We start from the raw sequence: 144,179 nt of genomic DNA, 5'->3' as shown, positions 1-144,179 counted from the left end.
ATCATGGTCCGTTATTCTTCAGAGCCTTTCCAGCGACTTAACAATGCCTCCATCATAGCTTGTTTTAAACCGTACATTTTTCTATGAAGTGCAATAGTTATTGGATGGCAGAGTCAAGATAATTGATGGTAATTGGTTTTTTGTAGGGGGACATCTTCAACGAGCTCATTTTGCTTCGGCATCTTGCACTTTAGGATAGTTATATTCAGCTGGCATAATAAAGCATATGGGGATCCTTCAAGAGATTGAAATTTGCATATTAAATAAAGGTATATTGATTTCTCTCTTGGAAATATACCAGGCCAAGACACAATGTTTCATATTTAATATTTCTTCTGGTACTTAATTTTTTAATAGGTTGGTAACATGTAGAGTGTCTTGGCCTGCTTTACTCATCTTTTTTAGCAATTTTTTTTTGAGGGAGGGCTTTTCAAATACCCAGTACTAGGTAATGGGTGACTTTAAATTTGCATATATTTAAATGAATGACAAAATGCTACTATACTATAGCCACCTTGAAGAGTGGTAATCTTACTAGTACTACAACAAATGAAGTTGAAAGAAAACTATTTTCATAATGATGACACTTCAATTATACTATTGTTTTAACACTGTCAGTGAGTTTTGCGGAAGCTGTAAAGAGTACTCTGCTCAAACCAAACCAAATCATTTCTTTTTTTAAAAATCTGATCTACAAAAATGTAAAGGTACATCCTAAGATAATTGCATTACATTGCTAATGCAAATCCTATTCAAAATAAAAAATAGGGCTGTATCATTTGAGTCAATTAGGTTATATTCATGGATATAAAACCTTTTGATTAAAGAGCTGCTCTTTATTAAACCAGGAGATGCATTTTAAAATATATTAAACTATATATTTTAAATCCAAGTATTTGTAAAAATTGCAGGCAGCAGGCTCATCCCTGTTTTTTTCCACACGGGTATCTATTGTGTGGCACATACATACATACATAATCCGCAAATAACTGATATATGATGCTCTATTTTAAAACTCATTTTATTCCCCTTCACTTTTATGCAGATTTGATTGATTACTCAGTTTAACCTTATATGGTTGATACGAATTAAGGTTTCGTTAATGGTGTGACAATTATAAAAATTGAGAACAAGTTCTTAAAGCATTTTTTCAGCAAATAACAAAACACACCAGGATCATTTTCTCCTTATAATTGTCCCATGAATTGTAGATAGGTGAGGATCCTGCCCTGCCCCCCCCCGCCCCCCGCAGCTTGGGATACCTGATAGCACAAGATTTTGTTTTGTTTTTCATGTCATAGATTAACAAACACTTACCAATCTGTGATTGTAAAAAGAAGCAACTAAAAATAGGAACAAAGTCTACCAAAGAGTGGGGTAAATATATAAAGTTATGACCCAGTGATTGATAAATTATAGCAATTTTGAATCAATATGAAATTCCTATGTTCAGTCGTATTCGTTCTGTCATACAGGCATCAGTTTAAATGTATGTGATGGGGGGGTGGGGAATGACAGAGAATTCAGTTACATAATCCATTAACCAAGACGGTTCAGCAGAATCAATGTCACATTAGGTGCTTCATGGCAGCCAGTTGCTGGAAAACAAACAACAGAAGCCACATTTTGCAGAATGTTTTTGCACAGCACTCCACCTTTGCTTTCCCAGGGTCCCTGAAAGAGAGTGTCGCTTTTGGGTCTATGCTGAAGATTGCATGGTGGCTGGAACTAGTGCAGAATGCATCAACCTGACTCCCAAATGTATGGCATGCTACAAGAGTTACTGGGCTTCTTCACACTGGCATCCAGGCTTCATTCAAAGTGCTGCTTTGATCTGTTTGAAAATAATTTGTTATGTTGTACAGATGTGCCATATTCTTCATACTCTTCACAGGCGGAGAGAAATCTGTCAGGAAACAGTGGACCAACGTAAACTAATGGCATTCCTTACCATAGGTAAAATATTGTTCAGGTGAAACATTGTTTGTGTAGATTCTTTGTTCATTCTTATTATATACATCTATTTTATTCTAGCACTTTGCACGTAGCATGCTTGCTTGCTTGCTTATTTATTTACGAGACATTATTTCACACAAAGTATTGGGTGAAACACACAAAGTATTAACTCTGGGGTTTGGGTTGTTTTTAAGTTAGGGCTAGTAGCCTTTTTTAAATAATATTTTTTTCTGTAAGAAAAATAATGGTTATTCAGGTGAGGGCCTTGGCAAGCCACCATGCCTTGTCTGTTCTGTTTCTTGTCAATAATATTAGTTGGTACACATCTCAGTATCTTAATGTATAAGAGTTATTTTTTTCTCCATTCTCTGACAGAAATCAATCAAAATATAACCCCTTCAAAGATTTCAGCCAAAACAGAAATATCCATAATAAGCAGATTCTATCAAGGCCTGGCTCTTAAGATTTATGGTTAAAGGTAAAGGTAAAGGTACCCCTGCCCGTACGGGCCAGTCTTGACAGACTCTGGGGTTGTGCGCCCATCTCACTCAAGAGGCCAGGGGCCAGCGCTGTCCGAAGACACTTCCGGGTCACGTGGCCAGCGTGACATCGCTGCTCTGGCGAGCCAGAGCTGCACACGGAAATGCCGTTTACCTTCCCGCCAGTAAGCGGTCCCTATTTATCTACTTGCACCCAGGGGTGCTTTCGAACTGCTAGGTTGGCAGGCGCTGGGACCGAGCAACGGGAGCGCACCCCGCAGCGGGGATTCGAACCACCGACCTTTCAATCGGCAAGCCCTAGGCGCTGAGGCTTTAACCCACAGCGCCACCCGCGTCCAAGATTTATGGTTAGCAATGTATTAGCAAGATTTATGGTTAGCAATGTAAGATTTATGGTTAGCAATGTATTATTATTGTTGTTTTATGATTTTCTAGTGTTTAAAACTGCGCTACTTGCTGGTTAAAAAAAAAAACAGAGGAGAAAACAAGGGAAGTGAGGAATAACGGATTTTTGCATACAATAATGTATATGAATAAAAATGGAAATTTAAGAAGAAAAACAAAATGTGAACTATTTTATTTCACAAGAGTCCTCCCATCCAATATTTCTTTTGGTGAACAGTTAGAAGCCAGTGGTGAACTTCGCCATTCCCTGTCATGGATGTAACTATACACAAAACTGAAAGGTTTCCCTCGTCCTGTTAATGCTACAGTGAGCAAAAGCTTAGAAAACCGAGAAGCACAGATTTGGCTCAGGAGAAAGAGGCTGAATTGTTATTTTTATCATAATGTTATTTGATGAGGAAACTCTTTTTTTGTTCTTTGTTTCAAATTAAATAATCTTGACTTTCTAAAGTCCAGTGCTATGCTTTACTACATCAGCCTAGGTGCTCAGAATGAACACAAAGCAGGATGTTAGCAAAGCTAGTTAACATCCCTGACAAAATACAGAGATATAAATGTTTAGGGTCAGAGTACTAGTCAGAACCACTACCTGACGACTGAATCAACCCTTAAAGATGAAGAAACAGAAGAACTGAAATGTTTCTAAAAGTTGGCAAATTATGGGAGTGACAATTAATACACTTCTGTTTATTACAAAAGAAATACATAAACAACATGACAAAATTTGGTGGTATTTTAGATGTCCTCATTAAAGGCCGATGACAAATTTCCAGTTGATCATATTTTAACCTGGAAAATAAAACCTGATCTTGTCCAGAAATATCTAAGGAAACCTATGTAGGATGACGTTTGTAACTGCTATCTTCAAGTCACACAAGCAATGTTTCTTTCTCTCCTCCACCCCCGCCCTTTAAACTGGGAAGAAAGAAGTTGCTGTAATTGTAATATTTCATGTATCTCACTCCTCTGCAGTTGCACACAGTGCAGTGTACAAAAACAAAAAACAAAACAGCCATTTATATTAAAAGCAGCCATTCAACACCATATATAATAAAGTAAGCTTTAAAGCCTGAGGTGGCAACATGGTCAGTCAAACAACCATTAAAAGCTTTCAGAAACAAACGGGTTTCAGTTTCTTTCTAAGAGGGAAAACCAAACACGGTTGAAATGGAATTAATAACTTAATGAATAATTGTTGCCTAGCTTGCTTTTTTTTTTTTTTAAAGGGAGAGCATTTTAACAGTTAATTTTCCGTAGTCACTATTGTAACCAATTTTGTAGTGGTGACATTGACTCAAGTATTCACTGACATTGACCAAAGGATGACAAATGGGGAAATAAAGATGTTCAGATGCTCTGGGTAGCATTCAGCTACGTTTTACTCAGAGTACCATATTGACTGCAAGTGCTGGAAGACCTGCTCCCTGCCTTGCATTCTTTTTCCACCTGTCCTAGAAAGGCAGAGCCCTGACTGACTCCAGCTACAAAAGCTGAGCCTGCTGGGTATTGATTAGAAGGAAGTTGGGGTTTTTGGGTGAAGGAGGGGTGTTGTTACTGCTATTATTGATATATTTTATCTTTATTTTAGATTTATTATGCGGAAATGTATGTGGAAATTGTGTTTTTAATGTGGAAATTGTTTTAATTTGATTGTTTACTTTTTAACGTTTTATTTATTGTTTATGACTACTTTTGTTATGTTTGTAATTATATATTTTTCATGTTGTAAGCTGCCTTGAGCATGGTTTTAACTATGGAAAGGTGGCAAACAAATGAAATTATGTATGTATGTATGTATGTATGTATGTATGTAGACTCATTGAAAATGGACCTAATTTAATTGTTTATTATATTTACTGGGATAACACAGTAAGATGGGCAACATATTTGTTGTTGTTGTTATTGTTGTTGTTGGGGTCTACTCTGAATATAACTTAAACGCCCCCACCGTTTGTAAACATACTTCATGTGGAACCTGTTTTAAATTTCCACTTTCTCATATGCGTGTTCAATTTGACAGTGTTAAAGCTGCCAGAGGATCTAAATAAATAATAAATATAAAATGTCCAGTTATCCATGAAAACTCAGATAGGGATGGTCGGTGGGACTATATAGGAAATGTCGCATTTCTGTGACTTGGAGCGGGTAGCAAATTTACACGGATTACAGTTGCCATCTTTTCACTACAAATTTGACTGCCCAATAGAAAGCAGCAAAAGGAACGAATCTAAAAGACGATTGAAAGGTATCCGGCACTAAGGGATATTAGGCCGGAGTGAACAGAAGGATCGCTGAAAGGATATTACTCCCTTTTTAAATCTGGGGCACATGTTAAAAGTTTCCCTCAGGCAGCACGTGCATTGTTTTTATTTCTTCAACACATAACCTGAACTGACAGTAACCTTGGCACCAATACATGGGCAATATTTACAAAAGGATGCACCATTTCTGAACAATGTCTCCCTAATGTAGGATAGGCAGGCTTTTCTTGATCATCAGGCATGCATGTCGTCTTGGTCCAGCAATTTTGTTTGCAGACAAATGTAGGCATTGTGGACCCAGAAAAATAAAGAGAGAGAAAATTGCTATTCTGCATTTGAGTTTTTGTTTCCTTTTATCATTCTGCACATGTCCTAAGGCGGTACATAGAAGTTTGCTTTGTATCAGGCTTTTAATTGGTGTGAGCATGTCTGGCTTCTTCACTACAAAGCTTCTGGCAAATGCTGGAGACACACCTCTTCACCCTGGCCTTTCCACCAGATCTAAGAGCCCTAGCCCTGTGATTGTAATCTGCTTTTTTAAAATTTAATTCTGAATTTTAAACTGTTGTAACCTGCCCTGGGACCTGCTGGTGAAAGGTGGGGAAGAAGAAGAAGAAGAAGAAGAAGAAGAAGAAGAAGAAGAAGAAGAAGAAGAAGAGGCGAATGCACTAATCCCATCAATGTTACAAAGCCACTGGGAGTTAAGAGGCTGGTGCACTAATTTGTGTGTGAGAAAAACAGTTTGCTCTCCCTTGCTCTTCTAATCCCCACCCTTTTGGCCCAAGACAAGGCTAAACAATTTTCTTGGCAGCAGCAGATGAGACAGCAGTAGTTCCTCCAGGCTGGGTAAGTGGATGCACCTGGCACATCGTGGCCTTGAATAGATGAGAATTCTCCCACACTGATGCATGAAACCACCCATTTCATAAGCAACCCCACACTGACAAAGGCTGCCTCTGTCCATAAGATCCTTGGAAACTGGCAAAAGGGGCAAATGGAAGTTTGTGAAAGAACCTTGCCACAGTGATGAATTCAGCATTGGTGAGAACAAGCACAAGAATTTAGCTACATGGCAAGGGGAAATGATGGCTTCGCACCAAAGCGAGAGGTGCTGCCAAATTCAGAAAGGCTTCCATAATTATATTCTGTCACAGCTCTTTAGAGAATTCATCTCTCTCAGTACGGCATCTCCTAACTTTTAGTTCAAGCCATGGCTGCTACCAGAATAGATTGTGCCATTTTTGCCGAAATATAACAGGATCTGTTGGCATTTATTAAATGGGAGATGTGCTTTGAACACACGGACAGACCCTTCACAGGTTAGTTTATGGAAAACTGATTTAATGGAGAGAAGATCTCATTTGCAGTATATTATGGACCACAACCATAACTTCCAAGTCTAGACAATTGGCAATTCATTGTAAGTGAGGCAAACTTAATAGTCACTGCAGGTGACAGATTGCATTGTGAAGGGAGTCTGCATTCTCTAAGAGTAAATCTGCTCCACATTGACTCTTAGATGTGGGGAGGGGATACTTTCTGCGATGATGTTCTAGATCTATTAGTTGTGACTTTTCTGTTAAAACACTGAAGTTTTAGGGGGAATGTATTCAACATCTATTCAGAAGCAATTCCATTCTGCTTTTTTATTAGCTTAATTTATATCCCACTTTCTCAAAGGAGTCAAATGTGGCATTCAGCCTTCCCATGTTCTAGAGTTGAATCTTGGCACTCAGTCCAGGGCTGAGGTTCAGTGAAGTCTGGCACAGTGAAGCCTTTGGACCTATGTGCTACATAATAATATATTTTCTAATTTCAGTGTTCATTAAACTTATGCTTATGCTATATAGTGACATAAAAATTAGACATCAGGAAAAATCAAAGGTTTTTTGTCCATCATTGCTTTTTATTAATTTAATAAGCTTTGTGCATTGCACATACCCTGCAACATGCCGAGTCCCAAAACCAGGATGCGTGCCTTCCCGTCTGGGCTCCCAGGCAAGTCATGTGACACGCACGACACCATGGAGCCCAAATATGCATCTTTTGGGGCACCACACAAGTTCACAGCCCCCCAAAAAGCACGTTTTCGAGGCAAGATCTCAGCATGACATCATGCAAGATCACAGTGCCCACAATGGCCACTGTGCTCTCACAGAAAAAATAGGATGTCCCATGTTTTTCCAGGACACTTGCAAGGTATAGATTGCATAAAATAACAGAGATTTTTAAAGGTTAAGTCAAAAACTTAGTTTAAATCCCAAGAAAATGTAAGATCCTCTTTAAAAAAAATCCAGGAGAGTTCAAAATCTTAGGGTTAAATATGAAAAGGAGGCATTGTACCAGTGCCTTTTTTTTCTGGGGGTACGCAGGGGTACGCATACCCCTAAACATTTTGTGAATCTTTGTACTTTTGTCCATTTACTGTATTTACCGTATTTTTCGCTCTATAAGACGCACCAGGCCACAAGATGCACCTAGTTTTTGGAGGAGGAAAACAAGAAAAAAAAAATATTCTGAATCTCAGAAGCCAGAACAGCAAGAGGGATCGCTGCGCAGTGAAAGCAGCAATCCCTCTTGCTGTTCTGGCTTCTGTGATAGCTGCGCAGCCTGCATTCGCTCCATAAGACGCACACACATTTCCCCTTACTTTTTAGAAGGGAAAAAGTGATTCTTATAGAGCAAAAAATACGGTATTTCCCCCGATTTGAACTATAATATTGTGATTTTCTTGAGTCCAAATGAGAGTACCCCTAAACATTTTTTAGGGAAAAAAGCACTGCATTGTACACATGAAAATTACCAGCATTAAAGAGTTTTTAAAATGTCAGTCGGGAGGGGATGTTACGTATGATGGGAATCTACAGCAAACTATCAATCAGTAAAAATAATATATAAAGAGGGGGTGGTATTCAACTATATTTTTAGTCAGAGTAGACTCAATGAAATTAATAACCATGACTAAGTTAGGTCCATTAATTTCAGTAAATTTGAGTAAAATTTCTGAGTAAAACTTAGTTCACTTCCACCCAGGATATTTAAGCTACAAATATATCAATATAATAAATACCCATTTATACAGTATAGTTTATAGAGTATAGTTACCTTGACTATTTTTTTGCACCTAGGTTAATGAGTTAAATGGAGAAGAACTGGGCCATTCTGTAGGCATGAAAATCTGAAGTTAAATAGAATTGGAGCATGCTGTCCTTCATATTTAAGAGGAAGTGAAATTAAAATTAAAAATAATCCATCTAAGGAAGAATAATTTAGCATGAATTGACCAGATAGTACAGTGCTTGATTCCTGAATAGGTAAAGTGAAACAGCAAACATACATAGGCCAATCCAGTTTTCTCTCAAAGTTAATGTTTAAGTGTTTATCTATATAGTATATAGACATTTGAATGGGTTAAGAAACTCAAGGCTGTACATCAAGATTTGGCTTGGACTTTATTTTCTAGAATGAGTCATACCTTAATAGATAGCACTGCAAAATAGTACCTACAATAAGTAGGAGGTCAAATTTCCTTCAACCTAAATAGGAACTGTGCAAAGAGGACTAATTATGTATTTTCTTCACAACTAAACTAAATATATTACCAGAATTAAGTCCCACAGAGTTCAGGGATACAGTGGTACCTTGGGTTACAGACGCTTCAGGTTACAGACACTTCAGGTTCCAGACTCCACCAACTCAGAAATAGTACTTTGCTTCGGGATGAGAACAGAAATTGCACGGCAGCGGCTTCTGGTGTAAAAGTACTTTTTAGTACAGTGGTACCTCAGGTTAAGAACTATATATATATATATATAGTTGGGGAGGGCGGCGTATAAATAAAAATTATTATTATTAATTCATTCTGGAGGTCCGTTCTTAACCTGAAACTGTTCTTAACCTGAGGTACCACTTTAGCTAATGGGGCCTCCCAATGCCGCCGCATGATTTTTGTTCTCAACCTGAAGCAAAGTTCTTAACCTGCGGTACTATTTCTGGGTTGGCGGAGTCTGTAACCTGAAGCATCTATAACCCGAGGTACCACTGTATTTGCTTCTAGGTAAGCATCTATATGGGATGTGGGTGGCGCTGTGGTCTAAACCACAGAGCCTAGGGCTTGCTGATCAGAAGGTTGGTGATTCAGATCCCTGACTGGGTGGGCTCTTGATGTTTGGTCCAGCTCCTGCCCACCTAGCAGTTCAAAAGCACATCAAAGTGCAAGTAGATACTGCTCCTGCGGGAAGGTAAACAGTGTTTCTGTGCGCTGCTCTGGTTTGCCAGAAGCGGCTTAGTCATGCTGGCCACATGACCGAGAAGCTGTCTGTGGACAAACGCAGGCTTCCTCAGCCTATAGCGCGAGATGAGCACCGCAACCCCAGAGTCATTCGCAACTGGACCTAATGGTCAGGGGTACCTTTATCTTTACCTTTAAATATATATAGGACTACAGTCTCAATTGTTAGGTGTTAAAATCATGCTGCTGCTATACTCTGTGTACTAAAGACCCACAAACATTTCAGTCAGGATTCTGTTTTCAGATAGAAAACTGATCATGTATTAGCAAGTTATGTCAATCAAGATAAAGACAGTAGATTATTTAAATTTAAGCACAAATTCGACCCACAGCTGTGAGGCATTTGCGGGTTTTTTTGCGGAGAAAGTCCTGTTGCTCCGCCGTGACCTCCCTGCCAATTTAGATACAGTGACTGAACTGGAGGCCCCTCAACTGACTTCAGGTCCAGTGTTGGACCATTTCGATCGGATACTCCCTACTGATGTGGATAGATTCCTCCAAGTTGGTAGGCCCACCACCTGCCTCCTTGATCCGTGCCCGTCTTGGCTGATTAGGGAGTGTCCAGATGTTGTGCGGACCCCCCTGGTTGAAATTATCAATTTGTCCCTTGACACGGGGACATTCCCAGGGGAATTGAAGGAAGCAGTGGTGTGTCCACTCTTAAAAAAAACTTCATTAGATCCCTTAGACCTATCCAATTACCGCCCAGTTTCAAATCTTCCATACCTGGGTAAGGTAATTGAGAGAGCGGTTGCTGAACAGCTTGGTAGGTTTCTGGAGGAAACATCGGCATTAGATCCATTTCAGTCCGGTTTCCGTCCTGGTTTTGGGACGGAGACGGCTCTGGTTGCCCTAACAGATGATCTCCGTAGACAACTGGATCGAGGCGGGTCAGGACTGCTGATCCTTTTAGATTTGTCAGCAGCCTTTGACATGGTCGATCATGATCTTCTGGACCACCGCCTTGCAGACGTAGGGATACAGGGCATAGCCCGTAACTGGTTGTGCTCTTTTATCTCTGGTCGGGGACAGAGGGTGGCATTAGGGAGGGAAATGTCGTCGCGCCACTCCTTGGTGTGTGGAGTGCTGCACGGCGCAATTCTCTCCCCGATGCTTTTTAACATCTTTATGTGCCCCCTTGCCCAGATTATCCGGAGCTATGGGCTGGGCTGTCACCAATATGCTGATGACACCCAGCTCTATCTGCTGATGGATGGCCACACTGACTCGGCCCCGAACACACTGACCAGATGCTTGGAAGCTGTGGCTGGATGGTTTCGTGGGAGCCGATTGAAACTAAATCCTTCGAAGACAGAGGTCCTATGGCTAGGTCGGGATGGCATGGGGATGAGGGACCAACTCCCTTCTCTTGCGGGGGCCCAATTAGTGCCACTGCCTTCCATTAAGAGTTTGGGTGTAATCCTTGATGCCTCCCTTTCCATGGAGGCGCAAGTTACAGCAACAGCCAAGGCGACATTTTTCCACCTTCGCCGCATCAAGCAGTTGGTCCCTTACCTTTCCCACCCCGACCTGGCCACAGTGATCCATGCGACGGTCATCTCCAGGCTTGACTACTGTAATTCGCTCTATGCGGGGCTGCCCTTGAAGCTGTCCCAGAAGCTCCAGCGGGTACAGAATGCTGCAGCGAGGCTTCTCACGGGGTCTCTGCCATGGGAGCATATTCACCCAGTGCTTTTCTTTTTTCTTTTTATAAAATATTTATTAAGATTTTCAAATACAAATGCATAAATAATAAACAACATTATTTATATCATAGCATAATTTCATCACTTCTTTGGACTCCCTTGCGTCACCCGCTCTCACTTACATCGTTAAAAAAGGTTTTTCTAAGCAAATTACCATCTTGTTTACAATCTTATATCTGCTCATTTAAATAGAATCTAGCAGTTCTCCAAAAAAATTATATTTTCCTTAGTCTCACTTATCGTCAAATTCGAATCTAATTCAGTGGTAGGCAGTTATTTATGATCTAGCATCCTTCTTAACATTCAACCAAATTACAATATTTTTGTAGATAAATCTTAAATTTCTTCCAGTCTTCTTCAACCCTCTCTTCTCCCAGGTCTCGGATTCTGCCAGTCATCTCGGCCAGTTGCATATAGTCCATCAGCTGCATCTGCCAATCTTCCAGCGTGGGTAGATCTTGAGTTTTCCAACTCTTAGCGATGAGTATCCTTGCTGCCGTTGTTGCATACATAAAAAATGTTCGATCCTTCTTTAACACCTTCTGGCCGACAATGCCCAGAAGGAAGGCCTCTGGTTTCTTAGTGAAGGTATACTTAAACACCTTTTTCAACTCATTATATATCATTTCCCAGAAGGCCTTCACTTTAGGGCAGGTCCACCAAAGGTGAAAGAATGTTCCTTCATTTTCTTTACATTTCCAACATTTATTATCAGACGAATGGTATATTTTGGCAAGTTTAACTGGGGTCATGTACCATCTATATATCATTTTCATTACATTTTCCTTCAGAGCATTACATGCAGTGAAGTTCAGCCCAGTGGTCCACAACCTTTCCCAGTCCTCAAACATAATATTATGCCCAATGTCCTGAGCCCACTTTATCATAGCCGATTTAACCATTTCGTCTTGTGTATTCCATTTTAACAGCAAGTTATACATTCTTGATAATACCTTAGTCTTTGGTTCTAACAATTCTGTTTCCAACTTCGATTTCTCCGCCTGGAACCCTAACCCTAAAAGTTCCTGCCCTAACTTTTTATCATTTTTAAAGACTTCTTTAATCTGAGCGTAGTGTAACCAGTCTCGCACTTTATCCTTCATTTTCTCCAAACTCTGCAATTTCCAATTGTCACCCAGTGCTTTTCAAGCTGCACTGGCTCCCGGTGGAGTACAGGGTCAGATTTAAGGTGCTGCCTTTGACCTTTAAAGCCCTTCACGGCCTAGGACCCTCGTACCTACAGGACCGCCTCTCCTGGTATGCCCCACGGAGAGCCTCAAGGTCCATAAATAATAACACCCTAGTGGTCCCAGGCCCTAAAGAAGTTAGATTGGCTTCAACCAGAGCCAGGGCCTTTTCAACTCTGGCTCCGGCCTGGTGGAACGCTCTGCCTGATGAGACCAGGGCCCTGCAGGATCTGATTTCTTTCCGCAGGACCTGTAAGACAGAGTTGTTCCGCCTGGCCTTTGGCTTGGAGCCAATTTGATTCCCTCCCTTTCTCTCTCTCTTTCCCCCCCCCCTCTTTCTTTCTTTTCCTTCTCCTCCTGCGATGAGGCTACATTTTAATATTTTAATGTTCCATTATTTTAATGTTGTATTTTATTTTTGTTTTTAAGTTGTAATCATTCATCTTGTTTTTATTATTGCTTGTAAGCCGCTCTGAGCCCGGCCTTGGCTGGGGAGGGCGGGGTATAAATAAAAAATTATTATTATTATTATTATTATTATTATTATTATTATTATTATTAAATGTTTGCAGTATAGAAATTGATAAAACAGCTAAAACTAAGAAAATGAAAATTATGAATCTTCGAATAAATACATTATATTTATACCTGTTTTGGGCTCTGGACTTAAACACAGAGAACAGATTTATTGGCAGCATTTGTTCACAGTGGAAGCTATAAATTGTAATAAGCTCTGGGGTACGTGATCCCACACAGAGCTATTGCTAACCACACACCATTTCTGAAAATAAACGTGACTTATTTCTATACTTCAGAGAAATTGCTGGAGGGTCCTTTTTTCTGAAGGACTTTGTGTGTTTTGTATATCCTTACAGAGGGGTCCAGACAACCAACCACAGACCAAGGAATCCAATCACCAATTTTTAATAGCATCCTAACACCCTACAGGACTCAGAAGCAAAGTTCAATTTCTCACAGAATGAAAATAGACTTGCTTTAAATGGAATTAATTTTCAAGATTCACTAACTACGTGTATAAAAACGACAATTTGCTCTCTCACTTGTTGTAAGATGCTAAGTCAGGTAACACTTTCAAAGGAGCAAGTGAACATATTTAAAAGCTTCACCATTCAATTTACATTAAAAGGTTCCTGCCCACATGTACAATCCAGGTGTAACACTAAAATACATTTTTAAAAAAGTAGCCAAGTGTCAAGTTCAAAGTTAAGCAATATTAGGATATGCAGAAAAAAAGTATAATTATTAAGTCATGGAATGTAGAGTTATGGAGCAATCCTGTAGTTATTGAGCCTTATGATTCAGGATGCCTTTTTAGTAATTTCAGAGGGTAGGATGATGTAGTTTTATTTGTTAGTTATGTTATTTATTAATCATTTGAACAATACAATAGAAAAAAACAGCTAAAACATTGGCATAGTAAAACACCATCATCACATATGTACGTCGATCCTGTGAAAGACATCCAAATATCAGTTTTAGCATGCTTTTATGCATGTTATGCATACTCAAGCACACACACAGTTCAAGGTAAGTGCTCATAAGTTTGCAGCTTTTCTCTCTCCATAAACCACTGATGTATGCATTAATGCTAAAACCCATTTGTCTAATACACACATTTTCTTATTCTTGAAGGCCCCATTGCTTACAGTGGTGCCATCAGGACAGGACTTCAGGGCAGAAGTCCAGAGCCTCATTCAGCAGAATGAGCAGAAAATGTAACTAGATGCATCATGTCTGGCTTATCGTACTTTGAAGTAAGCCATACAAAGATCACCGTGCCAACTGAGCCCAGAGTAGAAAAATACCTAAATGCACTACTGATAGCTCAGTGAAAGAGCACAGGATTATAGCAACCTGCATTCATTCCTGTAACCATCTGGCAGGAAAAACAATGCTACAAGTCTGATTCTTCTCAGCAAGGCTCAGATACGGGGAGGGTGGCACGAGAAGGACGCAACAGCCATGTGCCCTCGATACCAGCTTCACCAGCAAAGGCGAGGCTGGGATCAAAGAGTGCATGGCTGCTGCATCCCCACCAGCCTTACAAGGCTGGGATCTAGGGAGGGTGGCGCCAGCACAAGAAGGAACAACCACACACTGCTAAGCCTGCCTACCTGTTCAGGGGGGAACCCAGCCAGTCGACAAAGCATTTGGCCGGCACAAAGAAGCAGCCCCCCCCCATGCAGCACACACTGGTGTTTCTCTCTGCAAACATTGGTTCCTCTGACACCAGGAAGGTACCGCCAGGCCGGGCCATGCTGGGGGTGCCTGCATGGAAGCAGCCCTTCAGAAATCCACACCTGGGGCCACGCCCCCCCCCACGCTACACCTTGGCTGCACCAGACTCCATTTAAAGGGGGGTTCAGATCAGCTGAGGCATGGGAATGGTGACTTTAATCAGGGGAATGCTTCTTATCCATTATGCTTGAAATCATGAACTTTTACCGACTGATAAATGAAGCTGGGGAGGTTTTTAAAAACCATTACATTTATTCCACTGCCCCATTTGTTCACAGACAATGTATCACACCAGAGCTATTGGAATGCAAAGCTGAGTTTTCTTGGGATGCTGCCATTCACCTCCCCATTAATGTCACTACTGATGTGTCCTGACACCAGACATGTCTTTTCTGGCAAGCCTGTGATAGGCCTGTGGATGTGTCCTATTTTTAGTATACATGTTGAAAGAAACATGTACTTTATAAATACTGCATGTATAGCAGTGTCAAGTACAAAATACTCTTAAGAACACTGGCTTAGTTATTGAAAGTCTTCTACACTTCCTGCCTATCTAAGAGAGACAGAAACACCGAAGTCCAATTTAACAAGAGAGCTATGGTGGAAATGTATTGCACATATCAAGAAGGCACCGGAACTTCAGTTGAACACAGAGGAAACGGCCTGATATTTCTCCATTAGTAACAAAGCTATAGGTTTCTAGAAAGATATACTTTTGTTACAATTGAAGGAGCAATTAGCATTGACTTTATTTTAGTGAAGCCTCCAGTATAAGTACATTTTAACTATTTTCAAGTAAAACACATGAAAGTTAACATTTTATATTGAACTTTGCAATTAATCAAACAATGGACAAACATTTTGAATATTTTAAGCTACCAACAAATAATATTAAGGTTATAATTAGGGGAAAAGTTTCTATTTTTAAAAATATACTTTTTACTGAAGTTCATTTTATTTTTGCTATATTTATAAAAAAGCTGCCCAATAACATGATCATCCCTCTGCAGAACTTTATTTAGCTCTCTTACATACAAATCATAAAACAAATTTACCACCACAATTACCACCACAGGAAGCCAGAATAAAAAGGAACAAAGAATAACAGTAATGTGTCTCTGCATTCATTTCTTAAGATTTAAGACTGATCATCATCTGAGGCCCTTCTTTGTGTCCCCCTTCCTCAAGAGGTCCGGAAGGTGGCAACACAAAAACGGGCCTTTTCTGCAAGGACCCGACACTGCTGGAATGTTCTCCCCAGTGTACCTCACTTGGCATCTTGGTTGCATATCTTTAGGCACCAGGCAAAAGCATCCCTCTTCTTCCAGGGCTTTGGCTAATTAAACAATTGATGGTCTTTTAAACTAGGTGGGTGGCAGTATTATTTTTGTTTGGTACTATGTTATGTATTTTTCTGTTTTTTATTGTAAACCACCCTCTGATCCAGGGATGAAGGGTGGCATAAAAATGTAATAAATAGTAGTAATAACAATTTCCATGAATCGTTTTATTTTGGATACAGATATGAATGTGCCTTCTTACAGGTGATACCCGCTATTGAGATGGTTTTGCTGCCACTCTAAACAAGGGGTTGACACTGTTAGAATGGACAAAAAGGACCATCGTGAGTGGAGTTTGCTAGAAGTTCCAAATCCAGTGTTGGGAAACACATATGTAGCTCCAAAAGTTGGACACACTCCACACCACCATGCATAGGCCCTGTTTGCATGTGCAGCTTGCCTAATCCAATGGAACAGATACATGCTGAATGCCTGTTTCTACATGTATATCTCCTAGCTAGATCAGAGTGGTTGTGCAGTAAATATAGCTTATTATCTGTGTATCCTTCTCAGTGTTCAAGCTTCAGTCTTTTGTCACATTCCACCCAAATAGGCCTGCTGTTAAATTTCATTGGGGGCACCAAAAACATGACAAATCTTGTACTAGAACATTTAGATTTCAAAAATAGTGCAGCTCATTATATTTGTTGCCTAATCATAGGTTTCTTTCCCTAAATCAGCAGAAGGTAAAGTGTGGCTGATATGCTAGATTTTCAGACTGTACTCCCAAATCCATGTATCAAGGCAGCAGGATAGATATGGGAGAAGGAAACTTGATACCCATTAAACTGCAACCTTGTGAAACAAATATTTCCATTGTAAAATTAGGCTGGGTACACATTCCCATTTGCTCTATATCCAGTGCCCTCCCACCACTGGTTTGGGAAGTGGCATAGCCACAGCATTCCATGTCTATCCTGTCATTTGATGAAACACTGCTTCAATCCAAATTGAGAGAAAGAAAAACCTAGCTGTGTTTTATGTTGGCAAGGCGTACACAGCTTTACATCCCTTGTCATCAACGTGGTTGCAGATCAGAAACCTGAGATCAGGCACCTGCAGTCAGTTTCCTCCACTTTCCTAATTGCAACCATTTCCCATGCAAGTAAGTGAAGTATCGATATTTACAAAACCAAATTGCAAACACAGCTTCTGACTTGCTTCAATATCAAGCCAACAAAATGTTCTTTTTAAAATAAAAGAAAACAAATGGCTACATGAGGGCAAATGGGGCCATATTTTCAAAATCTGAAAATATTTTTTAAGAATGGCAGTATACCAATCCTATAGGTGGATAAATTCAGGAACATCAAGGATGACCAACAGCAACAGGGGTCATCAGAACATTGCAGATGGGAGCAGAGGGGGTGTGGCCACATTAAAGGCTTCCTTGCACATGAGCCACGTATTTCAGAAGTGACTCCACTCCTCACTACTTCCCATCCCATACCAACAGCTTTGCCAACACTGTTATTCAAATATGTTGGCTATATCCTGTATGCGGGTTTTGCCCAACCATTTCCTTGCTCATTCTAGAGGCATTCATCACTCTCTGCAGCCTGTCATGACAATGTAAAGAGTCTGCATAGCTTTCCAGTTTGGCAAACTCCCTCACTCCACATTGACAATATAATGCTGTGGGAAGCCCTGTAGCAGTGCATCTAGAGAACCAACCAGCCTCCTTATTTGTTACTTTTTCCTCCTACCAAACAGAATCAACTATGGTTGGGTTCTGCTGCTTTATTTGTACTTTTTATTTTATCAATTTGTTGAGAGGGCCTTCTCAGTAGTGGCACCCGCCCTGTGGAACGCCCTCCCATCAGATCTCAAGGAAACAAACAACTATCTGACTCTTAGAAAAAAACTGAAGGCAGCCCTGTTTAGGGAAGTTTTTAATGTTTGATCTTTTGTTGTGCTTTTAATATTCTGTTGGGAGCTGCCCAGAGTGGCTGGGGAAACCCAGCCAGATGGGCAGGGTTTAAAAAAATAAATTAAATAATAATAATAATAATAATAATAATAATAACTCTTTATTTAAAAAACAACTAGAGTTAGGTTCCAGTGGTTGAATCTGCTGAGGGGAGGAAGATATTGGTATCACCTCTTAACAGACTGCAGTTAAGAAGACTGTTCCAAGAGCAACGCCTGGACAAAGGTTGGGCTGCCTTATAAGACTGTACATGTACATCCACATAACCTTTTTCATAAATGTACAGGAATGCAGACTTGATTTAATCACATGCCCACATCTTTTATTCTACAGAAGTACTGCTTTTGTAGAGTACACTAGTGGCTTTACCAGACTGACAGTATGCACAAAGAAGAGGAAGACATTGTAAAGGGTCATTCTACTTATTGCACTTAATTTATATAAAAAAATGTTCTAATCAACGCTCATCCAAATGAAACAGAAGTGTCTGGAGACATAAATGCATTCTCTGCCTTGGGCCAGTTTCAAAGGAAATGAAGGCATTTTTACACCTTCTGTTGGTGTGTGAAGACTTTTGAGTGTTACAAAACTCTTCAGCAGGGCGGAATGGGATCTGTGATTTACATGCTTCACCTGCAGAATTTGGTCCCCAAATAAGACTATGGTCTGCCTTTTTATTTTCTGGAATCAAACCAGCATAAGGAGGCAGGCTGTAGAAGGAAGGGAGGAAAATAATTCTTATCCAAATAAAGGATAATTGCTTCCTTAATACATTCTTATTGGAGAGACGGAGAAGATTGATAGGTCACTTCTTGAATTACTGGAAAAACATCATTAACAGAAAGAGATTCCTTTCTAAGGAGGAGCAATGAGAAAATATGTTTATGCAAAACAGGTGTGTCACCAGCCAAATCTAAATGAAGCACGTAGCTATAATATGCAGGTGACGTACAGTTTCTAATTCTGGACTTTATCCACTTGAACAACTCAATTTCATAATCCTAAAGAGACAGATATTGGTGGCAGCAGGTCATCTCATTAGCACCATCTCCCAAGGGCATCTAAAGGTAGCAACAGGAAAGGACTGGTGAAACAGAAGGAAAGCCAATAATTACACTTCAGTGTTTTGCAAAAAGTATGCACTGCCTTCAAGGTGACAGCCAAATGGAATGTATGTATGTTTGTGTTGTGTGTTAGTTTCATTTACTCAGTCCAGAATCACCCCAAGCCATACAATACAACCCTGCTGCATTTAAACAAATGAGAATTTGCTTTCCCAGGGCAAGTCCCAACACTGCAAATGTAGGCTGAATCGGCACAAGACTTTCTTTGAGATGTGCTGATTCAACACTATTCAAATTATGCTGGGAGGAAAGAGGGAGAGATGGAATGATGTTTTTAAAAAACATTGGAGAATATATTGGGAAGTCTGGGATGAGTTGAATAATTTTTGCCTGTTTCTACCAAGAATATATTCTAGTAGTAGCTTATGCAGCCCATAATTAATTCCATATTCCACCTTGATTTGCAAATGCAGGTATATGAACTGGAGAGACCCAGCTTCAAATCGCAACAGCTATGAAGCTCATTGAGTGATATAGGGCTGGTCACACACTTTCAGTGTAACCTACCTCTCAGGGCTGTTGTGAGGCTACTATGGAGTGGAAAAATTATGCTGCTTTAATCTCCATGGAGGTAGAGCTGGATAGACATGTAATCATGTGTAAATACATTGACACCTCCTGGCCACCTCCCATCTTGAGCATTGTTCTGATACTCTCACATTTGTCACAATATTCTTTGCTTTAAAAACAACAGGTTACATATTGGTCTACTCACACATTTTCACCAAAATCCTTCTAGGCTGTCACTATTTTGTGGGATGGATTCAGTTGCATACTGGCAAATTCAAGTTGCACAATTAAAGTGAATTTGGTGCTCTTGTATAACAAGCTCACTTTGAGAAAAACAGTCCCTTTGTGGTAAGGAAAATTATACAAAAATGTACTAGAACGTGTGGGATAACATTTTTTTGATATGGCTTCCAACAGGCCAACGCCCCCGAAAACCCCCCAGAATTAATACTCAATAAACAGCAGACATTGTATAACCTTCCTACAAGCTTTGTGCAAACAAATCAGGATGAATGCTCAATAAACAAATCATCTGGAAACAACCCAAGTGAGATCTCATTACACCTTTGTTTCATTTTGTCTGAATCCCGCCTCCCCATTCCTGGGCATCTTATACTCTGAATAAAACCCAATCTGCTTTAGTGTTATACTCCTTCATACACACCACTAGCTTTTCATCAGATTTCGCATACATTTGCAAATTTATTGCTACATTTATAGCCCACCTTTCTTACATCATGGAACCCAAGACAGCACAGATGTGGTTTCCAAGCAGTATCATTTAGCATTGTATAAAATATAAAACTGTATACAAATTACAAATATATTAAAGACCACTCTGAAAAACAGGAAAAGGCTCAAGGGAGGAGGAAATCAGTAGACACTAAGTATATAAAATAAAAGAAATAAAAAATACATAAGTAGAATAAACAATTTGGTCAGATGGTAGTTTTAAAATGCTGGGCTTAATATTTTATTGCTAGTGCCAACTTGTTGGTATCGTTACTGATTTGTGGGTGCCCTGATTCCCCTGGGTTTCTGGGTGCCCTGCCTCTCCCTACATTCCTGGGTGCTGAGGTTTAATCAGTATTTAGACGAAGGCAAGCTAACAGGCTCTGAAATTAGCAGTGTAAAAATACAGACAACACAGGTTTTCCTGTTCAGGAGTTTGTTTCTTAATGGCACCTCTATCAGCCAAAGAAAGCAGACTACTGAGCCATTAAGAGTGATTGACAATGCATATACTGTCCCCCCCCCCCCAATAGTGGGCAGAGACAAAAGAGTTGGGAGGGGGTGTTGCCAGGGCTACAAGGAGTGTGATGTCACTACAGTAAAAAAGTGTCCTTTTGCAGGAGGTTTTTAGAAAGATCAAGAAGGAAGAGGGCAGCAAAACTCCATGCAGGCTGTCTGGGAGAGACTGTACCCAGAGAGCATGGCTAGCTTCTTCTCTGGACCCAAGCTGGCTGAAACAATGGGAGAAGCAGCATGGGACACTCTTGGGGTGTAATGCTCTGCATACCTTCCGTCAATACTTAGGTGTAAAGACACTACAGTCTCTGCTGTGCCTGAATTTTCCAACAGAAACAACCTTGGGTAAACGCATAGAACCCCACATGAATTTTACTGCTACACAGCAGAGAGTGGGGGTGGCATATAACATTATGTTATTGTTGTTGTTTTTTATAACGATTTGTATACTGGAAACCACCACGAGGGGGTTTGACCTAGAAAAGCAGCCTATAAATATGTTAAACAAATACAGTGCATAAGGCCCATAAAAATGTGCTGCACACTGGTAATAAGGAATAATGCATTAAGAAAGAAAATGCTATGGATTAGAGTTGTAATTCTATCAAGGAATGCCTGTTGGGCAAGGATAAGATCACTCCCAAATTCCTCTCTCTGTGTGAAACTGAAAGATTTGTCACAGGAGTGGATTTACGCTGATGTTTCACCACTATTGCACCTGCATGTTGTGCCATACCAATTCACTGTGGCAATGCAAAAGGTAAGAATCATAGCTGTCAACTTTTCCCTTTTCTTGTGAGGAATCCTATTCAGAATAAGGGAATTTCCCTTAAAAAAAGGGAAATGTTGACAGCTATGGCAAGAATGGGGGCCTTAGGGTGTGGCAGGGGATGAGGGTGCCTTACACCTGCTCATCATAGGTCAGTGCCGCTTCCAATACAGCAGAACATTGCGCCTGAAAAATTGGTGAAGTAAAAATATTGTCCCTAGAGTACAGGTCCAGCTTAAGGGCCTTTGGCAAAACTACACCCTGATCAGTCCTCTCCTACAATGGTGTGGCCCCAAGTGTGGGTTTTTACAGGTGACAGAAGCAGCAACACTTGACAGCCCTTTTATATTTCCCACAATGCCCTGAGGGAAGCTGTATCTGAAGCCCAGGGCAGTGCCAGCATTAGTAGGCCCTGCCACGGTAGTGGAGCCCACATTAACTATCTGAGGATTGACAAACAATTAGATAACATGTTAGAAGGGGGGACGACTTTACCTGGTGTAAAAAGGGATACTTGGTGCCTGGCAAGACTTCCTGGGGAGGGAATTCCACATGCTGCATCCCAACTGAAAACTACTTCCAGCAGCCATCTTAATCACCAGGGGGCTTCTTTTCCCCACAGTCCACCAGGAGGCAAATGGCTCCTCCTCTAAAAGTTAACTCTATGGTTCCTATTTGGAGATGAAGCCTCCCTGGTTGCAATCTTTCTTTACTTTTATTTGTATTGTTTCCTGGTGTCCTGAACCCCTGGCCTACCTGGCAGCACGTCAGTATGTCAAGTCCAAAGTCCAAGTCCGGGGGTCAAACAAAGTCCAAAATCCAAAAGTCAGGATATGTGGTCGAGGGCCAGTCCAAGCAGCCAAGCCTGAAGTCCAGGAGTCAGAGTATAGTCCAGAATCAAAACCAAAGCGCAGTCCCATAGAGGTCTAGCAGAGCCATGGGGCAGGGGGGATAGCCAGTTTTTATTTGCCCCATGTGAAGCCTACAAAGGGGCGCCATTGCGGTTCACAGCCTGTATATATGCTAATGCGTGCAGGGGGTTAGGGTCTTTGACCCAGGTGAAATAAAGCCTAGTGTTGCTCCCAAGTCCAGGATCATCCAAGCCAACGTCCATCAACATGGACAGCAGACACAGCCCCTCAGCTCTGCTTCCTTTTTGTACTTTGCTGATTGCAGCAGCTGAGCTTGATGAGGCAGCTGACCCTCACCTGTTCCAGTCCTGCTCCAGCTGAGGAATCAAATCCCTCTTCCCAGAGCTAGCCCGCCCCACCTGGCCAGCTAGGGAGCTGGGTTGTGGACCCTTGCCTGCATCAGCCTCCTAGATCGCCCCTTGAGCTGCTCCCTAAGCTTCAAAGACCACCGTGTTCTTGGGCCAGCGGCCCCTCTGGCTCTAGTGATGGGCCCTGCTGCTCTGGTTCCTGTGCACCAACCCCCATCTTTCACCATCCTCTGCTTCCCAGAGTATCCCAGTCCTGGCTGCACCCCTCACTGGGATCCTCTTCTTCCCCCCCCCCCCCATCATCCTGACAGCTGTTGAGAGACACTGAGGTTTTTTTATGAACAATGTAATGTTGATGTACACATATCTGGCTTAGTGGCTCCATCATCATGTTGTTAACTGAATCAAGAAGCAAAGGAAGATGTCCAGAGAGGAAGATGTAACCCAAGGTATCTGTTTTGCATGTAGAATGTCAGGAATTTAACTGGTTGCCAAGGCGTGTTCATAAGCCTGGAAGGAATTAGTCCCACTCAGCAATTGGGCTGACCTTGACCTTTTTAAATGTTGTGGTGTTTGACCCGTAGAATCATGCTGTATTTTTTAAAAAACAATTCTTCAGATTCTTACATAATAAAGATGGCTAGAAACTTCTTTTTTAAAAAAATCGGAGGTTTTTATTTAGTTTTAAACAAGCAAATACACAATTTTAAGTTTGAACAGCCAAACTAATCTAGTTCAGTTTAAAAACTTGGATTTAAGCACTTTTGTCCTACTGACATCTATGAGTAACAACCTGATTCACAAACCAATTACACTGGAATGCCCCGATTTAAATCAAATTAGTTCCATTGACGTAAATGGGTGTAAAGCTGGCTTACATCCAAGTGCTCTGGTTTAACTGGTTTATGGACTATAACCGGGATAATCTTAAATCAAAATATGTAGGGTTAAATTGCTTGTGAGGTTCAGCATGTGTCCAAAATACATTTATTTGGAAGTCTTATAATCTGGAAATATGTTTATTTAAAAGCCCATCTCCTGTTGCAGATGAAGGGATCATTTTCCTGGAATTCATTGGCATTTGTAAGGATTAAATTAGCTCAAAAATCCAAAGACTCTGGGTTGTGGCTTCAAATGTTGTCTTAACTTACATGGCAATGAGGAAATGTAGTGAAAAAATGCACAAAAGATTAGCATTGTCACCCTCAGACTGAAAAGTCAAAGTCCTCAAGCGAACTCATGAGTCATCAATCTACAGATTTTGCAACAAGTCTGTAGCTGACAGAGGTCAACTTCACAAAGCAGAGGGGCCAGCTCTTTGTGATTGTTGACCTGCTCTTGGGCAGAATACAATACTATAATTATTGCATATGATAATTGGCAAATTAGGGCCAAGTTACACTTGTAAACATGGAAACCAGGGGAATTGTGTGGTGAGAAAAAGCAGGCAGTTTGCATATGTTAGCCGGCCTTGCGTATTTGAACTGCAGTCCCAGGAATGTATACTTGGGAATAAGGCCGACTGACCTCAGAAGCAAATACTTTGCAATAAGTATACACAGGATTGGAATGTGTGAATATTTTCACTGTTTTTTTAAAGTGGTTAGAACTAAATGTACTCACATAAAATGTATAGGGGCTAGGATGCTTTTGTCCATCCCTCTTGCGGTTAATTCACATGCACCATCTTGAACACACAAACTTTACAGATCTCCTCATCACAATGGACCATGTTTTTGCGTCACATGATAGCACTTCAAACAGGATATTTTGCAAAAGAGCCAGCTGCACAGGCAATTCCCATGTTATCAAAGTCATCAAGGGCCGTATGTAAATCAGTATGGTGCACTGTTGCATTATATTCTTTCTAAATAATTCCTTGTCTCAGCCTTACTTTTGCTCAGCTATTTATAGATAGCTTTGGAGCAAAATCAAGTATCTGTTTGTGGCAATAGATGCTCAATTTCATACATGCATCGTTTTATTTGTATTCCACCTCTCCATAGTTAAAGCCATGCTCAAGGCAGCTTACAACATGGAAAAATTATGTAATTATGAATATAACAAAAGTAGTCATAAGCAGTAAATAAAACATCAGACGGTAAACAACCAAATATAACAACTTCCACATAATCGGGGAGAGTTTTTGGTGTTTTTTGCAGAACCTGTGTACTATAGCATTACAGAGTAGGGAACAGGTTTAATGTCCTTGAACCTGACCAGTACAGAACAGGAAAGTGGATTAACTTTCTGTGACCACACTGTATGGAAGAGTTTGGAAAGAAATTGTGGTTGAGATGCAAGTGCCATCAAGGTGTCATGACTCATTTCCTGTAACTCTCATTTCCCTGCTTCTGGATCATTAAGATTTTAGGTCTTTCCCCCCTCCCACCGTCCCAGTTTCAATTAAGATTGGGATGTTGTGAGTTAATTTAGATCAGAAATGGTACTTTCCCCTCCCATCTTAATTAACAATGCCAGAGAACCCTTCTTAAAGTCTTGTGGGAGGGGCAGACGCCCTAGCAGCTGATATCAGGAGTGGTTAGCCTTTCTCCACCTGAGGCTGCATTCAAGGTTTGGCCCTTCTTCCAAAGGCTGCATGCCATTACACACAAAGCCACACATGCAGGTACACAACACACCCTCACCCACACCCAAACACCTTGGGGTAACAGGACCTTTCCTGGGTGTGGGACTGAGATTCACCACCACCAATTTCTGGAGGTGTATCATTTCTCCCTCCAACCATTTGCAATTAATGGTGCAGTTTGGGGGGTGGTCACTATCCTTGCATGGACGAATGATTGCTATATGTCCCTGGGGTGAAGAGCTGGACTGGGGAAGAAATGGGGAGCTTGCAATTTACTTCAAATGGCTTTGTGAGTGGCAGGTTTGTCACCCCTGGCTTAAAGGATCTTGAATGAGGGCAGGTTGGAGTTAGAGATACACAATGTCATCAGTATACTTTATTCTACTAGGCCCTTGGTAGGACAAAGTGAAGCAGAAGGCACACACACTACCAGTTTTATTATCAGAAGGAATGTTGGACTGTCATAACACCAGGGCCAGACTTCCATGGCATGAATAGCATGAATAGTTTCTAGAACCATCTAGCAACACCCCCTCCTTCCAATACGGCACGGCAGCAAACACTTGGTTTTCATGATGCTGACAGCCTCTCTCTAGCCATTATTATCTGAGCATCATCTCAATTCACTTGTGCTAACTTCCACTAGAAAGGAAGATAAATTAAGATAAAAGTGGGAAGGCCGAAGAAAGAATTGGAAGCTAACGATCCCATCCATCTACTAATTTGTCTCTTGCAGACTATCTGATGAACCAAGAGGTTTCAGAGAAACACACACAGGTTCCACGGGCACAGACTCTTTCACATGCTTTCAACAGAAGAACTACTGCATCCAAAGCTAGTTCCAGGTTTTGTTGGGCACTTGGGAGACTCACTCTGCCCTGATGGCACTACTACCTCTTAGCTGTTTGGAGAGCAACATAGTAAAAGAGCTATGCTTCCCCTCCCACTTTCCATAAGCAATTATACTTTACTCCTTCAGCAAAGTTTCCTTGGGCTGCCCAACCTTTCAGGCTTTGATGCCAAAGGCTGTGCCAGTGTGTTCCGTTGCTGCTAGTCCAACACAGTATGAGCAGTAGGTAAGAAGTGCATCTCTGAAATGAGAGGCAGCCTGGTGTAGGATAACACAGGAGCAATTCCAACCCTAACTCTAGGCCAGCAGTTTATTGAGCTGTGGTGTGAATCCTGCAGCTATCAGGGCATTGCCACAATAGTGCAGTGTAATTGATCCCATGTATCGGCTACCTATCTGTAACTGATCCCATGTATCAATCCTACAGCCTAAACTAATCTGATGCAGCCATTGCCTAAATTGTATTGCATTTAATACCTGGCACACATCAAAGTTTGTGTCAGCTATGGAAGTACCTTAACCATTTTTATACTTTTTATGAGTCAATCAGTGACTCTAAAGCAAGGGGTCACCAAACTTTTTTGGCTCCATGGGCATTTTTGCTAACTGGAGACACTGGCATTGGCACCACACTACATCACTAACAAGCACACACTGCAATCTATTGTGTCAGCAACAATGGAATGCTTGTTTCAAGCCTGATTTCAGCAGGAAGAGGGGTGAGGACACCACAGTCAAAGCCTAATGGAGTGCATGTATGCCCATGGGCACCAGGTTGGTGAGCCCTGATCTAAAGCATCTTTATAATGCTAAGCAAGAAGGAGGCTTCCAAGTTTCAAATAGAAAGTTTTTTTTATCTTTCAAATGTAATAACTTGGTTGGTAGATTGGATTGTGAGCCCTTATGAGGCAATAGTTAAATCTGAACAAAATTTGACTGGAGTTCCATTACACAGAATACTGTGGGAAACATTCAAAAATAGATCTCATATATATATATATATATATATATATATATATATATATATATATATGAGAATGATTTTCTAATTTGTTAAGAATAGGTGGTTGATAGAAAAGACAACTCAATCCTAAATTCTCTTCACTGGAACCAATGCAGACATAATAGAAGAGAATATTTTTAAGTTAAAAATGTGGGAAAATTACAATATTTTTAGATTTCATGGATTAATTAAGCACAGATATATGTTCATATTGAGAGATTAGGAGACAGATGGTGAGAAGGAATCCTCTCTGTTTTGAATACTTCTGAATCTGTTCTAAATTGCAAGAACAGAGAAAAATATCTAATCAAATCAGAAAAATGATTGAATTTGAGAAATTAATTTAAAGCAGATTAACAATTTACCAGTTGCTATTGAACTATAATATGGGGCCAGAAAAAGTCAAGGATAAAATGGGCTCAGAACTTTGGGGGAAATATACCAAGAGATGTGTGGGGAAAGTTATGGTTATATGGACACAGGGCTTCTTTGAATTCATGAATAATGGGAAAACTGCTATAAAATAGTGAGTAGATGGTATATCACACCAGTAAAAATAAACTAAATACAAACAATTCCTCCACATGCTAGAAATGGCTAGAAATGCTAGAAAGTGGGACTTTCCCCACATCTGATAGAAATATGAAACTACTGTGCAGAGGGTAGATCATAGTACATTTATAAAGAATTCTGGGATACAAAGTCCCATTACCTCCAGTTATGTTTCTTTTAAATTATCTAGAAGGGCCAGTGAAGGAAGAACGCAAGGAAATGACATATTTATTGCAGCTGCAAGGACCTTATTCACAGCTTTGTGGAGATTGGCTACTACTCTGACAATTAAGGAACAGAATAGTAAGATATGGGATTATGCAATGATGGCAAAATCAATCAATTATGTAAGATCAAAGGTGTATAATTATAGATGGGATACTTCATTGATTGTAAAGTATATAGTTGACCTTTGAATATCATTAAGGGATTCTCTATGTTGTAAAATGAATGATAAAAGGAGACTATGTGGATATTATTATTTTTCTTCCTTTTTATTATTTTGTGGGGTGTTACTTAACTGAATACAATGTAAAAACCTATGATTTATTTTTTAAAAAACCTTACCCATTTGGATCCTTCTACAAAGACAACTTAATGAAGCAAAACCAAGTCTGTATGTTTCAGCATAGAGATCCATTATGCTTTATTTACATGCGTCACCATTTCTTTTACAAACTAGATTACAATTGAGAATGGAATACATGAGGCAATATCTACTAACACCAAGTGGAGATAAGCTCTGCACTGCTATTTCATTTGCAAAGGGGTAAGATTTCAAAATCAAACTGACATCCAATCATTATGTAGTAAGGTAGTATATTCACCCATGTCAGCATTTGGTTTCACAAAAAGTCTCCATTGCGTTTGCAACAGTGCTGGCTTTCAAACGAAACTGCAAGGTAGCTTGTACGAAAAGTAAAAATTGTGCACCTCTTAGGAAAGATGGCCATGCAGTAAGGCAGTGGATGGAATATTCTTCCAAAGTATGTGGTCTGACAGTGAAAGAAATAACCCAGATAAGACAGTTTTACAGATACTGTATACATATTTTGTCCATTCATGCAACTTTTTTTGGTTAAAAAAAGTTTCACACGTGAAGCCAAAATGTACAATACATTCCCCCTTCCCTCCCTAGTCCCTCCCCATAGCAAGTAAAAGTATCTGGTCCCCCTCATCTGCTGGTATTTCCAATATACATCATGTATAGAAACTAGTGAATGAAGGTTGTTCGCCAAGCAATGATGTCATTTCGAAGAGATCAGCATTCCAACATTTGGTTCTTGAATACGGTGTGATATGATAGGCAGCAGTCTGGTAACCCATTATTAGAGAAATTATTTCATCAAGAGTGAAATCAAAAAAGAAATGTGAAGTGTTCTAAAAACAGAATCCTATGAACTGTTCAGTAGACAGTTAAAGAAATTGCCTACGCATCTATGCCAAATCCTTATTTAATGGACACAATTTCAATTTGTAATGAACTCATAATTCAAAAAATTAGGGTGACTAGGGCTAGTTACCTAGCTGTTGCATTTTATAATTCCACAAACGATTCAACAATGCCTGCAAAGTTGCCCATAGACACAATATAACAACTGCAGCTTGTGCACTGATAATCATGCTCATATACCATAGCATTTAAGGACATGAAGGGTGAACTCATCAGGAATGCACCACTTTTCAATGCTCTGTAGGACTGAAGTGATCTTCACAATTGAACCCTTAGGTAGTGGATGATGGATAATTGGGATAGTGGATGGCTGGGAAGTTCAAATCACTTGCAGGTGCTCCAGGACTGCTTCAAGGTAAGTAGGTTGAGGTTTGCATTTGAAAAATGTAGTTTGGTGGCCAAAGGTTCCAAGCAATAATATTAGCCTCTGAATTTAGAAAATACGTGAATTTTTGGCACAGTACCCCATTCAGGTTTAACAGTAAACCATGGTTTAGTGAGTACTATGAGAATGGGCTGTGATGATCTGCGGGCTTGGATTCTTCCCCATCCCTTTCACATGCAAAAGAAAAAGATTACTGAAAGCTTCCACTTTCAAAAGCCACTTTTAAAAAGAGGGGTAGATATAGATATATATGATTCTACATCCAAATTCTGAAAACTGGTTTATTCTAACTGTGGCTTGTTTAAGCAAACCAGGATTAAATTATTGTTTTGGATTCTGGTTTGTTGACTAACCACAGTCAATAAAATCAAGGTCCTGAGTCTAGAAATATAATGGGACATTGCAGTTTATTCAAAAGGAAAAATGGAAGTTTTTAATCTTGCAGATAGAGAAGAAGGGTGTAGCAGTGTGAGAGCCTGAGACTCACTGAAACTTATAACACCAAACCATGGTTTTGTGTTACTTCTAAAGTGGTCTAGGATCTAACTAGAGGATTTTTCAGATCATGCTTTCCCCTAACATGGGATTCCTTTAGAGCAGCCCTTCTCAACCTGTGGGTCCCCAAGATGTTGTTGAACTACAACTCCCATCACCCCTAGCTAGCAATGCCAGAGCTCAGGGATGATGGGAGTTGTAGTCCAACAACATCTGGGGACCCAACAAGTTGAGAACTGCTGCTTTAGAGCCATGTAAATGCCATAGTCTGGCAAGCTTGAGAAATCATTGCTCATTCTAGTCTCCAGATAAAAGATGAGACACAGAGGCTACTTATGCTTATAAACTAGAATATAGTTGTTGGGACAATGTCTGAAGAGAAGGGTTTGTTGACTAGCCTTCCAGCTGAGAGCAGAAGTCAAATACTTGGAGTTGTGTATTGTGAGAGGCTTCAGGGATTAGCTATAGAGGAGGGCAAAAAATGGATTGACTGATAAACCTTTGTGGGCTCTTTTCAGATTTACATTCCTATGACTGAGTCCAGAATGCAATGTACTATCAGTGAGACTTACTTCTGAGTAAGTATGCATAGAATCAGGCTACAAAGTGCTTAAATATAGCTTGATGCTGTTCACTGTGACTATCCTATGGTTGTCAATAGAAGCAAGTTGCCTGTAGCTTCAGTACCCTAATCTAACTAGCTTGCATTTAGGCTCTTTGTTTACTCAGAAGTCTCCCTTGGTTCAATGATGCATGCTCTTTACACATACTTTGGGATGACACAATTGTCTCCCAGCAATACCCCCAATAAAGTATAAAAGTTGAGGAACATAGGCAGCTGCCTTTGCAGAGTCGGGCCATTGGTTCATCTAGTTCAGTAGTGTTTACACAGAGTCTTTTCCAACCCTATAAGGAAATGCCAGGAATCTGGGACCTTTTGCATGTGAAGCACATGCTGAACCACTGATCTACGTATGGTCCAGGTGCTTGGGCTTCCTTGGAAGCCTGTCACTTGGGCATTATATAAACACATATGGGAGCTTAACAATGAGGATGGGAAGCTTATTGCAACCATTGAGCTGTGTCATCTCCAATAAGTGTACTTAGGATTATGGCCATGTAGTTTGATTCTATGCATGTTTACTCAAGTCCCCTGAAAAGTCCCCAATGATGGCAGGTGCTTAACTCTCTTCCACTGAAACAGGCTTAGTTGTGGACAGATTGCACACACAGTTTCTACTCTTTGTGTAAATTAATCACCTTACTAATATTAGAGCTTGCAAAATAAAGAATATACCTGTTTCTCTAATGAACTCCCTGAAATATTAAAGGAAATTCAACAGAAGTCAAATGAGGAAACCGTAAAGCTTGCTGTGTACCAGGATTTTTTATACAGACTTCCTGTTGAGAAGAAAGACAGAAACTTACAAATAAAATAAACTGTTAGTCACCAAACACATTGCTATACTTTGGGGGGGGAGGAACACCACAAAACAAAACAACAAAACACCCCAAAATGTCATTGTCAGCTGAATTCACATTTAATGATGTACCAGATACTCCTATGCAGTGAAGGCATGTGAGCAAAAATTCTTAACTAGCTTTGGTAATAGGTACCTGTAACTGAGTCTCTCTAAAAGAAAACGACACCTTCCTTAAGCCCCTGGAACAGATGACAATTGTACAGTGTTTTCCTCTCGGGGAAGCCCTTTCCAATGTGGAGAACAAACGCACACATTGGTTATTTCTGATTAAAGAAATATGATAAACTGGACCCTGCCATTGATAAATATACCACCTTAATTCTTAAAAAAATAGCCTGTATTTTTTTTTAATTTTGCGTTTTTTGGAAAATGATAAAAATCTTTAAACTATCTGGAAAGTTTATATTCTATGAGCTACTTAGAACCACGACAGCACAGAGTTTTCATAATTCAGTTTATGAACTGCATGATGGAGTTCACATGTTCATCTAGAGAATAGCGCAGCACAGTCATGAGGAAGAGGCTACAGTACGAAACAAAACTTCCATCATATAAGGAGCTGTAATTTCACCAATATTACTTCAAAGGGCTGGAAAAGAAGGAGCAATATGGGGCCCACAGATGTCTGTGTGCGTGTGTATAAGTGTGTGGGTGCTTGTGGGTGCCTACAAGTGTGGCAGCTGAAGGGAGTCACACCACAAAGTACATGGTTCATGTGCCAGTGGAAACTCATGCACTGAAACTTTGGGTTAAAATGCTAGCCTGTTCTCCTAACATTCATGCATAATGATCCGTTTCTGTACATAATAAAATATATTTATATATTTATATGCATTATGTCTTTTTTATGCCAAGAAAAGTTCTTCATATACCACTTTGGAGAAATCCTGTATACGTTGTCCTACCCAAAGTGACTTCACACCACTTCCTGCCCCGCCCCACCCAAAAAAATTGAATCGTACCATTGGGTTTCCCTCTTTGCCCTTATCTTCCCCAAAAGGTATCAATAAAAAGTAATCAAACAGAGAGGACCTGCACAGCACCATACCTTTCAGTCATTATTACCATATAAATTTACAAAAGAAACCCATATAAGCAAAATATATAAAAACTACTTTGTTTTTCCGTGGAATTTATCCAATTACAGTCTACGCTCCTATGAAAAGCTATCTGTATGTATTCCCCCACCCTGTCTCTCCTTCCCGCCTTTCCCTCTGCTTCTCTTCCTAGACTCGATGACACTTCAGAAGAAGGAAAGAATAATCAAGGAGAGGATGTAAAAATAATTACCAATGTAATAAATCATCCAAGTCCTGGATGATGCATATACATAAAACTCTCGTTTTCATGCAATATAGTCTTTTTTTATTTTAGGTCTTTGTTGTTGTTGTTATTACTATTATTAATAAATTTAATCTGAAATTAAGCTGCTGCCTTCTAGGCTGTTAAGGACTAATTGTCTAGCAAGATGGCAACCAGGGCAGACAACTTACTCATTTTCAAGATCAGCCAGTTGCTAAATTGCCTGGGCAGGCCAAAATCACAATCACCATCACTGCAGCTGTTTTGGCAGAACTGCTAGGATTACGCACTAGGCCCGAGTCGATTTGACTAATAGCAAGCCAGTTATTGACTCATAAAACACTATGAATTTACCCCTCCCCCACACACCGCCTCATAGCTTTCGAACACTGGTAAGGATGCAGCCTTGGTGGTGGCTAATTTTGTAAGGTAAAATGCACCCTCTTGGTATTGAAAGGAAAGAAAGGAGTACCCTTAAATTTAAGCAAAGACTTTTGGGGGTGGGGGGAAGGGTTCTGAATCAGAATCAACCAACTAAAAAATAAAATAAAAGCCCAAACCATATAACAAGCAAACATGAAAACCCCTCATAAACCACCTTTCAAATTTAAACAGTTGGTAGGTGCTATAAAGACTGAAATATTCAAGTGCTGTTGGTATTTTCAAGCCAAAATCCATTCGGCTTTTCAGTGTGCATATATTAGTCTGCATTTCATATTCATGAGGAATCGGCATGTGAAAAGGAACAATTTAAAGCATTTCACGGGGGTGGGGGTGGAGGGAGAATACTCACACCTTAAGAGGGGTAGGGGAAACCCTGAAAAATAAAAGCCAACCGAAAGCATCCTGCAACCCATAAACATATTGGAACCCCATATACTGATTGACAAATAAACTATTGTAAAGGCTACACAGTGTGTTCTGAAACAGGGTGGTGGCTAAACCAACATATCCTCAAGTTGGTGGTGGGACATCCCATAAAAGGAAGATTTTGCATACTTCAGAATGAGTTCAATTCCAGACACGGCGGTTCATCACTCTGGTTCCGGGGCTCTTTAACAGTCTCTGTTTTGTTAGGAAAATAATGCAGGGTTCACAAAGGTTATAAGCTGTAAACGGTATCCCTGTCCTTGCTGACAGTTGATTTGGCAAAGTTTTTCCCCCCTCTAGCTCTCGTGTCAGATGAAGGGCCTGGAAGAAGAAAAAAGCAAGACAAAACAGCATCAACGAATGTCCACAAACTGTCAAAAGAGGCAGATAACTGGAAACATTGGCTTTTTAGACAGTTTAGCATTGTCCTGTGGAGACCTGCATTTGTTATGCTACATATCCCTTTACCTTAAAGGCGCGTCGCTACAGAGAATGGCATTTAATCCAAGTCCACCCCCATTACAATTCCACCTTAAAGGAAATCCAAAATGTTGGGTTGTAGGAACACAGAAAACGACCTTATGCCAACTCAGACCACAGGTCTATCTAGCCCAGTGTTGTCTGTGCTGACTGGCAGCAGATCTCCAGAGTTCCTTTCCGTCTTTCCCAGTTCTGGAGATGCTGGGGATAAAGAACCATGCAAAGCAGTTATGCTATGCTATCACTGTTGATGGCAAAAACACATGCAGAGCACTAGACAGGTGAGGTATCCTCAACGTCACTCCTTTTCTGTCATCTTTCTGGAGCGCATACACAGAGCAGCTTTGGGCATTACGTAAAATAATGGAATCATGCTTTTTCACACAGTTCCAATGAGAAAGCACTGCTCCCACACCTATCATGGAAGTTCAGGAGAGCTTGGAGAATGATAAAAATATTGTGTGTTTTACGGCAATCAAAACTAGCTTATCCTTAATCTTGACACTGTCAAGCATTTTATGAACAAGCAATTGGATAGATCAATACATTTACTTTTTTTCCATTTGTTGTAAAGTCAACATTAGGATCACAGGCATCAGAGTGTTTGGCTGGCTAGCAGGCATCTCGCCTAGTAAATCTGTCTCAACGGTCGGTATACGGATATTTGCTGACACTCAGCCAGCCTTTGAATCTCGTAATGCAACCTGAGCAACGGAGTATGTGAACACAACTGCTAATTCTTCTAGGGCTCATGCACACGTGTGGCTTAGTCCAGGGCAGCGGATCAGTCACGTAGTCTCCAGTTATTTGGGGAATCTTTGATGCTTAATCCCTTGCAACTCCTACCTCGTTAAGGAGGTATAAATAAATCCTTGGTACCCGATTTACAAAATTCCACTGATATCATTTGGTTGCCTGGCCTCTATTTGAAGTTCTCTTGGATCAGAACAAAAGAGAACAAAAGCTGACTGTTCTGATTACCATCCTGTGTGCTGCCTAACAAGAACAACAAGGGATGCTAAGAAGAAACAACCAGCTCACAAAGTGCGGATTTAAGATGCAAGTATGGTGAAAGGGAACACAGGGCACCTGCAATGTTATCAAATTGTGTGGAAGAAGGAATTTCAGCGCGTGCAACATTTCTCATTTCATCAGCGTACAGAATCCCTGTCTACTTTCTCATTCTGGTCCGTCCGTCCGTCCCCCCCCCCCCCGCTTGATATGCTTAGTACAGGGGTGGAGAACCTCAGGCCTTGGGGGCCCTGGCAACTGCAGGACTGTGTGGCTTGGAACTCCCCCCCCCCCAGAACCCTCACTAGTCCTGCTCTGAACCCCCAGACTGCTTTTGCCTGAATGGAATGTGTCCTGAAATGTGACAATGCCTCTTGCTTGCCCAACTAGAGAGAGAAGTGGGGGGGGTGTGGAAGGGTATAGAAACCTCTGGCTTTTGCAGGGCTGCAATGTAGCCTAATGTAAAGAGGTATGAATCACAACTATTGCTTCTTCACTCCTTTTTGTCTCTGACCCCTCTCATCCACAGGCAGGCAGCTCCTGGAAAATTGCCCACAAGGGGATGCAGCCTTCCGGCTGAAATAGGTTCCCCACCTCGTTTAGAAAAAGCATGGCCTGTCCCAGTGGATGGAACTACAGCGAGAACAAAGGGTCAAAACCTGTTAACATATGGAAGAACTCACCCTGTTACTTGGTTAACTGAAGTGGATTGCTTCATTGACTCTGGCTCCCTGAAATGCCTGGGGTAATGGCTAGAAAACCAGGAAATTGGTTTTGGGGTGGCAAGAAGGCTGAACGTCTCTGCCCCCTAGGCGCAGAGTGTAGCAAGTGCTGGCTTCCCTCCTTCATAGGCTAAGGGGGAGGAGTAATGTTCTACTTGCCTGGGTAGGTGTGGCTAACTCAACCACCACCATTTCCTTGTCCCCAAGAAATTTCTTTAGTGAAGGATATGGCAGCTGTCAGCCAGCCAATAAACACAACTCCTACAGATGCACCTGCTAGTGGGCCAGCTAAGTAGTACACGTCTCTCTTTCCAAAGATAAAGTGGGGAAACAGGAAGGGAAGAAGCTGTCGCTTGTCATACCACACATCATAAGGCAAAGAAAAAGATGCAGGGCCTTTTCTTTTCCTGCCCCAAACCAATCCCCCAATTTTCAGCTCATTGCTGAAAACTGGCAAAATGCTGTCTCACAATTTGATCCCTGTGAATGAGGTGTATGGGGTATTTATTTTTCACCTGCCCCAGCATGAAGAGAAACTGGTTTTCTCTTCACTTGATTTTGCACTTGTGCAAAATTCAAGGGGCACCGCAGATAAAACACCACACAACTGCTTTGTATAATTTCATACTGCTGTTCAGTGGGGTTAGTTCACACATTCCTCTGCCAATTGTCAGGGGGCTGATCACATGGAGCACAGATCAGAGGAAGCTGCCTTCCATTTCGCCCAGGATTATCTACTCTGGCTGGCAGAGAAGCTCCCCAGAGTCTCAATCAGTTACCTGCTGGAGATGCCAAGGATTGAACTAGGATCTTCTGCATGAAAATTTGCATGCTCCACCCCTGAGCAAACCTTTCCTCTTTTATGAGGGAGAGAATTAAAGTTGCATTCATGACTGGCAGCTGGATGGGGAATGGATTCCATTGAAAAGCATTGGCTTGGCTCTTAAGATAAGCAAACTCCCATGTCTATCAGTTTCTACTCCTGTCCCAGCAAGCTGTCTTAATCAGAACCAGACCATTGGTCCATCTGGCTCAGCAATGTTTAAACAGACTGACCATGACTCTCCCAGATTCCCGACAGTGGTCTTTCCAAGTCCAATTGGGAATTGAAATAGGGACGTTCTGCTGCAGATGATCGCCATCTGAGCTATGTCCTTCTCCTGCTTCCAGGCTCTGCTCCCTGCCTCCCCCAAGGAGCCATAAGGCTCCACTCATCCCTCAACAGGGTTCCTCCTCCACTGCCTAGGCACCACCTGCTTATCTCCAAAGCTCTTTTTTTCTGGGCTCTGAGTTTAAGAATCTCAAAAGAGCTGGCAATGGTAATAAGAACTAGTGTTTAGATTTTCTCCACTGCAACACTTTGTAAAGTAAAACAGATAAGGGTTGTTGGCGAACAAGATAAATAGGGATTCATTTGAAAAGAAATATACTTTTGTCAATCAAGACAGGTTAAAGGCTGATTCACATGGCCAGTCCGCAGCACGTGGCCTGAGGTCTTATGAACTGGCTTGCAGAGTGTTTTCTTTGCTTTATAACGAGCTTTATAATTAGTGGCACTTTATGTTGCTAGGTGACAACTTTGTTGATTTTAAAAAAATAAATAAACAAAGAACTATTATAATCAAGTTAACTTTCCATCAAAAGCGGAAAAAGTACGAAAGTGGATAGCAAACTGTGGCACCTCCTCCCTTCCAGCCCAGTCTGCTTTGCCCTAAAATAACTATTCTAGTTATTCCACCTTTATACTGCTTGGACTGAAAAGTCTTTTTATTTGCTACTGTCTAACCTCATTCCACCACTGTTAGCTTAGAATTGAATTCCCCAAGCTCTGACCTCAGCTGAAGTGGGAAGAGAGAAGCCCATAAGTATTACCTAATGCAGATTACTGCACCCATTGGGTTCCCACAGGTGTTAATTATGCTGTGCTGGAAATTTCTCCAGAATGGGAAAGGTGACGCACTGACGTTTCCCCAAGTGCAAGGTACAGTAAATGTGTCACTGGTGAACCTGAATTTGAGCTAATCAACAGGGAAGCCATAACATTCCATCCAATATAAACATTTAGAAAAAGGAGAATTCAGTGGTACCTCAAGTTAAGTAGTTAATTTGTTCCGGAGATCCGTTCTTAACCTGAAACTGTTCTTAACCTGAAGCACCACTTTAGCTAATGGGGCTTCCTGCTGCCGCCACACCGATGGAGCATGATTTCTGTTCTCATCCTGAAGCAAAGTTCTTAACCCGAGGTAATATTTCTGGGTTAGCGGAGTCTGTAACCTGAAGTGTATGTAACCCCAGGTACCACTGTATTGATGTGTGGAGTGAAGCAATGAATGAAGTACAATAATCACTGTGTGATCCAAAAATGATTTAAGCTGGCTTATCTAGAGATGCCAAGGCCCTGAAAAACCCAGCAAATTGTGTGTGTTAATGCCCCCATCTTTTCCCAGGCCTTCACATCTCTAACTATTTATATAATTTATGGATCATGTTGTACAGGTATAATATTGTTGCTAACTGCTACTCCAGAGCAGCCCTACTTAATACAATACCGTTACCCATGAACAGGATTTCAGCTTTATTCTTTGTAGGTCACAGATGTGTATGAATCAAGAATTGTATTTTAACATCTGAGTTGCCATCAGCTGATAGGATACTTTTAAACAAGCAAGGAAATAAAACAATGCTTTGGGCGACAACCTGTTACAAATTACTCCCAAGGCTTACAAGGAATTTTCAAGTTAAGGTAAAAGAGCAATATTTATGTCTGGTGACCTGAAGGTAAGATAGTTGGATCCAGTTATCCCTGCATTAATAGAAGAACTCATTCACTCATTCCCTTGGTGGGGGGAGCACTCCTCTAACCCCCGCAGAGCAGATATTGGGGGGCATAGGAGACTGGGGTGAGTATCAGCAAAAACTACCTTCTTTCTACTGCCTGTGGGATCATCCAGTTTGTTCCTCTCTGCACAACTCAGGTTCCAACACATAATTTATTTATTTATTTTCAAAGCCAATATGGCTCTCTTCTGGCTCAGATTTAAAAAAATAAAATAAAAATGGGTGCCTATTCAGGACAATCTATTTTCCAATAATATTTTACAATCTAGCACATAAGAAGTCACTGTTAATTTATGAAGTGGATGTTAAAAGATAAATGGTTTAGGTATACAGTGGTACCTCGGTTTAAGAACAGCCCTGTTTACGAACTATTCAGTTTAAGAACTCCGCAAAACTGGAAGTAGTGTCCCAGTTTGCGAACTTTACATCAGTGTATGAACGGAATGGTGGAAGGGCACCGGCAGGGGGAGGCCTCATTAGGGGAAGTGTGCCTCGGTTTAAGAATGGTTTTGGTTTAAGAACAGACTTCCGGAACAGATTAAGTTTGTAAACTGAGGTACCACTATAATTCAATGTGGCCTGATTAAATGTAGGGTGAACCTTGTACGGGTTCATATTCCAACATTGTCGTAGATCTACTGGGTGCCCTCGGGCAAGTCAATCTTTCCCAGCTTTCGTTTCCTATCCACAATAATTTGGGAACATGATTGATGTCCCTTATACAGATGTTGTGAAGATGAATGATGATGGGAAACTACCCAAATTCATAACACAGAAAAGATGGATATTAAAGATTGAAGGGAAAATCCTAGTAGAGCCTAGGACTTGCCGATCAGAAGGTTGGCGGTTTGAATCCCCGCGACGGGGTGAGCTCCTGTTGCTCCTGCCAACCTAGTAGTTCGAAAGCATGTCAAAGTGCAAGTAGATAAATAGGTACCGCTCCGGCGGGAAGGTAAACGGTGTTTCTGTGCGCTGCTCTGGTTCACCAGAACTGGCTTAGTCCTGCTGGCCACATGACCCAGAAGCTGTACGCTGGCTCCCTTGGCCAATAAAGCGAGATGAGTGCGACAACCCTAGAGTCGGTCATGACTGGACCTAATGGTCAGGGGTCCCTTTACCTTAACCTTATGGTTTTTTTTAAAAATAGACCTGAGGATTCAGGAAAGAAACCCTGATTACTATAAAAAGGCAAATTATACATAATAAAAAACCTTGCAGATTCCAAGCATACTGGGTAAGAGGAATTTGGGATCTAAAGCTAAACAGAATGTAGTGCTCACGGAAACATTCATTCATAGAAAGAAGAAAAAGCAACTGGAAAAAAGTCACTCTCTGCACTTCCTAACACTATTGATACAAGAAGCAATGTGCCAGGAAGTCCACCTGATGCTGCTCTGTGTGTTCTAAAAATACCAAGCAATGCTGTCATCTTGTGAGAGTGTGGTATCTCATAATTTTGGCATCTGTAGGAACAGCTAGTTTCCAATTATCCTTGCTGAATCACATGAATAGCATAATGGCCTTTAAAACGCAGACAGAAAAATCTCAACTGATGGCCCATTATTGTATTACATTATATTACGTTGCATTATGCCAGGCATCCACAGATCCACTCACCTGCTTGCCATAGACAAGTGTCCTCAGACCTCTGCTGAGCTGGATGCCCAACAGTATATAGATCACCTCCCCCAAACTCTCGTTTGTGCTGCATATGCAGAAGGTAATACACAGTGAGAGTCTCTTCAGAGCATTGGAAGAAACGCCTTGCCGAGCATAACTTCCCCAAACCCAATGCAAATAATATAACTCTACCTCTCCCCAAGCCTTCTGCATGTACCAAAGGACCCTATGGAGGGAATGTGTATGATTTTATTTGGGGAAATGGCACAGAGGGAAAGGATTATTTTTCTCCTGTTGCCAAGGCCCTGATCCAATTCAGGGTCCTGCTTTCAATTTTCTTTTTCAAAACTGTGGGAGATCCTAATTATCAGCCTTCAACATGATGTCTACTTTGGCCCTCAAAGGTCCTGTTTTTGAAGGTACCGTATTTTTTGCTCCATAAGACACACTTTTTCCCTGCTAAAAAGTAAGGGGAAATGTGTGTGCATCTTATGGAGCGAATGCAGGCTGTGCAGCTATCCCAGAAGCCAGAACAGCAAGAGGGATTGCTGCTTTCACTGCGCAGCGATCCCTCTTGCTGTTCTGGCTTCTGAGATTCAGAATATTTTTTTCCCTGTTTTCCTCCTCCAAAAACTAGGTACGTCTTGTGGTCTGGTGCGTCTTATAGAGCGAAAAATACGGTATCTCTTTCTGAAAAACATTCTCTATTATTTCAGACTAAATAGAGTTAACATTGGACACAATGGATGTCACTGTCACAGGATACTCATATATTTTTTTATTTTGTGGGCAGTAAATGCCTTTGAGGGAGGTTATTTTAACACACATAAATTCTCAAAAAAGCTGCTTCACTCCCTTGTACCATCTTCTGTTGTGGCTTTCAAGTGTCAATTGTTCAGAATTTCTCTGTTGTGCTACAGGTGGCATGAGAGAATGTGGAAGCAGATCTGCAACAACACAAACAAGCTACCATGAGATTGTTGCTGTTCATCATCCTGAAAAATTTAGGCCTTTAATTATTTGATCATTATCTATAATCCACATTACGAAAGGAACATGTAGCTTTCTCTATTGCCTGTTTTGTTGATGATACCATTCATTTTTCTCACCATGTGCAATTCAGGGCAAACCGACTAGTGAGAAAAACAAAACATATAAGAAAGTAACTTATATGTTGTGGTACAGTTATTCTGGTGGGAGCGGAACAGGGCGGGGGGAGAGAATATCATGGACAGCGGATGCAACATGTATCAAACAATCACTAAACAGAATAGTTTTACTATCTGAGGATGTGTTGCTGCATTGTCATTATGAGCTATATGAAAGGAACTATAGGTTCAGAGGTTCAAAATGCCTCTGTGTCAGAATCCTCTCTCAACAGACTATGGTCCCCACCACCAGCATCATACACTTGGGAGCTGATCATGTGTAGAAGAAGAATATCACTGTACATCTGTTAATAAGATGTGCCTATAGTGATCACCTTGTAGGAGAGTAAACCTGAACCAGCTCTTAGTCACAGCTATGATAAGCACATAACTGGAATACAAGGCATTGCTACCTACTCATCAGCACCCCACTTTGGTTTATGGAGTTTGTTGTAAAAGGCTGTACTTTACATAAACCGCATGTGCATATGGTAAGGGCACCGCCTAATGAGATCTAATAAATGACAACGGACTAAACATCGCTAACCTGCTTTGCCCATTTCCCCCTCTTTGCATAAATCCTTTAGCCTGGAACCCAACTCTGTGACGAAGCTTGCTTAGCACCAGTGAAGTTTCCCACATTCAGAGTGACAACATTCTGGGCTGAGATGAGGGAATCAAAGTTAAAATCCAACCCATCTGCATCCATGAGTTCGCTGCGGATAATGGACTCCATATCACATTCCAAGCTCCCGTTGAAAATATCCAGGTCCAAATCACTGGGGAATTTATCATGCCCCATGACTGGAAGGCTCACGCTGCTGGAGTACAAAGAAGAGCCTGAGAGTGAGTCAGAAAGCGATTGCATAGACTGGTTGGCAGGTGACTGTTGCTGGTGTTTTGTCGACCCAACGTTGCTTGTGTCACTTAAGCCCATAGTACCGACGGAATTCGACAAGGCACGACTGCCACCGAGAGAGGAATTCTGGGACTGGTGCTGGTGGTGGAGCAGATTCTGGTTGACCAAACTCCCCTGACTTGGCTGGGCAGCAAACGACATCATGGGATCATTCCGGAGCATAATATTCCTGCGTACGTTATGGGCAGACACAGCTGTGCTAGCTTGTGACATGAGTGGATCGGACTGAGTCATCATGACATCGCTGTGGCTATGCGAATCCGAAGCCAGCAGATCCTGCAGTGTTTGGTTATTGTAATGCGAAATGGAAGAAAATGTAGCTTGCTTGTTCTCTTGGATGGTTTGCATGGGAGACTGACGGAGGGAATTCAGAGATGATGGTCCAAACACAGCGTTGTTGAAACTACTCGATGGTGAACCAAGACCTGAACCTTTGGAGCCGTATGGAAAACTTGAGCTTCTTTGCATGAGTCCCCCTGTGGGCGACTGCTGGGAAGAGGGGAGGGTTATATTGTCCAAAAGATCATCCATAAGATTGTCTGTCAGACCATCGTTCAAGTTCATGGTGCCCGCCATATCAGTCAACCTTGGCAGCTCAACATTGCCAGGTTTATTTACTGAGGGAGACATGCTGGGTGGACTACTATACAGCATAGGGGAAAGTGGAGCATCATCATCCTGAACCTCATCTAGCTCAGTGCTGGCCAGTATTGGTGACAAGCGGCCACTTATTGTACTGGCATTTGAATTTGTACGAGACCGGAAATCTGTCCAGGCGTCTAGCTCATCGCTGCTGCGTGAAGTTGGGCTACCTGGCCACTTGGAGAGCTGGGAGGGGCTGTCTTCGCTTGTTTCCTGTGCAGCTTGTAGTGCTGCCTTCTTCTTAGCTGCTCGTCCTCGGCTCTTGGTGTACTTGTTGCTGTTATCCATCGAAACAGCACGTCTCCGTGGCGCTTTCCCACCTTTCCCACCGTCAGGGTTGATCATCCACCACGAACTTTTCCCAGTTCCTTCATTCTGTACCCTGATGAATCGACTATGAAGAGACAAGTTGTGCCTGATCGAGTTCTGCAAGAGCCACAAAAAACAAAACAAACAAAAAACAAGGAAATTTAGAATAGGGGCAAATTTCCTTTGTCCATCTCAACAATCTAAAAATAACATGGAAAATAATAAGAAAAATTACTAATTCTACTACTACATCTATTATCAGCATTTATTGATGCTTAGGAACACTGAATTAATATGGTCCATTCCTAAAGAGCAGGGCTGGCTGACCTGTGACCCTCCAGATGTTGTTGGACTACAATTCCCATCAGCCCCACCCAGCATGGCCAGTGGACACGGATGCTGGCATCTGGAGTGACCATGCTGGCTGAGGCTGCTGGGAGTTGTAGTCCAACAACACCTGGAGGGTCACAGGTTAGCTAGACCTGCTGTAGGGTTATCATGATTCTTTGGGTCAGAGATGTTCCTGGGAAAGTGTATTTAGAACTGATGTCATTGTTGGTTTGCGTGTTTCAATGTGAATTTTTGAACAACTTCAATATGACTTTTTGACCTGACCCTCCCCTCCGATTCTGTGGGTTCATTAACGAAGGAGAACCCGCTTTCCTTCATTAAATAAAATCTCCCATTGAAAAACTTTACTGAGATAATCGTATGTTTATTTTAGTAAGCTGATGCATCAGTACATTGCTAGAAGCCAAGATAGTTAGTAAAGATATGCTGTGATCCCAAGCACATGTATTCAAAAACCAGTTTTGTAACAAGCTTATGTCCAAATCAAGGTCTTCATGATCAGGACGTAAAACATGTTTGACATGTTTTAACCTAATGGCCTTCTACAAATAGCACTAGCTATAGTTACTCACTCTACAGTTTATAGATTCGTTATGTATTTCCTCCTCTTTTCCTTTAGTGACACTCCTTCAGCGACATCTGAAACTGGCCTAATACTCTGGTGCCCAGAAAAGCCTCATAATTTCCCAAAGAATGCTTGCCATTATATACAACAGCACAGCCAACTGTTACGTTATAAAGAACTAGTCAACCTGTAAAAAGTTCCAACATGTTGACAAGCTTTCAGTGAAAAATTTAGGAAGTGAAAGCCCCATTGATATGCCTATAACTGCCTCAACTAAAAGGGAAAACATACCCACTGCCCAGAAATTTCTATGCCATTTGGGACATTTGTTAGGGTGGATAGACTCAACGCAAGAGGAAATGAACCAAGAGTTGAAAAGCCATTCCACCACCTCTATGAGAACTGCCTCAAGTTTACAATAGCTGAACTGAGCAAAATACCTGTAGAGTCTATACTTAAAAGTATAGCCTAGAGTAGCACTTTTGATTAAAGTTTTAAAATCTGGTAAAATCCCTCTGTGATGTTGAATGCTTAAATGGGGAGATTAACAAGTTCTTTTTGAAATATGGGTGAATATTGGTTGTATCTAGGTTTGAAAGACAAATATACATCTTTTGCCAGCATATTTTGAAAACAAAAGGCATCAAGAGCTCACAAAATACAGGTTTTTATATGCATAAAAAACTGTTTTTTGTGTACCACAGGGATAAAGTGAATGATTCACATTGGCATCCCTACCACTGACATAAATGGGATGGATGACATTAAGTAAATGGAAGACATCTGGGTATACAAGAAATCTGGTCCACATGCTTTTTTAATTCAATAGTAAGCACTTTAAAAAAACCTGTTTTGTCTGAGGCAAGGTCAATTAAAGGAAAAAGCCAGACCCAAGTTCTTCCTGCATCTATACACAGTAGGCATATATTGGAGTATCACTTTAAGAAAACAAAAAGTTATGCTAGCCACTATTCTTTCTGTGTAAGCAAAGATGAACGGCTCCAATAATTTTTTTAAAGGTTCCCGAGCATTTTCTTTTCACTTTGCCAGATAACGGCTTTGATCCACAAACCATTTGCTCTGGCACCCTCTGGGTTAAGATTACTGCAATGCATTATACATGGGGCAGCCTCTTAAGACAGTTTGGAAACTTCAGTTGGTGCTCAATTTAGCGGCCAGGTTGCTCATTGGTGCAAGACAGTTTGAGCATATAATGTAAATCCTGGCCCAACTGCATTGGCTGCCAATTAGTTTCCAGGTCCAGTTCAAAGTGCTGGTTTTGAGTCATAAAGCCTTAAAGGCAAGGGTCCTCAAACTATGGTCTGTGGGCCGAATCCGGCCACCAGGGTCCTGAACCCGGCCTGCCTGCGCGGCGGATCGCTCCAGACCCCACCCCCCTTGGCAAGGCCCGAGGCTCGGAAGCGGCTGGGCGGGAAGAGCCCTGAGGTAATGCGGTTGTTACTGCTGGTGATGGCTGCTGGATAACGGTGCACTGCCCCTTTAAGCCGCCGGAGGGCAGGGTGGCAGCGAAGGAACCCCTTCCATGCCAGCCCTTACCCTCCTCCCTTCCCCTCTGGCTGGCTCCATGCTCGCCAGAGCAGCACCTCACTGGCTGGTTGCCTCCTTAACATGCACACGGGTCCCATGCGGCAGCCTTGGCAGAATGGAAATGGCACCCTGCCTTTCTGACAGATGTAACAGAGCTACTCAACAGTTTCAATGTTCAACTTCAAGGAAAGGGGAAGCTCATCTGTGATATGCATTCACACGTGAAAGCATTTCAAGTAAAATTAGACCTCCTCATTAAACAAGTGGAGGAGGAAACTTCTGCCATCTCCCCACAACTCAAAACCTGTTGGCGGAAAAACCAGCAGTTGCATTCCCAAACAAAACATGTGTGGATTTACTAGAAATGTTGCAAAAGGAGTTTCAAATTAGATTTAAAGGACTTCATCACCATGAACAGGACATACAGCTTTTCCGGAACCCATTTTCTGCTGACATTGAAATTGTTGATCCGATTTACCAAATGGAATTGGCCGAACTACAGAACTGCGACTCTCTGAAAGACACATTCAAATCAAGCAGCCTCACTAATTTCTATGCATCTCTCCCCTCTGAGACATATCTTAATCTCAGGAACCATGCACTCAAAATTGCAACCATCTTTGGCACCACTTATGTCTGTGAACAGACTTTCCCCCGAATGAAACACCTGAAATCTCCAACCAGATTCAGATTAACTGATGTACACTTGCATCACTTGCTATGACTAGCAGTGACAAATATGGAACCGGATATTGACCATCTCTCATTAGCCAAAAGCAGGCCCAGTACTTCCCGTTGAAATACTTACAAGTTTATGTTGATTAAAATCGTTCTTCATGGACCACTAATAAAATATGTGCAGTGTGCATAGGAATTCGTTCATATTTTTTTCAAACTATAGTCTGGCCCCCAACAGTGTCTTGGGGACAGTGAACTGGCCCCCTGTTTAAAAAGTTTGAGGAACCCTGCTTAAAGGGCAGGGTGAGCCGCAGAAGAAGGGTGGTATATAAATTTAATAAATTTAAATAAATAAATAAATAAACAAAACCCAGAGCCCTGTGAATATACTCTGATGGGCGCATAGTGTTTCTACGTATGTATGCACTGAAACTCCCACATGCATAGAAGAATCTCTGAATTTAGGAGAATATGTCTTTATTTCTTTTCTTAAAAACATAATTCTAACAATTGTGGATTTTTTTCTTCACAATTCTCATATTCACAAATAGGAGAGCCAATATGGTTGAGAGGTCAGTGTTTTTGACAAGGCATTCTGGGTTCAAATTGACCCCTAACATCCCAGAGTGGACTTGGTCACCTCAGTATTCCTCATAGTTCTCTATGGGCCCTGGAGGTTGTTCTCAGAGCATCTTATATTGTCTCATTAGCTTGACCAGGACCACTAACTGGCCTTCCTACTTCAGTATGCTATTTGAATGTGTTTCATGCTTTCCCCCATCTTCTTTGGTCAAGGAAAATTGGCAGATCCCCTTCTGCAAGAATTTCCCCACTCCTCCTAGCTCCTGTCTGTTTCAGTCTCTTCCATACCGTGTTTACCTTATGGAGCTTGCCCATTAATTCAGACACCAGCTGCAAGCCTACCTACTGGAATACAGAGGCTTTTTTGTCTGGGATCAACATGTGGTATCAATTTATCATTCCCAACAACGCAACAAGGAATCCACTTGCTTTAAAAATAAAAAGGGTTGTGTGATTTAACTCTTAAAAGTCTTCCCCCTTTCTATATTTTAAAAAATAAGCCTGCAGATTAGCAAGATGAGATACAGCTTTGGAATCCTTGCTACATGACTAACTGGCTCTGTGTGTTTGGTTCACTTTTTTTTAGCAGCTCACTGGGCATGGCAGAGAAAGGAAACGCTAATGTATAAAGCTATACCCAGCTACAAGTGTGACCTTTTGCAGATTAAAGCAAGAGTTTATTTTCGCAACAGGGTCATTTAGAAGCAATGAATTACAAGTCAGCAGCACCGTCTGACTAGCCTACAAATGCTGGTAATATTCTCTAAGGAGGCTGTTCTACTATTCTAAAGCAATGTGGAACAGGGTATAAACTTTACTACTGAGTAAAATAATTCAGGGGAGGGGCAATATTTATTTATATCCTGCTTCCAGAAAATTGTTCCCCGAGCTTACTGATTGCTTACATTTGTTCACTCTATGGCATGAGGGCTTCCCACAGAATTCACTGGGCTCAAGAAAAAAAAAAGTGCTTTATTTTCAAGCTATGGGTCAGGGCTAGACAGTGCTTAGTATTTATTTATTGCATTTGTATCCCAGCCTTTCTTTAGAGCATCTCTGAATGGCATACATAAAGGTTTATCTCACTTTATTCTAACCAGAAATCTGTGAAGTAGGTTAAGCTGAGTGACAGCAATTGAACCAAGGTCACTGACTCATCTTCATAGCTAATGAGAGATTTCAGCCCGGGCCTCTCTGTTCCACATTCAGCAGAACAAAATGGGGGCGGGGGCACATGCGACAAATAGAGTCTCTATCTCTCCACTGAATATGCCTCATTGGATTTTGGTAACAACAACAACAACAACAACAACGGCTTGCCCCAGCCACTCTGGGCAGCTTCCAACCGATATAAAACATAATAAAGCATCAAACATTAAAAACTATACAGGGTTGCCTTCAGAGTTGTATATTTATCTCCTTGACATCTGATTGGGGGGCGGGGTGGAAGCCACTACTGAGAGGAACCTTTACCTGGTTCCCTGTAACTTCACTGGGAACCGCTGGAAGGCCCTCGGACCTGGACCACTTGTTGTCTGGGCTGGACAACGGGAGTGGTGATGCTCCTTTATAGGGCAAATGCTGTTTAGCGTTTTAAAGGTCAGCACCAACACTTTGAACTGTGCTCAGAAACATACTGGGAGCCATTTTAGGTTCCTTAGGACTGGTAAAGTGGGATGAATTTCCTTGGACACTACCTCTGGATCCTAGAGATTCTTGCGAGGCCCCACAAACCGAGCCACAACCTCTCTTTGCAGGCTCCACACTGGCCCTGCTTCACACCCTCCTTGAGAGTTTTTGCCTGGCTGGAATGTGTCCTTGAACTCTGTTAATGTGTCATGCTTCCTTGGATGGGGGGTAGAGAGGAGTTTGTGTGTAGAAATTAGCCTTCTGTACAAAAGGTTTCATTTATGTTTGTTGCTCTGCCCACTTTAGCCTCCCACCCACCACAGGCATGTAGACAGTTGAGGTTATTGTAGGCTCTCTGAGGTGCTCCAAGACATTGTGTTATTATTATTCTAAGCATTTCAGGGTTCAGCCCTACAATTCTGGGGATAGGTCTGGCTCAAATTTCTGCACAGCGGTAGCTGATTCAGCTCTATTAGGCTTTCCAACTCAGTGAAAAATTTTTGGGGGTTAATTATGTTTACTGTATGAATTTACCTAAACATAACTTTTTTTGTCAGAATAAAAATAACTATCCTTAATATGGGAGCTTGAAAAATCCAAAAACAACGTTTATCCTAATATCTTTAATCTGCATGTACTTAATTGCAAAAGGAACACACCCACCCCAAACACACACACCTCTTGGACTTCCAGCCCTTCAGATCACAGTCAGTGAATTCTACTTAGCATTCCAGCCTTTGCACGAAGTTATTTCAAAAGCATACAACCAGGCATTTCAACAGTTGAGGGGGGCTTTTCCCTGAAGTCCTTAGTAATATTTATAAACAATTCAAGTTGGGAAATTATTTGATGAAAACCAACTGAAAAGCAGCCTACGCATGGCAAATGCTCCATGTGGCAGTGATCATTTTCACTGCCAGGAATGTCTCTATGCTGTCGCCCAGGAATGCTTGGTGGTCGTGTGGCGATTCTCTTCATAATGGGGCAATCCTCTACATAAAATAGCTGTTGCTGGGAATAGCAGCCATGTGGAGGTTATTTCAAATAGCCTCCATGTGCTTTTCATATGACCAACTATTTAAAGTACCTCATCAAAATAACCCCAGGAGAATCTGTTCTGAACACCAAGAGCAGAAAATTGAACATTATAAAAAGTGTTTCAATGCTCACTTTAAAAGGGGCAGCATGGAAATGAATAGTTTAGCACACAGGGCATCATGAGATCTGATCTGTACGTGTGTCCTTTATCGGACTGTCAGTTTTGACCATCTTTTAAATGGAGTCCAGTTTGAAGATGTACCTGTTTACACAGGGATTCCCATGATCGCTGGACCTGAATCTCCTGTTTTAATTGTGGTTTGAATTGGTGTGCTGCTTTAATGGGATTGTTTTATTGTGTATTTTAATAATTGTGCACTTGAATTATGGTATATTTCTACAATGTTGTGCAATTGGTTTTTTATATTTTGTGAACTCTTTAAGAAGCCATCTGGGCATTAAGCAGTGTATATACATTACTACTACTACTACTTCTATTACTACTACTACTAATAGAGTAGTTTTGCTTAAGTAGTAATGGTATGTTCATTATCTGTTATTCAAATTCTGATCCAGAAAGAGACATCTGTGTGTGGAAGCAGCATTTTACACATGTATTTGATACTGATTCAGGTACACAGACCTATGTATCACCTAGGGCCATAGCTCAGAGGAGGGCAGTGCACATGCTATGTATGGTTCAATACTTGGCATCTCTTGGAGAGCCACTGCCAGTCAGTGAATAGCCAGTAGTGAACCAGATGGACCAGCGGTCCAACTTGCTTTAAGGTAGCTTCATATACATGTTCTGATATGTTAAGATCGGTGTTTGAAACTCCCATTATTCTAGGCACATTTTGTGACAGGGAATTTCATTAGTGCAAGCAGTTTCTGAGCTCTGGGCGCAGTACTGCACCTAAGATTTCAGATTAAAACTGCAGAGTGGAAGGAAAGGAGGACCTTTTCCTGCCTCCCCACTTCCAGCTGAAGACTGGAGAAGAGACCCTCTTAAGAATATTAGGTGGGTGGGACTAGACCATGTGAAAAATGAACTTAAAATTTTAGCTGCAGTTCGTTCATTTTCAGCTTTGTGTTCTTGTGTTCTTGTAAAGAGTGCACCTAGACATTCCATTGTTGCGCCTGTAACCTAGCTTTAAGGTGCCATTTAGCTCCTAGTTTTCATATCTCCGTTTCTAACACTGGTTAAGATCTCCTTAGGAAGCCCTCAGAGTGCACCATTACCTGTTGAATGTCCTACTGTTGGAAGTGATGCAAAGGCAGCAAATGGTCCAACCCCAGGTGAGGAACTCCCTGCTCATGTTGGCTTAGCTGGCAAGCTTTCTCTTTAAAAAAAATGGCAGAGACAGGTTCTTTTCAGAACTTTAAATTTAATTTAGAGCCAGGGATAATTGGACTGTGCTGGCATTTATGGTCTTGGGATTTATTATTTTGTTGATTTTAATGAATTGTTAATGATTTTTAAATCAATGAATAAAGGTGTCCATGTGGATCTGTGCCACAGTCTTGATCTTATCCTCACCAAAGTGGCTGGATAGATGCAGATGGAGAGGCATCATCCTGAGATACGTACTATGCTGGTGCGTACAACTAGCTGTGCTCAACCAGAACTGAATCAGGGCCAGAAACAGTCTGCTTACTGCTCCCTCCCTCCCTCCCTCCCTCCCTTTCTAACAACACTTTCAACTGCTACAATAAATAAACCCACCCTGGCTGAAAATATAGCATCTGGGAATTGGCAGAACACATCAGACTTTCAGTCAGCAGCACCATTTCCAGTTATCCTATAGACAGCCTTCTGCTGACCACAGGAGACCTCTAATAAGTAACATTTGCTTTGCGTGAAGAGAGCATGCTGTTTGCCGTTTACTTTTTTCCACTGGGAAGAGAAATACAGGGAGAAACGTCACTGTCAATAATCCAAATTTTGCAATTTTCAAAGTCTTAACCCCCCCCCCAAAAAAGGAGGGGTAGCCTAAGTTTTTAAAGGAAAAGTATCAAGAATAACCTTTCATTCGGATTAAAAATATTACATGTGTGCTCTGTTTATGAGGAACTTCAGGAGGAGAGATAGCAATGGTTAAATGGCTGTGTGGCTTTTATTTTTCAAATTTAGAAACTGTCTCAGTAGCTTCTTGCCCAGCTGTTTTTGTTCTTGGAAAACTACAGAGAACATTCCATTCCACTCCGCCAAACCTGCACTTCCGGCACACATTGGACATTGGAAGCAGCTCTCACAGACACATTCTCTCCCCCGCCCTGAACACTGTCTTTTGGCCAAGTGCTCCAGCAGCTCTTGTTAGTATAAGGCTGCATGCATGTATCTGTGCTTCCAGTACATGCAACCCACGTACATTGCAACACACATACAGAGCTTCTTTCATGCACAAGTGCCAGCATTCGCAAGGGCTTTGTCAAGCACTGTAACATCGGGGAGAGAACTTTCTCTGTAACCAAGATGCCTGCAAGAAAGCATCTGCAGTACTGAATGGAGGGGAAGACCTTGGGCACATGGGAATTCTGCAAATGAGCAACAATTAAGCTCCAAAATGAATATATTTTCTGAAATGCTGCATCCTTATTAAAAAACTGACTAGACCAATGTAAAAGGAGTAATCGTTAACAAAAGCAAGCCAGCAAACAAAAAAAGGCCCGTCTCACCTCTACCTGCACATTATGTGTGAGGAAACTTTGGTCCTCTGAGGTTGCTGAATTACAACTCCCATCATCCCAGGCTGGTGGTCATGCTGGTCATGCTTGCTAGGATTGATGGGAGTTGTAGTCCAGCAATATGTGGAGGGCCAAAGGTTCCCCACCCCTGCTGAACATGACCTATATAAGGACTGCAGATGCTTTGAAGCCTTGACCAAATCCCAGTTTAAAGTCATCGTTGAAATAAAACAGAGATGTTTGCAAGCATCCCTGGGCATGTAGATGTCTGTAGGTGAACACAAAGCAAAATGGACCGTGCACTTGATTCAAAATGTCAGTCCTTGAACTGGTAGGATTAGCTCTGGAGCACACAGTTAGGAGAGGGCTTGTAAGAGGGTCATCTGGAAGTCTTCCTTTGTTTTTAAGTAGGCCATGGCTCTCTTACACATTGCTCCTGTGTGTAGTGCTCACCTTATTCAGAAAGTTGAGGGGCATGTCTAGCATTGTAAGTTCAAGCCTTCAAGCTGTGTTTTCTCAGGAGCTTTTGATAAGGAACCGAGTCCTAAAGAACCTAAGAATCCTAAGGAACCAATGTAAACCTTTGCCATTCATCCTCCTACAGAAACTGCAGTGAGAAGAGGAACCTGATAGGAATGAAGACTGGGGAGGGACAGAGAAGTGCTGTTTGCGGAGACAAAGCATTACCACCAACACCACAGTTTCCCCATAGGTACATGTGTGGTAATACTTGTCTCACATTGTGGCCAGAGTCTATGGGGGGAGGGGAGAGGAAGAAACTCCAGCAGTTCAAATAAAGGGTTATCAGTAGGAGGCGCTGTAGTGGTTCATGCAACTTTGATAGTCAGCTATACAAAATGTGCCATCACTGGATTATTCCAAAATGTTTGGGGCCAAAAGTAAATTGTCTTTCAAGCACCTGGAGTTGTTTCTTCTCTTTCACACACTGCCCTGAAAGTCTTTAGATAGGCTGTGTAGCTAGACTTTGATGTGAAAGAGTTGCAAATGTCCAAGTGGTCATCTGTTTCCATTCTAGGTGGGATGGGAAGCAGAGTGATTGGCGAGAAGACACCTTGTTCTTAAAACACATCAATTCAGCAAATTGTCAACCCACGCCAACACCTTCTGTTGCTAAACTGATCCCCTTTGCTGCACATGTTAAAGCCCCAGTGTGGAAGCTGCTTTTCTGCAGGGTCAACCCATGACACACTTGAAATATGTTTAAAAGCCTGTGAGCACATGGTGGTGGTGACTGGGCACAGCACATGGCACTTTCTCCCAGAAATGAACCTGCTTTGCTTTTCCGAGAAGCAGCTCTTTATAGCAACTGCTTCTAGTATGTGAAGGGAGCACAGCCAATGAGGGCTTGAAACAAACTGAAGAGACAAACATTAAGAGAGGAATGTGGAACATTCTGGTGGTGCTTTTGCTGAATCAGAACATTCTTGATGGGGGGGAAAGTGTTTTATATATAAGAATCTTGTGTGAACAGTGCAAAAGAATGGTGATTGGGTGGGACTGTTTGGGGTTTTCTGTTGAAGTTGGTGTTGCTGTTGTTTATTTGCATCTTTATTTTAGATATTGTGATTTATGTAGAAATTGTACAGTTTGGTTGTGTACTTTTTAATGTTTTATTTATTGTTTATGACTTCTTTTGTTGTGTTGTACTTATGTATTATTTTCACATTGTAAGCCACCTTGAGCATGGTTTGAACTGTAGAAAGGTGGCATACAAACAAAATTATGCATGACTGAATTTTGCTGTTGTGATTGTAGCCCTCAGCGTATGAGGACACCTTTAACTTCAATTAAAATTTTAAACACCAAATTGCTATCTCAAAATTATTATTTTTCAACACACAATCTATCCTGTAGTTTGCATATTTGAATCAATTCAAAGGCCTCTTTCTATAGCCACTTAAATGTATTGTTCCCATGTTATTATTTTCCTCAGTTAGAAATGTTAAGTTTTATGTGAAAAATTACAAGGGTGAGTCAGTGCTGGCCCTCCTGTTATGAAATCTACCCATTTTATTGAGAGCAGTAAGCTTTGGAAATTGTGACTAAACTAGCTATTCCATAACAGGAAATGCTGTGTATTAGGCAGGGAACAAACACTAAAACTAATCAAACCAGTGTGTCAGCAAAGTTTCAAAGACCCTGATCCTGAAGGGTTTTTTTTTCTTGTGCCAAGTGCGGTGTGTCTGTGTGCTACCTCAGCCATGGCAGTGAGAGCAACTGGACTTGCAAAAACTTCTTTATCTTTAGGAATCTGAAAGTTTTGCCACAATTGTGTGAGTGCTTCACATATAAAAAGCAAGAAATGCCCCCAGAAGCCCTTCCCAAAGGTAGCATGGGAAAAAAGAGGGTACAAGGAATAACTAGTTGACTAAACATGCTGGGTATCCAACATGGGTATCCATAGTACCACTTTAGCATTCCGTTGCCTCATTCTGCATGTCTAAACAAGACCTTAGTTCAATGGGGCTTACTCCAAGGTAAGTGTGCATAGGAAGCCACCTTAGTAATGACCAAGTTGGCTGGATATGGGCCAGACTGAGCATTTAAGTTGCTGAGTTGGAACACTATTTAAGCTAAATATTACACATGTGAACTAGCTCTGAAGCTCAGGGACTTTGAGTCTGGGAAGTATTATGTTATGCTATGTTTCACTTATACATTGCTTTTGGGACCAAAGGCCCCCAAAGCAGTGAGCAGCATATTAATATAAAGAAAGATAAAATGAGCATACAGTACAATAAGTTCATCAAAACAACATAAGAAAGCAAAAACAATATATACCCACCAATCATACTAAGTATGTATTATGGGCTGCATTTATGCTTCCTACATTTCACCGCATGCTTGGAAGCCAGGTTAACTTGAATCCCCCAACTTGGGTGCTCTAATATCTCACCTAGGAGTAAACCCACCCACATCCAGTCAGCTAGCAGGAGTGCCCTTGCCCTCAACACACACACACACAGACACACAGACACCCCCCCCCCCCATGTTTTAGTAGGTCTGTGCAGGTCCTTCAACAATTAGCATGACATAATAGCCCTTCTAGCCAGAGGCTTTAAGCCACCTCTGGCCTTGATTTTTCTATTACGAATACAAATCAGAAACAGGAACCTCTGTTCCATGAGATTTAAAACATGTAATAAGTTTATCATTGCAGAGAGCAGATAATCTGATTTTTAAAACCTCTAGAATTTAAAGTATGTTACATTCTGGTTGCCAACAGACAAAGAACATTTCAGCTTAATAGTTTGTGTCCCTTCATCAGGGGTGGTGGTAGAGGGGGAAGTAGCTAGCATTTGGTTTTTTCTTTTCTTTTTATCATGGTTCTTTTGCATATTCAGAAACATTTTTTAAAAGAAACAGATTGAGTTCAAGTTTATATTTTAACCAAATAAACCAAGTGCCACTAGTTATTTTTAACCAGATCACCATTATGCTTTGAATGCAAACATTTTTAATTATATCATACTAATTTCTACCACCAGGGAACAGCTGTTACCAATGTTTGGAAACAGCCCAACAGGTAATAAATGTATGGATCTTTCTTTGACCTATTCCCCTCCCCACCCCACCCCACCCCACCCCACCCCCATTTGTGGTTTTTCCTTATACATTCTCATTTCGATGTTTATTGTGAAGTTCTGAATTAAGTCCATTCCATAGCTTCTAACAATACAAAAGAATGGCTTCACAAAACTGATCAGCATTATTCAGACATGCTACTGCCTGAATATGTGTCATCCAGAGTTTGAGCTCAGATCTACAGCAAACACTCCCATTGAAGTGAAAGAGGCAGTACCTGAAAAGAGAAATAGGTTTTGTTTTTTAATTTTTTTGTACCTACAACCTATTGAATCTCCAAAGGCTCGGAACAGGTAACATCGTGACACCATAGCCTTATTGCCATTTAGAAAGAAGTGGGACACTCTGGCAACTGTGGAGCAAAGGTGTTTCTAGAAGGCCCTCAGTATGGAGTCTCATATGGTCACCCACCCAGAGACAGAGAGATCTTATTTAAACACTAAAAGCTTGTCGGACCCTCTGTGAATCTCCCTCCTTGATATAACAAGCAGGACAGCTCTATGTCCATTGATAAAAGAATATCTGACACCAAGATATACAATAAAAAGGATATGTCAAAGAGAGAGCATTTACGTTGGATAATAGAATTAAGAAAACAGTACAACAAGGTTCTAGCTAAACACAGGCCAGATGTTCAGGAGATGCTCACATGAGTGGCCTGGTTTAGTCACTCTCACCATGTATGGGTGCCCTCTGTGGGGCTCTGTGCCTTAGAGACTTTGCAGAATTACAACATCTAACACACGAACACACACACACTTTAAGAAAGAAGTACACAAAGGAACTTCAGGAATGTTTTAGCTTCTAAATTTACTGGATGGGCTCCTAATGCTAAAGAATAATAGCATGATGTAAGATCCTCTTGAATTGTGGTTGAACTGGAAGGGCCAGATGAGAAGGTATTGCGGTGAATAATTATTTCCAGGACATGCCCCACTTCCACCCTGTTAAAAACTCTAACGTGATGCATGGCGGGGAAAGAGCCAAATCAGTTTTGCAATTCTTTTCAAGTGGTGTGATATGACAAAGATTCTTCAAATTGCAGGCCTGTGCAGTGATCAGATTCATTTATTAAATAAGCATAAAAAGTTATCTTTGGATTCAAAACACAAATTTCTTTGTATGTATGAAAATGATAAATCATATTTCAACTAGAAAAAAATTGAAAACTTTATCTGCAAAGCCAAAGAAGCAATAATACCTAGTAAGGTTCTTATAAAGGTATCATAACAGCCCTGTATTTCCTCCATGAACAGGTCTGTAAATGGTCTTTTCAGGTGTTCCAGCAGGATGAAGCTGTGGGTGGCCAGGTCTGAATGTTGATCTGGAGGGTGTTTCTCCAACCCAGAGCCCCTGAGGGCATCTGCAATATCACCTGATCTGCAGAAGGTACAGCCACACACAAGGGCAGAAACTCAGGTTCCCAGTGCTTCTATGAGGCCTGGGCAATCATGAGGGTGCCTGTCAATTGCACAGTCTGGTGTTATACAACCTTGTTCTCTACCGCGCCTGAAAAGAGCCTTGAAACTTGAGCATACATAGCCCAGGAGGCTAGGCCACAGCTTCTGGACATTTCCTAGTCATAAATCTCATTTCAGTTTAACCGGAGGTCCACCACCTATACCCCAAACTCCACAGATGACCTTCTCAGACCAAACTTTTCTCATGCATGTTCATCCAAAGAAGCACCCTCAATATGGTCAGCAGCAGCAGCAGTACTAGATAGCTGAATAAAAAGTGTCATACACATACTCAAAGAAGGCATGCTTGAACAGCTCCTCAGATCTTCAGTCTTAAGTTGCAAGAGAAGTTGTAGCAGTTTCAAACCAACAGTAAATTGATGCCGATTGAAAAGTTAATTCCATCTAGCTATTTTGTATTATAGTTACTATTACTTAACCATTTATATCCCAGTGTTCTGCATTTATATTTGTCTCCCCTTCACAATCCCACTCACAATCATTACTGCTCTTGTTGTACATACGGGACACAGAGAAAGAACTTGTCCAAGGTCTCCCTGCATGTTTATAGGTGAACTAGTACTTGACCTCACTATTTTCTATTTTTAGGTCAAAATTACACACTGCTAGATGCCACTGAAAATTTGTCACGTTGGCAAATGACTAGGCCCAATAACACTTAAGAAAAATAAAACTGCTGCATAACCAAATGCTTTCCTTCCTTCCTTCCTTCCTTCCTTCCTTCCTTCCTTCCTTCCTTCCCACCAAGGAACTGCATCCTTTCTATACTTTTAACAGTTACAAGGTTAACATGTCAGCTCCTCCAGTCTGTGCATGGATGACCATTCATAGAGAGCCAGTGTGGTGTAGTGGTTAAGAGCGATAGACTCGTAATCTGGTGAACTGGGTTCGCGTCTCCGCTCCTCCACATGCAGCTGCTGGGTGACCTTGGGCTAGTCACACTTCTCTGAAGTCTCTCAGCCCCACTCACCTCACAGAGTGTTTGTTGTGGGGGAGGAAGGGAAAGGAGAATGTTAGCCACTTTGAGACTCCTTCGGGTAGTGATAAAGCGGGATATCAAATCCAAACTCTTCTTCTTCTTCTTCTGTAACTACAATACAGTTTGTGCCTGGATAGGTAAACTCAGTCTAGTTATTTCCGATCTTTTACAAATAAAGACGGTCAGAAATACACACCATCACTAACTCCTTGCTGACCCTTCAAATGTTTGTCTGGGTTGTACTACTACTTATAAGGGTACCATATTTCTAGAAGTAAAATTCGGGACACAAAAGTTGTTGAGGGAAATGAAACTCAAAAGTTTCATTTTGCCAATTCCCCAAAATTCCCCCCGGACGCTATTTTCACCGGTTAAATCCCGGACATGTCAGGGAAATTCCAGACATATGGCAACCCTAACTACTTGCCACAGTCGTATAGGGTGGGGGTGGGTGGGTTATGATGACTGAAAGTTACTCCATAAGGGACAACCTATGTTTTTGGTGTGTTGATGGAAGTAGCTAGTAACTGCCACATAACTGGCCTTGGTTTTTTTCCCCGTTTTAAGAGGTATCTTCAACAGAAAGGGGGGGGATGTTCCACCTTCTACTCCTTCATTTATGTATTTATTTTTTGTAGCTGTAACAGCTGACATCTTTCTCAGCTGTTTTCTCAAGATATCTGCCTGTGACATGAGAAGAAGGAATTGTGTGTGAGAGAGAAAGGAGTCCCTACTAGCTCAACTAAAAATTTAAGCAACTGTTAGTTAAGAAAAAGGGCTCAGTGGTAAGATCAGATGCTTTCCAAGTTCAATTCTTGGTATCCCCCCAGTTAGGACTGGGAGAGAAACTCTCATTTTAAAATCTGGAAGAGTCGCTGCCAGTCAGTGTTGACAATACTGAGCTAATAACCATGAATGGAATAGTATCAATGTTCAAACAAGAAGCACACATTGGCTTCAGTAGGACTCTGGAGGAAAGTGATGTCTGATTTTGTTCTTCGGTTCATGAAGGGATTATCTCCTTCCTCTCTGTCTGCCTTCTTTCTAGGCATTCGTATAAAGCATACTATGTTCTCCTTTACTCTGACAACATTCATGTTATTGGGAGAAAAGCCATAATATGCTAGCTTTTATGATTCAAGGCTATTCAGAAAATGAAGGATGAAAGGAAAAGGGGTAACGATTACCCAGAATCTGCCAAGAAGATTCTGAGTAACAGAAGTAGTATGTGTGCGCTAAGAGGGCCGTGTGCTTCAAACTCCAAAGGTAAATATTATTTGTATACACATTACAGAACCTAATTTCAAGTAGATACAGTTTGGCTCTATATACTTGGTTTCACACGCTTCTATGCATCCTACAAGGAACAACTTTTTCGGTTCACTGTTGAGTGTGCAGCTGCATGTCAAATAGCTGTAAATACTGGACCATACGCCAAAAAAACTATACTGCGACAATTAAGAGTGCCCAGTGGCAAAGCTTCCTTCACCTTGTGTGGCATCTTGGCTGGTGAACACAAAGATCTTTCTTTAGCTTCCTGCCCTCTGAATCAGGTGTTTTAAAATTTGATATGACGCTGGCTGCATTAACACATGACAAGAAACAGAGCCCCTGTAGGACAACAGGATCATTTCTCAGGCTCTCTGCTCACAGAAAACACAGAGCTGGAGTTTGCATATTTGGATTACAACTGTAGCACAAAAAAGGGCAGGCAATTGGGGGGGGGGGGGAGGGAACACACACACAGATTAAGAATCCATTTCTACCAAGTGTAGACAGACTAGCTGACCTGCCAAGCAGCTAAATTTATTTTGATTCATGCCTCCACTCCCCAAAGTACACAGCGGTTACTGAGAAGCTAAAATAGAATGAAATGAAATGTTAAAAAGTCATACATTGGGAGGTGCCTCCAGAATCCATCTCGCACCGACAGGAGTCCAGCAAACTTCAGAAAGCTGGCACTCCCCCCCCCCCCCGAGTTGAAACTGGAAGCATGCTGCTCTCTTACCACCCCAACATGTTTTCTTTCAGTCTCTGTACCACTGGCTTATGTAGCTCAGTATTGTCTGCACTGACTGGCAGCTGCTGTCCATGTTTGCAGGCAGGAGTTTTCCTGGACATGCTGGAGATCAAATCTAGCATCTTCTATATGCAAAGCATGCCTTGCATATGCTCCATTTTATTTTATTTTGCATATTTACATTGCGCCTTTCCTCCAGGGAGCTTCAGGTGGTGTATGTGGTTCTTCTTGTCCACATTTCAGCCTCACAACAATCCTGTGAGGTAGGTTAGGCTGAGAGGCAGTAGCTGGCCCTAGGTCACTGCAATGAGCTTCATGGCTGATTAGGGATTTAATCCCTGGTCTATTTAAGACACAAGGCCTAGTCCAGCACACTGAAGCATGGGCCCTCCTCTAAATTTTGCTGCATCTCTGCATTGGAAGCAAATAATTCAGTATTACCTGATGCAGAGATATGACTCAGTGGAAGAAAACAAGGGCAGCATCTTCTTTATGTGGTTTTTTTCTGTCTCGCAGGACACCAAATTCAGGTTTTAAACTAATTTAATTCTTCTGTTAGTACCAGCCATTCTACTGAGACAAGAGTTTGTGAATTGCTGGTCTAATCCAACAGACTAATGGGTCAGGCTTGCATTTGTTGCACCACAAAACAGCTGTGGAGAATCAATGCTTGCTGTCTTCTCTGTGCTAAGCGGTTGAAGACAGATATCCAGACACTCTCTCCAATCCTCCAACCAAATCCCCTTGAGGCAAATCGCCTTGGTTTACTTCAGGCGTCCCTCTGGGGATCTGTGCTGGGTCACCGTAGGTCCTTCCAGTCACATATGCAAATCATTACCTGGAATAGCTTAAAAGGAATACAAACTAATTTTCTTCTGGCAATAAAACACTGAGGTTGAAGGGCCATAAAAGTTCCAATTATTGAATGCATGAACAGGGGCTGGGCATGTTTGTCCAGAACACAATCTGCTCCTCAACTTGCCCAAAGTGTCACATAGGCATGGAAGAAATTAAATGTTTTAAAGCAAAGCGAAAAAACAGGTTAAAGGAACAGCTCCATTCCACTCCAACTTGGTCAAACCTGGAATGGTTTTAGGCCTCTCTGCACATGTTCCAAGGCTTTCAGTCTGCTGAGGGGTAGAGGAGACAGCATAGGCTCCCTCATCTCATCTCCCCAAGCTCAGGTGCATCAAGCAGTTGGTTATACAGCCACTCCTTATACAGCAACAAATGACCCCACCACAGCTCAGGGGAACTGTCTGGGGATGCATGAGCTTCCTCGTCTCTGTTATAAGGCCTCCTGGGTGCAGCAATAGCGGCCATGTCACCAATCCCTCTGCAATCCACAGGCTTACACTCATGGGATGACCCAGAGAGTGTTGTGCCCGCCTTACACTTAAGTAAGTAGCCTTAGTGCATATGCATAATGTTGATACACCTGTGGACTTAAGTGGGTCCGTTTTCTAGCTCTACGTGATACTGTCCTGCAATCCTATCCAAACTTACTTAGAAGCCAGTCCCATTCGCTTCGGTGGAAAATGCTTCCAATGTGCATAAAATTACACTCAAAAGGGTTTCCCCATGTCCACTGAAAGATCTGCCCAAAACTTACATCTATCTGAGCCACAACCAGCCTCTGCAACTATAAGGTCTATAAGGTTTATATAATAAAAATAAAAATTGTAGAGCTGAGATATGTTCAGAAAAGGGCAACCAAAATGATAAAGGGATTGGAGCAACTCCCCTATGAGAAAAGGTTACATTTGGGGGGGTTTAATTTAGAAAAAAAAAGTTGGGTAGGCATGATAGAGTAAGGAAGGACATGATAGAAGTGACTAGGTCAGGCATCCCCAACCTTCGGGCCTCCAGATGATTTGGACTACAATTCCCATCATCCATGACCACTGGCCCTGTTAGCTAGGGATCATAGGAGTTGTAGGCCAAAACATCTGGAGTGCCGCAGGTTGGGGTTGCCTGGACTAGGTTATGCATGGTGGAGAATTTCCTGTTCTAAACTGCATATATACTAACATTCTGGCTAAGTGCACATAATGCTAAGCCAAACCATGGCTTAATGTGAGTGTGCAGGCTCCTGGAGAGGAGATTGTGACTGCTCTGGTCCTTCTCTGGCCCTGCAGCTAAAGCTGTGAGCTAAGCCATGGTTTCACTTGGCATGCTGTCCAAACCCAGGCTCATGATTTGTCCCATCAATAGATGAGGAAGATACACTGGGCTCCTTGTAGTATATGAACCCTTCTCTCTCTCTCTCTCTCTCTCTCTCTCTCTCTCTCTCTCACACACACACACACACACACACACTTGTAATGATGAGCATTTGCTAGCTTATGAATGAAAATTAGCAAGTCACCAAGTAAGATAAGCTCCATAATAGGATTGCCGTGCTTTTTGTTCTTCACCATCCCATAATGCAATGTTCTTTCTTTTTTTTCTATGTAAAAAAAAGGCAGCCTTGCCCTAAATGACGGGACATATAAACTTGGAGGGAACAAAAGTACAGGATGTAAATTAAGGTGATTTGCCACCCCCTCATTACGCAGAGGCTTTATAATCTATACTAACAAGAAACACTGCGTGGTAACCTAACCTGTTATTATGCATATTATTGTGAGAGTAATAACAATGACTTACATGAGCAATTGAAGCTTGCCAACTCATTTTGAGTGCTGCAACTCCTTTCTGGGTGACAAATAATGGGTGGCGACTGATAGCACATCTCATAGCCAGGATCAATTACACTTATAGCTTTGGGAGGACATAGCATATGGCATTGAGATGGTGCCATCTGAAAAATTTCAGTCTATACAATTTGTGTAAATGGGAATGCAGTCTACTGACGTCATGTGATAGACCAATAGAACATGGTGCTACAAAACTAAGAGTCGGTTAGCTCTAGAGGGATGGGGAACTTGTACTGTAGCTCTCCAGGCATTGCTGAACTACAGCTCCCATCATCTTTGACCATCAGCCATGCTGGTTGGGGCTGAAGTTTGCTGTAGTTCAGCAACATCAGGAGGATCACAGGTTCCCCATCCATGTTATAGAGCAGGCTTCCTCAACCTCGGCCCTCCAGATGTTTTGAAACTCCAATTCCCATCATCCTTGACCACTGGTCTTGCTAGCTAGGGATCATGTGAGTTGTAGGCCATAAACATCTGGCCAAGGTTGAGGAAGCCTGTTATAGAGGGTCACCTCCACCCCCATTCATATAATCAGGAGAATTCAGGGTAAAAAGGTAAACTCATATCTTTTGTTCCCTGTGAAATGTTGTAATTTAACCATAATAAATATATAGTTATATTCTAATTAATTATTATGATTAAATTACATTTCATGATGAGTCATAGGAGCCAATAATATACATTATTCCTGTGAACTGCCCTGGGACCTGTGGGTACAGGGCGGTATACAAATTTTAATCATGATGATGATGATGATGATGATAATAATAATAATACATGAGTTCAGTTATTCCGAGCTATGATCACCATGATTTTAGAAGCAGTGCAGTTGAATTGCTAGTTTTTCATGCAGCCTGTAGTCTTATAAAAAAATTAAAAGGTGGAAATTTCTGATAGACAGCTTGAACCTATATATACTAGAACTTCCACCATCTGTGGCAATGTTGAGGAATTTCTAGCCCACAGGCCAAATTTGGCCCAGGATGGGTCCCTGTTTGGCCTTTAAGGCCGTTTTTCCAAAACCATGCCCACATATGATGTCATATGTGATGTCAAGTGTGAGGAAGGCAGATGTGCCTTGATTGGCTACATGACCAAGTTCTTGTAGGAAAGTTGACTGTGCTGATGGCTGAAGAAAGGAGCTTTTCCAACCCTGTTCCAGCTTTACCAGCCCTTTGTTGCATGCTAGGCAAGTGCTCTGTAAGGGACTTTGATAGATGGGTGAGATAGCCTGTCTGTCAAGAATGTGACATCTTAATGATGTCATGTGAAGGGCAAGTGAATTGTCCTGCCCAATGATCAAAGTTGGTGCACGGGGTTGGGAACAGAGAAGGATCTATCCTGCTGGACTAGAAAGGTTCCCCACCCCGATCTATGGAATCTCTTGTTTACATGAATTTTGCTCTTTCGCAGCATCCTTCACTCACAACATATGGTGTACAGAGCACTATTTAAAAAATAACACAGAACAACATTTAACAGTGTCTCCTTTCTCCCAGTAAATAGGACTTGGGTTTTTATTAAATGTATTTGGAATCAGGGTAGAAGGCAATCGAACAAAAAGCATATTTCCCCCTAGTCTATCTAGTTACTTCTTAGAAAAGTCAAGACTATATTTAAATGGAACACAAATTGCTCATATATTTTCATTTTCTAGCAGGACTAGAACAAATAGGTCAACAAAATCAAATTGCCTAGCTCAATACAAAAGAAGAATAGAAATGAAAGTGAGGTAGATGGAATGGAGATGCTATCACCACAGAAAAGGCCGATCTGTTTTCAAGCCATCTAGCCAACTCCAAAGGACAGGCAATGACACAAGAAATACCACAACACATTAATGATAAGAACACTTGGGTTGGAAAATTCAAGAACTGGTTATTTCACAATTGTACATGCTATTTTGTTGCAGCTCGAATCAAAGCCAAATGCAAATCAATTATTCAGATTTAGAGTAGGGTGTTTTACAGGAGTGCTCATAATCTCTCTAGTGAATATTCAGAAATGAAAAGACAAACAACAGCTACAGTGTGGGTACCAATCAACCTACCCACCCATCCTGCCTACACACACACACACACACACACACACACACACACTTCACTTCTGTAGCTTGGAAGAGTACTTAAGCTTTTCTTTCTTAAGAATGAAAACACAACAATCAACCCTCACCCTGCTTGGCCTTCACAGACATTATTGGTGTTTTAAAGAAAGAAAGAAAGAAAGAAAGAAAGAAAGAAAGAAAGAAAGAAAGAAAGAAAGAAAGAAAAGAGGGAGCTCCAAATATGTTGAAGGGGAGCAGAACAGAAGTCATCTCTAGTCATAACTGAGCTGTGACAACAGCTCATCAACCCATAACACATTTTGAAACAGTACATACCCAGAAACAGAAATAGAATCACACACACACACACACACACAGAGAGAGAGAGAGAGAGAGAGAGAGGGAGGGAGGGAGAGAGAGGGAGGGAATAAGGTCACATGCAGCAAAAGAGAAGTATATATAAGGGTCATTCTTTGGGCATTGAGTAATCCTGCTCTACATTCTTTGAACATAATAGTCATTCAATAAAATCTGGCTACAGAAATAGTATACCTGTTACCTAATAAACCCATTTTCTTCCTCAATGAGCTTTTTCTCTCTTTTTTGCGCAAATGCTTTACTGGTGTGAATCAAGTGGAACTAGGTTGTTTTAAAAGGATCCAATAAGCAATGGCCCCACAGCCAAGACATGTTGGAAGTGTTCCATGTTACTCGCTTGTATAACAAAGAAAGACTGTAGAATCCATAGGTATTTAGACTCTTCTGTTCAATTTGATTAACAATAGTAACTGGCAAAACGCATGGGGGTGGGGTGGGAGGGAAGAATTATGCTGATGAAGACAGAAAAGTGTATGCTTTAAAATGGGGTAGGGGGAGAGATATTGCACTAAGGATATTATTACTGCTGGCATGGAAACTCTTAAGAAAAGAGTAAGGCTCCTTTTGTTTGTTTGTTTTTTGACAAGTTCTTAAGAAAAAACGTTATAATTGCTTATTTTGTATGTGGATGACTCCCAGTTCTAGGGGCAACTTGACTCACTCTCAGATCCATCCCATTTCCTACCAATTTGCTTGCCAGCTTCTGGCTACATACACCCTAGCATCCTGTAAATGAAAGGTTGAGTAACTAAATAAAATCCTCCTAGCCAATAAAAAGTTGTTCTCCATGCTTCCATATCCATTAGAATTATCCTTACTTCAGCCTTAATTTTACCAGCTGAAACCTTGGCACTAATCCTTGATCCCCAAACCATCTATCTTACTGCACTATAATTGTCAGCCTTTCAGCAGCTATGAAACATTGCCAGAACTGGTCTATAACTTACTCCACCTGGTCTGAAATCCTTAATCACGTAGTAATTACTTCCCCCATATAGAACTTTAATTTGTTCTTATAGTCTACCTCAATCTCTCTACCAATCTCAGCCTCTCCCAACTTTAAGGGTGGGATACTTAAGGGCTTCCCATTCACTTGCAACATTCCAGACTCAGTTGTCTGTCGGTGGTGTGAAATCTCTATGACTGTCACCAACAATTAAAAAGCTATTGCTTTTTGTGTCGTTATAGTTTTCAGTTAACCCTGCATTTTCAGCTGTGGTCTATAGTATGCAGCCATTGTATGTAGGTTCTATATACAGCCTGGAGACCAATAATAACATCATCTTAGATAGCTTCTTTTGTCCTAGGTGGTCAATGTTCCCTTACTCTGGCTGGCTTCTCTAGGGAAGTAAGTTAAAAAAGGTAAAGGTAAATGACCCCTGACAGTTAAGTCCGGTCGCGAATGACTCTGGGGTTGCGGCGCTCAACTTGCTTTACTGGCCAAGGGAGCCGATGTTTGTCCACAGACCGTTTTTCTGGGTCATGTGGCCAGCATGACTAAGCTGCTTCTGACGAAACCAGAGCAGCACACAGAAACGCCGTTTACCTTCCCACCGGAGTGGTACCTATTTATCTACTTGCACTTTTGACGTGCTTTCAAACTGCTAGGTTGGAAGGAGCTGGGACCGAACAATGGGAGCTCACCCTGTTGCGGGGATTCGAACTGCCAACCTTCTGATCAGCAAACCCCAGGCTCAGTGGTTTAGACCACAGCGCCACCTGTGTCCTAGGGAAGTGAGTTACATCTCCCCAAAAGGCCAGCTCTATGCTGATTCTCTTTTCTTCCTCTTGCCAGTTTCTCTCTCCCAAGGACCCTTTTTAATCCCAATTCTGGATTGCTGTTTCCCTGCTCCTCTTCCCAGTGTTGGTTTATCCCACTTGTCATCCTGCTCAGTGTGAGGTTTTGCCTACCCCTGTCCCCGACTCATACATATTCAGCAACGGTGGTGGAAGTTTTGCCAGTATGTTGTAACAATGCAGACACACTGCACAGCTTGCCTGCATCTGATACACTTCCTCAGGGCCATTGCACATGCTACTTTTCTTAGATGGAAGGGTCCACCTTAAAAATGGAAACAGACGATTGGAACGATCTGTTATCTCACCAGCTGAGGCAGCATTAGCTGCAGTTCTTTGTCAAGTGGTACACAAAACTGCAAATCTAAGTTAGTATGGAAAGTCCCCAACAGTGTAAAATGTTGGGATAACAAAAATCTTATGTGATGTTAAGGAGTAGGGAAAGAAACAAAGAAGGGAAGAAACTGAAGACCAAAGCAAAACAAGGAGGAATGGAACCGCAGAGAGACAGAGGTGGTGGTTACAGAAGGAGTACAACGAATATAGATGTAGAATAAAAGATACATTAAGGAGCAATATGTTTTAAAAAATGGTTAGGAGGAGGAAATGATGGGTAAAAATTTGTGGCTAATGTAATGCTACAGCCCTCATGAGTTAGAAAACACGCATGTAAAAGTGGCATTCAGAATGATTTGAGTCATTTAGGCCTGGAGTTACGGTTGTTGTCTCTGTCTTGAACCCAAAGAAACTGAGACACATAAAACGATGATATCTTTTCAGGCCTACGGTCCTAAGTACACTTCCTTACAAGTGAGACTAACCAAACATATTTAAGAGTCACAGGTTGGTTAATGCAGGAGTATTCAAATGTGTTGGCCCAATAAATGGTATCACCTTTCCAATGCTAATTGTGGGGGTTTTCTGTTCAAGACTGTCTCTGAACTGGTTGACACGAGCTGGAACAAACATCCAGAGAAACTTTAAACTAATCTTGGTGTGGTAACTCACCATACACCCACACAGTTGTGCTTTCTTAATGTGGTTGGAAACTCTTTTTTTGTCAGACGGAAAAATAAAAGGAGGCTTACATGTATTATTATATGTTTAAAACCTTTTCCACATCACATTTGTTCATTCAATATTGCTACCTGCCACAGAGGCAGGTTTTACATTTACGGGTGTACCCCTCCTTCCCAGTTCATTCATTTCCACTTTATAACCCTTCAGTTGTCATAACAGGTTCCATAACCATCATGGGAGAGGCTAGGCTTGCTCCAGCCAGCTCTGCCACAGTACTGAGCTTGATGTGCCAATAGCCGTAGTACAAGGCGGCTTTCCTATGCTATTATGACATGTAGCTATTTGTTTGTTAAATTTATAGACTGCCCTTCGTCTGAGGATCACAGTATAAAAACACAAAAATACCTGACATAACAAGAAACAAAACAACACCCACTCCTCAGTTTAAAAGGCCACAGATCGTTTAATTAGTCAAAGGCCTGGGAGAAGAGGCATGTTTTTCCCTAGTGCTTAAAGATATGCAATGAAGGGACCAGGCGAGCCTGACTGGCTGAGCATTCCACAAGTGGGGAGCCACCACAGAAAAGGCCTGTTCTCAGGTTCCCACCCTCCTGACCTTTCGTAAAGGAGGGCCTCAGATGATGATCACAGGGTCTGGGTCGGTTCACAGGGAGAGAGGCGGTTCTTGGAAGTACTGCAGTCCTCAGCCACTTAAGGCTTTATAGGTTAAAACCAGCACTTTGAATTGGACCCATGAAGTAATTGGCAGCCAGTGCCAGGATTGGCGTTATGTGCTCAAACTGTCTTGCCCCAGTGAACAACCTGGCCACTGAATTCTGCGTCAGCTGAAGTTTCCAAACCATCTCCAGAGATATAACACATTACATATGTATAACACGTTACAGAAATCTAACCTGGAGGTTAACAGAGTATCAACATGAGAAGTTGGCTTTTAAACTCTGATATGATCATAATTGTCACAAGCAGCTGGAATTTATCCGCTACCCTCTTTTCACATGAAACAAGAACAGATCCACATACTGAGTAAGAGGAAATTTCAGAAGTATACAACAGAGTGCAGAAGAAGTCCTGTTGTCATGCAGATGTATCTCAAAGACCGTATTTCAGCAGAGACATTATGCTGGCAATAGTAGGATGCACTTGACATAATGGTTGTATCCATCCTGCATAGTGAAAAAATAACTAGTTGCTCTTGTTCGACTACAGCTCCCACCATCCCTGACCACTGGCCCTGCTAGCTAGGGATTATGGGAGTTGTAGTCCAACAACAGGGGACGCAGGTGGCGCTGTGGGTTAAAGCCTCAGCACCTAGGACTTGCCGATCGAAAGGTCGGCGGTTCGAATCCCTGCGGCGGGGTGTGCTCCCGCTGCTCGGTCCCAGCGCCTGCCAACCTAGCAGTTCAAAAGCACCTCCGGGTGCAAGTAGATAAATAGGGACCGCTTACCAGCGGGAAGGTAAACGGCGTTTCCGTGTGCGGCTCTGGCTCGCCAGAGCAGCGATGTCATGCTGGCCACGTGACCCGGAAGTGTCTCCGGACAGCGCTGGCCCCTGGCCTCTTGAGTGAGATGGGCGCACAACCCCAGAGTCTGGCAAGACTGGCCCGTACGGGCAGGGGTACCTTTACCTTTACCTAGTCCAACAACAGCTGGAAACCCAAGCTAGGGAAACACTGACCTACAGTCACTTAAAGCTATTTCAGAAGATGCTGTCTTTCTTATCCCTGTATTTAACAGAAGCATTAACCTCCTGCATCAGGTTACATTATATCCACTGCCACATGACTTTCTGCTATCTCATCCTTGTTGTCAGTTCCTTAACTCTCCCACATTCGAGTATAAGTCCTGTTGGCAGGCAGGCATGTCAATATTTTATACAGCACTATTACTGTGTTATCTATTCCATCCATATCCATCTATCTACTTTCGTCAAGAAATGTGTTCCTCTGCCATTTGAAATATGCCCCTTGACTCAAAAATATGGTCTTCGAATGAAGGCATGGGTGCAGCCAGGATTTGCGGGGGGGGGGCGCTTACCTCAGTTATGTATTTTTATTGATGGGGGTGGAGCTGTGCCTCTCTGCTCCCCCTGGTTACACCCATGGATGAAGGGTGGTATATAAATTTAATAAATAATAAAATGATTGCTCCTTTGGTTCAACCTTGAAACAATATTCTGGAGAGCTTCAGCTATAGGGTGTCCTGAAGGCCATAGCTCGGCCCCCCCTCTAATAACCTTAACTTGAGAAAAAGTTGTAGAATAGGGACACAGGATTACTAGTGGAATTCTGAAGTACTGCACAGTACACAGATGCACAACTTGCAATTCAGAAAGGTGAGCACAGCCTACCAGCCAAGTCTGATGGCTCATAAGGGACTCGACAAATTGTCAAAGTTTTGCCACCTGTCTGGAACAGCAAGAACAAGCACTGGGCATGCTTCCGCTTTACAGGCCCACAAATCGCGCAGGCCTGATTCAGCAGATACATCATTTGCTTTCGTTTCATTTTCTACCACTTCTCTAGCCTCTGATGTGATGGCAGCAATTGCTCTTAATTGTTAAGCATGTTGTCTATGCAAAGGCTGCATTTGCATGTCATCGTAGGAGCGCTGGATTGTCCCGTGGTTTCTTATGAATGAGCAGTGTTCTGGTGCATGCCGTCCAATCACTCCTGCTTTGCTGCGCCTTGGAATGAGCAGGGAGAAACATACCAAGAATCTGCTGTTAAGCTTGGCTTCCTGGGATGCTTGAACCCATAGAATCATAGAATTGTTGAGTCGGAATGTACCAAGAGGGTCATCTAGTCCAACCCCCCTGAAATGCAGCAATCTTTTGCTCAATCTGGGGGGGTCAAACCCATGATCCCGAGATTAAGAGTCTCATGCTCTACTGCCAGGAGAAGAGCAAAGTAAGAGCAGTAGGGTAGCAGGCACTAGCTCATTCCCACTGCTCATTCACAACACCCCACAAGCCGGCAACCCTGGCTTGCTGTGACCTGCTTAAGAAACCAAAGTTTTCAATATTTTGGGTGCGGAGGGGAAGGTTCTTTTCTTCTTTTTGTTAATCACCATAGCCAGTTAAAATTATTTCTCTCTTTCTCACTTTTCACTCTTTTTCTGTGTTTCTTTGGGGGGGGGGCAGCCAGGGTGGAAGAGTTCTAAAGTTTTTGGAATGAAGTGTGCATCCAGAAAGCTCTGGAGATTCTTTTTATTTATTTATTTATTTTTTAAAAAAATGTCTAATAGGCATAGTGCTTTCGCCTCCTGCTAATCCCCCCCTTTTTTTGAGAAGGCAGGATATTTGCTTTTTATCATCCCCATCGTTTAAACTTCCCTTTTCGCAGATACAGTAGCACAGTTTGTACTCTTCAGAATTGCTGAGTCAAAGCAAAAATAGTCCAAGTAATTAAAATAAAGAAGGGGGGAAGGAAAACTTCCCTTGCAGAACTTCCAATTTGCCACATGCTAAAACCACACTACAAATCATGACGCACCACAGAGAACATGGGCTTCTCCTTCATGGCGAAGCCAGAGCTTTGCTCTTTCTTCCCTCTTGCACGCAGACATAGGAGATAAAAATACTTTGCTACAGTTTAGTCATCTCAAAACTCTGTCAAAAGCCTTCCAGTGGTCTGCTTCAATACTTTTGCACGATATTAAACCCTGTTTATAAACTGTGGCTTATGTGTGGGAGGGAGCAAAGAAGGGGTTTCTGTGTGTAATGCTAATGTTTGTTTCACTGCAATCCTATGCACCCTTACCCAGGAGCAAGTCTTACTGAACTCAATGGGACTCCTGTCTGAGTAAACGTTCTGAGGAATGCATTGCTAAGAGTCTTGTTCCATGCATTCTGGGGTAGGAAACTCACTGTTTTTTCTATCCAAAATATTCTACATCAGGAATAAGTAACCTTGGAACTTCCATATGCTGTGGACTCCCACCCGCCCCAGTCAGAATGGAAAATGCTCAAGGATTATTTTTTTTAAGTCAGACTCCCCCCCCCCTCTTTTTTTTTTTTTTTTGCCCCAACGTGCATCATGTTACACTTGTTTGCACTGAATTGTATTTGCCATTTTGCTGCCCGCAATTTGCCTGGATTAATCAAAACTGAGTCAAAAAGAAAAACACAGAAGCCAACACTTCCAATCTCTTCTTTGAGGCCACAACAGAGCAAGAGAGAGAGAGGGGAGGGTAAGAAGCCAAGGCTTGATAACAATACCAAATGCAGCCTAAGAGCTAGTTCTCACTTGAAAATCAGGCTGAAGTACCAGAGTTTCAAATGCAAAATAATGCACACACACGGTTTAAGTGCTCCCCTTTCCTGTTTATTTCAGGGACACCCATTGAAACATGCAGGCACAACTGACAATGCCATGCATTACATTTAAATAGGTTGCTTTTCATCCCAGAGCTTTAAAGGGGAAGTGTGTGCGGGATCTAATGAGTTCCAAGTACAGCGCTTGCCAGATAGGAAAAGTAGGTGAAAGGGACACCAATGGCAACCTGCTTCACTTCTGCAATTTTCATTACGGGATTCTAGGAACTGTAGCTTTTCAGAAGGGGGTCTCTAATAGAATCCTCAGGACCAAATTATACTTCCCAGGGTTCAACTCAGGTAGCCATAATTATATACTGGCTTTAAACTGGTTTACATTTGATGGGTAGACAAGAGAAGGGAGAAAATACCGCCCTCTTGACTCTAAAGGTAAGAAACCATGTGTGCTGCTACTAACGCCTATGTTCTTTGCAGCCTCACTATATAGTGTAGTATCACAGATCATGTGCACTTGCAACATACTAATAAATGTCAATTACTTTATTTAAAAATAATGTGTGCTCGTTTAAAACACACACATACATCTCTGAGTCATGCTGGTTGCATGGAGAGATCATAACCAAAATTGGCAATGCGTTCACTTAAAACCATCTGCTGCTAAAGCATTTCACCCTGGAAAATGCAAATGGCTGAATAATTAACTGCAAATGGTTGCTGGGTCAGGGCAGGAGACAGAGAGGTCCACAACCTTGAACTACTACTGCTGATGTTTAGTATCTTTATCTCTTGTTCCCTATGGCCTACAGCTGCTTGCTATCTCAAAGGATGAATGACCTGACTGCTGTGAATTATGTCTGCTTATCTCTGAGACAGAGCATGCCCTAAGTCATTAAGTCACCTATGAATATAGCCCTGAGGGATTTAAGACAGCAAATAAAACTCCTCTCTTGTTTTTAGCCAACGTGTCAGAAACCTTCTGTGTGCTCTTGACGAGATATGGTTGTGCTCATTCTAGCGGTTTAATGCAGCCTTACTGCTAGAATTACTACTGGAAATATATCTACCAGTGCACAGGTTTCCTAGTGGCTGGATTCATGGAAACATTTTAATAGTAGTCCCAGCGGGCTTCACAACTGCATACTTTATCTTTACAACACCACTGTAGGCCATGTTGAGAAGTACCAACTTAGCCAAGCTCAACTGTTACCAATCAAGGCTCTTTACTGAACCAAAATGGCTCTTGACAGTAGAATTCTAGAATTATGCCCTGACACAGAAGTGTCAAAATATTAACACCAATATATATACTTATTTGCAACCAGAGAAAATGTTTCTCCTACTTCTGAACAAACAAATATTTATGCCCTGAATTTGCGAACCAACATTGACCCTGCAATCACCCTCTAACAGGAGAACAGGCCTTTTCTACAGTGGCTCCCCATTTGTGGAATGCTCTCCCCCCAGGAAGGCTTGCCTATCACCTTCTTAACATATCTTTGGGTGACAGGCAAAAACATTCCCCTTCAACCAAGCCTTTCGTTGGAGTGGGTATTGGGTGTTTTGTTTTGTTATGTATTTTGTGTTTTCATTTTTTATTTTTATGTTGTATACTGCCTGTGATCTTTGGATGAAGGGTGGTATGTAAATGTAATTAATCATAATCATAATACCACCGTATTGGCCTGAATATAAGCCGCACCCAAATATAAACCACACCTTTAAAATTGGAGGGGGGGGGAAGATAAAAAGCCCACATATAAGCCACTCCATTCCTTGCTGCTCCTAAGTTGCATATGGGGGGGGGGGCGAGCTGCATTGCCGGCGGCCTTTCCCCTTCCTCGCTTTCTCCCTTCCCGACCTTGGGGGAGAGGACAGGGGACTAGCCACAAGGCGGACGCCGCTTTGCTGCGCTCCTGGTACTGTTTGCTCCGCGCTCCTGGCTGCATACCGTTAAGGTCACGAATATAAGCCACACTTTAACTTTTCACAGTCGGAATTTGGGTGGAAAGTGAGGCTTATATTCAGGCCAATATGGTAACAACAACAATAGCTGACTGCACTGCAGTCTTTTCTGAATTACCCTCGGTGTTTTCTTTTAAAACCAACCTGATTTGTGGGAATTTTCCTGGCTTACAATTGAAGTGCCAGCCTTTCACATGTGAATTGGCAAAGTGCTGCCAATGTGGTTTGTAAGGTGGTGGGAGTTGTGTTCTGTGCCCAGCTTGGTGATGCTGTTGTGACAAAGAATCTTCAGCTGGTCCATCTCGCTGCCTGCAGTTGGAAGAAGCAATGGAAAGCTCCAGGAACTCTTCCTCTGTGACACACCAGAAACAAGCCAGTGCCCTTTGGCATTAAAACCACACCCTTTTGCTCACTGACTCTCTCTCTATTGGTGCATCTGAGCAGGATGGCGCAACCCAGTGTGGGGAGAATAGCCTTTGATCACTAATACTCATTCTCTGCAGCTGCAACCCAGCAAGGCAAGCTATCTGAGTAAGTGCTCTTGGGTCTGATCACACCACATGCTCCCCATTATTATTAACCTGAGCTCAATCAAGTCAGGTAGACATTTTTCCACCTTCGGTCCCATTGCCGCGTTGAGGGACATCTTCAGCAGAAGAAAACACTAAGGAGTAAACCCTACACAAGTCCAGAGTAGAGTCCCTAAGACTTGTACGCCTCTTGCAGCAACTCCTGCAGCCAAGCTAGTACTAAATGTATTGCTCTGCTTTCCTTCGGACCACTACAGCGAGGCAAAAAGGGGGAGGGTCCTGTCATCTGGGCAGCCCTGGACAAACATACACACAGCCTAGGCTTGTGCCCCAGAGAGGTGTTTTTGTGCTGCTATCGCAGCAAAAACAACACAAGAGGCAGGAGTTATGAGTTACCGGGCTCTGCAGCCACAGCAGGCGCTGTGATTCTCCAGCGGTTTGACTTCACCCCTGGAGGCGCACTCCATTGTCTCTCGAGACAGGCAGATGCCAACAAAGTCCCACTGTTGCACAACAGTCCACGTGCTGGGATAATAAGCAAAAATGTTTTACAAATCAATACAGTACTGCAACATGAAATGGCAGCAATGCCAAGCATGCTTTCCAGGGAGTAAGTCCCATTGCACCGAATACCAAAATTCTTAGGATCCTTGGGTACAGCTGCAACCACCCATTTTTGTCTCTGCTGTAAAGATGGGAGCTACAGAATGTTAATAAAGATCTAGCACTGTTATTAAGTGTGTGTAACTACAATTATAATTCCATTTCCAGCTGCTCCTGGAAGAGCAATCCTTCAGCAGGGCTAAACGAAGGATCACAGGAGGCTGCCTTATACCACATTGCTCCATCTAGCTTGGTATCTACGCTGACTGGCAGTGGCATTCCAGGGTTTCAGGCAGGAATACTCCTCAGCCCTAGATGTTGGGGACTGAACCTGGAACCTTTTGCATGCACCACTGAATGAACTATGGCCCTTCCTCATATGGAAGCAACCTGTATCTTTCAAAACAGTTTGTGTTGAAATTCATTAGGCATTATAGGCAGTAAGAAAAACATGCACAAAGAAATATTTTTCTTCGAAAACTCTTACTATTGGTTCTTTAATTTTTAAAAAAGCTTTTAAAAAATTACATTCTTTCAACATATAACAATAAAATACAGATTAAAAAAAACAACAACAAAAACACCCCACGCTAACCCAGAATAGCTACTGGTACTTCTACTGCCTTTGTTGCATGAATAAAAAGAGTAATGGAACAAATTAGAAACATTCTGCTCCAGTAAACTTCAGTGTTTGAAATATATGCTCTGCCATCCCTGACCAGTAATCTTATGCCAAGAAAACACACCCTAGGCTGGGTGAATTAGATACGTTTTCCCCAAACCTTATCCTCAGAGAGCCACTCGTGGAACTAGGCCAAAACATGTGTATCTATCCATCACAGAACACTTTGCTGTTGCTTCTTGCCAACTAATGCATTACTAGGCCTCAGGAGGACAGAAAGAGGCTCCCTCCTTTCCATATGGACACCAGTAAACCTTTGGTGAGAACAGAAGATGGCACCCAAAAATATTAAAAATTAGGAAGGGATTCAATGAACATTTATACTAGTAACGTCTCATTTAATTAACCAATAAAACTATACAAATGATTGAGCAAAACATACATGAGAAAGAAGGTGTGTGGGTTCAAAAGCAGTAAAGCTCCAAACTTGAGTGGCTCTTCACAGCTATATTGTAGAGGTATTGTTCAAAATCTGATCTATAACTTTGCAACTGCAATGAACTGCAAGGAATATCATTTTTCTGATTTTCAGATGCATTTTCCCTCATACTATTTCCCATCACACATCAAAGCAACAAACTGTGTGTCCTGAAAAAAAGAGCTGCATTCAAGTAATAGGCTTTGTGAATGAAAATTACTCATAAATTTAAGAACAAAACCTCAGAGGTTATAAATTTGTTTGGGATACAGAGCAGGGAATGAGTTCCCTCCCTTGTTTCTGTTTATGAACTCATCACAGATGACCTGAATCTCTTTCCAGACCCCGCCTTCCCCACAGCCTATAGCTTAGATTATTCACTTCTTAGCGAAAACACCACCTGCCATATAGACAGGAGATTAATTACCCTGCATTTACATGAATAAAATATATGTGTCAAAACTGCCCTGCATCCATTTTCTTTGGCCACAGCTGTGTTTGGAGACCGTTTGCATTGCAAAGTCCCATGCTTTGAGTCTTAGAAGTCTACATTATACTTTGGACTACTGTTACAGGAGGACTGCTGCATCTAACCCCCCCCCAAAAAAACCCCATTATATGAGTACCTATGTGCACTTTCCATATCCCTTTGTTAGCAAACCTCACTTTTCTAAACTTCAGAAAATCTGGACATTTTCAGCATTCTCAGATCAGTTATGTTGACTTCTCACAGTAATTTGGGGAGACAACCAGAAAATGTCTTTCTATCTGCTAGAGATTCTGGCAACAGAACTGAAATGGTGGCTATAATGATTGGGTTACAGAGAGAGAAGGAAAATCTCTAATGGAAGCAGCAATAAGTCTGAGACCTTATTTGAACTTGGTGGGGGAAAGACGACTGTGGGCTTAATATAAGCAAAAGTTCAAGCCAATTATTTATCTTTCCCCCATTGTACGCAGCTCTCCTTTTGAAATTAAAAGTACACAGTGAAGCAACCTCTCAGAAAATATAACCTACCCTGTGATGAACAACTCCTTTGGTCTCTTCCGTAGGATTCTCCACTGCTGCCAATCTGACATGGCAGGAAGTGGAAGCAAGACTTGTGATGTATATTGCACCACTAGATAATGAATGGCTGGCTTAGGTTGACCCAGCGTGTCAGCGTGTCACCGAGTTGGGATTTACAATGGTGAAAGGGACATTGGATTGTCCTGTTGGCTTTTGAAGAGTAGACAAGAACTATGGAGAAACTCTTACTACACTGATTCAGGGTGTAAGGAAGGATCATAGCACACTGTGTTCATTTGGATTTTTGTGTGTATGTGAAGTATCTTTGGGAGAATTTATGTAGTTGCAAAAGGTGCTTAAAATATATATATCTAGGAAGTGACATAAAGAACTCTGATTCAACATAGCCAGATGTTAGATGTTTCAAGAATGACTTAGGATAATATTTTCCAGTAATAAGGAAGCTATTTTCACATGCTGCACAGAAATTGTGACTTTTTCCAGCTGCCATATGCAAGTAAGCTGCATCAGCTACTAATTGGCATGTGTGTTCTGCAGGGCTTTTACAGACGCGTAAGGAAGACCTCATTCAATTGGATAGGTGCCTGTATCCTAAATCTGTCAATTGGATAGTTGCCTATTCCCCTAATCTGTATCTTGAAATAACCCATGCAAAAAGAATGAAAGCTTTGTGCAACATGCATGCTAGTAGGTGGTATCTTTTCAAAAATTCTCTTTCTAAGCAATTCCTGCACTTGAGACAGAGCAGAGAATGAACTCGCCTGAATGGAACAATGTTTATTACAGTAGAGCTGGGTGATTCAGTAAGTACAGGATGTGCCCAATTACTCTCTCTGTGTGAGTGTGTGTTTTCCACCCCTCAATCCTATTTCATAAACTCCTATTACACAAGTCAGCATATGCACAGCATTTATCCTTTCTCCCTTGTTCATTACTGCTCCTTTTATGCCAGGTCCTCCAATTTGTCTACTGGAAGAAGCACCAGCAAACCAGTACAGGAATCAAGATTTCTGTCGCTGTGGGACAGAAATCAAGTGTGTTTGTTTCTGTGTCTAGATGTATGTCTAATTTACGCCTTCTAATTTACGCAAAGTGCATGCCACTAGTTTGCCCTCCAGCTCGCTCCAAATTTACCTTTTGTAGGAAGCGCAATCTCTCTCCAGAGTATAGACGCCCCAATTAACTATAATTCAAAAGATATGTATAGTGTATCCCAAACCAAAAGCACCAGGTTGCCTAACATGAAGGAATGCAATGTGTGTGTGCTCTTTCCAAGGTAAATAATTACATAGAAGTCTGGTTTATGGGACTATAAAGTCACCACATAAATACCAAGTTCTGTAGAGAGAAAATGTAAATTTCAAGGAAGTAGGAGTGACGTCAAAGCTTTACCTTTTCAACACCAAAGTACTAATCATTTTGCATAAATAGAGACTTTAATTTACAGTAAAGTGGCATGGTTACTAATAAATGGATTTATCTTGACAAGGATATGGCATCTATTTTTGACACTTAAATATGGGCTTATGTTCACTAAGATCAACTCAGGCCTATACAAGTGTTTATTCCTGTTTTTAAGCATTCACTCCCATAACTGATAACCTCTAGGTAAGGTTACTGCAATGCATGATATGTGGGACTGCCTCTGAAGATGGTTTGGAAACTTCAGCTGATGCAGAATTCAGCAGAGCTGGTTGCTCAGCCGGGCAGGACAGTATGAGCATATTACACTGATCATGACCCAACTGCACTGGCTGCCAATTAGTTCCTGGGCCCAAATCAAAGTGCTGGTTTTAGCCTATAAAGCCTTAAATGGCCCAAGACTGCAATACCTCAAATACCGCCTCTCCCCATATGAACCAACACAGACCCTGCAATCATCACCTGAGGCCCTTTCTGTGTGCGTCCACGAGAGATCCGAAGGGTGGCAACGCAAGAACGGGCCTTCTCTGCCGTGACTTCTCATTTGTGGAATGTTCTCTCCAGTGAGGCTTGCCTGGTGCTATCATTATGCAGTCATACCTCGGGAGTCAAACGGAATCCGTTCCGGAAGTTCGTTCGACTTCCAAAACGTTTGGAAACCAAGGCATGGCTTGGCTGGAAGCTCCTGCAGGCAATCGGAACTTGCGTTGGGTTTCAAATAACGTTCGCAAACCGGAACACTCACTTCCAGGTTTGCGGCGTCTGGGAGCCAAAACGTTTGACTTCCAAGGTACGACTATATATCTTTATGTGTCAAGCAAAAACTTTCCTCTATAACTAGGCCTTTGGCCTTCAACTATATGTAGCCTTTTAGAAGTGGGCAGAATGTTTTTAATGTATTTATTTTTCCTCTTGGTTTTAATGTATCGGATTGGTTGCGAGGAAGTTGTAAACCTGTCTGTCTGTTGGTAAGTCTCTTTGGGTTGGCCTGGCCTGGGCCAGATGAAGCAACTAACAAATTTAATAAATTAAAAAGAAGAAGAAGAATGCGAATCTTTTTAAAAACAATTCTAATATTAACACTATGTCATTTGTATAGAAGACAAAATAAGTTTATCAGTTTGTTTGATGGGACTTGGAGTAAGCATTTTGTGCCTGGATTAAAGACCAAACCAAGTCACCACTGTTGGGCTGCTTATTTATTAAAACAATAAAAATCAAGGATTTTTTAAAGGGGTGCTGCACATAAGGGAGTTAGAATCAAGTTGCAGCACTCGTCACTTTTGCAGGTGTTTAGATGTGCTCTCCAAGGGTTTACATATGGATTTCATTCAGCTGCTGAACAGGCTATTTTCAAGACCTGGCATCACTACCAGACTCCACAAGTGCGCAAAAAGTCATTTGCCAGCTTTGCAACCTTAGGAAAGAGAGTCTTAATGGTTAACCACACAAAATTAAAATTCTTAAAGCCATTAATCACACTCTCATGACGGCAGATAAGGCAGTGTGCAGCATATGCTCATGTAGGTCTTTGCCTTTAGCCATAATCAAGAGGTATTAACCTCTCCATGGAAAAGAGCTGCATGAGGTTCTACAGTAACACAGTGACAGAAGCGAAGTGGGATAGGCAAAGGTCAAACAAATTCACTTTGTATTAAATGACAGTTATGTAAGAAATAACTTAATACCTGAACACAAATGGGCTGATTAACATTCATGAAATGAGACTCATCAATCCTCAACATAAAAGCGGAGCTAAAATTTATGTCACAATTCCCTGCTCAATGGCACTGCGAGCGGCAGGAGTCCAAATGGGTCGCTGCTAAGTCACTGTGTTCTGTAGTCAGCCATTTGTCAAAGGAGCAAAATTATCTGATAAATGTTCTTTCATTCAATCCACAGATAAATGAAGGATGAGTTAGAGGGTGTTAAAATACCAACACCGCTCTTGCATCATAAAGCAATGAAAGCAGGAGGGAGAGCAGGTCTAGGTTGTTGTTTTTTTAAAGAAGGTGCCTCATTTCAATCATGTCTAGGTATTAGGTGTAGTTACTACAAGATGTGTCTTCTTTTTTTATCTCATCAGAAATCTACCCAATATTCCAATGTTCAGTGTTCCTAGGAAACATCCAATGTTCCTAAGAAAAAGAAGAGTCAGGTGCTGCTGGGGTTTTTTTTGGCTGGTGAGGTGGTCAAGCCACCAACTGGTGGGGGATAAAAATACCTTCCAAATTATCCCTTTTTACTCTGATAATGTTTACTCTGGCAGGGACCATTTGACTTAGCCCTGATTCAGGCAGGCTTCACCGTGCCAGGTTACTTAGACTGCGTCACATTAGCAGCAGAGGGAGTCAATGTGGCAGCCTCCAGATGCCATTCAACTACAATTCTCGTCATTCCTAGTCATTGGCCATGCTGGCTGAGGCGGATGAGAGTCGGAGTCCAGAAATGTCTGAAGGGTGCTACATTGACGACACCTCCGTCAGTTAAATCTAGTGAGCCCAGGTCTGAAAATGACATCAAAAAGTACTATCTGTGCCACATAAGGAGTGTAACGCGAGAGTTTAGATCACTACAACTACATAGCTCAGGTGTCCATTGAATGCAGTGCTTGCTGACCAAAAGATAAACATCAGATATTACAGGACAATCCTCACTATGGGAAGAATTCAATGTAGTGCCAAGAAGATTGCTTCATCAGACCAAGCATGTCTGGTTGTCTGAATGGGACCAGAGGTATGGGCCTGAAGTTGCTTCCTAGGCCACATACAGAGAAAGGAAGGGGGGCGGTTACATCTTTGGATTTTGTAGGCAATTCTCTAGTTGGGACCAACAAGGTGTGTTCTATAGCTAAGAAACCTTTACTACTAGCTAGCACCAACTACTAGCTAGCAACCCAGATCACATTGTGGAGTACAGAGTGGTCACAGGGAACAGAAAAGCTGGCCGGCCCAGAATGAAGTCTCTGCCCAAAAATCAATGGATCTAAGTTTCAAAGGAGATAAAAGTTATTGCACTACAGAAGATGTGAAAACTACTGAAAAATCTTTAATTGCTTTCACTTTACCTTTAGAAATAAAGAACACAGTATTATAGACAACACACACATAAATACTGATCTAGGAAACAGCTTCCGTAAGTGCACACAGTGTTTCCACAATCAGGATGCAATTCACCACAGACATTCCCTAAACACATTTATCACTGGTGGACATATATGCGGTAGACTATATGAAACCTGATTATCCCAATCTTTCAATTACCTGATTTTGCCAACTGTATCCCCAACTCACTCAAGGTCAATTAAACCTTAAGAAAACAACATTTCCATGAACTATTCTTGCCCCATGGTCATCTGCTTGCATGAGTGAATACTGCACTGCCCTACTGGGGCAATCTTGGCGGTTTTTCATACTGTGCATAGTTTATGTTATATCTGAAAATGTGGTCATTACATTATCAGCAGCATTAATGTTCTCTTGAGAAAAGAGATTACCTTGCCCCAAGAAATCTCATAATAAAATGTAAAGACATTCTCCTAAATGACCTTCTCCACAAAACTACCCCTCAAGCCAGGAGTACTCAGTAGAACACTAAAAATAGCTAAAGGTAAATCTTCCACTGCACAGAGGTCCTAAATGAAGATAGTTGTGCCATATGCCTGGAAGGAATCATTTGTCCATAACGTCTCAAAAGCATTCAGACAGCTCAACAGAGATACACTTGTTTTAATGCTCCCACTCCCACTTCTTGGAACTGGTACCGTGGATGAACATTCTGCCCTGAGTGCCCATAACCATTAAGGATTTGGCATGCAGTTTCCTGCGAGAATCATTTCAACAGAAACCATTCTTTTTTAGGCTGCTCATCTCTCATCAGAAAGTGAAAAGAAGAGTGTGGCAAGAAACCACTTCTTTGTTTGCCTTCTATATTCAGGGAATACTAACAACACAACAGCATCCTTTGTTCAGCATCCGTGCTTAGACTCCTCTGCACCTGAAGGAAGTGCAGCTGAGTTTGTCCTGCGGTCACCCTCTTTTGTGATAGGTATTCAGAAAATACAATTCAATGTTCCGGTTGTCATGAGATTGCTGACCAATCCCTTTTGCACAAGATCTTGTATGTTCAGACGATACTGTTCTCTGCTAGTATCCTGTCACCAGATCCCTGTTGATTATTTCCTTTGGTGACAGTTCTTATTTCCCCCCAACTTTACTCTCTTGGAACCAGCAATATTGCATGCCTGTCCAGTTGTTTAGCATTGATCACGAGCATCTAGAAACACACTTTTGCACATTTAAACAAAAGGCCTTTTTATTGGAGAATACAGAGAATGATTTAACTTGGAAAGGATCATGTAGGCCATCTAGATGAACCCACTGCTTGATGTAGGAAATCCTAAGGCAAAGCATACCTAATGCCTCTGCTTGAGTACAATGTATAAGGCAGAGGCCGGAACTAAAAGCATAAACGGATGCAGGAAAAATTCACACAAGAAACCAAAGGAAAAACAACAAAAATTCTGGCTCTGCACCAGTGTGCTAGTGCACTAATATATTGAACCAGGCCTCAGTTACTCAGTAGCACCTATATATACATTTATGGATCAGAACCATTATTGATTCTGGATGGGCAACTAAAGATCCCTACCCCCATGGAAAAAGAATTTTGCCTTGGGACCCTTAAATGATCAGCTTGGGAAGTGAGTAAGGAATATCAGACACAGGGCTTAGTCTCACTAGCAGATTTGAGACCAGCCAATGGCAAAGTTAGCTTTGAAGATGGTCCTCCCAGGTGTTTCATTAATTACGGAAGGCAAATGGGGCAAGAGGATTAACTGTCTGTCAGGGCAGAGATGTTCCTTAATTATCGCCACTTAGCTGGGCATTTAGCTCTCTGCAAGGAAATGTATTGTGACTGAAGGGACAGTGTGTGAGAGACACACCTCTTAGGCCATTGCTGTTTTCTGGAAAGTGACTCTCTGGTGTCTATGGGCATAGCCAGGATTTATGTTAGGGGGTGCAAGACTTTCATTGGGGGGTGCAGAACCGAGCTACCTGTGATGTGATTGATTGGTTGGTTACTATTTTTATTTATTCTCTTGACTGGGGGAGGGCAGCTGCCCCCCTGCCTACACCCACGGTTAGGGCTGGTCCTGATTTAAGGCAGAGTGAGGTAGCTGCCTCTGCTGGCAGGTGTTGAGGGTTGTGGGGTCAGTGGCAGTGAGGTGTGTGCCACACAGCCTGCCCTAGGTCCCCTAATCTTGTCTGATGGTCTCAAATGTGGTAGAAGATGCTGCATGTTTAAATCAGATTCAACTTCCACTCTGGTTTGCTTCTGTATGTGAAATGGTGGTGACAGTGGGGCCATCTTGTTTTTCACCTCAGACAGCATAACGTCTTGGTCCAGCCTTGGCTATTGCCAAGGATACCTGAGAGACCTTCATTGTGACCAATTACAGTCACTGGGATCCAGAGCAAGCTGTCTTCAAATTACCATCTGTGTGTCTAGCTGCACTGCAGATATGACAATGACCATGCCCAGGGAACTTTTTGGAAGTACTGTAACATTTGCTTGTTTGGGCTAGCCTTGGGAGTTGGATTAAACACAACCATTTTGAAAAAAATAGGTAGCAGCTACCAAATTACCTATTTAGATCAGGGACTGAGAACACGTGGCCCTCCAGTTGTTGTTGGACTACAACTCCCATCATCCTTGCTAGGGCTGAAGTGAGGTTGTGTCTTTTTGTACATATCACATGATGTTCTTAATGTACTAGAGCAAAGATAGATCCTTTTCCTTTCCCGAACTAAAAACTGCCTACATTATGCAATGCAATCTTAATAGTGTAAAACTGAGTTTATAATTCACTTTTACTAAATGAAATCTCTTTTATGGTTGGGTAAACCATGAATAATCTTTAATAGTATAAGAAAATGTGCTGTAGAATTAAACATTGTGATCCATCTTTCTCTTGTGGTTAAATCCTACCAAAGGTGAGCATCCGGGAATCTGCTTGAACCCCATTTCGTTAAAGTTAAAGAAACAGAAAAGAAACGTAACGATATTGATGGTTAAATGAGAAATATGCTTTGCCACATTAAATTCCCAGTAATAAATGCCTTGGGACACGGGTGGCGCTGCGGGTTAAACCACAGAACCTAGGGCTTGCTGATCAGAAGGTAGGCGGTTAGAATCCCCGTGACAGGTGAGCTCCTGTTGCTCAGTCCCAGCTCCTGCCAACCTAGCAGCTCGAAAGCATGTCAAAGTGCAAGTAGATAAATAGGTACCGCTCCAGCAGGAAGATAAACGGCGTTTCTGTTCGCTGCTTTGGTTCGCCAGAAGTGGCTTAGTCATGCTGGCCACCTGACCTGGAAGCTGTACGCCGGCACCCTTGGCCAATAAAGCGAGATGAGCGCCGCAACCCCAGAATCATCCACGGCTGGACCTAATGTTCAGGGGCCCCTTTACCTTTACACTTTTTATTACTGTGTCAGGACCAGTGGTAAACAAACTTGCAAGCAGTAACTTGCAATGCAAATCTCTTAGGCTGTAATCACACACTGCATTATTATTTGGGTATTAACTGATATCACTTGATAAGTTTTGTATTTAGCATTTCTAGCTGACCACTTATTATCCCTGTACTTCTTGTTGAATGATGTAAGGGCCATGTGAAATTGTGTTGTTAAGGTGTGCTCAACCCCTGCAAATGCACCTCCAGTGTCAAACACTTGCTTCCTGTCACACAATGTGTGAAGCAGGCCTCAAGCAATCACCCAACCACAGAAGTTGGAACCCCTTTCACAGACCTACATCATGGGTAGGCAAACTAAGGCCCAGGGACCAGATCCGGCCCAATCGCCTTCTAAATCCGGCCCACGGATGGTCTGGGAATTAGCGTGTTTTTACATGAGTAGAATGTGTCCTTTTAATTAAAATGCATCTCTGGCTTATTTGTGGGGCATAGGAATTCGTTCATCCCCCCCCCCAAAAAAATATATAGTCCGGCCCCCCACAAGGTCTGAGGGACAGTGGACTGGCCCCCTGCTGAATAGGTTTGCTGACCCCCGATCTACATCAACTGTTCCTGAATGTTCTTTTAGATATCCCTGTGTATCAAATTGCTTGGAGCCAAATGTTATGTGAAGTGCAGTTGTGTGCAAATCTGCAAGCAACTTTAAAAAACAGAAACAAAAAAGCAGAAGTAGAGATAGGAAGCTACACTCTTTAGTAGAATTATTGGTGGGAAGAAGATGCCAGTTTGGGCAGAGAGATGACAAAGAGGCCCCATAACCCCTTTCTCCTTGGACTATTTAGTACTCAAAATCTACCAAAAACCCATGAAGAAATTTCCTCCCTGTGTGGAAAAGCAGCTGGCAGGTGGGGATGGGGTAGGGGAGCATTTTAAGAGATGAAACAGCCAGAGGGGAAAGGGTTAAGCAATTCCTACACTCATACTGGCAGCTTCTCACATCTGTTTTTCCCTAAAAGGAATGCTGGAGCAAAGTTACATGCAACTATAGTTTGACCCTAGGTTTGCTTCAAGGCTAATTCCACAGAAAGCAGTTCTCTGGGTGAATTCAACCTGTACATAAGTAAGCATATTTGATGACAGGAAACATACATGCTTTATGGCACATACTGCATTCAACATACTTAATAAGAGTTATCATTACAACAACCCTGTAAGATAGTCCAAAATTATCGTTCATAGTTTGCAGATAGGAAGCTGATTCTGTGAACATAACACCTTCCCTACAGCGCCTACTGAGCTCAGTGCAGAAGTAAAATCTGAACTCCATTTGCCACTTACACTCTTAGTTACTCCCCATCAGCTCTTACAGAAGTTGCAACTACTCATAAAGCCCTCCTTCTCTTCCAAGAGCTCCAGCAATACTTCCAGCAGCAACAGGAGGAAGAGGAACTATGGCACTTGGCGGCCTTAGCAGAATAGTCGTTGCTGCCGCTTTGCTTTTAAGAGGCAAGCACAGTGTCAGGAGCACAGGAATAGACTGGCAAAAGGTCTGGCTGAACTGACTCTGGCAACTACAAGCTTCAATGACCTTCTTGGTACATAAATATATAGCACAAGTACTCCAACAGACAGTAACTGGATCACTTGTGCAGCAATGCAAATAAATAGTAAATATGTCACTGCAATTAAAGGGATACAAGACTCATGGATAAATCTATGCGCCCCTAAGGATCTGTGCTGGCATGTCAGTCTCAAGTGCCAGGGAGGCTTTTTGCCACCTCTGCCCAGAGCTTGGTCTGACACCTGTGTGCATGCACATGAATATGCACACAACTGCTGCTAGTTCCATTCTACATTCACTTCCGCGGAGGGACACGATCTGGACACACTAAAGCAGCCTTCCCTAACCGCATCAACCATAGAGCTAAGATTTGCATGCGCAAATAAGATACATTCAAAAAGGACCAAATTTATATGCATTGATCTAGTTCCCCCTCACTACCTAGCCTGTCACTTCAAGATCACCCAGGTCCTCTAGTCTTCCACTGTGTTCAAATGAAGACTTCCTGTCTTCCCCTAATATACAAGCTGAGGAATGAGTTCTGACTTGCAGGAAAGAAGGAATATATCTGGCAGACTCTAACAATGAGCCCACTTTCCAATTTCCCGAAAGGTGTTAAAGCAACTTTTCCTGAAGTATATGGCCTTCTCATGAGTCACCTACTTAAAATCAACTTGTCAATCAGAGCCCACCTGGGTCAGTAGCCCTTGAAAGCTGGAATGTTGTCAGCATACGTCACTCTGAACATCCAAGATGTGACGTTACTCATGAGGAGACTAGTCACCTGTTTGTAGCTACATTGGGATAGAAAGCATTGAAATATTTCCTTGTTTTCTTTCATGCACCTTGTACCATTTTGCCTGCTTAAGCCTTCTTTCACTAAACCTCTTAAAATTGGCATTGAGGTGCTTGTGCTAGATGCAAAACAGGCATTTTGCCCTCACATGTCCAAATCGTTCCACTTCATGCTACAAGGGTGTGTCAGTGGGATTCTGACCAAGGAAAGCAAGCTCCCCTACTCCCCCTGGGAGTAACAGCGTTGGTTGCTCCCTTCCTCTCCATAACTAAAATTACTCACTTGGAGCCATAAGAATTTTCCTCACCTCAAGCTCAGAGAAAAAGGAGGGGTTGGTGGCAGCAAATGTCAGTTTGCAGAGCCCTGAGAGACTCCTGTTCCCGTGCTGGGATTGAGCTTGTGGCTTTGCTGTCACAGATTTCTGAAACAAGGAACTGACATCCTTCCTCATCCTTTTAGGATTCTAGGATTCCCAGCAGCTCCCTCCATTTAAGTTATCTGAGGGGGTATCAATGAATGTGGAATCTCCAATTTGCACCAAATTCAGAATGAATGTTCCTGATTTGCATTAAAGGGGTGGGGGGAGGAGGGTGTGAAATGAATGGTAGGTAGTTTCTGGTGGTTAGAAAAGGAGAGTCAGATGGTGTTGAGGCCAGTAAGATTTGTGTGGCAGAGTTGTTTCTCTGCATCTGAATGGATTTTGGAGGCAAGTCGGAAGGGGTCTTAAGATGGTGGGTGTTGAGAACCAAAGGGGAAAGGACTCAGACAGGTTAACATGTGGAAATGGGGATTCTATCATAGCTGGACTGGAATGTAGTTAAGAACCATTATTTAACTTGAAGAAATGGTGTCTGGATTTCTTTCTTTTCTTAATTCACTTTGCAAGTCATTTTGGACTACTTCAGCCTATGAGCAGGGTAAAAATGCTTTAAATAAATAAAAAATGAATGTACTTGAGATGACAGAGGATATTCTTAGACGCTAACCACTGGTCCTATTACTAGCCCCCCTCAATTATTTTTTGCTTGTTTGTTTAAAAATTTTGCTAGGTGCAATAGCTCAGTTGTTAAAATAAATCCTTAGCAAGAGCAAACGGAAAGCTTCAGAGTCAAGCACCACCTTCCCCTCTCATCCCCCAAGATTTACAAACACTGATCACAGAGCACAATGTTTCCTAAAAATGTACTTCTTATTCTTAGATTACTGACTCATATGAGCAAATGTCTGAGCTTCTACTAGTGCACAGTTATTGTACAAAAACAAGCAGAAAAGTGCATGCGCGCGCACACAAGAACAACACAATGTGTGTGTGTGTGTGTGTGTGTGTGTGTGTGTGTATAAAAGGCCACAATTCAGGACTGCAAAAGTGCAGCCGTGTGTTTACAGTCTAGCAGTACAGAAACAGAAGCCAGCATATGGACTGCTTGCAGTACAAGTTACTGAACCAAACACATGTTGTTTTTTTAGCTTCCGTTTCCACCGAAAATTCATTCCCCAATTGCCTCTGTGTGCGCGCGTGTCATTCTTCTAAAAGAAGATCATCAAGCAGTAATTAGTCACAACTTGGCATTTATACTGCTCACATTAAAAAGGTAAGCAATTCTGAGTGAACTCTGTCTGACAGATCTTACATGGATGGAAACAGAGTGCTTCATGATCCTCCTAAAGCTTTTTGAATGATGTGTTTTGCTTTCAGCCTGTAACTTCTTACATGTTGTGACTTTAACTTTATTTTGGCATATATTGCCAAAAATGGTATGCAAATCCAATAATGGCTCAATTTCCATTTTAAATATTAAAAACTTTTTTGAATTGCAGCAAACCAGTTTTATGGATGGTATATTTGCATTCAACAGGATTATGTTAGCTATAAAGTAACTATTGCATGCAGCATAAACTCATACATTCCACTAAGTTCAACAGAGATTATGCCCAGACAAGGGTACCTAGAATTGCAGCCCTGTGTGGACCTCTGTTTGCAGTATTTGTCATTAAGATAACAGGTAACAAATATTGAGTCAATTCTCTGAACTTCAAGGATTTGAGACTAGTGATTTGCTCTTCTTTCTTTTCATGTGAATGTAGATTTTCAAGAACAGGAGAATGCAGCTTTTCATTTAGTTATATCCCTCTTTCGAGGTTTTGGCCAATTCCAAACAATGGAAGACTACTTGAAAATTGTTGTGTTGGGACACAAAATCAAATGAACGTTGAAATCTGTAAACAGAGAACTTAAGTTATTGTTTATTTCTGATTATGGGCCTTATCTGTAAAATCGTCATAGATTCTGCATTCTGATGAAAAGCTTCTCAACCCAAGGAGTGAAAGCAATGAATGAGAAATGTCCTTTTGAATAACTGCCATCTTTTCATTTGGTTTCCTCCCAAATCCATCAGCATGACCATCAAAAATAATATAAAATCTGCTTAAGTGGATTGTGGATACCCAGTTGCTACAATTAGTGGGTGGTGATTATATTGCTCCTACACATGCTACTATTGTGGTCAGTCTCACACTTCAGGCAATAAATGTGTAGAAGTGAAAATTTAAAGGCCTTGGCCTTTAAATAACCATGCACATGTGCTAGGAGCACTGACTGACCCAGGATTCTCAAACACATGCAATATGACTGTTGAAATGTGTTTTTAACAACTGAGTACTCCATGAAAGCTGCAGAGCCAACCTTGATTACGTTCATACAGGTCCTTATCACTGAATTACTGCAGCTTTCACCATTGCAGGGAAATCTGCCCTCAGCAGCCTAGTAGCTTAGTATATATGTAACTGCAACTCAGGATAACACTTTATGAATCTGATGAAGCAGACTGTAGTCCAGGAGGGCTTATGCCACAATAAATTTGTGAGTCTTTGAGGTGCCACAAGTGTTTATGTTGTTTTTGCTGAAACAGTCTAACATAGCCAACCCTCTAGAAATTAACTGATAGCATCTCTTTAGCAAATATACATAGACAAAGGGAAGGCATGGTATGAGCCAGTTCACATAGCAGAATATGCCTGAAATGTAGTAACCTGTACTGCACAACTGGATGTGATAATCATGTGCACTGGGCATATGTGCTGGGGAAAAAGAGACCAAACATCTGCTATCTACATGGGTTGCATTTTATTTCCCGGGCAGGAACTTCTTCTATGTACATTTTTAATGTGCAAATATCCACACATCCACAAAGTCTTCTTGCACAGGCCTAGATAGAACACATGGCTGATCAGATTCAAGTTCATCAAACGTTCAATAAAATGAAACTGACACGAATCTATGGCCTACTTTAGCAGCAACTTAATCTGATCTTGTTACTTTACTCAAATCATCAGACTTGGTTTCAAAACGAAGTTATGCACACAGAATGAATTTGCGGATGGTTCCCCACCCCCCCTCCCCACCTCCGCTCCTTATTTGGGTTAGGGAGGAGGGAGAGGGAAAAGGACCTCTTTTGAGAAAAGGCTGTTTGTAAGTAAGAAAGGAGATCACATGACAATAGTATTGCTGTGTATCGTGCAAGCGCTGTTGGAGTCAATCCAATTTCTATACAAGTATTGCCATTTTGACAACAAAGCGGCCTTATTGAAACAGGCAGGCTTCATCTTAATTCTGGCACCACTGAATGTAGAGTACACACTGGCCAGGGAACAATGAACCAAGAAAAGAGTTACAAATCTCTAGTGACAACTGCACGCAAAGAAAGAGAAGATTCATTGTGATAAGGTTGTTTATTACACCATTTGCGAAGGACACTTTCAAAGAAATGGATGCTTTTTTTGCATAGCAAAAACAACAACACTCCACCCCCCCATATTTTCCACAACTCCAGGCCCTTCCTCTCACAGATCACAAAACCACTACACATTTAAGGAAACTCTGCAACAGTCCAATGTAAGGAAAACCTTTCCCCTTAATACTTTATTTCTCCCTACCCTTCATTTTCCTGTCAAACAAGCCATTTAGTGCTTTCAAAGCGATCTTCAGTTCCCAAGGCACCTCCTGTACTACTGCACTACTTTACTGTACTGGAAAAAGAAACTGGGTGCTCTACTCAGTTTGCATTAATTATCTTTCCTCTTAAATTCAGTGCGGTTTTGTTGCCTCCTGAAATAGACTCGCTTGAGGAATTTTATGCCTGCAGACCCAGCAACACTAGATTAAAGGATATGGAACGGATGTCCTCTCGTTCCACCTTCCCTTGGATCTTCTAATCTGCCTGCCTTGGAAATTGGTCAGAAGGAAAATGAAGGGGAAATATAGTGGTAATTTTTCAAATATTTAAATGCATTTATGGAAGAAAACTGAGGGGGGTTATTATCACACCAAGCACCAAGAAAAGGGTAAGACTCAGTGGTTTCAAGCTATAGGGTTGTCGGCTTTCGAAAACATTCATAAGTCCTTCCTTACAGCAGCAACAGCAAGGTATCTAAAACAAACATTAAGCTTTCTATGTGCCACTTAACACGTGTGGCTGTATACAGTGTGTGGAAGATGAATCTAATGTACATTCTTGCCACTGTAGGTTTCACATGGCTAACAGGTTTAAGGGAAATCATCAGTGTCTCCAGCATGAAATGATTGGGGCCTACTGACAGATCACCGGAACAATTTGTGAATGATTTGAGAAAGGTTTCTGACTCCCAATTGTTTAACAATAACAGAACGTGTCAACCACATCCTGAAACTACTAATCACACATACATACATTTTAAAAGTGTGACAAGAGCCCGGACAGGAATACTGCCTTCAATTCAAGCACTCCGCGGGTTGTGAAACAGGCTAGATGGCTATTTTTGAAAGTACAGCAGCCCATTCCAAAGTGCTGAATTATGAAAATGGTAGCTGGGGGTGGGACATGCTGGAAACTTACTAAATTTTAACCATTCCTTATTTTGTCTTGTTCTCTTCACAGTTGCCTGCACACTTTGTTTTGTATAATAAATTGATTTTAAAAAAACAACAAAAAAACCAGCCCTTGTATATTCTTAAAATAATAAATAAATGAGTATCCAAGGGATTTTTGTTTTGTTTTTTGGCTGAACAACTGTATCTTGGCAGTAAATCCCTAGAACAAAAGTTTAATCTTTCAGAACTAATTATTCAAGCTTGGATGATGTGAATGAGATCTTTTATGGTTTTTTCTGTAAGTAATTGGGATGGGAAGGAATTAAAATAAGTTGCAGCGCTAATTAAAATACTTTCTCAGCCCCTCTACTGTATAGCGAAAGCAGAGTTTTTGTTTTGCAACAACATTACCTTAAATTTTCCGTTGTGTCTGAAAGAAGACACTATACTGACATTGTATATATAATAGCTGCAGAATACAGAGTCCCAGGGGCTCCCCCACTGCTAGTTATGGTGCCTAAGCTCTGGTGGGCATTTTTCTCTTCCCTGTCTCAGCCAGCAATAAGAAATCCCATCTTACATCTTAGGACTTTCCTGTACAGGGCTGCCTTCAGATGTCTTCTAAAAGTTGTATATAGTTATTTATCTGCTTGACATTTGTTGGGAGGGCATTCCACAGGGAGGGCGCCACTATTGAGAAGGCTCTCTGCCTGGTTCCCTGCTGCATCCCTCTGACTGGGTGCAAAACAACTGAGGAGAGTACTGTAATTACCATCCAGTTTAATGACAGCCAAAGTTTACTACACTTGAATCCCATTTATTCCACTGGAAGAGATTTTAACATGCTATACTTTTCTATGGAAATTGAAAAGACTTAAAAGTGCTTAAAGGTCACTGGAACAGGCTCATAATCTACAGCAGAAAGTTGTCTTAACTGTAGAAATCAAAGTTTTTAGTTTTCAGTTACAGTCTGCACTGCTCTTGAAAGTGATCTATGCAAACTAAATTATAAAATATTATATTAATGAGTTCATTCTTTAATTTTGTTTAATGTTCACAGTTTCTACTGAGGCAACTGCTTTTGGTTGACTGGGACAGATAAAAAACACGCTGCCCGTCAATTTAGGAATACAAAGCATAACTTTCTCTCTGAACAAAGAGTTCTTGGCCAGAGTGGCGCTGCCAAACTGCTCTCAGCCATTTCAGAACAAAGCATGGAAAGACTTAACCACAAGTATCACTGCTGCAGCACTTTCAACTCCTCAGCTGGTCCTTAATATTCCAACTCTTAAGTTGCTCAGTCCCTTGCTACTTTCTTCCTATTAAGCTCTCATTCTTAAAAAAAAAATTGTATCAAAAATGTTATTATTATATTAGATACAGGGTTTCTAAGGGCAACTCCACAATTCACCAAAATATCAGTTAATTACCATCTTTGAAGTACCTTTTGAACTATCTGACACCGTGTTTTGATTCCTACTATAAATTCCTGCTTTTGTAATGTAAGGTTGTCATGTTTTGCCATGTTTCCCAACTATGAAGATTTTCTTCTACACAGCTAATCCCCCCCCCCCCCGCAAATGGGAATTGCAGTCTCAACATTTTGTGGGTGGTGGGTGGGAACCACATTAGCTACCCCTAGCTAAATTACTGGTTGGCCATACTCAGTTCTAAAAATGAACTGTCTCTGGTGATTAGGGTGGCCAGATGCAAAAACACAGGACTCCTCTTTTTACAGTTGTGTAGAAGAGCGGATTTCATGCAAGATACAGTTGCTGAAATCCCCTGTTCTTCATAACCATTTAAGCTGTAGGAGCCCTGTCCTCTTCAGCAGTTAGCCATGAGTTAATGGATGTTTGCTCTCTCACTTATGGCAACAGAAAACCCACCATTTTCTGCATCATTGCTATAGGCAGGGCTTTTTTCAGCCAGAACTCACCAGAACTCAGTTCTGGCACCTCTTAGATGGGTGCCATTTTCATTATAAGAGAAAAAGGAAGGTGTTCATGGTGAGTTCCAGCACCTTTTTTTGCTAGAAAAACAGCATTGGCTATAGGCACCAAATGTGAGCAGGTTAGTAGTCAAGAGAGCTTTACAAAAGGTAAGATAAAAAAAGAGAGCTGATCCATGACCATGGAAACCAAAATTAAGAACTGTAAATGAAGAGCTATAACTGAGGAAGTGATACCTTTGCTTTTTTAAAAAAGAAAAAAAAGCTTTAAAAATAAAATACTAGCCATATTGTATGTACCTTTTGGACTATCTGACACCGTGTTTTGATTCCTACTATAAATTCCTGCTTTTGTAATGTAAGGTTGTCATGTTTTGCCATGTGTCAGAGCCACCCGAGGTCCCAGCTCACAAGAGACCAAAATCCAGTCCAAGTTATATACAAAAGGTTTTATTGAAGAACATTGTTGTCGTTACATCCAAGCTCCGTGGCTCAGCATCTGTTACCCTTAGATGTTTGAAGTCCCCTCTGAGTCAGTCCCGCCCCTGCACCAGCTTAAGAGGCTTGTACTGCTCCACCTTTTCCTCTCCTTCCTTTTCCGCAGGGTCTTCCTGCCCCCCTGTGCTCCCTCCCTTCGGGACTCCCCCGAGGCTGAGTCTTCTGACGCCTGCTCCCCCCTCCTTCGTGCTTTGGGACCAGGCTCCTCCTCGGGGCTCTCCTCATTTCCGCGCGCCTCCACATTTGAACTTGGCGCGCGTACGTTGCTTCTGACCTTCCTTTCGACCGTTACGCTACTCTCGGTACTACACTCCTCCCCTTCCTGCAGGACGTTCTGCTCCGAACTCCTTCCCCTCTCTGCTCCCTTTTCTGCTCCTTCTGACACACTGGCAACTCCACCCCCTTCACTCCGTTCCGACGGAGAGGCCGGTCCCGATCTCCAACCCCCACTGGGGATTCCCTCTTCGTTCCCCTGCTTCTGACTGCTTCCCTCTCTACTGCCCCTTGGCCTGACCAGGGGGGCTCCCTTTTGGGAATCCTCGGATTCACTTGACGGACTCACTGACAACCTCGGGTCATCGTCGTCCTCTTCCTCGTCACCCTGGGACCCCTCCCCCTCGCTCTCTGTCCCTGAAACCCTGACACCATGTTTCACAACTATGAAGATTTTCTTCTACACGGCTAACCCCCCCCCCCCGCAAAGTCCTAAAAATTACTACAGGAATCTCTCTCTCCATGCAAACGTGGGCATTATTTGTTTTTCCTTTACCTGCATTGTTGTATTTCCTGTACCTACATTAATATAAATGACACAAACATTGTTGATATTTCCCAGTTTTTTCAGGGAAAATGCTACCAGTAAGTCCTGAGTAGTTTGAGGCAACCCAACGTGGTGATTTCACTATTAACCTCTTTGATCTCCCATTGATTTCAATGTGAGTTAAGCACATTCTAACATCTATACAGGGTAGGGAAACCTCAGCCCTCCAGGCTTCTCTGGCCCTTGGGACTCTCTATAGGCCACACCCCTCACTGCTCCACACCTTGACACCCCCCTTTTTTGCCCAGGTGACACATGTCCTTGTACCAGTGGCGTAGTGTGGGGGGTGCAGGGGGGCCGGCCGCACCGGGTGCAACATCTGGGGGTTAGGGGGCGCAAATCCACGGGTTAGGGGGTGCAAATTACTTGCCTTGCCCCGGGTGCTGACAACCCACGCTACGCCACTGCCTTGTACTGTGATAATGCCTCTAGATTGCTTGGATGAGGAGATGTACAAGTAGGAACCTCTGGCTTTTGGGTGGATGGACTATAGCCTACCTTGCAAAGCTAAGAGCAAGGTATTGCTCCACCCACCACTGTCTTGTGGCCCCCAGAAAGTGATCTATTAGGAAATGCAGCTATCAAGCATTAAAAAGCTCTCTACCTCAGAGCTATTTGCCCTACATGCATAATTTTATTAAACTCTACTCTAACTGTGATACAGACATACTAAGAAGCACAGTGTCTTTATATGTCTTTCCACAGCTCAGGGCTATTTGCCTGTATTTTCCTAATATCTCAACTTTCTATAGTTCCAGCTATATTTCAGAAATTAGGGCCTTGATTTCCTTTCATCTAGAAATTATTTCCTGAATCCTTGTAAAAAAAAAAAAATAGCCATGTCCATTGTCAGTTTCATAGTACTTAATTTTGGCTCTTAGAAGTGTGATCTGATCCTCAATATATAAAATACAAATCTGTAGTATAAATTATGAGCCAGCTAGACACTGAGAAATAATTGTGGCACCATAAAGGCTAACAATTTTATCATGGCATAGGCTTTTGTGGAAACATATAGATGACATTATTAAGAGCAGAAATTAAGCGCAATTTGGAATAGTTTTTCTCTATACTATTAAGTTTTATTAGGAAATTGCTCAATTTTGGCAACCTTACTACAGACCTGCCAAGCATTCTTGAAATCAACTCCAGTAAGTTAACTGACTTTCCAATTTAGTTAGCAGTAAACAAAACTAAAGCCAACAAAAAACAAATTCTGAGCATCAGTCCTTTGCATATGTTAATTTATTACAATGTACACAAACTCAGAATGATCCACTACCAGCCACTGAAGCTCATTAAATAACCGGTATGAGGAGCAGGCCAGCCAATAAACTGAAGCTGCATCCTGATGAGACAAAGATATTCATGGCCTGTTAATTAGGAAATAGGTAAGCAATGGAGTCCCAATAGGATCACCCTCCCTTCTGAAGGCATGGAATCACATCTTGGCCTGGTATCGCAGCTTCAGAAAGTGGTTGCATACAACATAAAGATCTGACTTTTGCCATTCATACCCTGGAAAATTCTAATTAGATTACTCTAATGAACTCTATGTGAGGCTGCTTCTGTTAACTTACATTCAAAGGAAAGTTCAGCTAAGGGAAATATTATCTTTCCAGTAAGTAATGAGCTAAACATAACAACCAGAAGAGCTTCCAGTCCTGTTTTTTTTATCTCACTTACTTCCTTCTAGCCCTGAAAAACCTAACCAGGAGACTCAATGTATCTTCTGTGCTGAACTGATAAGCATCTGTCTGTAATACAGTTGCAGGAGCTTATAAGGGCTGCACTTGTGACTCTTCCTTTAGCACATGACTCCGCAGTATCTCTAAGGCCACATCACCCTATCTTCAGGGTAGCTTTCCTTCTCTCTTCAGGGGGTAAAAGAGGAAATGCTCTTTAGCAGTAACTTTTGGGAAATACACTATGCTCTAAGCCTATTTCCCATACTAACAATTCTGAGGCTAGTGCATGGGTGTAGCCAGGATTTTTGGTTGGGGGGGGCAGAACCTCAGTTAGTTATGTATTTTTATTGATTTTAATTTGGGGGGGCAGCTGTGCCTTCCTGCCCCCCCCCTTGGCGCCCATGAGCTAGTGGCAGTCCTGCCCATCTGGAGGCCCCAATCTTAAAGACTACAAACAAACCTGTTCCCTTGCTAGTTTCTGTTCAACCGCTTTCAAAACCAAACAGGGTTTTTGGTTTTCTGCTGTGTGAGGCCTCAGAATCCAGAACTGTTTATAAACATAACAAAATTAAGACATACTCAAAGTAGACGCACTAAAGCAATAGGCCTGAGTTTGTCTAACTTTGGGTGGTTATCCAATGTGCCTAAAATTAAGTGTGTAGAACCTCTGGCCCTCCAGATGCTGCTGAAATACAACTCCCATCAGTCCCAGCGAGCATGGCCAGTGACTACAGATGATGAGAGTTATAGTCCAGTAACAACTGGAGGTGTACAAAGATTATCAACAGCACAGTCCTTGCCTATAGTAATGAGGAGGAGAGGAGACAGGAAAACCTAAGCAAAATCCAGGCAAAAGCTCTTCATAAAATTGTATCTTTTTTATATAAAAAAAATAGACCAGCTGGAAATGACCACCGATGAGTCCTGTGAGAGGAACAGCCAAATGGCAGCTAGTTTCTCAGCTGAGATGATAGTGTGTGCAGCACTTTCCCACCTGTCCCTCTGCTGCAGCCAGGTGGAAAGGATGCTGATGGATGGCAGTTGCAGGAGAAGGAACCAAATGACAGTTGGTCCCAGCTGAGTGGGTGGAGTGGGCTGTCTGTTTCACGTCCCCTTCTCTGGATGAAGTTACATGGACAGGAGAAAATATCCATCAACTGTGCCTGCAGGTGAAGGCTATTTCTGGTGCTCTTCCTACCACAGGCTTCATCAATCCCAGTCATGGCCAGCCCAACCAAATCTTAGAAATAGGACAACAATTCCTGACAAAACACCATTAGGTGACACTCCGGTTATAATGCCTGGCATTTCTCTAAAATGTGAAGGCATGCAGCTGGTTACAGCTATTGAAAATGTGGAGAAAAGCACCCAGTGTGAACAATATCTCCAATGCAAAGGAGAAAATAAACAAACACAGTCCCCTTCCCATGGATACAGACAGAAATATCCGTGAGTTATGACTTCTGTCCAGGTCAGTTGATCCAAAGCAGAAGAAAATACTTTTATCAGGCACAGCATGAGCCAATTATCTGCTGAGTAAAGTACACTCTCTGTAAATGGGGCCAAACAAAAGATGGTGATGACAGAACAGGGACTCTAGAAATGGCCTGAGTTAGATTAGATAGCACCATGGATGAACAGGGCATTTTAATTGCATAATACAGAAAGGGAGCACCAAGGAGCAGTCAGTGCCAAACAGCTTACAGCCACTGAATGGAAGGAAAAGGAGAGGGGTAAAAGGAGACGCCAGTTTAGAAGGTTGTTTGGTTAAGCCAGGCGTATTCTGTTGGTTTATCGCAGCCACAGTCTTGGCGGAGCAAGATCAATCTGGGCATGTGGAGCCTGGCCTTGAAACCTTTTTTTTCAATGGAGTTGTGACTACACAGCACAGCTGGTTGAGCAAAAAAGCTGTCTCCTCTTTTGTTACTAACATAGATATGATACAAACAACTCCAAACAAAGTGGTAACTTACCACAGTGCACATGTAACCACATGGGAATCTGGCTGCCAAACAACTCAGGTTCCACATGATGTGTGGTAAAATTCTCCTGACTACTTGGCAGGAGACCTGTGGGTATAGGGCTGTATATAAATTAAATCAATTAATAATAATATTCTGGTTCTGTGAATGTAGGGGGGCACATGGCCGAGTGTGCTAGCTCTGTTACCCACTGCTATTTTCATCCTTCTCCATGAGTTGGAGGGTGACCACTTGAACAGCAGGAAGCCTCCTAAGCTAGAGGCTTTCAATCTTAAACATATTCTAGCTTGTGAGTGCCTGGTGAGCTAATGGTGTCCAGGCCTTCCTTGATATTCTATGCTGCTTTATCTCCATCCAGCAAACCCTCACTGCTTCTCCTTTCATCACCCAAACTGCCATTTCTACATCTGCTCTTTATTCATTTTCTCCCAACTCATACCCCAGATTTCCATTCTAGCAAGGCCACAAACACTTCACCCCCAACCAAGATCCACTATCTTCACATATTTGCCCCCAGGAAAATAAAAAAAACATTAATATCTGGCCCCTTTCATGTACATAATACACAATTATTATTTTAAAATGGCACAATTTCTATGACTACTTCACAGGATAATAAATAATTATTATTATTACTATTATTATTTTCTATCCCTCCCAAAGGAACTTTTGCTAACAAACAACAGATCAGCAAAAACTACTCAACTTTAAAACACTTTTAAAAATGAAACAAAACACTCATTTAAAAACAAAAAAAATCTCGCAGCTAGGATTACACAGTTAGGATCGAAGTTTAGGGGCAAAGATCAACAATTCAAAGCCAAAGGCCTTTAGACAGTATTTATATCCATTCTCCAGAATTGGTACTGTAAGGGACTGCAATAAAGCGCAACCTTTTCAAATGAGGGCTAGCCCTTAAACTGCAAGACATTTGCTAAAAGTAAAAAGAACTGTCAATCCTTGCTGTCTCAATGCACCATAATGAACTTCTGAGCCAGTGACCCGATTTTGGTGTGTGTGTGTGTGTGTGTGTGTGTGTGTTGTGGGAAGAGGCCAGCAAGAATCCACCAGCCCCTCACACTCTCACACACTCATCTTCTTTGTGCTTATGCAGAAAGTATTGTGACAGGGCTTCTCGTTTAACTCAGCAGCGGTCTTTAATTTTTTGGGTTTTTTTATTGACACAGCTTAAATGTTTGCGTGTGTGTTTTTAAAGTTGTCTCAGTTTTTCGTTTCCTTTCCTACTGAGAAAAAAAAGATCAGTTCGGTGCTGCCGCTGCCGATCTCTGCAGCTCTGCCTCTGGTGTCCTGTTTGTTGCATAGGAGCCTAGTGTAGAGACTTTATAGAACTGGCAAAGTGCCAGATTAAACAAAGCTGGATTCAGGAATGAGAACAACGAGTCAATTCCACATTGCTATACTGACCTATATCCACTCCCTGTCAGCTGAGCCAAGCTAAAAGCTGTTGGCCAATGAGGCGAGGGGGAGGGGACCCATAAAAGCCTATGGGAAAGCTGCCAACACAGCTCCCGTTCAGGTTTGCTTTCTATACTGTTAAGAGGTGATCACGGTAGAGGTAGATGGAGCAGCAAGAACAAAAGGAGGCTGGCTGAAGCCTCCAGGAGTACAAAAAGAAATTCTGGGCATTCAGGAAGCTAGCCCTGAACCAGCCTGCAAAGTCATCCAAGAGGATTTTTAGGAACAGGAACAAACAGCACCAGTATAAAATACACAGAAGCAAGAACGGCAACTAGTGTAGAGTTTTGCCTTGTATTATGAGTCAGTTCTGTTGAGAATAAATACAAGACATAGTCCAAGAGAGTTATTTTTGTTTTGTCTAGGTTTTGACAAAGTTAGAGAACCCAAAGTGGGTGCCTTTTTGGGGTAGCCTCCAAGCACGTCGACTCTGACGACTGTTTGAAGATCAGCACAGAGATAAAGCAGCACATTGCTTTAATTTAGCTGCTAGGGTTTACATTAAGAATTTGTTGACAGGGTACAATCTCTTATATCTGCTTTTCTACAAGCCGTTATATTTGTTGATGCCTTCTTTTGAGCGCATGAGCTTTGACTAAGGGCTATCTCAGTCCCACGGAGATAATGTCTACTCCTTTAAAGTGTTTCAAAAAGCAGTAAAAGATGCAGACACTACATCGCCCCCTTTGTTCTCCACTGCACCCTGTGAACAACCCATTTTTCCAACCTGCTGCAGCAACAGGACTTTTGTTTTCCACCTGGCAACCATAGCTCTGATATATGTGGTTATCTACTTCCATTCTTTCACTTTAACAATGGTTATTTACATTAAGTGATATAGAAACTACAGTTTCTATATTCCTTTAGGAATTAAAACATTAATTTCTTATCAGTCGGGGAGGTGGTTACAGTGGCTTGTTTCGGTTTTTCTCCTCCTCTGGCTTTTTAGGTCAGTGTGGGATGGCAGCTAAGCCAAGTATTGCCTTAGAACAGTGGCTTAGAATGTTATCTGAACCTGAGACTGTGATTAATATCGCTCCTCCTTAACCATGATCTATAACCATAAGAAACCAGTATGTTTTAATATTTATGCTAAGCTATGTAAATGTGTAATTCTGTGTAAATGTGGCCAGTATGTCTGGAAAGCTGGAAAACCCTTGTGCAAGACCACCTGAGAAAATAATTACAACATAAACAAGCAACATTTCTTCTGATGTATTTATCTTATCACGTTCCCATGCCTATTTTTCATTATGCACGTATCTAATGCCTTGCCTGCCACAGACACATTTAGAAAAATAACCTCCTCTAAATGTTAAGGATGTCATTTCATGATTAAGTTTCAAGAATGGGAGTCATGTTATTGACTGGTTGTTATCCCCTTAGGCCTTTGGGATTATTGTTTTCGCTGACCATTATCAGTTCTCTCACGGGAACTGGGCTGCTTAAGTGGCTTCCCAGATGAGCCTCTCAAATCCACAAGAAATGGTGAATTTGGCTCAGAGGCCCCAGCTGCACCACACAAATCACAGTCACAGCATATGCATTCTTTTTCATGGCTGACACTGACAAAAATGAAATGAAATTAAAAGCGTGATAAGCCTTTTATAGAACCATCTATGTCTTTTTTAAAAAACAAAAAGAATTATAATCAAAATAAAGATTTAAAAAATGAAGAGGTAGAATATTCCTCATCCACTGTAAATCCAAACATGAACCTACATAATAACACATCCTTTTTGGAAACTGGGGTCTGGGGTGACCTGTGTTTGTGTGTCTGTGTGTGTGTGTGTGTGTGTGTGTGTGAGAGAGAGAGAGAGAGAGAGAGAGAGAGAGAGAGAGAGAAATGTACAACTGTGTCCTGTACATGTATAGCATGGATTTATGCTCACCTCAGAGTCATAGGTGACTAGGAAGTAACTTTAGGCCTATCACTCTGTCAGCCTAAGCTGCCTCACAAGGTTGTTGTGAGGATTAAATGGGAGGGAGAAAAGCATGTATACCAGTCTGAGCTTCTTGCCAGAGAGATGGGATTACAAAAAAGTCATAAAATTAGAATGCCTCACTCCCATTTTGCCTCTGAAAAGGGGTCTCTAAACAGTAAATCGCAGCATTTACACATTATTGTAAACTGTTCCACACACACAAAAATGATCTGTGAAGGAGAGGTGAGTTCACCTTTTTCATTTAGGATTTATGACAATATTGTTTCCTTCTTCCTTCAATGCAGCACAGCTACAGCCATTTAATTAAAGCTTAAATGAGCAAATTCATTTCAATATTTATTGCTGAAGTTCATGATATTATTTTTAGATGAGGAACTGTGATGATCGAAAGCCAAGCCTGGACAAAAATATAATGTGCAGCTTCCTGAATTTCTGAGCGAAACATGAACTTCTAGCAGAGCTTTCTAAGAGGCTGGTGCTACAGTTCCTGCTATACTGGTGGGCTGCTAGGGTTGGGCTAATGCTGGCACAGCACAGTTTTGATTCTACGCTATGCCAGACAAAATACTTCCAGTAGAGACATGCACTGTGTTCCCTTAAACTGAGACCTATGTAGTTTTAGTGCTTGGCTTCAGCTGTGTGCTGAGTCTGTTGGAATCTGATCCCCTGGTGTGGAAGTGAGGATGGAAGGCAGTTGCCCTGGGCTATCCGTTGACTCCAGCGGGGCTGTTTTTACTCACGTCACCTTGAGTCAGAGCAGGACCAACACCTGAGCAAGCACAGGATCTGGACCAATCATCGCTTCTCCCTGCCATGACCCTAATCTACTCACATTTTCCCATTGCATGGGCATCAGGGTTCCAAAGAAGAAAGCCTTTATGTGTGTAGAGACAAAACACAACAGCCAACTCTTCTGCTACTTCTGTAGTATTTGGGTCTGCGTGTGTGTGTGTGTGTGTGTGTGTGTGTGTGTGTGTTTGTGTTTGCACTTTGGATCTGCTGGAGATGGAAGGACTAAACAGAAAAGCACAGAAATTCAAGAGCCACATGAATGAGAAGTATCCTGTTACCAGCACATCACTGTTGCACATCTGCTTGCAAATCACAGTGCTCTGTGTTGAGCACTGTAGATAATACTGTAGGGTTATCAGATTACCAATGTCAATGCATGCAAGAATATCTATTTTAGATTATATGGTGGTTTCAGTGTTGAGGAATTCATTGTGGTGAATAGTTTCGGGCTTATTTTCACAAGATATTCTTAGGTCTGCATGTCTTAAAATACAAACCAGTGCTACTGTCCCCCACCGTCACCACAGCTATTTATACCAAGAGCTAACTTCTCTTAATTTCTGTACCAACTTCCTCATTCTGCCTCTGCAGAATGCACAGTGAATATGCAACAAAGGCATTTTCATTGTCCAGGAAAGTCTACTACTATGAGAGTGATTTCCAAAGGTTAGTTGGTTGCTTTGAAAATGTGTTTTTTTAAAAAGAGTTTAAAAAATACATTGAATTTTCCATAAGGCTCACAATTGCCACCTAGTGCCACATTGTATATTGCACTTTAAACACACTTAAAACCTTTTATTTGCAGCTGTATAGCTGTCCCAGGGACGCGGATAGAGCTGTGGTTTAAACCACTGTGCTGCTTGGACTTGCGAATCAGAAGGTCAGTGGTTCGAGGCACCACGACAGGGCGAGCTTCCACTGTTCAGTCCCAGCTCCTGCCAACCTAGCAGTTCGAAAGCACACCAGTGCAAGTAAATAAATAGGTATCGCTCCGGACGGAAGGTAAACGGCATTTCCATGCGCTGCTCTGGCTTTGCCAGAAGCAGCTTAGTCATGCTGGCCACATGACCCGGAAAAACTGTCTGTGGAAGTGGACATACGCCAGCTCCCTCAGCCTGTAAAGCGAGATGAGTGCCGCAACCCCAGAGTCATTTGCAACTGGACTTAACTGTCAGGGGTCCCTTTACCCCGTACCTTTAGCTGAGTCCCATGTTGCTGGCAGTGATTGGGGAGGCCAGTGTGGGCCAAGGGGCAGCAGGAAAAAGTGACATCAGAGTTGAATCCAAAGCAACAACTGAATATCTCTTATATGACATAAGGAAAGAAGAATGCATCTTAAAATGGGACTTGCCATGTGAAATTTGTATAAGTACCAGTGTTAAAAACAACGGTTTGTATTCAACAGTTCCATGAGCACAAGACAGTGTATGTAGCTAGCTGATCTTTCTCTTCTCCTCCTTCTCTGCTGCCCTCAACTCTCCCCAGGTGAGGTGGGGCAGCTCCTGAGCTGTGTGGGCTACAGGGTTGCAGTGGGAAGGGGAATTTCCTGGAACTGGACAGAGGAAACTTTCACAAAGTTCCTCAACCAGATTTCAGACCATTCTCCCTTTCTCTGTAGCCCCAAATAACATAGCCCCCACTGTTCAGTAAGGTCCCCAAGAGAGATGTTTTCATGAGGTTCAGAGGTTACAGAAAGGGAACAGCAGAAAAGAAGGTTCGGTACATGAGAGGCTTCCCTCTTGCCCAACCACTGCATAGAAGGCCAATGAGTATGCCTTGTTTAATCTGTTGCCCCCTTAATTGGGGACACTTCTTAGTAGATTAAGTTTTTTTTAAAATTGATTGATCTTAACCAATTAATTGATTAAATATTGCAGCACTTGTGGGAATGCAACTGCTATTTAAACTTGTTTCATCCCTTTAGTCTGCATTTTCCCAAAGCTTTGTGAGCTCAGAAAGCAAAAGGGAATGCTTATTTCAACTTCAAGTCAACAGAAGTCCAGCATTGGTGCTTTGCAGCTTTGCAGCCACAGTGGCCATAGGTCCTCAGAAGCTCAATGAGAGACAAGAGGCTGGACAGCCTCCAAAATCCACAAATGGCCTTGAGAATGCTCCAGATTTTTGTACAGGCAAAACCAAACACACTATAATAGAGCAGAAAAGATACAGCCTAAATGTTCAGTTTCTTCCTCAAATCACTTCAGAAAAGTTGTTCCCAACCTTTTAATGCAGGAGGGGAACTGGATCACATACATTTTGCCCTTGGCTGGAAGAGGATTTTAAAATTATGCCTGCTACAAGGCATAAAAAAATCTAGAAACGAATAATTCTTCTTCCTTCTGTAATTTTGTTTTTACCTACTTCTAAACTTAGTTGATAAATCATTTATTTATTGAAGCTTATATGAATAATTAAACTTACTTTAGCTCAGGCTGCAGATCTCATTCTTACAATTGCAACACTGCAGCTCTTTTCATGCATTACCCACCTAAAAGGGCAACATGGATACAAAGGGGCTGTGGGTCCATGCATTAGGCCCCGCCCCTGAAGTTACATGGCGCCTCCAGGACCTGCCCTCCCCATTCGCCACGGGATAGCTTTGTAGACAGAGAACCTTTTCTCTGTTTGCGTTTCCCCTTCATGCAAGTAACGCATGAAGAACGCTACAATAGTTCCTGAAACTGGCGGTTCACAAACAAGCAACACACTTTTATCAATGTTCTTGTGAAGTGGGATGCATGTAGCATTAATTCTAGTTCAGCTAGGAATGCTCCTAAACAAGCAAAGGGGGTTAAACGGCAGCCAGGAAACTGAAAAGTAGCTCCGCCTCCATTGTGATCTAGGGTGGCCACAACTGAATGGGAAATGGCAGGCACAGCTGACATCTTTCTGGTAACAGTTGTCTACCTAAAATAATCTCTGTAACAGTAGCCACATTTCATGCCTGTGCACAGTTGCTTTTTTACAAACACACACAAACTACACATAGCCAAGTATAACTTACTATAATAATGCAGACACATAACACACTATCCTGGGGGAAATTCCTGAGTACTGAAAGAATGAAAGAACTTAAGGCACTTTTAACTAAGACGTTTTCTCTTGGTTTATGCACTCGCATATAATCAGAGCATGATAAACAACTTCATTATTTTTTAGGTGGAATTTAAAAACATTTCAGTTTGCTCAGACACTTGAGGGATGGAAGATACCAAAAGATATTGTTTCCACCCACCTTGGAATTAGTTGTGATGATATTTGGTTTGTGTGCACATTAAAAAAAACAAACTGCAATGTTTTTATTCTCTGGCTGTTTGCTGGCCAGGACTCCTTTGTGAGGAATGGTGAGATCAAAATATAGCAAACTACCACCTCAGAGGAAGCTGAAGAGCATGGTGTGGTGCCTTGGAATAGTTCTCACAAACCACAGATAAAGTAGTAAAACTGTATCTTGGCTGCAGATTTATGATGATTACATGAACATTATGTTGTTCCCCGTAGTGTCCAAAAACTGTACCTGCTGGGTTTATGTTAATAGTGGGTGGAAGTTGTTGAAATCTCTGTAGCTCTAAAATCTAAATATGTCATCAAAGCATGTCAGGCAGCGGAGAGGTTTTTAGGGACAGGATCTGTTCCAAGCCAGTCATGGTACAACTGATCTCAAGATACATGTTCTTCCAAAAGATGAATTGTGGGTAGCTATAAAGTAGCAGAGTTTGGTGGCCAAATGCGCTGTAGAGTCAGCAGGGAAGATGATGGTTTGTGTTAGATACTTATAAAGGACTTATCAATGCCTTACGGCAGTACTGTGCTTCTCTTCATGCCTATTTTAATAACATGAGTACATGTGCTGTCAGTTTCTCCTGCTCCCCCGGAAGGATTCCATTCAGTGAAGTCCCATGTGGGTGTATCCAGAGTTCTTGGTTATGCTTTGTATAGTACAGAGGTGGTGAACCTTCCCCCTTCCGGACAACCTTCCAGGCAGCACATGTCTGTGGAGAGTGAGGCCAGAGGCAATGATGAGTGGAGCAATGAATATGAATTCTAACTTTGTAGAGCAGGCTAGTTTCTACACACATTCAAATACTAGTATGTGTAGAAACTCTGTCATCCACCTGATAAAGCAAATGGCATTACTAGAGCTGAAGGACACACTGCAGCCAGGCAAAAATACTCAAGTAACATATGAAGCAAGGCCAGTGTGAGGTGTGGCTTAGGAATGGTATGCAGCCTTAGGAGAGTCCTGAGGGCCACACAGAGGAGCATTAAGGGCCGCATTCTGCCTCTGGGCCAGAAGTTCCCCACCCCTGTACAATATAAACTACCACCTACTCTGCACATTGGTAAAGCAGAAGAATGAGTCAAACTTCAGTAATGTTGTCCCCTTTAAAGAGAAATTTGAACTCCAATTCCTTCATCTTAACTCTTCTTTGAATTTGTGGGGTACAGTCCTCATTATGCCTGTGCCACCCCAGGATGCTTCTGATTGCTCATTTGAAAATTTTCACAAGATCAGAAGCTCCCTCCATGTGGAAAGTTTACATACCACAGGGAAGGCAGTGTTTATTATTAGGGAAGCTTTTAATGTTTGATGCATTCTTGTACTTTCATATTTTGTGGGAAGCCACCCAGAGTGGCTGGGGAAGCCCAGCCAGAAGGGCGGGGTATAAATAATAAATTATCATTATCATCATCCCATCACCGTTATTAATATAACACCTGCACACAGATGCAATGGACATTTCAGCATGGCTAGTGATGGTATATCAGGTCCCTGTGATGTTGTTGGTATAGTATTCCTTTATAAAAGTCAGAAACATAGTCATGGACATTAGGGTGGTGTAGAGAGAAATCAAATGCACCAGGTGCTCATTATACTGCTTCTTAGGACTCCCTGTGGGGTTCATCTATCAACCTTTAAATTTTGTGCCAAGGAAATTCAAACTGTGCAATCCAGTCAACTACTGGCTTATTTTGCATAATACATTCCGCTTCCAATACTGAGGGTTTTTTGGATTCTGGTGGGGTTTTGTGTTGGTTTTTTTAAAGTGTAATTTTGGAGCAAAGTCTGGAATTAAATCAAAAGATGGAAAGGTCTGGAAAGAGGTGTGCTGTGCTCACAGCAACGGGTGAGGAACAAGTGCCAAGAGCGACGACATGCACCAGGCAGAAAACCTGGCTGCCTAGGCATAAAATTTGAACTGTTTTAAAAAATACAAAACTAGCAGCAAACTTAGGCTCTGCCCACCTGCTCTGTTTCAACTGGCATAGAAACGCTTTTTCAAGAAAGCAACAGAGTTCAGCAAAACTGGAAATGATTAGAGAATAATGCAGTGCAATCCAAGAACAAATGTGTGTTGCAGATTAATCACTTTCCAAGACTGGAAAGGAAAGATAGGAGTGAAAGATAAATCTGGCCCCAGTGTTTATGCAAGCGTATCATACTTCATAGTACTGAATGTCCCAGCACTTACAGAGGAAGTAAACAATGTTCTCTCTGTGTATATGTATGCACACAGCACTAAATATGATAGCCTGTAAAGAATGCCTAACTTTGAGTTATGAAACACACACGTCAGAGATCTCCCAGTTGTTAACTACAATACCACAGCCCAGGGATGGGGAACTAGAAGAGACATTTTACATTTTAGAACTATGTACCCTCAACACTGCTATGCATATTTACTCAGAATTAAAGCACACCGTTCAGTGGTGCTTACTCTAAAGTATGGGTAAACAGGATAGTAGCCCAAGTACTTTATACACAATTACATATTTCACACATTCTGCAGACATGGAGTAGGGGCTTGGTTCGCTGCAGAGTTATTTAGTGTATCTTAAGTAAATTGACTTTACTGTAAAATAGAAACTCAGTCTCCCAAGATACAGAACATTTCTCCTTAGCCTTTGCTAAACTTATTGTCAGTGATAGCAACACTTCTCAATATTTGCTTCTAGAGACATGTATCAATCAAGTGACATCTTAACACCAAACGCAATTGCTTCTGGCACTACCACCTGTTCGTCTGATATAAATGTGAACACTGGGATTCTACTTAATGCTGCTACCTTGATCCAGGTATCAGGAAAGGTAGCAGTGGCCATAAAGCAGTAGAGCATGCATGTTCAGAGGTAGTATATCTGGAAGCACTAGACACTAGAAGCAAACACAGGATTGCTATAATTTTAATGTGTTGCTTGTAAACCTTCCAATGGCATCTGCCTGGCAAGTGTTAAGCAGAATACATGGGGAAATGGTCCTTGGACTGATCAAGCAAGGAGATTCTTAAAATCTGTTTGACTTTTAGCATCAGCATCCCTGGTTGTATCTTTCATTCTCTAGGGACAACACGGGAACAATTCCTTATGCTATGCCTTCAAACACAGAACAGAGATAATTGCTAACAATAACACTGCTGCTGTGACTTCTGCTTAAATGCAAAGTCACCAGCTGTTATGCACGGAATAAGAGAAGTTCATCAAGGGCTCTCGGAGAAAGATTAAGAGTCAATATAAACACCACCTTATCTCAGGTGGCCTGTAAAAAAAAAAAAGTCTACAATTTACTCATTTCTGCCCTCCCAAACAAAAGAACCCCTAAGGTCACAAGGATAAAGTAACTAAATGTTCTGTGACAAACAGAACATACAAAGAAACTATGGAGTCACCTAACTAGCAAGTACACTGTCGTCAGACAAGCAGTACCAGGTCAGACAAAAGGTGATATTGCAGAACAAACGGAAAGATTTTTCAGAAGGTACTTATGAGGGTCTGACTGCAATATAATGGCTTACCAGAGCATTATGAGATGTCTGAAATGCTCCCATTTGACAAAAAGACAATATCTTTTATTGCATGTTGCTACCTCTGCAAACTACAAACAACATTAAATAACCTCACTGAGATTTAATTCTATAATTTTATTACCAGCACACTAAAAAAACAGAAAAAGCGGTAGTTCAGTGCTTTAGCACTCTTCTCGCTTTTGCTTCTTTTCCCTGTGGTTTCAGTTCAAACAAGTACTGTATAGACCAAGACCATGGAAACAATAACTGGCAGTCATTTTAATTTTAGACTCAAAAGTAAACATGGTGGCATAAATGTTCTTCTAAAATGGGTTTGCCTGGGGAAGCCTAGTATAGCTCTGTACAGTGGGCTCAATTTTCTCAAAATATATTAAGTAGTATATTAATTGTCTGATTAGACCAAATCATTAAGAAAACAATTTCCTATAAACTAGGGAGCTAAATAAACAACAGATAGACAGATAGATAGACAGAACAAGAAAGCTAAAATCGTATAGCTTTCACAGAACAATTAAAAGGCAAAATGGGTTGTGCATCATTATCTGGTGAATGACATTAATTGTAACCAATTCTGTTTTATGTGTATTCATACATATATGTACCCCTTAATATTAGGTATCTTATCCACTCTGCAGTTTAAAGAACGGTATGTAATTCAAAGGCTTGCATATTCCTACATGAACACAAAGTGATCCATAAAATTATATCATATATTTTGTTTCTCAAATATAAACAATACATACTAGCCACATGAGTCTGTTTCAATATGCAGTGTGTATGGAAATTATTTAGCAAAACTTGTTGCTGCTTCATTCCTGCCCCCTATAACTTGTTTCTCTAGCATGCACTGATACACCCCAATTAACCATCTAATAATAACAAGCTTATGGCGCAGCTGCAAGATTCCCTTAAAGCAATATTGAGCCAATGGTCGTAATTGATCCAGAGATCTGTACCAGCTCAATAGTACAGGGTGTATCCAATTCTTGGAAACATTACATCCAGCCTAATTCCCTTCCAAGGTTACAAACTGCAAGGTTATGATCACTCAGAAAAGCTCATGTGACCCAGAGGCAAGTTAACCCAGTTGTTAACACCAGCCTGGGGCAACAGAAAACTGCTCAGGGTAAGCATTATCATAGGATGGTTGAATACCACAGTCGCATGGGCACTGATGGTAAAGGAGAGAGAGAGAAAAACATTTTCCTTAAGTGAGACCTTAATGGAGAACTGTCACCACGTCATGCTAGCTCACCTGTGCAAGTGCTCAGGGATAGTCTTTGAAGCCTCCTTGTTGAAGGAGCCCTCCAAAGTTCTTGGGACTTCATTCACTGAAAGATTATCAGCTGCCAATACTTTTAAAGCTGGAGGGAGGGATCATTTTACCTATGAAGGACCACAGACACTCAGGAAAAGTCAGCTGGGAGCCAAAGCTGTTGGGGACAGAGTTTGCTGCACTGCACAGCAATTTCTCTCTGTGTATGCCATTCCATCCCTTCTCTACCTCTTGCCTGCGCACAGAGCATAAGAGGAACATATTCTAAGATCAGTGTGTGCACATGGCATCCAGAGAGCCAAATGACACTGAGGTCCACATGAAATTCTGCCAATGACCACATGTAGTTTACTGGGCTGCAAATTCCTGGGTGCACACACTGAGGCTGTAAATCCTAATAACACTTAGAGCAGGGGTGGAGAACCTGTGGCCGTCCAGATGCCACTGGGCTACAGCTCCCATCATGCCTTTCCATTGCCTATGCTGGCTTGGGCTGATGGGAGTCCACCAACATTTGGAGAGCTACAGCTTCCCTAGCCATTAACTGGAGAGTAAGTCTCTTTAAGTGGGGCTTACTTCTAAGTAGCAATGCATAGGCTAGCACTGAACATGTCCCTGAAATCCTTTGAGCAAAAGATGGGATGGAAGGCATAAATGTATAAAGGAGGAGAATGTATAAAGTCAGTGCTTTTGTTTACATCTTCAGCATAGTCCCAGTTTAAACCTGAGACCCACTTGCTAAAGATGGAAAACCAACCCTGCACAGGTTTCCACAGCATTAGCTGGGTAGCATACACACACACACACCCTACACCTACACACACACCCAGGGACGTGGGTGGCGCTGTGGTCTAAACCACTGAGCTTCTTGGGTCTTATCAGTTCGAAGGTTAGCCGTTCAAGTCTGTGTGACAGGGTGAACTCCCCTTGCTCGGTCCCAGCTCCTGCCAACCTAGCAGTTCAAAAGCATACCAGTACAAGTAGATACCACTGTGGCAGGAAGGTAAATGGTGTTTCTGTGCATTCTGGCACTTGTCATGATCCTCCACGCGCTAATAGCGGTTTAGTCATGCTGGCCACAAAACCCAGAAAGCTGTCTGTGGACAAATGACGGTTCCCTCAGCCTGGAAAGCAAGATGAGCACCACATCCCATAGTCGCCTTTGACTAGACTTAACCGTCCAGGGGTCCTTTACCTACACCCACAGCCATTCCTTTGAAAAAGAAAATAAAAAGCTGACTGAACCATCGAAGATGCGTATTGCACTAAAACACTAATGAAGCCTCCTTAATGCGTTATGTTGAGCCTCAACCCTGCATCTTGCCGGGAGGAGGAGTGTTTAGAAGAGAAGCTGCCTTGGCCTTGTAGAAGCAAAAAGGCACGGTGTTGCACTGACATCATATTTGGCAGCTTACGCCAGGCTGTAATACTTGACTTTGATGTGTGATGTGAATAAATGTTGTCAGGACCCAAGTGCCATCTGGACTGACAGAATGTGGAGGCTAAAATCTTGCAAGATCCATTCCCAGCCAATCTCAATGATTCCATGTCAAGAGGGAGCAGCCAAGTATTATGAAGAGGTAGATACAGGCTAGGAATCGCGAGGGAAGGTGAAGCAGCCCCACACAGTGAGGGCGCTCCATAACAAGAAATCCAACTACTTCTGTGGTGTAGAATGTTGCACTGGGACCTGGAAGACCAGGGTTCAAATCCCCACTCAGCCATGAGGCTCACTAGGTGACCTTGCATTAGTCACTACCTCTCAACCTAACCCACCTCATAGGCTGAAGTGGGGGGACAGGCATGGAAGAACCATATATGCCATGTTGAGCTCCTTGGGATATAAAACAAGCAAGCAAATTCTCATTGAACTATCGCCCTGTTACCATTCTTAATGAAAGAGCCCTATTTATGAACATAATACACAATGCACCTGTTTCAAATGTCATACCATGAGTAATACACCTTGCTACTTACTGGGCTCAATCTAGGGAAAGGCAAAACCAGTTTAAGCCCCGTGTAAAGCAACAACATTTAAACTCTGGGTAATATTCATTGTTCTCTCTCTTCTCTAAATGCAGGGATACAGCACATTTACCACAAATAATTTCTTGAATGCAATGCATCTTACAGATTGACAGACAAGAAGAGTTTAGAAATTCTGGCTTTGCCTTGCTTGGGGGTGGGTGGGAAGAGATGTGGGTGACTGGTTCTTCCACTGACCGTCTACCAACAGGCTTAATAGGCTTTGGAAACAGTCCTGAAATACAGGGTTGGGTTAAGACCTTTAGATGCCCTAAGCAATTTTTAAAGCTTTTGGTGCCCCCAAATATATCTATTTAAAAATATAAACAATAATAAACCATGTATTATTAATCTCTATTACAATTTTATATTTAATATTTTTATTGTTGTATGTGTTTTTTCATTTATTGTGGGAGTCTTTTTTGTGGAACCTAGTTCAGCTGCACTTTGGCAAAAGACTCTCACAAAACCATAACTTAGGACAAAATGAGTACCTATACTCTTTCTCATGTACCTCATCCCCAGGACACGGGGTGGCCACATTGATAAAAACGTACACACAAAAGTAAAATGAGAGCAAGCAAAAATAAAACAAAAGTTTAAGTCATCCCACTGAAAGCCAGCAATTGAAAAGATCTTGAGAGTTTCTGAAAGAGGCTCTGGGTTTGGCCCACCTCCAGGGGAGAGAGAGAGCCCCAGAGAATAAAGATGTGATCATCCTTTAACAAAGTAATGCTTCCAAGCTTATTCTAAGGAAAAATGGCTACATGAATGAGCATTACCATTATATGTAGATAAGTGCTAGAGTGGCTAAATGTCAAATTTATTACATTAATATGCTCCTTCACTGAGCAATGGGAGTCATCATAGATACGGATTCAACTGTGGCAAGTGGATGTTATCAACTAGTTTTAAAGTTATTATTCTGCTCAGACAAAATGTATTCCACTTAGGAAAAAATGTCCATTGAATGTCTGTCTGTCTTTGAAAGCACCTTGCACATGGAAACAATAAGGTGCTGATATATCAGGCTTGTAAATTATCCACAAACAATCTCAATATGGTTTGAAGATGTTGGCCACTGCAAATAAATTACAAAGGCTTAAATCCTGTAGTACAAACAATAGTTTAATAATTCAAGTTCCACAAAGCCTTTTTAACCCTATAATTAAGTAGACGTATGTGGACATCACCACTGCACATAAGAACACAGCTATAACCAAGGAAAATCTGAAGTGGTGAATACTACCCAAATATGAATATATCACATTGTTTAGCTGTAATTACCACTTTAAATATACCACTATCATGTTCCAGGTCTGCTCACAAGTTGACTTGATAAACTTGTAAACTTCAATCAAAGCTGCAGCCTGGAAACAGCTGTTGGAAAAACCCAAAGTGAACCTTTTCTCCCAGCCAATTCAATGTTCTTTTCACTATTTATATTCTTGGATTGACCAGCTGCGACTGATACTGTAGGTCATGGTGTCCTAAACCTACCAAGAATGTGATGATGCTGTCAAAACTTCTGAACTTGTTTTTAATCATCCTAGTTCTTAATCTTAACTAGCTGTAGCTAGTGTCCTGCTGACCTTGCTTACTGCAAGATCATTAGGAAATCCTATTTTGTCAAGTTCTAACCTTGAGGCATTTCATCAATAAGTACCATATTAACAAACACTGTTTCTTTAAAGTTCTATTTTATCATATTACCATGCTAAGAAACATTTATGTGGCATAAAGATTCAGCACTGAGGGCCTTCTGGCAGTTCCCTCACTACGAGAAGCCAAGTTACAGGGAACTAGGCAGGGGGCCTTCTCGGTAGTGGCACCCACCCTGTGGAACGCCCTTCCATCAGATGTCAAAGAGATAAACAACTACCTGATGTTTAGAAGACATCTGAAGGCAGCCCTGTTTAGGGAAGTTTTTAATGATTGATGTTTTAATGTATTAAAAAATACATTCTCTGTTGGAAGCCGCCCAGAGTGGCTGGGGAAACCCAGCCAGATAGGTAGAGTACAAATAATAATTTATTATTATTATTAGTCACAAATTTTGCCAAATGACCCATCCACTGGGGAGGATCCAGTTCAACATGACCCAAAATTGATTGACAATGCTGAACAGCAGAGGCTTATTCCAAGACAACTTCAATGCAGGACTGGTGGAGAACAGAAGAGAGCAGTTATACATATCCACAGAAATCATTCCACCTCATTGTTTGGTATCAGCTATTCCATCTCTATCAATACTGGCAAATGCATGCAAGCTCCAGAAGAAGGCGGTATGTCACAAGAGGATGTATGGCGTTATGAAATCAGACAAAGCCCTTGAGGGGGTAAACAGTACTTTGATAAGAATCTGTTCTGCTCCACTTAGATGCTCAATCATACGCACAAGTGTTTATATGAGGCACAAGGTGTGATCCGCATACAAGTTAATGACATAATTCCAACTCATATTGAAGGATCTGGTCTTCATCTCAAAACATGAAGCAAGCTGTTACTTTATACCCCACATGCCTCTTTCTGAAAATATGTGCACCAGCGCATCTGATAAAAGAGGATCAAAATGTACATTAAAGTGTCTTCAGATGTAAAACTATGGGTGGATAAATTGTTATTGTTTAAATAAATGACACAATTTTCTTTCTACAATGTTGTCTATGTACGTTATTTATGGATGGATCTATCTGTCTATGGGTTGGCTCCAGACTTGTGCAAATATGCACTCTTTCTAAGAAGTCTTTTCCATAGACCATATCTCATGTGAGTTTCATTTCACCCTAAATGCACACCATCATCTGGAACCCAACTTGACTGATATTCAAATATGGTTGACAAATTCAAGTGAGCAGTGGACTACATAATCTACATATGCATTTGCAAAGCAATAAATATAGCAGCATCCAGGTACTAAGAAGAAGAAGAAGAACAACAACAACAATAGCAAATTCTAAAAAGAGCTAAAGGAGCAAACTTATCCTACTCTTACAAGGTGCACTGCTAGGAACTGCTTTTATACTTTCAAAGAGGTAGGAGGAATAAGTATCAACTGCACACCATAATTACAAGCCTCTGCATACCACACCAACTTCCCTTGTCACAAATTTTTACCAGCATAACATATCACTGTAACAAAGTGGATGTCCCCAACATTATAGGATTTAGGATCCAGCAGCAGCAGCAGATTGGGTTATGCGCCCTCTGTTCTATCTACCTGTTCCACATCTCCAAAATGACCCCTCATGGGTGCTCCTGCACCAGGTGGGAACTCTTCTATTGATCTGACAGCTGTCACATTTCACTCTTAATGTTAGTAAGCAGGGCAATTTTAAATTTTTCATATATTTCCAGCTCCCTTATTAAAATGACTAATGATTATGTTTCTCCTCTCCAAAGCGGTAGCAACTGCATTTCACAGTCTTAGAGGCTCCTAATATTATGAAACACAATTAAGGCATTCGATTTGACAACAGGGCATCCAGCTACAGGCCCTGCGGACTGCTTCATTCACTTCCCCCCTGTTATTATATGATTAAATGTTCTCATGGGTACGAAAGCTACTTATCTACTCTTACTAAATATCCAATTAGGAGACCTACTCTTTTCCAGTCAACGAATAGCCACTGCTATCCCAAATGGCCATTATAGGACAATACCATATACTTTGAGGCACTATGTATGTGGAAGTGGGCTTCTTAAAGACCTGCTGCATTATTTGTACAATGTTCATTATGGAAAGATCAAAGTATCTCAAATACTTTCTATGCTAGGTAGAAAGGATTATTGGTCAAACCTCCAAATGTTTGAATTACTTTGCTCACTAACAGGGGGGCAAGCTATTATGGAGATCCTGCAAATGTACAGAAAACAATTTTTTACTGCCTCAGTGTTTGGTCACAAATCGTCTTTTTTTGTTCTTTTGGGAGTTTAGCGGCTTTTATTGCTAAGATCTGTGGTCTAAAAACAAATGTGATTTTTTCAATCTTTTCTACTTGAAAGCTCTAGAATACAAAATATACATGCTCAGCATCATTTCTGGATGGTGCCTTTATGTTTAAATTATGAGTAGCCTTTGCCTATAGAATACATAGGTGGTGATGGGCAGAGAGCTGGCTCCTTTCTCGGTCATCACTTATGACTATTTTTGCAAGGGATGGGTGGGAATTCACAATTTATGCATGGAGTGCCGCTTACATATAGGGCCCATGTTCATGTTGTGCTCCCAAACACGAAATTTAACCTAAGAAAGCAACCCCAAGAAGTTAATTCGAACACCCTGACAACTTGAAATTATATTAGCAGAAATCAGGAAGAATCTCACTAAATCACATAACCACATGTGATCAACCTGTTCTTCGGATTGGGAAAGCCAGAAGCTACTCTATTGGCTTTAATAAAATAAAATGTGTGGCAAGCCCTAAACACATCCAAATGGAAAGCAATAACAAGTAGGTTATTTTCATGGTGCATGTTTCTGCATGTCCCCAGCTTCCCTGATTTGGCAAACTACTTTCAAGTAAACACTCCTGAAAAGAATGAATGGGAAGGGCAATTGGAATGAAGGACTCTGGTTGCAGTGTTCTAATGCGAAAAACAACAGGACCTGTATCAGTTCCAGTTTTGTTCTTTCGAAGAGTTCCAAGCAGAGTGTAACAGCACCACTCTTCTGTATGGGAAAGCTGTTATATAAAATGAATATAAGCTATTATATAAAATGAAACAAACAAGACAACTACTGATAGAAAGCAAACCTCCTCTGCCACTCTGCAAAATGTTAACAGTGGTGGATAACATCCTGTTTTTAACTGGATTTGTATATGATAAACAGTTGGAGAAAAATGCTACATAAAATCAGAGATTCAGTCTATAGACTTTCAATCTTTGGGAGAAAATTTAATGGCTGACTGAAGAATTTCACCCAGGATGTGTCTAAAAGGTCTGAGTTTAAACCTCTTTACAAGTGCAAAACATGTATCCTCTACATTCAATGTTAAGCTTGCTTCTTTTTTAAACAGAACAGAGATTAATCACGGGACTTGAGAGACTCGTGAACATTCTTCTTGTAATGAACCACCATTGTGAAGTTTGTAATTTCTTTTGTCAAGTTGTTAATAAATGACTCGGGATATTAAGTAGCTACATTATGTTTACACCAAAATTAGCAACTCTAGCTAAGTGCTTCAGATCAACAAAGATAAACAGTGGCTATTATTCCAATATCTGAATGCAGAAATAAAACCATGGGTCACAACTCATGGCACAGTAAGATAGTCAGCCCTTGATACGCAGATTATAACTGCAGTCGCGTGATCTGTTGAAATGCAGTTTCATTCTTGAAAACAACTGGAAAACATTTACATTTTATATTTTATTCCCTGCTCCCCCACCCCACTAAAAACTCCTCCCATTGTTCACTTTCACTGAAACCAGCAAAGCTATCTATTTCTCTACCCCCATGAATCCCAAGAGAGAAAGGCTTTCCTCCTCTCCGGAGAGTCAAGACAGCAACAAAGATAATGGAAGCCAGTTTGACCTACCCATCTCAGGAAGCAATCTCCAGTACAAAGAGACAGACAGATTTTTCAGAGCTTCTATGTTTGGTTGACAACTGAGCTCTACAGATATTCTACCCCCAAATACGTATATTGAATATGGGGTGGAACATGGCTAATTCTCCTGGGCATTTAGTGTTAATGTGAAAGGACTGTGCATGAGATGGGCCCTTCCACATGCTTGGGGACTACGACAGGCTCAGGGTTCCCAGTTGTGAGAAAGAGATCTGTGTACATACAGAACTCTCTCATAAATGCCAAATACGGGGCCACAGGAGGATGTCAAGCCACATCCGCACTCAATATTTAAAGCGCTGTGATACCACTTTAACAATCATGGCCTCCCCCCAAGGCTCTTGGGAAGCGTAGTTTTGCCACCCTTGACAAGGTTTGGTTCCCAGGATCCCGTAGGGGAAGCCATGAGTGTTCAGGTGGTATCATGGGGCAACATTCAGCAAAATATTTCCACTAGGCGCAAGGATAAGCACTAGAGCAACAGGAATGCCCTTCTTCCTTGCTCTGCATGCGCTCAGCACCATCCACAAATGGTGGGTTGGGGAGATGGAACTCAGCAGTTGGTGCAAGGGGAGAAGAGACGGAGAAAAGTCAGTTGCATTGAGCTTTAAATTTATAACGCAGATCTAGTCTCAGACTCTCGGGCAATGCTAATAAGCACAGTTCTGCTCCCCTCATCACACGTTCAGTTAATTCCTGAGGTGAGGGAAGGTGTCTTCTTATGAATCCTAAAATGCTTCAGTTCACATCACACAGAAATATGCCTTGCTCCTCCTGTTCCCTGCTTATAAAACATTTTGAAATATGTTTACGTCCTAAAGGACAGAAAAACATACCTCAGCAGAAGGCTAATATCGACTAGGGCTGCAGTCCTAACGCCACATACCTGGCAGTAAGCCCTACAGAATTCATGTGTTAGGATTGCCACTTAAGAGATGGAACTCAGCAGTTGGCCTCTTCATATGCAATCCAGCCCATATATTTTGCAAAACACTTAACAAAACATTCAGTGGGTGGGTGTTTACTCTCGCATCCACCCTTTTGGGAAAGTCCCCAATTCCTATACTCTCCATGTCCTTTAGTCGGTCCTAAAGCTGACATATCTCCCAACACAGAGCCCCCCATTTCTACTGGTGGGGAAGCAGCCTTTTTACATATAAGAAGCAGGGTGCACCTTCTATTTACCCTAGCTACTAAGCAATCCTCGAAAATGTGTCAAGGTAATACATGCTACTTATCAAAATTGCTAATCACACCTCATTTCCTAGTTTAGACAAAAGGTTAGAAAGTATAGCATGTGGTAACAGTCAGGCAAACATACACAAATAAAACAGCATGAACTCACAAAAGAAATGCATAAATGGAGAAAATGAGGCTTTTAATGGAATATATATAACATTTTGTTGGGTTCAGGATTAAGAGAAAATGGTCCTAAAGCGAGATCGGAGAAATCCTGACATACTGGGATTTCTAATGATTAACTATTTTATACTTTTTAAAAAAGTATTTATAGAGATCATCCCTCGTGTTGCAGGGGATACGCTAAACTCCTCACCATTACGAAGGCATGCTACCATTACACACATTTTTTACAATGACAGATTTTTTAAAAACCTTTCCCCCTAGGCATGTCAACGCACAGACATCATGGGGCAGATCTAAAACCATAGCAAAAGCACACATCCTTAGAGTTCAGTTTATCAGGGGACCCCACGCAACATGTTAAGAACTTATCAAGAGCCTGACGGGTGCCTCCAGCCTTGATAGAGGATGCCGTGCTGTCTATCTTTGCTATGTTTGGGGAACCCGATAGTTCCAAGGCCCGATTAACATACTGAATGAAAGTGATATAACTCTTTAAGGGGCCTTCAGGTACTTAAATGCCCACTATAGCCTTACTTATTGATTTATATACCACTCAACTGCCAAGGTTTGTAAGCAGTTTATAAGTATACAACCAATTACAAAAAAAAACACACTAAATAAACAGACACAATTAAAATAGATAATATAACAATTCCATCAAAACCTTAAAATAAATAGCTACAATTTAATTCAAATGTCCAATAAAACAAACCAATTAAAATAGCACAATTAAGAGTTTAAAAAGCAATTAAAAGAATTAAAAACAAGAGGTTCAGGTCAGGAAAATGCTTGGCTAAACAGATGTGTCTTCAGAAAGCCAATACCAGCAGATCCTTCGTATTTCAGCAGGGAGAGCAATCCACAACACTGGCACCACCAGTGAAAAGGCCTGTTTTGTCACAAGCCAATAAGCCAGGATGAAACCAACCAGGCTCCATGTATTTTCAGGTAACCTGTCTTTCATTCTAATCATTTTTATTTGTGTATGCCCATGGCTTATTTTAAACTAGTTTGACTATATAATGTTTAGTTCATACTCTTCAATATTAATCAATGGGTCATTTTAACTTTCATGCACATACATGGGCACATGTGAATGAGACACTAGGTTTTTCTCTAGAAGAGAAAGTAGTTCTACATTTATAGTCTACAAAATCTTTATATACAGTTTAGTATCCAGTTACATTCAATCTTGGAACATATAATTAACAACAATAATCACTTACATGGCACTTTTGGTACATGCTATAATCTCCTTCCTTTTTTTTAATTTAAAGGCTATGGCATTAAATTGAGGGGGGGTACCAAATTGGTTTTGATAATAAAATTATTTTAGGCCCCTTTCATGCCTCTCCAAAGAAAGGCAACTTAAAGTAACATTGTGCAATAGCAACACACAGCCCTGGAGACACCACCACAGAATAGTCCATCAGGCTTTAAGTGGACAATGCGTAGGCTTCAACATTAGTGTATGCAGTGAGGAAGTAAAGAGAAATGTGGTCCCTCCCATGCTTCACACATATGGGGGGAAACAATGAAATGGTTTGAGAATGAGAACTTAGTTCCTTTAGGGAACATCTCTCACAGAACACAGCATGGATTCATACGGCACACTTGCTAGATTTGAAATGTCTGAAGCAGCCCTTAGCACCCAGTGGCACTGATTGTCACACAACGCTTAGATGCCTGGCTACATGTTCCAGCTGCTCCTGTCAGAAACTGGCCGCTTAAGAGTCCTGAAGATCTCCTTTCAAGTAGCTTGGAGCACTAGCCCAACCTAACCTTTCCCCACCCTCCCAAGAAGGTAAAGGAGTTCCAGGAAAACAGAGGAGAAGGGAACAGCTCCTTGCCCAGAGGAAAGTCAGTCTCCACCTTGCTTGCAGGTGGGCTCTTTAAAACAATCTGGTGTTTATTGGGGAAGCAGCAGAGAAGAGTTGTAATTTGCAAATTGACTGCATTTCACTGAATAAAACCAGAAGATTAAAAGAAGAAAGAATGAATGAAATTCCTCTCAAGGAAGCAGTTCCTTCCTACGCCTTTTGTTTTCCAAAGGTTCCTTTGCCTTCCTGGGAGGACAGGGAAAGGCAGAGGTAGCGTCTGAGCCGTTCTTCCATTGGTGACCCCTGCTTGTTGATGCCAGGACCAGGCAGTTGGGTCTAGCGGCCATTTTGTTTTCTACAATGCTCCCAATGTAGTGGTGATCCAGGGCACTGTGGGAAATTTAAATGGTTGCTAAACACAGCTTCCTGGTGATGCTCATAGTCCTGGACCAGGCGCTTTTCTTTTTTATGTATTGCAGCAAGCCCTGCTGGAGCAGTGGGCCATGGCAGTTGCCCAAGGATACCAGGTACTAAAGCCATTGTGTCCAGCCTTCCCTGCCCATTGAGAGAAAGATCATCAGGCTTCTGAACAATCCGCCCACAAGAGCAGCTGTAATGTGTATCAAGCTCTAAAACAGCAGGAAATGAGAATTTAATGAATCTTCGGAGTGTTTCTATGTCCATAAGGAAAGCTACAGACACAAAAAGGCTCTGAAAAAAAGCAGAGGGCTGTCCCACTGGGCCTCAGAATCAATCACACACAATCATTGAAATTAGGAAAAAGCACCTGGGCATCCCATAGCAACAACTAAAGCCACTTTAACTGAAAAGCAAGACAATTCATGGAGAGAAGTGACATGGCCATGGAGGGAAGTCTTACATCATCAGAAGACATTTTAAAAGATACACATGTTTTGTTAAAACCCACATTATTCAACATTTTGCATTTCCTACTGTCACACTACAACCCACTGCAATGGATTTTGGCAAATGTGTAGCAGCTCTTAAACATCATGTGCAAAATAGATGGATGGCAACCAAGCTTCTACACTTGTTTAGGACATGTGGGCAGGGTGGGCAAGGGGTGATTTAATCAGTTTATTCAACTTTCAGAACCACTTCCTGTGTGTGCCTTAGAACTGTATGCCCTATGTTGCTCAATAATTTCCCATTTATTTCTCCTTCAAACTCTTCAACATTCAGTTCCAGAAGCCGAGAGAAGAGTTGGCTTCTCCCAATGAAAACCTATTTGACTATTTCTAGGCTCAGCAACTAATCCATCCTTCAGTAAGAGAAATCCCTGCAGCCCCACTAGCCAGAACCAAGTAAATTCATCTCATGGTTTTCTTACAGTGCCAGAGCTGCATTTTATCATCTTACAGACCGTAAGCTCTATCAGGCAGGGGTTGCTCTCCCACCCTCCCTGATCATTCAGCGTTGAGCCCACAGTTGCTGCTCCATACAAAGAACCATGACTCAGCATGGCCTGGAAGAACTAAAGCCAAGAATGCATTAAAGTGTATTGATAAAGTCAGAGCAAAAGTCCACAGCCAAATGTTATACAGTATTCCATTTTCATACACAAATGACCAAACCAGCTTTTTTCCCTAGTAGCTGGAAATGGTAAGTGGAATGAAAGGGAAGGCCCAATTCACAGAACCAAACTAGAATCATAAAATTGTAGACTTGGAAGGGACCCCACAGGACATCTAATCCAACCCCCTGCAATGCAGGAATCTCAACTAAAGCATCCATCACAGATGATTTGTCGAACCTCTGCTTAAAAACCTCCAAGGACAGACAGTCCACCACCTCTCCCAGGAGTCTGCTCCACTGATGAACAGCTCTTACAGTCAGAAAGTTCTTCCTGATATTTAGTCAGAATCTCATTTCATGTACCTTGGTTCTATTGATTCGGGTCCTAGGCTCCAGAGCAGGAGAAAACAAGCTTGCTCCTCCCTCCATGTGACAGCTCTTTAGATATTGGAAGATGGCTAACATATCTCCTCTCAGCCTCCTCTTTACCAAGCTAAACATTACCCAATTCCCTCGACTGTTCCTCACAAGGCTTCGTTTCCAGACCCTTGATTATCTTGTTTGCCCTCTGCACACATTCAAGCTTGTCAATATTCTTCTTAAATTGTGGTGCCCAGAACTGAACACAGTACTCCAGGTATGGTCAAACAAAGCCAGAATGGAGTGGAACTATTACTTCCCTTGATCAGGACACTATACTTCTGTTGATGTAGCCTAGAAGAACAGTAGTGTGGTTTTTTTGCCGTTGCATCACACTGTTGACTCATGTTAAGTTTGTGCTCTACTAAGACCCCTAGATCATTTTCACATGTACTACTGGCAAGCAAGTATATTTGTGCAGCTGGTTTTTCCTAAGTGTAGAACCGTACATTTGTCCCTATTGAAATTCATTTTGTTAGTTTTGGCCTAGTTCTCCAATCGGTTAAGGTCATTTTGAATCCCAGCAGCATTGCACCCCTCCTAGTTTGGTGTCATCTGCAGATTTGATGAGCAGCCCGTCAAGTCCTTAACATGTATATGTTTATTGACAAATGGGGGGAACCACCCAAAGCCATTAAGGATATATTATTTATTATGTTAAGCAAGATGCAAGTTGCATTCCAGTTGTTGTTGCATGGTGTCGCTTTTTTGAAACAGAAGCTTTAATACACACACACCTAAATATACCAGCAGTCCTTGTCTCAAACAGGGAAGATAAATAATGTATAGAATAATTAGGCTTCTGATATAAAACAAAATAAAGCAAATGATCTGCTTGTTTATTCAACTGTATATAAAGAAACTCCACCAACTTTACAGGGTTAGAATATACATGGTGCCCTGTTCATGTAGAAAAGACCAAATACTGTTTTCCATCAAGTTGGAGATGGGGGTGGAAACAGAATTACCCAGGTGATGCACACAGTACTTAAAGCTTTTTCAAGAAATTTTCTAATTTCTATGTCATATGAAAGTGGCTGGCACTCTTGGTTATAGGGAAGTGATCAATACGAGATAGTGGGGAATAAATATTGCCTCCTGATAGCAGCAGTTATTAACATAAATCAAGTTAATAAAGACAACTACAGATGTGCTTGTTTAATGAAACTTTTTTTTTTTTTTGCAATGCAGCACTCTGCTAATAGTGGTTGAATACTTTGTCTTTAGAACTCAAGCTGTGATAATGACCAGTTAAAGGAAGCTCCTCCCTCCCATCCTGATTGATTGGGATGTGGGTGGGTGCGTGGGTGTGGGTGTATGCATGCATGCATGCATGCAGAGAGAGAAATTAGTCTAAGAAAGAGTGCTTCTCTGCCCCTTGTCAGTTATAAAAACCAAGCTTCTTGTATATACTATTACTACTACTCCTCTGTTGACTTCTGAAATATCCAACAGTTCTCCTTAAGGCAGATTGCTGTCTGCTTACTACCTTTACCATTCAGCTGCTTCTTTCCATTCTCACACAAATATTACCCAAGTTATTTTGGGGTAAAAACCATTCTACCCAAGTTATTTTTGGGAGTAATTCACGCAGGAATGTTCCCCTCTCTATTCCAGAGCTTTGTTATGAGTTACAGCAACCGAGAAACCTTGATTAAGGAAACAACAGTGAGAATGGCAAAAATTGCATGGAAATAAGCTGAAGTGTCACCTTAAATAAGGCGACTTGACAAAATTACCAAAAGGGAAAACGTTCCCAGAACATTCATTTCCACATAAAGCAAGAATGTTCAGCCCTTCCGTTCTCAAACCCTTGGATCTTTTAGAACCAGAAGCTACAGTCTTTTTTCCTTCACCCTCATCAGCTATTCAAAGGAGTGTGCAGATACTGAGTCATATAAATAAATCACTGTGGGACGGCTTGGAAATGTGTAGGTGAGTGTTAAAATAGCTTGCACATATGTTTATTAAAACGTAGACGGTATGAAGGATCTGGAGATATTTACTGTATTGTATTGCTGTGCTTAATGCTAGGTTAGATAACATTCTATCAGGGTATGGGAGAACAGAAGGAAAAAAACAGGCCTGCTGCTGAAGAAACTGGCAAAATCTTAATTATGTTAGAGGAAATGTAATTTAATACTAACCAAAGCTGACTAGCCATTTCTCGCTTCATCTTCCATGCCTACAAAAACTCATCTAAGGAGCCCATGCTTCTGCCATATAAAATAAAACAACAACGACATTGCTTAAGGAAAAGAGAACATGCTGCACCCCATCTTTATCCCCACTACACTGGAGCAAACTCATTTTGTCCTGCATAAATAACAGATATAAGCAATAGGCTTTAACCAGATTCCTCAAACAATGACATCAGCATGGGATCTATCAATGGCAGTAAGTATCTTCAAGCTCTCCCTAAGACAATTCCCTTCCTCGAGTTCTTCACAAATGGTATGGATCTTGTATGTCCAGCTAAGCTTTGGCACAGAAAAGCTCAGCACAGTACAAGACTTCACCCTCCTTAAGAGAACCTTTCCTCCCTCTGTATCCTCTGACATATGCAGAAGAGTGACCCTGAGCTTTGGAGCATGTCCGAGTCCAGTGTCTTATGGGATATATCAACATACATACATGCATACACTCATCCCCAAAACCTCTAGCCTGTGCTGAAGACTTAGGGGAGGGAAAGGATTGGTGGCAAACACAAATAACAGTTAGTTACTGAGACAAGCCAAATGTTTTGGATCCTTGCCTATAACAGCATAATGGTATGATCTACAACCTTGCACTAGCAAAGCAGGAAGTAGATGCCTTCTCCTAAGCAGGCATTTGAAAATGTAACAAATAAATCTCCCTCTACGACAGATGAGGTGCTTCCAAACATGGGCTATTAAGAAGCAAATAATTACCACTGCAATGCCAGTGGAGTGGCAACTTATAATTTCCAGGCCTCTGGAATCCAAATGACATTCTGCAGCCATCTGGGTAACCCCCATTCTCCCAGTCTCAAGAACTGATGGGGACAAAGGATTAATTTCTCTTCTCCCACCCTCAGCTGCCCTTTAGAATGAGAAAAAGAAATAGAAAAAAAGAAATGCAATTTGAACAGTAAAAAATTAAAGAGAGTTGATTCCTAAAGGGGAGAGAGGAACTACAATGAAGGAAATGTCTCTACCATAACCCAGTGCTTCTAGTTGTTGAACTACAGCTCCCATCATCCCTAGCAACTGGGTGTGCTGACTGGGGCTGATGGGAGTTGGAGTCTGGACAGCCAAAGGTTTCCCACTCCTTCCATAATCTGTGCAGGCCATAACTGGTCCTGAACCCACAGAACAGCTGCACAATGGGTCATCTACAACTGGAGAAGTTGAGCAACTGTTCCACTGTGTTAAAAAGTGGGGTTGTCTAAGCTTTTGGGGGGGACCCTAGAAACTAAACAATAAAATAAATAAGGACCATGTTTTGACTACACCATTACTGAGATGCCTCATAAAAAGAAAGTAACTACTTCACAGTAAATGCCCAGTGTGAAAGCAGGCATGATATCTGTTTAATATGGTATCCGTCAGGGATGCTCGCCCTATGGTAAGAATTGGACTCTGTGACCCACTGAGAGCAGCTTTAGGTATATTCATATACACAGATACAGGAGTGCTAGTGCAATCTGCTCATACTTTCTGTACTTGCCCGGATCATCAACTCCTGAAGATGCCTCTATTACAGATGTGTGCTGTATTATGCTCTCACAGGGAAGTCATAGGAAACTGGTTTATTATATGTACATAATGTATGTGCCAAAATCCAACATCAACCTTTTCTCTTGGTTTGATGTATTCTTTATTTATAATTTCTTCATTCTGCAACCAATGTGTAAAGTGAGAAGACAAATACCTGCCATAAACAAAGCTGTTACACGTATACAAATGCTTTCAGGTCCCATACTTGTAGCCATATGCTATTTAGACAGTAACTGATTAGCACCAAGTATATTGTTTCCTGTGTTCTCGAAGCTACTAAAATGAGTTTCACCAAACTGTGGGAGGCAGTGGAAGACAGGAATGCCTGGCGTGCTCTGGACCATGGGGTCACAAAGATTCGGACACGACTAAACGACTAAACAACAACAACATATTGTTTCCTGTGGTTATTACTACATTTCCAGACAAGCAAATGGGAGGAATGATAACCCTAGACCTATTTAGCTTGCCAGGTGAAATAATAACCCTGCTCCTTGCCCTGTGCAATGTTCTGTCCTGACCCTTCCTGGGCCAATTGGGTGGGGGTTGAGCGGATGTCCTTGTGCAAGTGTCCTCTGAAAAGAGTCATTAGTTGGATCCTGCCGATTACTTTCAACTGCGTACCATCAAGAAAGATGGTGGCTGTTGGTGGAGGCCACCAAAAATTATTCCACCTGGCAGTAACTCCTCACAGAAGCCATAACGACGTAGGAACATGGAGAGTCATATGACAGAGCCAATCAGAAACATGCAGCTGTGTCGCAAATAATTCTTCACATATTGGCCTTTCTCCAGGTTCACACACTCAATCAGGTGAGGTGGGTGGCATTGTGGCAGAGGTCTTAGAGCCCTGGTTACAAAATGCCCTCCCCAGAGAAACTGACCTTTTGTGTGTGTGTGTGTGGGCGCGCACAGCGCACCATTCTCCCAGGCCTTTTAATGTGAATTTTCAGTGCATTTTAGATTTCTGGCACTTAGTAAATTTTGTTGATGGTTTTACTGCTTTGTATGTTTGCTGTGCTGGTTTTATGTGGTTTTTCTGATTGTATGCAGATGTTACAGTTATTATAATGATATTCTGCTGGTTACTTTTTTATAGCATCTTACTTATTTTAATCTTAGCAAACTGCCCAGACAGTTCAGGTATGTGGGCACTATAAAGTGTAAGTAATAGTTGTTGTTGTTGTTATTGGTGTCCCACATGCTAAACAGCTCACAAATGTTACAATCCCCATATGAAGGATGTAACTTTTAAAATGGACCACAGAGTTAATACAAGATACACACAAATGGAAACACTGGGAGACACACTGCAATTTGCCTTTCCTATTGGTTATAGCTATTACTGTTAGCTATTGCAATGCTTTGTTATCTATGCAGCACTATGTAACAATAACCACATATGGTCAAATATAAAATGTGGCAATTCTAGGTCTTTCAAAAGTAAGTAGCTTGATGCACTATAAGCTTAGGTATGGACCGGACAATTAATTCACCTTCACCCAAACGGCTGCATGTTAAACATGTTACCTGCAAATTCCTCAGTAATGAACCAGATGCCTTATATATTTCTGCAAATTTATTGTGCAATTTTGTTATTTACACATTACAAGACGACAGTCTATTTATTTGTATCATTGATTATCATTATCCTTTTTTAAACCCATAAAAGTTTTTTTTGGGGGGGTGGGGATAGAGCAGTCTGTTTGTTGTAGACTAGTATCTCACACACTCCAAGTAAAAAATGTTCCAAATCATTAAGATGTGTCCTTTTCAACACAGAGAACTTCAAAGTGGTGCACTTCTGAAGTAGTACATAAACATTCTCAGTGCAATGAATCTGCTTAATAATTTGATTTTTAAAACTAAGTCCAAGCTAAGAGTACAGAATCTAGAAAAAACAGCAACTAAAAAAACTTAGCTATAAGGTCCCGTACTTTCTCTGCCATAGCCATCATGTTTGTGTGATCAGCTCTGACCCATGGAGGTACAAGTCTAAACGAATACTTGTTTCTCCATTGTTCTACATAAACCAGGGAAATTACTCAGATTACTCTGAAGCAAGGCACACAAGGCCAAGACTGTGCTGACGGTTTGGATATGACCAGTACCTGGAGGGCAATCGTCTGAGAACCACATCTACACCACTTGAGTCCATGACAGACAGAAGGCAGGATAGAAAGGTAAGAAAATTAATGTTTTTTTTAAAGAAGGCTTTCCAATACTTTCCCATGGGCAGTTCATAATTTGTTTCTATTAGATGAGAAAATGCCTTGCGGATAAAAGATAGTAGCATCTATTTCGGCCTGCCCAAGTTCCCTAAAAACAAACAAGATTTCACAGGTCTAGTTTGGTCTCCTCTTCCAGTAAGGTCATGTTAGAGGTTATTGCAAAATTTCTGAACTAACATATCACCAAGTATCCAGGGATCCAAGTTTTTAACATTTTAATTAGCTCAAAGTACCAGTTAAGGCTGCTCATAAATGAAATCAATATCAAATTAAAATTATAAATGGTTAGAAATGTTTCAACTATGCTTAGCAATCTAATTAATGTAAGCACTTTGCTGCATGGTCTAGAGTATGCTGCTATTGAAATCAATGAGCATAAATTTAGTACAGTCCTCCATGTTGCTACATGTTGTTGTTTTAACCGATCCTCTGTAGCCCATTTGATATGAAAGTTTTCTTAAGGCAGCAGCTTAAAAGGCTTTGGCACTACAGATTGGACTCCAAACAACTACATCTGCTAACGATGCAGGCTCTGTCAGAAGAGCAACAACTGACATCCCACGTCTAAACTTTATGGCATTTTTATGGTGAATTTATGATAACTCTTGGAAATGCAGCACATGATGCAAAAATACACATGTATTTTATGACATAACCACTCCCTTCTTTTAAACTGCTGGACATTATATATTATTAGTAGTATTGAATTATGAGATCCTTCCATGTTCGGTTCATGACGATTGAAAGCCCTTCATTTGTATTTAAGTTTCTACTGGTGTGTCCTACAGAGAAGTTGGGACACATGAAAAGGTTACTAATAGAAACTTTGTGGTGCCTAACTAACTTCCAAATGACTTGTTTCCACTGAACAGCCTACATTCTGTTTTATTCCCATTAAATGAAAATATTTAAGAGGAAAACAGTTTCATTGTAAATTTAAAAGAATTCTGAATGCATGGACTCATTCATGCCTCTGAGATGGATACTGTAGGTGTATAAAATCTTTGTACATGGGATCTGCATCAGGCAAGTACAATAGGCAACATTTGAGCAAATGCAAAAAGTCACGGCATTTATTCTTGGCCACTGTAATAGAAAATAAATCTGCTATGGTTCTGTGTTGTATCAACACCTTCTTTCCATATTTATTACCTGTATATATATATATATATATATATCATGTGAAAACACAGTCACATATTAAATATGAAAGAAAATATTTTCTTGCTGTTCTTCAACTGTGTAAAAAAACTCAGGGCCACTTCACCATAAATTACAAAATATTCACTCAATAGGCACATTCATGAAGGAAATAACATGACTCAGTCGGTACAGCGTGCATCTCTTAATATCTGAGCTGTGTCCCATGTCAGGCAAAATAATTCCTGCATTGCAGCGAGTTAGACTAGATGACCCTCACAGTCCCTTTCCAACTCCGCAATTCTAAAATTCTAACGTGCACACAGGTGTGCCACATGACCATGGCAGATTAACTACATGTACAGATGCACTGGGTGTGATCGCTATTACACCGGAGATGCAAATTGTTTACTTTGTAGGGAAAAAAGTGTTGTGCCTGCCAATACAGGAATTTAGTAATGCATGAAGTGGTTCCTATTTTATGTGTTTATGGATGGGGACAGACCTTAGGGTAGACCCACGGAAATTAATGGCTATGATTAACTTAGGTTAATTAATTTCAGTGGGCTGACTCTGAGAAGCACTAGAATTAAATACAATCTTTTCAAAGGGAGTTGAGGGTGGTACGACAGAGGCATCATCAGTTACGTAGTGCACACATACATTTCTTTTGTCCTACCAATAGTTCTGGTCAAACAGGTTTTGCTGGCTCTTGGAGGTCTACAAAACCTTGCAGAACCTGTGAACAAAGACAATAGAGGTGCGTACACCATGTGCAATAATATGCCTCTGTCATAGCATCCACATCTCCCTGGGTGAAGGCTGGTCATCTCCAGTGCAAATCGTCATCTTTTGCTTTGCTGGCTTAGCACTTTCTTTACACAGAACAAATGGTTCAGCAGGAACTGAAAAGAGGAGGGACAGAGAGATATGGGTTTTCAGAGCAACTTTTACTCAATTATCATGTTTTCATTAAACCCTCCCTCCAAGAAACTCAACGGGGGTTGCAAGTTGAAAGAGAGAAGATGGACAGAACTGGGGGTCATCCAGTGAAGTTGAAAATTGGCAGAGTCACGGGGATAGTGAATAGGTCTTCACATGGTACAGAGTTAAAATATGGAATTCACTTCCACAAGATATAGTGACAGCCACCAACTTAAAGGGCTTTAGAAGGGTATTAGACAAATTCATGGAGGAGGAGACTACCAATGGCTGCTAGTCATAAAGTCTATATTGCTTCTATTATCATAAGTCGGATGCCTCTAAATATCAGCTGTTGATGTGGAGAATGCTATTGTGCTCGTGTCCTGCATTGTGGCTTCATGGACACCTGGTTGGTCACTGTGAGAACAGGATGCTGAACTAGATAGGTTTGGTCCTGCATGGCATGTTCTTCCCGTGGCAATCCACCATGGCCTGTGGCTGGGTGGCATGAAGGGAGAAAGGGCAAAATGACTATTATTTTCTTCCACCCTTCCTCAAGATGCTCAAGGCAACTTACATGGTTCTTCCTCTGCCGATTCCAGTTTATGTGGTAGGTTAGCATTTTAAACCCCAACAGGGAAAAGGCTTTGGAATGGGAAAATGGCAGTAAAGACAAAGGTAAGCACTCTCAGGTGCCTCCTCCTAAGAAGCTTTTTAAGAAAATTAAAATAAAATATGAGGACTGGAGTTCCAGTACACAATTATCTGTGCATAATGTGCAGCTGGCCCCCAAGCGGCAAACCCTATATAAGCTTCAACTGTGTCCTCAGCTTCAATGTGCCATGAGTGTGATCCTATGCATATTCAGTGGAGCAGATGTCCCATCTTGTTCAACGAGGCTTACTCCCAAGTGAACACACAAAACCACAAGATGATATCCAATGTTAGTTATGGTCATATTCAAAGCAGACCCAGTGAAATCAGTGGACTTAAGTCCACTGATTTCAGTGGGTCTACCCTAAGTATGAATTAATCAAATTTCACTCACATTCACTGGTACTTCCTTCCGAAAAAGCATGTGCAGGAGCAGAATCCTATTAATCTGTGGCATAGAAAGCTGCCTTTGTAGACCATTAAGATTCTTGGCACTTCATGGTTTAAGAGACAGGAGGACCTTCCAGGGTTGAACTTGGGACCTTCTGAATGGAAAGCATGTGCTGTGCCACTACGGTGCAGACATTCGCTGGTGGGGCTCAAACACCCAGCCACTGTAAGTCACTGGCAGCAGCTGCTGATGGTCGCAAGCTGCCTTATACCAAATCAGACCATTAGACCAACTAGCTACAGTGACTGGCGAGAGCTGCGCAGGTTTTCAGACAGGAGTCCTTCCTATCCCTACCTAGAGCTGTTAAAGACCAAATCTGGGACCCTCTGCATACAAAGTCATAGTGCCTGACCATTACAAAACTTTTGCCTTGTCTAAGCAACTACCTCTAAGAAGCATGGGTGATTTAAGTAGAATGGTTTATATTTGTAATACTAGCAGATGGAAGCATTTCAAAAAGTGCCAGTGTTCCACATCCCATTTATGTGTTAAAATGTCACCAGCAACAAAAGACGGTATGTGAGTACAAACAGGAGTTATAATTCCTAGCTCAAGTTATTGTATAGCACTATTAAAAAGGCTGTGGGGTGCCTTTTACGTACCGATGCACGGAATGCCATAATCTGTGTGGCTATTTAATGTGGAAAAAATAGCTATCCAGTTCACCCCACTAGCAACAGATACTGCTTTCTATAACTCTTCACTATTTAGCATCTTGAGGTTCTGGGTTTGTTTGCTTTTTAAAAATACTATCCTGTCCCCTCTAGATGCACTTATTTACATTGCTTGCTATTTAAAAGTGTTCTTAATTTCTATTTCTTGGGTCTTGTCTTTTGCTGAACAAAGGAATTTAAAATGTAAAATAAAAGACTGTGGCAGTGTAAATACACAAATATTGAGAAATACAAAAAGCAAGCGATGTCCTCACCTATTTTTTAGCTCAGTAGGTTCAGAGGCTGATGCATGCATATAATCCCATCAAACAAAGGACAGTCTCCCACATGGCAGATTTAAACAGGGGATTGTTTTGCTTCCCTATCTGCTGAACAGTACCGATTCCACAGTTTAGGGGGAACTGTTTAGGGGAAGTCTTGGCTACTAGAAAATAGATAATGGGCAACAAGCACAAACACACCACTATGTAAATAGACACGCCACTGACATACTCTTGCTCATTTCTGGCATAAGTTAGAAGCTTCCTGCTTTGCTAACACAGGAGGGGACCACAGGTCGCCTTTGACTGAGAAGACATTGGTCTAGCTTAGGCAGCAGCAGGTGCTGGGATCAGAGCCTAAGCCAGGCAAAGTAAAGGTGCTCTTAAAGAACCCTTATGGACTGATCCTGAAGCAGGATCCATGGGAGAGAGGCGCTGATGTTTCCTCACAACACCTTGAAGGTCACCCTTGCAGAGGACAGCAAAGAACTAGTTTTGGAAAGTTGTTCTGCAATTGCCCCACCACACCCTGCGGATGGGACCAACCAGGCTTAAAGCCTAGGGGAGAAGGGGAGATTCGCAAGGCTGGGGTGCACTGCATGAGAGAAATGTCCACGCAGTCACCTTTTTCACTCGGGCATCTCCTTCAGCTCCTACCAGCAGCAGGCTATAATCTAGAAATGTGGGTTAGTTGATGATGTGGGTCAAGTGTGTTTGGTGGTGGTTTCTGTGTGGTTTCTTTTTTAAGCTCTTTATTTAGGCTTGTCGATCTTGACCACGAAAAACCAGTTCAAGTGTATGTCAGAGAACTCAAGTTTTGTCGGGTCAAAAACGGAGTCAAATACTGTACACCCTACTCTCACAAAGTCACTTGTAACACTGAACTAAAACCAGTTCCTCCCCCCAACACTCGTGAACCACTTTTTTCCACCGTCAGAAACCACGGCGGCATTTTTGTTCTGTTTTTTGAGAGCTTTAAGAGAGTAGGAATTTTCCCGCCCTTTCAATGCGTCCTGAGGGGAGGTTCAGCGCTAGCGCTTGTTATGGCTGGGAAACAAACGGAGATAGAGAGGGGTGGTCGTTTTTCTGCACTAATTAACACAGAAGATCGTACCGTGCGGATCATGCAATGGAGTTTGGGGTGGGGGTGGTTTGCCTTCAGATAGATCCATTCCGACCCACTACTTTGAGGAAAAGTAAAAAAGGAATACGAGACTGTGACCCACACAGGAGATCCCGTTCGCACAACCACCCGCCCGGCCGACCACCAACTTTCCTCCCCGCCCGCCGCGCGCTCACCTTCCAGCCGGCCGAGCTGTTGCTGTCGCCCTTATCCTTGAAGTAGGGCACGCAGCGCACCATCCACTCGTAGATCTGCGAGAGGGTGAGGCGCTTCTCCGGGGAGCTCTCGATGGCGCGAGTGATCAGGTCCGCGTAGGACAAGTTCCCCCACGCGTTTCGGCGGGACGAGCATTTCCTCGGCGCCGCCGCCGCCCCGCTCGCCCCCGGCTGCTGCGGCTGCTGCCCTCCGCTCGGCGCCCTGGCGCCCTGGCCGGACCCGTCGCCGGACAGCCCCGAGAAAGGCGCCAGCAGGCGGGCCGTGTCCTCCGGGGCCAGCGCCTCGCCGCCGCCGCTAGGGACGGCGTCTCCGACGGCCATGGCCGAGCTGCCCCCTTGCTCCTCGTCGTCGACGTCGTCGTCCTCCTCGGGGATCATGGAGGCGGCGTCGGCGCCCGCTTCCCCCGCGGGCTTGGCCGGGCTCGCCTGCAGCTCAGGCCTCTGCAGGGGCCACGTACAGGAGCGCGGGCGGCTCTGGGGCTCGAACTCGGGGTCCAGGTCCACGTCCACGGGGGACAAGGGGGCGGGGGGAGACGCCTCTGCCATCTTGGCCTCTCCCCCGCTCGGGAGGCTGCTCTGCCTGCCTGCCGATCCGCTGCCAAGTGGGGATGTCAGGGGAGAGGAGCCCGATCCACACCTCGGCCGTCCCTCCTCCTCCTCCTCCGCTGCCTCCTCCTCCTCTCGCACCTCCTAGTAGCAGCGATCAGCGAGGTTGTACAAACATGCCACGCTCCATTAAAGGTCCGGCCGCCTCCTTTTCACCCCGCCACCTCTCCTTCCCTACCGCCAGCAACAACAACCAATAAAATCAATCGGGAAAAAGAAACGATCAGGTGGTCAAGCCGGCTCCAGGTGCGTCCTCTTCCTCCGGATCCTGAGGAGCGCCGATTTTGCAAGAAACAGCCCCCCCCCCAAAAAAAAACACCCAACCCTTGCAGAGTGGGAAAGCAAATCTCCGCGGCGGCGCGCCCGTGTGTTTGTTTATCTTTCACCCCGTGCAGGATTGCTCCAATAGCATCTCGCGGTATGCATTAAAGAGACCACTTCCCGCGGGCTCTCTCCCCCTCCGCACGCCTAAAAATAAAGAGAGAGCCACGAGTCTCTTCTTGCTTGTTGCTCTGGCGGGCGCTTTCTGTTCGGCTCCAGGAGTCCTTCTCCGCCGCTGACTTCGAAACAGCTTAGCTGGGAAACTGAAGTCTTAAAACGCACCCGATCGCGTCTGCTCCATTCCTCTTCCCCGCCCCACAAAAAAGCAAAAAAAAAACCCCAAAAAGGGGGCGCAGAGGGGGAAAACAACAACACTGGGAAACTCACGCTCTGCTGTGGTTTTTTAAAAATCCGAATCTTCAACGTGGGGGAAAGAGAGAGGGAAAGAGAGCGAGGACTCGGGATCCAAGGCAAGTCAAATTGCCGGTCTTCCAACAGGTCCAGAAGCCCGGAGTCCTCGTCCTTTAGGGCTGCCAAGGTTTTCGTTCCAGTATCCGCACCACCCCGCTCATCACCTCCTCGCTCCTGCTGCTGCCATCTTGACAGTTTCCCCTCTTTCACTCAAGTCATTTAAACAAGCCTTGGCGAAAAGGCAGAGCGGGAGGTCACGCAGGCGGAGGGAGGGAGAGGGAGGGACGGAGGGACGAAGGAGCGAGCGGCAGGTTCCAAGCAGCGGCGAGCAGCTCGGACGGCGGAAAATCCAGGTCGGAATTCACAGGAGGAGGAGAAAGACGCAGCGTCGCTGCTGCTGCATGGCTCCTGCTAGCACTGTTCCTCCAGCTCGTCTCGCCTTAGGCAGAGGAAGAAGGCTTTAAAACAAAGCGACGCGGATGATCCCCCTGCCTGGAAGAAGCGCAGGAGGAGGAGGAGGAGGCGCCACTGCTGTCGGGGACGAAGGGCGCCTCTGCAGCTCGCGCGAGCAGCCCGCCGCCCTCCGCTCTGCTGACTTCCACATTCCTTCTCCTAACAACCAGCGGCGGCAACACAAAGTTATAGACACACGCAGGGAGCCTCAACCTAACCCGGTAGCAGCAGCCTGGGCGCCACCCACCAAGTGGGAAGGCCTTGAGTCGTCGGCGGGAGGGGCGAGCGAGCTGCCAGCGCCGCCAGTGCAAGGCTGGCTATCTGGAGGCATCTCAGCCAACAGGCGCGCTCGGTCGCCTGCCTTTAACCCTTGGAAAAACGCATCGCTGTTAAAAATCAGCAAATGGAGCCATTCATGGAGGAGCAGGGATTTAAAGAAACAATGCATTAATAAAGAGGTGTGTCTTAGGAGATCTGGGTTGTGTTTGTTACTACGTGTTACCTTAGCTTTTGTTTTGTTTTGTTTTGTTGGAACAACGTTTCCCCTCGTTTTGTTTACTGCCTTCGCCCTCAATCTTTCCCTTCCACTCAGGCCTCTTACCTTTAAAGCAGAGCTTAGAAAACACAGAAGTTGTGTGGGCACCTGCTGACCACTTTTTCATGCGCTGGAAGGTTGGGGACAATCTTTGCAGTTCTCTGTTGTTTTACTACAAAACATGTGGGTGGGTTGGAAACACAACAACGCCTTTTCTTTTACAAAGCAGTAGCCGTTGGAGTTTTCTGCAGTGATGCTGGAGTTTCTGCCGCAAAGGTGCCAACTAAGGCAATCCTTCTGGCAGTTCAAGCTAAGGCTAATGTTTGAAAATTCAAAAGTAACCATCAAATTTAGCTAACAGAAGCGTATTTTAATTTTCACACTTTTTTAAATTGAGAGGAATTTAGACATGTTTAGATGTGTCTTACACCATACCATTAATTTTAGTGAGTGAGAACTATACATGTGCTCTGTTGTCCAACTGAAACAGATGGGTGTAAAAATGCCTTATTTTGATATACATGTACATGTGATTTTTCTTTGGCCAGAACCAAGTAAGAGTTGGGCCTTTACCTTTCTTTATTGGGATCCTTAAGTAAATAGCACCATCAGGTTGCAACATTATGTATGTGTTTTGGCCCAGATTCAGAATTCCCATGAAGAACTTTTCACCACTGTTTATTCTAGATAACACAATATCAGCAATTGACTGCAAGATCTTGGACTACATTTATGTAACACTCAAGTATCCAGATAGAATGGGTTGAAGTAATGTGGGGAAATAATAGATTTTTTTAATGACTTCATTCCCATGCATACTTATTTCCAAGTGAACTGGGCAGCATTTTCTTACAGTGGTTTATATATAATTTCAGGATCCAGCTGGATGATATTGGTTTTAATATATTATTCAGCAGAAACAGTCACTGCACCCTTTACAATGATTCTGAACGTTTCATTTCAAGTAATTTGGTAGTTATAAATTGACATCACTTCCTTACACTGTACAATATGAACTAGATTGGAAATTAACAGCGCTTTCTTACATTTTAAAAGTCTCATCCCCTCCCTGATGTTTATTCCGAAAGTGCTCTGTTTAAACACTACCTTGTTTAAATAGTGGAGAGGCTGTGAAAGAGTCAACATTTCATTCAAACAGATAAAGGGTTCACTTTATCCAGGACTGACTGTTCAGTTAATTCCCATACAGTCTCGAATTTGTAACTGATAATTGATCTTGCATCACGTTTCATTAGCTACTAATAATTTGCATACCCCCCCCAACTTCTGTGTATATATGCACATTTAGAATTACGGCCCAGGTACTAACTATTGATTGACAACTTTAAGGTCCCCCCCTCCTCTCCCCCACATGATTCTTCATCCATTAACAGCACTTGGACCAGACTCCCCTTCTTCTTTCTTTTTAATTCAATCTTTATTGGTTTAAAATTAACACATACATACACACACAAAAAACTTAGAAAAAGAAAACAGAACAAAAGAACCACAATACATCTCTTAAAAAAAGAAATAGAAAAATACATTGCGAATACACAGAAATATTCCAGCCATCAACTCCCAACAGCCTTTCAGATAGAGGACTCCATCTAATACAGGACCATCCTCTATAAGGCAGAACATGTGGCTACTTTGACACTGATATAAATAGGGACTATGGTGAATGCGGAGGAATCCCATTCTATATGCATATCAGAGCTAACTTATGGAGGTGGGGGCAGTATTACAATGTGGATATTTTGTGTATCCCAGAGGCATCTGGTTGGGCAGTTTGGGAAACAGGATACTGGAGCAGAACCATGTGTTTACCTGGCCAAGACATGACATCACTTAAGATGTCAGATAAAGGGGCAGAAAGGCATGGTTTGAGACACAAGCCTTTCAGGCAAGAGGTTCCCCATACCTGAGATAGCTCTTCAGACAGATTCAGCAAGGTTCATTTATATGTTCTTAAACTACTCTCCACTGGAAAAGCTTTGTCCATAGGCCCAGTCCAAACTGCTTTGCTCTCTGTAGCCTCAGTGACATCAAATGCAAACACAAGCAAAATCTAGCACAGGGTCCCAGGATACCACCTCCTTCCTATGCTTTTCCTTTGTATCACTAACACCTTAACCCTACTTTTCACAGAACTTGTCCAGTTTCAAATCAAAATTTAAATATATTTAGGATTTATCACATTTCTTATTATTTTCATTTGGGCCCACAGTTGTGGTCTTAAAAGGGTTTTTCAGATGGAGCCCAGGGTTACGGATAAAGGGTTCTCAGACTTTCATTCTAATTAAATGTATTTTGTAAAGACAGAATGGGTTTTTTTTTCCACATTTAGGACCTCATACACTCTCATATTTGGGGCTGATAAGGAATTTTCTACCAAGATATATTGGCAGGGTTTAAAAAAGAAACAAAAAGCTAGGGTTGCCATATTTCAAAAAGGGGAAATCCAGACACAAAATCTGGAGGGTTTTTTTTTTTTTTTTGCAAAGTTGTTGAACTCTATTTTTTGGGAAATTCGTAACAAAATCTGCACTGATATGGGCTGCCATATGCCTGGATTTCCCAGACATTTTAACCAAATTCTGCCTGGATGCTATTTTTGGCGGGGGAGTCCTGGATACTGTATGTCCAAGAAATTCTGGACATATAGCAGTCCTTTAAAAAGCAAAACAAAACCTCTACTCCCTGTAGGATATGGCTTTGCTCAGTTTGCCTGAGCCACCTGGAGCAATTTGCTCCACTATTACTGCAAGCAGGTATCCTGAGGCTTCAGTTGCAGTGGAACACTGTGCTCTTCATGGATCTCTCAAGTCTCATTTGTGGAACCCCACTTTGCCCTGGGACACCTGGGAACATGAGCCTGCAGTTCTATTGTTTTTCTGTAGTTAGGATTTGATACTTTCCACTTTATTATCTCCCTTTATCTCTCAGGGCTGTTGACTCTGGAACTAACCTAGCAATTACCAAATGAAGACTATCCAAATAATTTTATGTGTTACATTCAGGGCAGACTGCAACACTTGGAACCCACCAAGCCAGTTGCCAAAGTACTTATCCATCACTGTGTGTGAATTTGAAAGTGTGTGCGTGTGTGTGTGCGCGCACACACACACAAAACCAGCCAGGGTGGTTTTAAACCAGTCAAGTGGCAATTCTGGTTACCCATTGCCATATTCACATTTAGAGACTATAAATTCAAAGCTCTTTGTTCAAAGTTCTTTGAACAACAGTCCTTGTTGCAGGATTACTACTGTTCTAGTCATACTAGCATCATTTCAATAAATATATCCATTTCCAGTTTCTCTTCTTATACTGAAAAGGCCTAGTCCATCATTTCTTTATATGGAATGCAGGTCAGATATAAGCATACAAAGTACCCATTCTTTAATTCCACAAAAAATTGAGAAAATTTTAAAGAACTAATGGTTTCACAGTTGTAAGAAGGTTAGGTTGTTTCATTTTGGGTCAGGGATAGAGAACCTCTGCTTCCACCCCCGAGATGATGTTCTAGTCCAATTGCCATAGACAATGGTGAGGGATGATGAGTTGAAATCTAACAACATCTGAAGGGTTGTAAGTTCCCCATCCCTGCTCTAGAAATATATTGAGGTTTTTTTGTTGTGTTTATATTTTATTATTCCTTCCAAAGAATCCTGGGAGTGATAGTTTGGAGGGGCAGCAACAAATATTCTAGCCCCATATCATTAAACTATAGTACTTGTGGCTCTCTGGGAAGATGGAATAACTTGATCAACTTTCAGTCTATGGTAGGTTATGTCCACAGTGTAGAGGCAGGATTAAACAGGTTATTTCAGTGCAGAGCTCAGAGGCCATTCTCATTTCCTGCCTTGGATTGTGTTATATTTTGACTAAAACAAAGAAAAAAATTTCCCAATAGGACAGGTTGATCTATGTGTAAAGAAGAAGTAGAACAGAGCCACTGAACAAAAATGACTTTAATAAAACTGTCCATCCTAGGAGGAATTGAAAAGACTGGGGCTATTGATCTTCAAACAAAGATGAGTAAGAAGATACATGACGTGGGCATACAAATAATGAATGGGATCAAAAAGATAGGTAAGGAAACCTCTATTCACTCTTCGGTGCTACAAAAACAACAGGACAATAAATGTGAAAGATGAGCAACTATGAAAAGATGTCCACATGATATGAGGAAATGTGCCCCACACCTCATATCTTTGAATTGTCGTACTCATTGTCCCTAAAATATCACTGGTGCTGTTTACTGGGAGTCAAACAAAATTCAATATTGATGTGAAAATATTATTGTGTCTGCCTGTTGGCAGATATCTGGCTCCAGGTATTATTGAAAGATGGGCTGTTGAGTGAGGCTGCTTCCTTAATGGGTACAACAACAATTATAATATTGGAGGCTTTGGTATTATGCTGCACAAGTGACAGAAACTCAGCAGGTTTAGCTTTCCCATGAATTTGCAATGCCTGGCAATGCTGTCCCTGTTAAATTGCATAATTGTTAAAGGGGTAAAACCTAGGGGCTTTTTTTTTTTTTTAAGGAAAAGGTGAAAACCACTGCAACATACCACCAAGGATCTATAGCCCACCCTGGATAATGGCACTCCTCTTTTGTAAGATGGGGTGGTAGCCTTGCTTACATTGTTTACAGTCAGATGCCACAACAAAACCAGATGCCAACTCTGTCCCCTTATCTACTGAAGCAACACAAGTGCAAGACCTAATGAACAATGTTAGCCAAACCACTGAGGGTTAATTTACCCACTCATTATCTTCCAATGTGGCATAGATGCTGCCCTTCTACATTCTACCTAAGGCCTATTTTCTGTGCACAAGAGTAAATAGACACAACCCTGACAACAGGCTACTCTGCCCTGACCTAAAGATGGCCATTCTTCAACAAAGGACCTTCAAGGGGAGAGAGCAGTGTGAAACAGATGGATTACAAATTATCATGTGTTTCAATGCTAATATCCATGGATTGAATCAGGGTAAGAGGGTTCATATAACAATTAGTTCACCATAAGGACATAAGAAGAGCCTGCTGGATCAGGTCAGTGGCTCATCTGGTCCAACAGCCTGTTCTTACAACCAGATGCCTGTGGGAAGCCTGCAAGTAGGCCTTGAGTGCAAGAGCACTCTTCCCTCTTACAGTTTCCAGGAATTGCTCTTCAGAAGCATGCAGCTGCTGATCACGGAGGGAGAGCAGAGCCAACCATGTTATTTATTTTATCACCTGCCCTGCTTTGTGAATAGTCACTGCAAATGAGTCAAGGGGAGGCCTCAGGTGGTAGGATCTACAGGGCCAGCAGATCCTGGTGTAGATCTTTGTTCAGGGCCGGCCCACCCATG

At 41.9% G+C, this 144,179-nt stretch overlaps 2 protein-coding genes and 2 long non-coding RNA genes across 17 annotated transcripts in view; 2 read left to right on the top strand and 2 right to left on the bottom strand.

Moving 5' to 3' along the window:
- Positions 1-3,504, top strand: part of LOC310841034 — a 20,972-nt gene extending 17,468 nt beyond the window's left edge. For all 3 annotated transcript variants that reach the window (XR_014562276.1, XR_014562277.1, XR_014562278.1), the window contains exons 4-6: positions 1,895-1,956; positions 2,332-2,440; positions 2,857-3,504. This is a non-coding gene — a long non-coding RNA (uncharacterized lncRNA). The remainder of the gene's footprint in view (positions 1-1,894; positions 1,957-2,331; positions 2,441-2,856) is intronic.
- ARMC2 (armadillo repeat containing 2) overlaps positions 1-22,895 on the bottom strand; it is a 90,605-nt gene extending 67,710 nt beyond the window's left edge. For 6 of the 10 annotated variants that reach the window (XM_083731138.1, XM_083731139.1, XM_083731136.1 and 3 more), the window contains exon 1: positions 21,982-22,210. The gene's annotated coding sequence lies outside the window, so the exon portion shown is untranslated. Of the gene's footprint in view, positions 1-21,981; positions 22,211-22,242 lie in introns of those variants that run through there. The other 4 variants (XM_083731143.1, XM_083731126.1, XM_083731130.1 and 1 more) reach the window with 2 other exon arrangements.
- A 5,426-nt stretch (positions 22,896-28,321) lies between these two features.
- Positions 28,322-138,730, bottom strand: FOXO3 (forkhead box O3). 3 transcript variants are annotated; one of them, XR_014562251.1, is made up of 4 exons: positions 136,451-138,487; positions 42,056-43,495; positions 41,223-41,307; positions 28,322-34,010 (listed from the first exon to the last, which is right to left on the bottom strand). XR_014562251.1 is itself a non-coding variant. In XM_083731276.1 (3 exons), the coding sequence occupies exons 1-2, from the start codon at positions 137,033-137,035 to the stop codon at positions 42,092-42,094; spliced, it is 1,989 nt and encodes a 662-aa protein (XP_083587402.1). In that variant the 5' UTR covers positions 137,036-138,484; the 3' UTR covers positions 28,322-34,010; positions 42,056-42,091. The 3 variants fall into 3 exon arrangements, 2 of the variants coding, with proteins under 2 accessions (XP_083587402.1, XP_083587403.1); XM_083731276.1 differs by lacking the exon at positions 41,223-41,307 and having other exon boundaries at positions 136,451-138,484; XM_083731277.1 differs by lacking the exons at positions 41,223-41,307; positions 42,056-43,495 and having other exon boundaries at positions 136,451-138,730.
- On the top strand, positions 121,339-135,289 carry LOC310841055. The gene is made up of 3 exons (XR_014562306.1): positions 121,339-123,034; positions 123,223-129,612; positions 129,733-135,289. It is a non-coding gene; the product is annotated as an uncharacterized lncRNA (long non-coding RNA).
- Positions 138,731-144,179: the final 5,449 nt, after the last annotated feature.

The sequence above is a fragment of the Podarcis gaigeae genome (genome assembly GCF_964106915.1).
Source record: "Podarcis gaigeae genome assembly, chromosome: 3".
In the NCBI taxonomy this organism is placed as follows: Eukaryota; Metazoa; Chordata; class Lepidosauria; order Squamata; family Lacertidae; genus Podarcis; species Podarcis gaigeae.
This window is presented reverse-complemented; position numbering and strand designations above follow the sequence as displayed.

Excerpts from the sequence above, each read along its gene's own strand:
- FOXO3 (XM_083731276.1), bottom strand. The coding sequence starts at position 137,035 with ATGGCAGAGGCGTCTCCCCCCGCCCCCTTGTCCCCCGTGGACGTGGAC. Across the intron at positions 43,496-136,450 it reads ACAGCTCGGCCGGCTGGAAG|AACTCGATCAGGCACAACTT; the intron begins GTGAGCGCGCGG and ends TGGCTCTTGCAG.